Below are 138,191 nucleotides of genomic sequence, written 5' to 3'. Positions count from 1 at the left end.
CGCTTATAGGTTATTCTTGTTGTTGCACTCCTTACAACTGCAACAACAACAACAATAACAAAAAAAACAGAAAGAACAACCTTCTTGAAAAAATTAAAACAAAGAGTCTGCTGCTCTGCACTAGGTTGTTGTTGTTGTTGTTCTTGCTGCTGCTGCTGCTGACGCCAACAGCATTGCAACGGCGCCGCCAGCACAACAGCAGCAGTATTGGCAAACAATAAGCGAAAATAAAAGGCTCTGCAGATTGCAACTGGAGCTAGAGCTGAGAAAGAACCAAAATGTGGTTCGGCTGTCGTCATTTTAGTTTTAGGTTTTAGCCTGAGCTCTGAGTTCTGAACCCTGCAGAAGGAGAAGGAGCAGGGTGTCTTGACATTTGGCATATTCTCACATTCATTCGTAGGAGTGCAGCGGACGTAGCTACACGCACAAACGCACAGACACACACACACAGACCATGCGTGCAGGCAATACGAAAACGAAAACGAATACGCATACCCCAAGCCCTGGCGCGAGTTTTTGCTAATGTGAATAAGTTGCCTTGGTCCTGTTGCTATTGCCGCTGTCTTGGCCGTAGTTGTGGCTGTTGCTGTCGCTGTGTTCGTTTTATTGAATTAACTTCAGTTTCAGTAGTTGATGTCGTTCCCATTCCCTGCTCCCGCCATGGACCCAACTTCCTTTGTTTTGAGTCGCTGTGGTGCTTCCAAAGCTTGCATTAAAAATTCATAAATCAATTATGGAATGCTCACTGCAAAATATTAGTTTTTTCTCGCATCATTTGGCATGCCTCTCGACCAGGTCCAAGCACTGGTCGGACCTTGTGGCCTATCAGATAGGACACAAGCCCGCTCGATGTGATGCCTCTACATCCTCATCCTCTGCACAGCTTGGGAATTTGAGATATTTTGCAATGGAGTGCCTGAAGTGCTCGTCGCAAGTTGACAATCCCATGCCTCTGCTTGGGACGGAAGCTGTTGCCTCTGATTAAATTTATATATTGAATTCGTCAGCGATTTTGGCGTGTCATATTTTGGATTCCAACGTGGCGTTGAAATTAAAATTAAATTAATGAACTTATGTACCCATACAAATACGAGTCCATACGAGTCATTTCGCATACGTATGTGCCTATATATGTGTATACCAGCGTTGCCGCAGGACTGAGAATATTTTTTGAAAAATATTTAATTTTATCGCATTGCTTGTGAAGCAAAATAAATAAACCAAGTTTATTTCGGCACAATTTTGTGAAAATTCCCAGTACTAATATGTAAGCTTATAATCATAGCTGCATACATCACGGTAGCGGTGCACAGAGCTGTTCTTGTTTATCCTTTTGATAATATGTTATACTTTATTATTGGTAATTGCCATATTGACACCCTTGAATTTATAAATATTTAAAACAGGACCATTCTGGTTGCTGAAAACAAAATGTTTATACAGACAGACATGCCTATTTTGCCTCAGGTTGTCAGCCTGATCAAGAATAAATATATGGGATCTGTGAGTAACGTAGGATAGAAACATATCTAATGCGACTAAACTACAAACTCCTTTGCGATCGGCCTAAAGCTCAGCCTTTTAAATTGGGATAAAATAATAATATATATAAAAGCACGCTTTTCAATTTTTTATTTTAATAATACCGTTTAAAATTATTATAAAATAAAAGTTTATAGCAACTTTGTACATAAAAATTAAATACAAGTTGTTCCTCGATTCAATTTGTTGTTTAATTCATTCCTGATTTACTTCGGTCCCTGCTTTGTGCTGTTATCTCTGAATTTTTAAAGAATTCTTATAACTACGTTCAAAGATTAGCCCGTCCTGGGGTTTTTAAGTGATTATGTTAATATGAATCAATCGGTTACAATTGTAACAAAAAGAAAAAGATTTCTAAATAGAAATTATTCATTGAGTTTATCAAGCAATCCAGAAAATTGGAAGAAAAGTGCCTTAAGATAATTTATAGAACATAAGCTCAAAGTGCAAATCTTCAATGATATTGTAACCAGTCCATATTTTAATATCTGTCCGATGTTGCATTTCGAAATGTTACACTCCTTTAATAAGAATTGGGTTCAAATAAACATGCTCCTGTCGCTTTCAGGACACCAACAACGAAATCCACAATGGCAGCAGTAGAAGCATCGACAACCGCAACATAACAAGAGACAACTACACACAACACAACACAACACATAACATTCCCAATTGACAATTTACAATTTACAGCAATAGCTATTCACACACGCAGATGTGCACCTACACACAAATACACATGCATGTATGTATGTATGTATATGTTTTAAAATTGTTGTTCATGGCATGTGCGTTAGAAGGGCGCACTTTGCACATCTGCAGCCATAATTATAGTCGATAATCTGGGCGTTCATTATTTTAATTATTGTAATTTACCAAGCTTGCATATTATAATAAATGACAGTCTCCATTCCTATTCGGATGGGCATAAATTTATTTGACCAGACAACGGGTATTGGTCAATAGCACTGGGATAAGGACTAGGACGGACACACACGGACATGTTCTTGAAATCATCAGTGGAAAATACATTTACCACAGCCACAGCCACTGCGAGAGGCAATGGGAGCCTTTAGCGAAATAATTTAAATAACTATTACAGAGCTTCATTCACATGCCGCTTGTGCGCCTTCCAGAGGCCCGCTCCCCGTCCCGTCCCCCGTTCTCCGTCATCACCATCACCATCGCTGTCGCTGTCGCTGTCGCAGTCTGCCTATTAACTCGGTAATTATGAGCAGAGCCCTAATGTTGTTGCACCGCAGCTTAGAGTAGCTCGGTGGCGAGCACGTACAGCTACAGCCACAATAGCACAAGAGGCCTGCAACATGTCCTAAATTGTGCAACATTTGCTTCGGGCGGCTATTATTTGCATGTGTCCGAGCCAAAGAGCTGTCCACAGCTCTTGAATATTCATGCGACGGCGACTCAGCATTATTTAAATTTATGTTTATTTCAAATAATGCTGTTAAACTCAATGCCCCCATTCGCTGGAGTCGCTCCTCACACTGAAATCAACGAATTACAATCCCAACTAAAGATACCGAGGACTCTTTAATATCGTGCTGGCTAACTCAAAGCGTTCTCGACAATTGGGTGGGGAGGGCAGAGTCAATGAGTGTGTAAGCTAATTAAGCACTTGACATTTGGGAGATTTCTTCTTAAGGCATGTGCGTTTCATTTCATGAGCTTTATTTGAAGGGTTGGCTTACCTGATTTGCCGACGGGTATCCATATCCAAACTGCGCATATGCAGCCATCGTCACTTTCGCCTTTGTCGCCGCCGATGTGCTAAAGGCAGGTCACGAATGTGAGAGCTCACCGTGGGGCGTCCGCGCCCTGCGAGGATGTTGATTCTGATGCTACGGGATGCTGACGGACTAAGGGGTTGGGTGCTGGATGGTGGGGCTGCCGGGTGGCGTGCGTGCTCGATTCGAGCGCGACTAAGCACTCAGGGCGCTTTTGTTGTTCGCTTTCGCTGTTGTTGGTTTGTTGGCTGCTGTGCAATTGTTGTTTCTCTTGTTCTTGTTCTTGTTGTTATTGTTATTATTGTCTTTATTGTTGTTACGCTCTTGTGTTGTTGGCTGTGTTGAAAATTGATAAAACAAATTGTCGATGTCGAGCTGTTCTGTTAATGTCGTCGGAAAATGTTTTGTTTGTTTTGTGTGACTTTGCGATTCGTTTTTTATTGCCGACTTTTACCCTTTAAGGCCACACAACAAAGCGTTTATCTAATAACTATCCGTACGTAATGCATATACACTCAATGTAAGTTTATTTTAATTCCGACATTGCTACAATTGCAAATAATGTTGATATACTTCACAGATCGTTATGTGAAGATCGTTTACTTTGCAGTAGCCTCTTGCTAAAATCAATTCAAATAAAACACGCTTATATTATAATATATCCACACAATTTGTACATAAACACTCTTTGTTTGTTCACGTCTGTTATTTTAGAACTGATCTGCGAAATCCCCAACCTGCCAATGGCCTTTCAACAGCGTTAGTAGAACTCGCTAATGCCTCGCGCTTGAAATTTCGACACAGGCCCAACAAAGATGCGCACCTATTCGCGTTCGAGCACAAACTGGTCTGTCGGCATTAGCTGCGGAACAACAAGGCCCGAATCGAGCGCAAGAGCAGGAAGAAGTCAACCAAATGGAATGGGTGAGCGAGCAAGCAATTGTGTACTGCTCAGTGGCAGTTCCAACCAGAGAGCGAGTCGCTCAGCCTGTCTCATTCGCTGGCTTGTTTTGCGTTGGAAGAAGCGAGATGCAAATGTTGCGCTCTGATACCGTTGCTGTCGTCAACGCCCACCTACGACTGGAAGTATGTTTACCACAGCACGCAGCTCGATTTCCAGTGCAAGTGATTCCCCTCTTACAATGCTGGAAATAACTTTATGGCGGATGTGCGATCGAAAGGCTTCTCTAAATTGAAAATCTAAATTAGCATGTTCCCAATAAAAATCAGTTTTGTATTATTAACAACTGTAACCATTCAAACACAATATTATTACAGCATCAATTGATGTTGTTAAAGGTCTTGAATTATATGTATGTAAGTACATAATTATGTTTTATTTTAGGTTTTTATTCATTTACTTTATTCGAACCTAAAGCAATAACATTATCAAAAACTGATTTCAAAATCTCTTAGTTAAATTATGCTTTGTGTTATTAACAATTAAAAAATTGTATTTAATTCAATAATTGAATAATTGTTTTTTATTTGTGTAATTTCTTAGACAATTTCAATAGCTGACCTTGATGATTCGATATTTGACACTCTATATGTGTTTACAATATTAAAAATAAAAAAACACAAACAATTTATTTTGAAATGAAATCGAATACGAGGCCACTTTAAGGTCTGCATCCAAATAGATGTATTCTTATTTATGAAAAATGGGCAGCGTCAGGTCGTCAGTTTCAGTGAAGTCCTTGTAAAACGAGAGCTCCAGAATTTTGGGTGTGTACGCACCTAGACATGGGCGTATTGTCGCAGAGACACATGTTGTTTCCTAGATTCAAATTCCTCAAGTACTAGATGCACTCTCGTGATCATAATAAGTCGCAGGCACTTGATGGCGCCATGTAACCCAAAATCAGATGGTTTTCTGCATGTCGAGGCATCGGCCTCACAACTTAATCGTACAGTTTAATTAAAATTAACAATAGCTTTATGTTCATATGGGAGCTTTTACAGAGCTTAAACACAAGTGAAGAAGAATGTTGAATTCCTGCTTGAATTTATCATGCATACGCATATTGGTAGAAGATTAAAAACTAAAGTATCTATTTTTGTATTACCAAATTAAATTCGGACTGCTTCCTTGTCACCGGACATAACATGCAGATTATATTGAAAACAATTTAAATGCAGATTTGAACGCTACCAGAAAATATTCTTCACCACACACACACACATGTACATACATGCTACCGCTAGTGAAGGTGGGCGTGAGAATAAACATAAAGTAAGCACCAGCTGTTCAAATGGGAGTTTCTGGCGCTCATCATCCCTTGCTCCCATCTCCGACTCCTGACTCAGATTTTCCTCTGACGGCATTGCTGCTTCTTATTTAAGTGTTGTTTCATGTCACCTGGAAAGCAATTGGACATGAAATTGTCGCTTTTCGGTAGATATGTGAGTGGCACACATATTCACGCACACAAACGGCTTGTCCGTATGTACACACATATATCTCTCATCCATTCGAATGTATGTGTGCATAGAGATAGATAAATCGGTTTATTCTTCAAATTGTGCTTCTTAAATTGCAATTTGGGCAGAGCATCAGTGCATCTATGAAAGTGATAAAATAAAATCTTCGTCGCAAAAGGCAGAAGATGAAGTCCCCGGAACATGCAATGAATGGACTCAATGTCAATTGTTTTAAATAAATTTATTTGTGCATGTGCCGCTCTTTACTCAAGGGAAGACAAGCAACACTAAAGATTGTGCGACAAATTGCTAAGGTCCTTACTCTCCTACGCACGTCCATTTTAATTGTTTACTCTTTCGCTTATGATAATATCTATGCCCAATCCCCTCTGTGGGTGACGATGGCAGACACTGCGGAGTCGAGTACTAAAAACTCAGCTCAGAGGAGCTGTTGTGCGAAGGGGCTACAAGGGAGTCACCAATCAGTGCCCATAATATGCTTTGTATGCACCTTATCAGTTCCATTGATATCGTATCAGCACCTGACATCTTATCGACCACTTGAAATGGGATTGCTCATCAAACAAAGCAAAGCGCTCACAACATTTTCTAAACATTCATAAATGGAAACATATTTACTCACTTTTCAAAACAAATCAACAAATGGGTGTTCTTTGTGTTTCAAGTGCCGTCAACTCTGGCCAAGTTTGAGCTCGCTTCGCGCCTAATATTGGGTATGGCGTGGGGACAGGAACTTGAGCAGACACTGACACTGTAACTGTAACTGTATCTGGTCCCAGTCTGACTACGCCGTCAGATTGGGAGCCCTTCCCTTGAATTCCCTGCGCGTGCGTTCTCTTCTTTGTCGGCATTTCAACAACAACAGTCACGATTGATTGCCCCAGTCGTCAGTCGACAGACGCTGATTTCTAATTTACAATTGGGACTTCAAACATTCGAGCAAGCAAGTTTGTATTGAAGCATACCTGTAGGTATTGTGGCTAGTGCCCAGCCCGGCACGTGATAAGTGACCCACGAAAGCAGCACACTTAAACAACTCTTCCTGCCAAGTTAGCTAGCTGCGCTTATTGTCACGCCTTCACGAGTGTGGTATGGCTAATGCTAATGGGACGCAAAACGAGGTCGGGGAAATCACTTTTCATTGGCACGAGTCTTAGAGCAATTAAACAAAAATTAAATCACCCCATTGTCTCTCTTCGTTTGAGCTATATCCGTATATAATATCGTACGGCTTTCAATGATAAGCCATCTAAGTTATACATACAGAAAATTTTTAAGTCATATCTGTTTAGCAAGCACTACACAAAACTAAATATACTCAACAATGTGAGGATTTGCTCTTTGCTGAGCTCATGACTCCCTCTTCAGTTCACATTTTGTCTCCCCATTGTAAGTAAAAATTAAAATCAGATGATAAAAACGTATTATGTTCTGTTTATTACACGTTATAAATACAAAATGGAATTTCTCTCGCCAATTAAGGAAAAAGTGTCCAACAATTATGTAAATAAATAACATGACACAAAGAAACTTGCATATATACATATAAATTTAATTATTACATTTATTTTTGGTTCAATTTTCGAATTAACATTGACTATTAGGGTGTAATTATAAGCAATGTAAATACGCACATGGAAACATTTATCCATGCCTCCCAATGGAATGAAGCTGTTTTCGTATGTTGTCACATTGCGGACTCGGCAAGCAGCGCGAGATTCGAGACTCGTGTTTGCCACCCAGCGTGTTCAGTATTTGCGAATTTCAAATTTAAATTCCATGTCATTCCGTGTAAATCATTTGCAAAATTAAGCGGCACCGCGTTGCAGAGACCATGGTAATTTATCAAGAATAAATCATTTTAAGCGTTCCCGGTTCCTGGATGTTGGTTTATAGCCAAATACAAGTGCACAAGTGGATCTGCATCTACATCTGCATATGCATCTGCATCTATATCAAAGTGCAAGTGACGCCCTTTTAGGCCCCCGGGCTTGTCAACCGTCATTCAAATGCATACCTGTCGCCAGTACTGAGTACTTGGAGCTGGGGATTGTGATAAATGGTAGATTAGCAGGCAAATTTTAGAGAGCGAAGCTGCGACACTGAAATGTTCACCTCAAGCATCCCAATCTCCCAGCTCTATGCTTTCTATTTATGCGCAACACAGTAATTAGTGATTAAGTTGATGCAGTTCACGTTCGTATATACCGGGAGAAAAAAAGAAAAAATTCTACCTTTCTACCAAGTCTATTTTCATCTAGCGCGGCGGCTAGATTACATCTAATGTATAACAAATAATTAGCAATCCAGCAATTCAATTGCTCTCAATGCAAACGTACTTAGTATCGCAAAGCCATCTACAATGCATGTAAATTTACTGATGGATAGGTATAAATAAAATTATCAATGACTCTTTGTGTTGTTTTAGAGAACGACATAGCGCTTTAAAATTAATTCAAGTCGATTAAAACTAATTGATACGATGCGTAGCACTAGTGACATCGTTAACTAATTACGGCCAAGTGCAAATGCTTATAAAAGTAAAGTAAATAATTATTTTTCGTCGATGACAAGCGTCGTCTGCTGGCGCAATTTAAAAGCAATCATTAATTATGGACGACTTAATTTTAGGAAGTCGTGGCGACAACGACATCAAGCGTACACATACAAACAAATGTATATATAATGCATTCAGTTACAGTTACAAGTACATATGTATATTGTGAGTGCAAGAACAAGTGTAGGTTAATATGTATCGTGGCATTAGTAGATATTTGTCTCTGGTTTCCTTTACGACGACACAAACTATAAAAAATACAATGTAAATGCTCCTGCTAAGTTGAGTTTATCTAAATATTCTATACATTCTGGGATGCGAGTTTGCTGAAAATGTTTTGAGCCGATAACAGACAGAAGAATTAGAATGGTAAGAATATCTTATAAAACAAGATTCTGAACTAAAATGGACAACTTGGTATTCAAAGCTTTACATATCGATTGTCTTGGCTTTTGCGACAAATGTATTTTTCACATTTTGGCATTTACAAGTGTGAACATGGAGGACCTCCTCCTGGCAGAGTTTATCAAGCATATATGTTCTTGATCACAACTATGATATGTGACTATATGTATGTGAGCGTGCGAGCCCCAAGCTCAAAAAGAACATAAAAAGTCGATATCCTTTTTTAATTATATGATTAATGTGTAATTTGATTATATATTTATGCTATGTAAAAGGTACGTCATGTATTAGTGGAATAAAATGGGCTCTTGATGTTGACAATAAATGAATTGTGAGTTTATGAACTTAATTCGCGAGTGGTTTGCTTAAGAACTTAATTCACCCATAATTTAAAGAGATTTAAGGCCCGATTGGAAAACTAGATAGCTGGCAATTACAAGCCAAATGTATTCCACCTGAACCCATTACTCACATTACTCACGCCAACTGGCGTTGGACAAGGCATAAGTCCGCGATATAAACTGAATCGAGTCTCCATAAATTCAATAAATAATTATTGCGATGGGGTGTGGGGCTTAGCCTCACCCCGAGCCTCCATACGGATCAAAATGAAAATTCACGGTGTTGGTATCTGCTAGTGGAAACATGTACCGTTACCGCATCTGGGCAGGGACATGGCCTTGTATGTGTACAAACGGGTGTGCTTGTATTCCAGAATGTGTGTGTGTGCGAGTGTGTGGCGACCGCATACATGGGTGTGCAGTTAATGTTCATATTTCCAGTAATACTGCATCGCAGCGTCCAAAGGGAAAGAGAGAGAGAGAGAGAGAGTGAGAGAGAGTTGCCTGCAATTATTGCACGAGAATCGGACGTCTTTCTTTCTGCCCGGACGGGCAGGTCGGAACAGATCCAATTTGCAGCACAATGCAAATTGTATTGTAGTCGAGTTATTGTATAATTGGTACGATGTCGGCTGGATATTCAGACAACAGTTTGGGCTGGGGCTAGGGCTGGTGTGGCTGCTGTTGAATTGGCCGTGTAAAGGCGCCAGTGTTTGTGTCAATAAATTAAAATGAGAATTGATTCGCTTACGCCCGATTTAAGCAACAACCGGCCATTTTATGGACAGAACTGCACACGCTCCGCTATGTAAACAGAATCGAAGCCAATATCAATAGGATACGCATGCGAATACAAATACTGTTCATTCGTAGGGCGCAAAAACTGTGTGTGTGTGTGTGTGTGTGTGTGTGTATGGGTGTGTTTGTGTGGGTTGGCAAATGCTTGTGCAGTCGCGTGTGCTTGCATTCCGAAACTATTAACACACAAATTATATGTTGAGCCCGCACTTTAAAATCCAATTTCTGCTCGCATTACAAGAAAAGTCCATTAAAAACAATGCAGCACAATTTCCGAGCAGCTCACGCGTCTGATTCACGCCCAAATCAGACTCTGCAGTCATCCAAAATGCTATCCAGCACCAAAGCACGGAATGCGGCAGACACACTGTCTCCGAATTGACGACAAACTAAGCAAAGCCCGAGCACATTAAGATAAGAGAAATCGTCTAACAAAACGCATAATCTCAAGCTGAATTAAAAATCGGTAACACAATTTAAATTTATTTTAAATGCTGCCATGTATGCGAGCTAAACAAATGACGAGATACCATAACGAAGTCAAACAAGATAAACCAAGCTAAAGTCTGTGTCAGAGTCACGTCGGAGCACTGCGGGTACAAGCAGTCTCACCAACAAGCGGTCAGATCACCATTCTAATGTAGCTCTACTGACCTGTAGAATGGTAAATGTCAGCGGAACAATAAAATTAGCTGCTTTAATGACAATAAAATTGTCCTAGCACTGTCTCTTGGGGTCTCTTTGGGCCTCTCTGGGCCGCCTTCTTGTGGCAGCGTTGAAATATGTGAAGCAAGGAAATCGATTGGGAGACCAATCAAACAGCATCGTAAATATTATCTTAGCCATCTGCAACTTTGCAGTCGTAGCGTCTTAGGTATATTCTGTTGGTCTCAGTTGTAGCACCCAAGTGCCGTCTCATAAATTTCCCAAAGTGACATTTCTTTGTTATGTTAATTAGACCGCCAAGTATGTAACGAAATTTGATAGGGCATCAGAGTAACTTGCTTACGGAATCACAGACACTCACGCTCATAAAATGCATGTAACAGCAAAGGGTCTTTCCAATGAAAACAATCTTTCCTCGCAATTACTGAACCCGGGAACTGCTCTTCCCCCTAACCAGCATCGTAGACTCTTTGGCGACATCCACATGCCCACGGATATTCTGTTCATTAGCATTTATTGGCTTATTAACATAATACAAAGCCAGTCAAAATTTAAAATATGTGGATTTCTTTCAAAATTTGTTTTTCCAAAAAATCTATTAATTTAATCAAGAAGAACACCTATCCTCACATCATATCACACTCTCACTTGTCATTGATTCATATTCACAAAATTTGTGATTATTAAGCAATTCACATATCTCATAATTGCATTAGCTGCTGCTGCTCTGATCCACGTTCATCACTTAATGACGTTCATACACTTTGACATTTTTAAATAAAATGGAAAAAGGGTATCATGAAGTGCTGCAAACGTATGTAACAGGCAGAAGGTTCGGCGGGCACTTATTGAAGATACGTTCTTGATCAGCAAGACAATCTGAGACCGTCTGTCTGTATGAGCAACAAGAGGTCAGAGACTTGAAGAGACAAAGTGACCAAAAAAAATCGACTTCACCAACAGTATTTAACGGATTTTTTTAAATTCAGCACACACCAGCATAATAACATAAATAACATGAGAAAAAATCGCATTTCAGTTTTGCATTTAGACAGCAGGTTCCGCTTGCTAACACTTCAGCAACAACTTGTACTTGTCCTTGTGTATCAAAAAGTTGGTTACGCCCAACATTAATGCGTTCTTTTTAAACTCACTTCGGTAATGATGTAATAGCAAATTACAGGCCAGTGTGCTGGTCCCATCCCAGACAACGTTCAATACCTAGTCTACTAATGGCCATAATTATTTTTATTCATCTTATCAACCTGACTTGAATGACTCTGCATTTTTCAAATGTATGTATTAAAATACTATGCATGTATGTAAATAAGTCGCTGTGTTGATGTAGGAATGCGTCGCACCCGGTTCCATATACTTAGGTGGCCTACGGTCACACACTTTTTCTAGGTGTTTGACAGCTGCGTAAATGTATTTTTTAGTTCCTCGCTTGGCGTTTAATTCCGTATTTCTTCAATTTTTCTAAGGTGGACAGCGAACGATGCACGGGCGAGTCATGATTTATGGCTAACAATGTACGTCCATTAGGGAAGACTTAAAGCCGAGGCGTCTGCAAGCAAATGCGGTCAAAAAGAAATGCCCATGTTGAGACTTAATTAATGGTTTGCTTTATGCCGCGGAGACAATTCAAGTGCGTAAAATCGTATATGGTTATGTACACATAGGAAGATTTAAAACTAATTTCCCAAAATATTGTCAATAGAAATCATGTAGTAAAAGGGTAATTTCAAACATAATCACCTAATGTTATGCTTAAGTGTGATAAGTAATGAGAATTACCTTAGCTATCTTTTAATTACAAAAGTAGAGAAAACTCTCTAAACAATTGCCAATATATGAATGTATATGTGCTAAATTTAAAACATCTGCTAAAATAGCTGATAGTTTAATAGTTTAATCAAACAAATTATTTTGGATCTCAGAAAGTCGTTGACTTTATATATGCAAACGCTAATAACTTAGCCGCAGTCATTTTCATTTCAGAGACAGAAATTACCATGCAGCATCTCGTTTACGCCCCGACATGCGTCTATGCGCAAACGCAAGCAATACACACGCTGCAAAACGGAGCGTCCACCACTCTCAGCGATGGCTGTTTGAGAATATTAATTGATATAGTTGCGAGATGTGTCTGCTTGAATTGTTTCTGAGGCTTTGTGCGTTGCAACGAAATTCTAATCTTGTTGAAAACGTATTGTCGAGGCTGACACTGTCAAAGGCAGAGCCTTGTGCATTTCGGCTACACTGACACAAGGATTTCCGTACATGACAAGCAGCAGCAATAATTTATAGAGGCTGCGCTGCGTAAGCATCCCAAGGATGACTGCGATGCTAGCCCATTGCTGTTGTTGCAACACACTCGCACTAGAAGGCAACAACATGGGCAACACACAAACACACATACTCGCATACGCAAACATAGAAGATGAATGAGGTGGGGGGAGTTGGGATAGGCCCAGCAAGAAGACTTGTTGTCTGCCCTTCGTTAGAGCCCCAACCCCGGACTGATTCAGTTGCTGTTCCCTGCCTGCTTTGACGCTGTGTATTTGTTCTCGTCTTGTTTCACTTAAATGACACTTTGCATTCTTGTAGCATCTTGAAGCTTGGCTCCCCATTCCAAGTGCCCGTAAGATATCGCCCCCTTTTGTCTGATGCGGAATATGGCTTCGCATAGAGGCGATTCCTGCAAGCAAAAAGGACTTGTGCAAACGCATCCTCAGGATATTTCCCTTTAATTATTTTCTAGCAAATTTGTGTTCTTTGGTATGTTATAATTGAGTGTGAACGGTCTCAATGAATATGAAAATTTGTGAAAATTTAATAAAACTTATAGTTTTCCTGCCTTGACTGTGAGTAACTAATTGCTTTAATGGATGTAAGTATTTAAGCAATTTGCTAATAAAATATTACCTAAGATGGGCAATCTGTTGTTGACGTTGATGGCACATCTTAGTTTTTCCAGTCTGTTTGTACAAGTCTGATGTTCCGCATTGGAAGTGATTGTGGAAGCTTAAAATAGCACTGACCCAAAACAGCACAGTATGAGATTCAACCAGGTTTATTGCTGGCTATAGACCTCCTGCTGTCAACTTACTGAATACTTTGCTTAATTAGTTGAGCAGTATATAACTTTGTCCAAAGTATATACCTATAGTGCTATGTTTTCTAACAAATGTCAAAAATATAGTATTAATATTTCTATGCGCTTAGATATGTATTCCTAAATGCCCATATCTGTCAATCATAAGTTTTTATAGCTCTCGCATGGTGCTGAAGGATTGCCCACACAAGAGTGACCGCAAACAGGTTTAAGAAAAAAGAGTTGAATGTGAGGGGTTAATGCGACAAGTCTCCAAATGGGTAACAATTTTCAAAGTGATTAATTCGCCTTCTGGCTGCCAACGAGAGTTTAACCATAGGATTGATTTATTGCCGCGAGACGTTAAGTGGATGCAAGACAAGTTAACTGTCGTATATCCTCGCCGCTGGTGACCGATCAAAACAAAAACAATACAAGCTGGAGCCACGGTGCTCGAGTCATGCGGCTGTTGTTAGTTGCTCACAGCGGTTGCAAGTTGCAACATCACAATCCCAACTGCAAGCAATATCAACAACACTGCAACAGCAACAGCATCAGCAACTGCAACATCAATGGCAGCCAGCAACAGTAACTATTGTGGCTGGGATGCTTTGCTGTTGGTCATTTCAGCAAAAGAGATGGACATACAAATTATGGAGAGAAAGAGAATGGGCTGCCACATAGTTTATTGCCATAGTTTATTGCCCATAAATGAGATCGCTAAACAAAGGCAGCGAAAGATCCTGAATGGGTCGCCAGTAGGTTCGTTGCTCGATGGCATGTGAAGCGATTAATTTATCCCAGTTACTGATTGGCCCCATTTGTAATGGGAACTTTAATGTCCATTGAAAGTCGTTTACCAATGTAAAACATCTCATGAGGCGAACAAGTTAGTCAAGGGGAAACTATGGGAATAAAGCAAAGGAACCCTCCTACTGGCACTCTCTGGGGGATATCAGACGAAATATCGTTTAATATACCATAATCATTGCGCAACTTATGAATGAAACACCTGCTTATCCAAGACACAGAGTTAAGGGTGCCAAAAAAAAAAAATTAAGCTAATTAATAGCATTAGGTTTGTTAGTTCGGTCAACCCGTTGCTACTTACCGCTGCCTTCACCGACTGTCAATTTCAATTGAAATGACAATTAGTTGCAATATCGAGAAACTGCTGCATGTTAATTTATCAAGCGCCGATAGTCGTTACAAATTGTTTTCCGCAAAACACAAACCTCCCTGCATGCCCACAGATTTCAACTCGCTTGCTGTCTTGGTCGCTCTAAGTAGTTATTTTGACAACAACTTCGTCTCTACCCCGCGATTCGTCATGGAGGTAAACAAAGGCTGCTTGTTATTCATTATTTGGTCCGGTGAATATTTTCTCTTTTATATATTAAGTGATAAGTTGATCTACTTTAGGAGGATGTAGCTTAGGCAGGAACTGTCTGAGTTGTGATCGCGAATATGTGTGATAAGTCAATTTTCTTAATTTTACTTTGGCTTTAAGACCACCATAAAATACTATAAGCCATATAGCATTGTAAGTCTGCAGATTCTGGAAATTTTTTTATTTTTATTTGTAACTTGTTAGTATTAAATTTTCTTATTATACTTTGACATTTGAAAAAGGGTGTCATGAAATTGTGCAAAAGTACTGCAAAAGAAATTTGTCTTGGTCGGAACACTCAGAGCCAAAGGCTAAGGGTCCCAACAGAGAAAAGGAGGCAAGACAAACTAAGTTGATATAGCCATGTCCGTCTGTCCGTCCTTCTGTATGTATAAGCGACTGTTTCTCAGCAACTACAAGAGCTCTAGTAACCAAACATTGTATGTAGGTGCTACTATACCCAAACCCAAACGCTTTTATTTTATTTTTTTATTTCTTCCCCCTCCTTCGCAAGTCAATAAAAAATGGATTACACCCACAGTATTAGGCAATTAAAAAATATTAAAAAAAATCTGAAATAAATCACAAATACACTTTGCCATGTTTTTGACTGATGCAGAACGATCGGGCAACTAACTTAGGAATTATTTACTTTTCAATTTTCAATATAGAGAACGGACTGCGCTTGCTGAAGCACCGTACAAGCGTCGCTGCCGACGTAGTCGTTGGCGTCGTTGCTGACCTGACAGGACCAGCTGTGACCGCGTCCCTGTTGTGTGTATTGTATTGAGTGATGCGTGTTTGTGCGATGCCCTAGTCAATAGTATGTAAAAGTTGGTTGCGCCCAACTTTAATTTGTGCACTTGTCTTACTTTGTACATCTTGCAAATTGAAATTCATTAGTTTAGCACATATGCATGTATGCCCATGAAAAATTATAATCAGAAGCTTATGTTAAATTACTGCGGAAAAATGCATGGAAATTAATTAGCAGCTATTGCCATAAAACAGCGGTTTAATTTAATACTTTTTTCAATATTCTGCTTTAAGTTTGCAAATTGAAGCATTTTTTACGAACAGGCAAAACTGATTTGTTTTCCAGATGACTTAGTTGTACAGATTTTGCTTTAATATGTATATATATATATATACATATATATATTTTTTATTTTCGTTATAGTCGATCGTTCGCTCCCTACAAGATATTCGACTTTATGCAGACGACAACTGCTTAGTCGATTCCTAAAAGTAAACGGATTAACATCAGATTCCTAAAAGTAAACGGGCTTATTACTAACACATCAGATTCAATCCATATCCCGATTAATTTTCAGGATTGGTACCTAGTTCAACCGGGAAAAGCTGGAGACATAAGATTATCACAAAAGATTTACCTATTACCGTAATTGATGAAAATTTGTCTTTTGTAAGAAGTAATATACTAATTTATATGATTATGTTCTATTTTATGTACTCACAGACTCCCTGCATATGACATTTGTATACATACCATACATACCATTGAAGCTCTCACATTTGTACATACACATGAACATAAAGACAAATAAAAGATAACACATTATTGCAATTGACTACAGTCAACGTTTCTGCTATTTCGAATATTTACTTTCTAAAACTTTTCTGGCTACATTTTAAACTTTTCTTAATTTCCTTAAACAATAACTTTTGATCGTCTTTCTCTTTCTTTTTTTTGCCACCAACTAACTTTTTTAACAAATAAAATTATATGTAAAGATAGCAATATAATTTGACTGCACGTATGAAAAGAATGTTTCCAAAGCATAAAATTATTTGGAAATTGCAATGCTCTACTGAAAATGTGACTAAAGGAATTATAAAAATAAACAATATGGATAAAAACCAGGGACCGTAAAAAAATAAAAAAAAATAAAAAATCAGTCCCTGACTTTTATTTAAAAACAAAAGTATAAAAATCAGTCAAAGATTTTTATTTTCATTTTTGAAAATAAAAGTCTTTGTTGCATATCTCGTAAATCTAAATAGTTAGAAGGACCAAATTTGATATACATAATCAGAGCACGCATACAAATCTTTTGACACATGCCACGCCCCCATCCGCCCTTTATTTTTCAATATATAACAAAAAATGTTTTGCTTGCTTAAGACTCTTGTTTTTGCGTCATTACGCAAAAGCTTGTCAGAAAAGGCGGTTTGTAAGCACCATGAAACACCATGATGTTTACAAATTAAAAACTCTAAACTCAACTTTAGGTGTAAATCTTGCTTTTACACTTTGACATATTTTGCTAAATATTTCTTTTTTTGCCACAATCAAACTTCCCAATATTTCATTCATTTTTATTCATTCATTTCATATAATGATTTCTGTTCATATATTTGTCTTTTTTATGATAGGCAAATAATTGAAAAATATTCAAAGTATTTGAAAAAACTAAGCAATTAGTTTATTTTCTTAGTTAGTTTAGTTTCTTTTTAATTTATGGATATAAAAAGATACCTTTTTCAAAGAAAATTTTTGTTAAATAAAATCGAAAAATAATCTACGAAATATTTTGAATTATTCAATTGCAATTTTTCAAATTATTCAGCATATTTCTTTTTTTTAATTTTTTTTTTAATCTTAATGATTAGTAATTAACAAAAATTCACCAGCACATTATATAATCAATGTAATTATATTCTTACAAAAACTTCAATTCAATTGGCTTTGAGTAAGAATATTCAAGAAGATATTTCATATATTAAAAGTACAAGAAATATCCTCGTTAATGAACAATTCGTAGGGCTCCAGTATACTCTCAATTTTTCAACTTCTCACTCGCAGATAAACCATTGCAAAAAATTTATACTTACACTAATGAGTAGAATAAATAATTCAAGTCTAAGTGAATTTAGGATTACAAAGATGTATATTTATTAATCGAATTTTAATTAGTTTAGATTAATAATTAATAATAGTGAATATGTGTTTAATTCAAAGTCTGTTAAACAATGCAAAATGTATCACAGTTTTTATTCTTACTTATAAATTGTAAGGGTCCTATACTCATATATATATATCTATATATGTACAATATATTTATGAATGTTCGTACGTAAGCAGATGATGAAGTTACAGAAAGAGCTAGCTTACTTCAAATGTTTTAAATTCTGCAACGCACCTACCAATATGGTATACCTATGTATTAATTATGTATTACACACTCCATTACGTTGTTGCACGAGCCCAAAAATGAAAGTTAATCTCTAAATTAAAAGTATATTTAACATAGGTAATTAGAATGCAAACAGTGAACGTTTTACGCAAAGTCTTTCCCAGCTCACCATTTGCAAATAAACGGACCTTTAGGTCCTGTCCGCCTGCCAGTATCTTACTATTCTGGCATTGTGATTTTGAAAATTAATTGATATTTGTAGAAAATGTGCAATGGGAGAACTTTAAATAGCGTACCCCTTGAACACTGGCTTGAACACATTCTCACTGCGCTGCAACTGTTGGGGCGATAATGAGCTGCTGCTACTGCTGCCGCTAATGCTGCTGCTGCTGCTGTTGAACTCATCTCTGCTCATTTGCGATGGATACTCGTTTTCACTAAATCGAGTTGAAAAGTTCATGGGGAAGTTGCTGGCCAGATTATAGTTGTTACTGCTGCGACAAGTAGCGGTCATATGGATTTGTGAACCGGTAGGCAGCAGACTCAAAGCCCCGCTCAGGACCTTCATGTTCGGCGGAGTTTGGGGTGGAGTATCGGGTTGGGCTTCGGGAAACCCCATCCCCATCCCCATCCCCATCGCCATCGCCCGCTGACTCGCTGTTGAGTGAGACAGATGCTGTTGCTGTTGTGGATGCGGCTGTCGAGTTAATGGAAACTGCGGCCGTGTCGCTTGCAGACCCGTTCCCGACCCCGACCCCGGCCCTGTGACTCCGCATGCTGTAATAGGGATGGAAGGTGTATGAGTTCCGCTGGAACTGCTCGGACTGCTGCTGCTGTGCAGAATAGGAGCACTGCTCGTGCTCGTAGTATGAAGCTGCTGAGTCGTAGCCCCTAGAAAACCCCCGTACGCTGTGGTATGTGCTCTTACATAAGGCTCACCGTTAAATAGTTGGCTCGCCATGGGCAAAGGCTGTTGTTCTCCCTGTTGTTGCTGCGGCTGTGACTGTAGCTGTGGCTGCTGCTGTTGCAACGGAATCTGAGAGGCCATCGCCAAGCTCTCCTGCAAAGGCTGCGGGTGCGGATGGCGCTGTGCAGCCAGTTGAAGCTGCTGCATTGAAGAGTGCTGCTGCTGCATCGGCATTAGGTGGCCTTGGCCCATGCATGTCGGAGGTGGAGTCTTGCAGGCAACTGTGTCGGCCAAGCTCCAAATTTTGGGCTTCGAAGCTGGAATAAGTACACCACAGTCCCGGTCTAGCTGGTTTTTTGGATCGCTTTGTTCACTGTGCTTGCTGGACAGACCACCGTCGCTGGCATGGAATGCAGCCGGCAGCATGGCCTGCTGCGGTTGGTAATAAGCGGGGTGCTGATGATGTGGGGGATGGTGATACGGATGATAGCCACCTGGATGGCCGCTGCTACTGCTGCCGTGATAAGCCGCTGAAGGGTATCCAAAGCCAGGTCGAAGAATGTTAGCTTGTCCAAGACTTTTGTGCTCATCGTCAATGAGTTCCTCCTCGTCCTTAGCACCATCTGTGGCAGAATTAAACAAATCTCTGGTGTTATGGCTGTCTTCTTGTTGGACAAGTGGCATCTTGAAATAGTCGAAAGTACTTTTACCTTTGGTCCCACCCTGTGACCCTTTGCTGGACTCCAGCTCATCCTTGTCCTTTTCATCATCAGATACCAGAGCATCATCGTCGTCATCAGTACGATTCTTTGGCTCCCAAGTCATCTTGTTTTCCTTCTTGAGGCGCCGCCGAGCGTTTGCAAACCATGTGGACACCTGAGTCAGAGTCATCTTTGTGATGATGGCCAGCATAATTTTCTCACCCTTAGTCGGATAGGGATTTTTCTTGTGCTCATTCAACCACGCTTTCAGAGTTGCCGTTGATTCGCGCGTGGCGTTCTTACGGCGCGCCGCCAAGTCATAGCTGGCTCCATATCTGGAAAACATGGTGAAAGAATGATAGACTGATTAGTATACTAGACTATCTAGGACACGCAGGTCTAATTTAACATGCACTCAATTGGGTGGAGCCCAAAGAGAATGTACTACTACGAAGTTCTGTTGCTGCTCGAACAACGAAACATGGAAGTTCATTAAAAATGCGAAACAATTTAAATTGACGTTCTCATATCGCCGCAGCTAATAGAGCTAGGCACCCAAAGCACCCTCTAGCCACACCTCCAGTGTAGTCCATCGTCGAAATATTGTAAAACATAGTTGTGAAACAGCGCACAACAACAGCAACAATAACAACAATACAAAGAGGAGCAACACTCAACAATAAGCGAGGACGACAACGCCATAAGCGGATGTTCAGATGTGGGTGGGTGTATCTACGAGGAGGAGGTAGGATAGAGAAATGCACTGCAGCGCAGTTGAATTTTGCATTTTTATCCTGCCACTCGAAACACCCCTCCCTGCAATGAAGTTCTCTAGCTAAATGAAGCCCCATGCCTACGCATGTGTGTGTCTGTGTGTATGAATATGTATTTAGGTACATATGTACACTCGGTTGCAGCTCATCTGTGTCCGAGCTTGTCGTTGTAGCTGCCGCTGTGTCCTTTTATCTCACACTCTTAACGCATTTCTCTCCTTTTTTTCTTTTAATTTTTCATGGGATTTTTATGGTGCCGCAGAATCAACAGTTTGTGCGGTGAATTTTACAACAAGATAAAGAAGGAAACTGTGTTTGCCCGGCTCCGGCTCTGTGGACTCCATTGTGTTGTTGTCCTGCCCCATTTTGCTGCTTCTGGTTTTGCTTTCTCCTTTTGCTATTGCTTTCGCCATGTTGCTCTGCATCCGCAAAGTGCCTGATTTTTATGCAGCGTTAAAGTTGATGTTTGAGTTTTTGCTACTATTGGACGACACGAGGATGTTAAGCATTTGCAAATTTGTTGTCCGATTCCCTTTAACCATCAAGGCACGTACAGTTTAAAAAATAGAATACTCTACTTTTCACTATCTAAATTATGCAATATTATACACGCACACATACACGCATAAGGCCTTACGCGTTACTTTGCTTTGCAAATAGGGGCGCCTGTATACCAAATTTGTTGCTCTAGAACTTATAGTCTCCGAGCTCTTGTTGCTCATACAGACAGACACCTCGACTCAGTTTGTCGTGCTGATCAAGAATATATTAGTCTGCCACGCCTCCTTCTCCTTGTAACATACATTCACTGAACTTTATAATACCATAATAATAATTTTTATTTCAAATAATTTATAGTAGACAACACATTACTTTATTTATTACTTACGTATTTATGCCTAGAACTGCTTGACGACTTGGTACTGTTTGAGACCAGAAAGCTTTTCTTTCTGTCAAGTAGTCGGGTAGGCTGAGCGGAACAGTTTTTCGAGTATGTACGAACATTTGTTGATAATTGCTATTCATTCTACTTTAGGATTGCATGCATACACACGTAAATACATTGGTCTATATTTAGGTACGAAAATACGATTTTGAGCAGGCAAATGTATGCGAGGCAGGGCGAAGTGAGCAGTCAGCAGTTGGTGGCCATAATCTTGTTAACAAATCGCATTCTTGTTCACACAAAAACAATAACTGCCGCAGTTATTGCCGAGACTTTCACGGATTTGTATAGAGAGGTGCGGCAGAGTGAAGAGAGCTTGGGCGGAGTCATGTCCAAATGGCCAGTAACGGCAATTATTAGTTTTAAAGTTAAGTACAAATATGTGCATACATAGTAACGACATATGTAAGTATTTATGTACTACAAATAATGCCAGGCACTCGTAAATGTGCATTGTCTCCCTGTACCTGAGTTGCGTTCGGCCCGTTGCATCTACTATCACACCCTCTCCAGGTCTCCCTCTGCTATACGTCCATTATGTGCTCTACGTGTAGCACCCGTTTTGGTGTCCATACACGCTTTGACGCGATGAAACACAATACACAAGCACAATACGTCTCTTTCATGTATCGCTAGTTGTTACGTATTCTCTGTCTCTCTCTCTCTCTCTCTCTCTCTCTCTCTTTCTCTTTCTCTGTCATTCTCTTTCTCTTGCTCAACATGGCGGCCAACATGGCGTTCATTTCCCCACACCTTATTCCTTTTTTGCATTCATTTACTTGCACTCATACATACACATATACTTGCTTTTGCTGTTGCTGCTGTTGCAGTTGCAGTACCGCAGAAAGCTCGATTTCATGGGCTTTCTGCACGCAAACTCTGGCGCTGCCCCTTCCCTTACCAACGGCCAAAAGTGCGACGTGCAATGTCGTTGCAATGTGCAACGTGGAAGCCACAGCCGTCGCGACGGCAATTGCAGTTGCATGTCCGACGACTGTCTGGATCCGTGTCAATTCTGTTGCTGTTGCTGTTGCTGTTGCTCTTGCTATGGCAGTGGCTGTTATTGTTGTTTTTGTTGTTGCTGTTGTTGTTGGTGCGTGCCAATGTCTGCGTGTGCGCTAATGTACGCTGCAGTTGCATTTGTGTGCGTACATGCGTTCGTACTAATGCACATGCATACAAGCAAACAAACAAGCATATGTAAGTATATATACATATACGAACATCGCATGCATGTATGTATGCACATGTGCGCAGCGTGGCGTGCAATTAACTGCGATTATTATTTTCGCCGCAATCATAAATAAATAATTTTGCCCGCTCTGGCAATTTTCACAATTCAAATTTTATTTCCATCCGCCGACGCGTCGCTGAAGCTCAGGGGCTTTGTCAGTGTGTCTGTGCTTCGCCCATGATATCCTTGTCGCTGTCCTCTTCACAGCTGCCGCAGTTGCAACAACTGAGACAGCAGCAACAAGGACCACTCACCCGCCCGCGAAGCAATTAAACTCAAATCAATTTTAAGTACTCGCAAATATTTTACAATTAATTACGGGCACACAATTGCCTTTGCCTTTGATTTGGTGGGTTATGCCGGAAAGGCATCACTGTCTGCAATTATCTGTCATTTATTATAATTTAACGAGCAAAAGTTTGTTTTTCAATTACTATTTGCACTCTACTTGCAGTATATAGAATGATACAATGAAGATCTCTATTTAAAAAAAAATAAAACGCACTCTTGACAACTTTACAACTCTTCTTACCCGTATGCAGACATGGGGTCGTAGGAGTAGTAGCCCGTAGTCGGTTGCAAGCCCGCCGAGGTCCATGCGCCCATATCAGACCCAGCCGCAGTGTCCTTCAATCCGTATGGGTTGCTCTAAAATGGATCAAAATTAACCTCAAGTTTAATACAATTTTAAATGACAATTGTGCTTGAGAGCCAACAAACAACCATAGAATATAAATTCCGAAACCAAAACGAATAGTTTTTAAGTTAAGGTAGACATTTATCTAAAGCCTGACGTTCACCAAAATTATTTTCCCACAGTATCGAAAAGTTGACAATTTTGTTAACATGGAATTTATAATTTAGCAACATATTTCGCCATGAAACAAGCAAATGCTGACGTTGACCATATTTTACTGTCCCGTATCCAAAAACATAATTTAGAGCAACAACACACGCTTTTTACTTGATTATAAATATTTTTTGCTTTTGTAATTTGTTTCTTTATGCGATTGTTTTTTTTTTAAATATCAAAAATTATCTAAGTTTAGTCGACGTGTTTTGTTTGTTTGAAACTCTTAATTTTAATATTGAATGGCCGCTGGGCGACCTTAGTTCGTCTCGGAGCACGATATATGTCCGATGAGAAAATTATCAATGGATTTATGACCGACAACTATTGGCCGGCCAAGTAGCGGTTCGAGGCTTCAGCAACCAATCAGGTTGGTGGATTCGCATTTGGATTGGTTTGATTTTGTGTTGCGCTCTTGATTTATGAATATATATTAACATTTTTAATTGCCTAACATCATGTATGCGATTGTTTATTAATTTCTTAACGTTGGCCTTAAACCTTTGTCGCAATCGATGCCGCCGACTTCAAGTGACAAATATATTTATCAAAATGTGCTTTCATCGAGAGCGGGATCCGCGTTGTGAAGGGTATCAAAACGACATCAATAAACATTAATAACACAAACATATATCTGATCAACTAGATCTAACTGAGTACCACCCGAATTAAATGAAAACAAATGTATGCCAATGGTAGGCGGTGAGGCATTATCACCCCTAATATGGGGCTTGTGTGGATCGTCTGAATGCTGGACAGTTTTCATTTTATCGCACCGTACGAACCCTCTCGGTGGCAACCAATGAAATTTTCTTAATTAAAAGCTGGGTACGATAAGAACGAGCCGCGGTCAGATACATGTGAGACAACTAGCGACAAATGACAGGCGAAGACCAAGAGGTGAGGAGCAACAAGAAAAGAAGAGCTACACGGCGGCTGATTGTGAATTTCCTGCTCTTGTAAACAGCAATTTAACATGACACTTTGGTGCCTGCTGCCGAAGTTATTTTCGACCCATGTGCCTTTTTGAGCCATTTACAGTGCTGCGCTCCATTTCACTTTTGGAAATGTGCTTTTGATTTGAGAGCCGAGCCAGGTCGATTGAAACATTTTTTACATGGGTTCTAATTGACGGAAAAAGAACAGAACACATATAATTTTCTGAGTTTCTGTCTATACTATCAGTTGGTAATTAAATTAAAGCACTCAGACTACTTTCATGTTCACATACACATCAGAAGCTTTTGTAAACAATCAATTTTTATACGACTAGACCTATGTGTAACCGAAGAGAAAGAAGTCATCAGTGTCGCGGATTTAGCGGCTTTCCGGGTAAATCTATCATTTTTAAAACTGATTCAGCTGGAATAATATGTATCGGTCCCCTATCCGGAAATTCTATCCCTCTTTTTTTTTGGTTGTTTATCCTTTCCCAGACTTTTTTACTCGAATGCTTAAAATATTATTTTAATGAGGTAGCATTAGTTGCAGGGATCATAGCAAATAAGATATTGAAAAAACATTAACTAAATTTATATGCTAATAAAGAAAATGGTATCATGAAGTTACGCAAATGTAGATATATAACAGGCAGAAGAGAGCCAGGCAAACCCCATAAAGTATATATATCCTTGATCAGCAATATAAAATAAGTGAATATAGCAATATCCGTCTGTATGAGCGACAAGAAATCAGAGACTATAAACGAAAAATTTTGCATGTAGGTTCTCATATCTCCAAGGCATTCGATTATATTTTTGAAAATTTCATTCCACACATAACTCATCAATCTTGTATCTGTTAAGCATGAGTTTTTAAACATGTATGTATGCATATGTATGTGTTAGCTACTTGTATATGTTTTTTGATGTAAGTCTCGGCCGATTATTTACTCAACCAGTATAAAAAAGTTTTATGCCTCCAACTTCATACAAAATCTATAAATTAATGTCTCTGATCTTGTTGATTATACAAGCAGACTGACGAACTAGTCTAACATATATGTATCTATATCTATATCTTTATAAATTCTGTTACAAGTGTTACATTTTATTAAATATTGCTTACAAAAATACTGAAGCTCTTGAAAATAACTTTTTAAATTGCTTTTTAGTCAAGAATATATTTTCAAATACCGATAAGACTATAGTTACTTTTTGCATGAACTGAATTAATTAAGCCCACTTAATTAGAATTTCTTTAACCAATATTCGCAGAAATTCATCCTATGAATTTTCAATAGTCAATAAAATCGATGCCAAAAGTAAAAATGAAGTGTTTGTACATTGTTTATTTACAGTTTTCGCCCTTCATCTGATGCACTCGTAGTACGGGGTTGTCATTTAAAACTGTGTGCATGTTAGTCGTGTACATTTCTGTGGTCACTTAAAATGCAAAGGGCACAAAATGAGATGCACACATGCATAGATTGTGAGTGTGCGTGTGTGTTTATACATGTGCATAAGCATAAGCTCGATTAGTCTACACATATACGAGCACAAACACAAGCGCAAGCTTCATCTGGTAGGGTAATTGAGGCCATGTGGCAATATGTTTTGTTTCCAATGATTTTGCCTTCGTAGCGCAAAGTATCGAATATCACAATGGAAGTCAGCAGCTCTAACAAACAACGTCTGGGCGGGTAGGGGGAGTCGTGTAGGAAACAAGAGCGCTAGTGTGCGAGCGAGAGGGAAATAAAGTCCGAAAGTCCGATACGATACACGGCTTGGTAAAGACTAAATGAGGTTTGACTGAGCTTCAGTCAGCCATAATGATAATTCGATTTACTCGACTACATTGACAAGCCGATGCTGACCACGTCCCATGCCCCACGCCCCATGCCGCATGTCTCGAGCCCCACACCTACTACTTATTTCTATTGTTTTTGACCGTGTTGCTGATGGTACCTTTGCCTGCTAACGGTTAAAAGCCACTGACTACACAATTAAAGTCATATGTTGAGATAATCCATTTAGCCGTCTTGGCTTTCACTTACCAGCGGTGAGTAGAAGGCGGAGCTGTCTACGCCAATGCTCTGGTAAGGATTCTGTTCTGATCCGTTGAAGGGTATGGTGAGCCATAGACTCCGACGCTGGCTGCAGGCAGGCGCGAATAGCTGGAGAGTGCCAGACGTGCTGAGTCGTACTGACAGGAGCAGACTGTCTGACCCGAGACGGGATCGGTCATAATGGGACGACCATTCTCGCAGCATGAGCTGCCAGTTGTAGGCGTTGTACCTACGGCGCTGCTGTCCAGGGAGCCACCGGGAGCACCACTCACTCCTGACCCTGTTGCCGCGTTTGAATTCTGCGAAAGTCCGTCTGGGCTTAGCGCCCCCGATGAGGCGTCTCCACAAGCGGCTACAGCGGCCCTGTCTCCACCACTGCCGACGCCACCGCCGCCTACTCCCGATCCAGCTACTGCTCCTGCCTGCTGGCTCGACTGACGGTCTACACCGCCACCACCCGTAGGGCTTAAAGCTGGCACGTTTGTCATCACCATTGAAGACGCGTCTTCGGATGCCTGCGCTGCATTTGGCGGCAAGAGCTGCAAAACACAGACCAAAATAAAAAAAAAATATTATATTTTATATTATTTTCGTGTTTAAATCGTTTCGATCGTGTCGCTGAAATATTGAATACAAGAAACGTGTTAAAGCCTTTAGCAGGTTCCCAAATCTATTTATCAATTCATATGTGTTTGTTTGTTTGTTTGTCTGTCTGTCTATCGACCTATCAATCTAGTAAAGAACTTAAATGATCTTCAAGTATGAGCACTTGTAAACACCAAGTTTATTTTCTGATTATATTAAACTGGATGTGTGTTATTGTTCCCAATGACTTTATCTATAGAGTATTCCAAGAAGTCCCCACATGCCAGTACAAGAAAGGCCGGGCCACCGAAACGATTGTGCAGATTTCATAAATATTGATGTTTTGAAGCCAGAGCTGTGCATCCACATGGACAACTAACGTCCCCAACTTCCATTCAGGAAGGCTCGACGCGTCTTGGCTCAAAGTAATCATTGGTTTAATTTGAAAAATCGACAGATGAGCCATTACACGATGCCACGATAACATGTAAGCGAATACGGTGTTAACACACCATCATCGCCTGAGGCAAGGAAGCTCAATACACACAGAAGCTGCATGCGGTTTTTAAATCCCAGAGCGATTAATCGGTTCGCCATATTTTCTTGCTCGACAGCACATTATTGACGAATTCCTATACTGTTGTCCACATCAATTACCCCGCAAATCGGAGCACTGCATAGTGTATTGACAGCAAGCTCAGTTGATGTCCTCCATCATCATGGGCTGATGCCTGCCAATAGCATGCGCCAGCGGTTCGATTCCTCCGACATTTGCTTGCTTGACCACTTGTCCGCTTGTCCGCTTGGCCGTGGAAATTAATATGCAAAGTGCGGCAAGCCCAAGACCCGGTATATAAAGTCAAAGATGCCTGAAATCAATGAGGGTGTGGCGCAATGACGCTTGCGGGCCAAACATAAGCCAGCCGGCATAAGAGAGAGGGAGAACATGTAGTCAAATGCTTCTGAAAATTGCCGCAAGACAATCTTCGAAATGGGCAGCAGCCCGCGCCTGTTTGATTGCAGTTCTTTTTAATTTTTTTGCTTATTTTAAGAATGTTTACCAGAGCAACACTGCTGCAGACTGCTTTTCGCAAAAATATCGATAAACCTATAATTAAGTTGAATACATTACTGATGGTCGGCTTCAAATTGATCGACTGCCGTCGATGCAGTCTTCGTCGTCACCCGTCACCCGTCACGATGCGTCGTCTGGAGGCAGATGCTTCAGACTAGCCCCAAAGGTCATATACGACTCGTGCAATAACATTGGAAGCCTCGGTTACAGCTCCCGTTGTCTGTTGTCTGCAGACTAAGGTCTGAGGTCTGAGAATTTCTACGTATTGAGCCTTATAATTATCAGAAGTTATTAACATAATCTGTCGATTTATGCGGTGTTCAAAATAATTACCTGACCGCATGTACATTAATACATATCAATATATATATATACTATATTTTATTTTAAAACTTTTAATTCAAAATTATTTATTTTTTATTAATTCTTTATAGTGTTGACAATCAAGCGAACTAAAAATATGTGGATTTTGAACAGCACATAATAGAATCTTATAAGATTTTAAAAATATAGGATGACTCACACTCTATGAACCAATCATAATGAAAATTTCGAGGCCGCGATGTGTGACTGACTGACAAACGAAAACCATTTATCAAATTATAACAAATGATTGATTAAATTCTTTGTGTCGCATTTTTATTAATTAGCGAGCAAGTGCTCGCATTTATTAAATGATGGCAAAGGTAAGCTTATTTTGGAGTCGTCAGAAAAAAAAAACAAAATATGTATAAATAATTATAATGAAAATTAGTAATAAATCATACAGGATCTCATTCATTCACCCAATCGACTCGACGTTCCCATGGACAATCCGTTCTTCTTCCTCTCACACAATATGAGAAATATGACAACTGATCTGATAGGCGACACTGGTTGCCATATAGGGAGTTCTATGCGGTCTTCAGAAAATGCATTATTCATGACTGAATTCAATGCTGAACGAAGCTTAAGGAAGCTACTGCTACTACAAGGAAGCGCCAGCTAAGGCACTCTGAGCCATGACCATGCGAAACGGCTGCTGATTCGCAATTGTGCTGCTGTTGCTGACATAGTGCCCAACCAGAATGGGGGATATGTATGCAGGCATGCTGGCAAGCTACAGCCAGATAAGATCGCCCAGTCTTGCCATGTGTGCAGTACCAATTTCTTTGAATCACAAAAGCGCGGAGTGCAGGGATCTAATCTCAACTTGCATCTGTACCCACAGAGAGACCAAAGTTTACGCAAACGCAGCGCCTCCACTTTCGCCCGCACCTCGACCCACACTTACAGATGACCAAGTTGATTGTGGGACTCCAAGCGCCACATGAGAGCTACTCAGGCTATGCAGGCGAACACTGAACAGAGGGAAAAACATTAGGACAGGACAGGACAGGACAGAAGCTGAGGTGGAATGTATTGTTACGTAAAGTAGATCACATCACATTCAGGGCAAGTGCAAGAGCAAGTGCCGTCGTCGTCTGTCGCCAATTTTTACTTTTTGTTGTTACCGTTCGAGCGATCGGTAGATTGGTTGATCTGTCGGTTTGTCTGTCTGTCTATCTGTCTGTCGATCGTTGTTGTGGCTCTAAGGGCGATGCATTGCCCGCCCCATCTGATGCAGTGCCGACAGATTCCCTTCGTATCGTTGAGGTTGAATCTGTGCTTTTGCTTCTGGATGCTTTCATTGACTCGCTGCTCACGTATTCGTGTGAGCATGCGCTGGCGCATTCCCAGAGCTTACTCTCAGCTGTCACTTTACGGTTATGAGTTTTATGATTTACGATCGCTGCAATTGAATTTTATTAATTTTTCAACAGTTTCACTTGCCGCAATCCTTCCATGTTCCCCCGTGCTCACCTCAATCGCATTTTAGCTTTGCACTAGTTAGAGAACATTAAGTTTCTCCTTTTTTATCTCTTCATCTTTCTCTTTCAGGCATGATCACTTTACTTCAATTTAATAGTCAATTCGAAAAATGAAATATCTATCAACTCTATCAACTCTAAAATAGGCTAAAAGATATAGTATACACAGTGATAAGATATACATACATATGTATGTGGCTTAATAATACTTAATACTGAATCGCGAATTTAAAGAGTCATTTTGAAAAAATGATGCTTGATGTAACTGGAAATTAGAACTAATAATTTTGCAAAAATATAATTTCCGCATAAAGCATAAAAATACAATTTTTATTTAATTTAAAAACAAACCTGCGAGGCCGTCGGAAAGCCAGCGTATCCAAATTGCGTATATGCAGCCATTTAAAGAATTTCTCTATAACAGAGCGGGTGTTACGCGCAACTTTGTTTGTAAAACTATTTTCTTATTTTATTATTTTAATTTGTTTTATTTTATAGTATATATTACACCACGTGTTATAATGTTTATTGATGCGTTCTAATTGAGTAACACTCGTCGAGTAAATTTTACAAAGTCATTGAATTATTTGTGACCTCTGCTAGTTTCAAGCAGTTAACAAAATGTGGGTTAAAATAGTCACAAAAACTTAACCGTCTGATGTGACAGATATACCGTTGGGAAACACGCGTAGAGAGAATTCTAAGCACAAGCTCCGTTCGCATTCACCGAGCGGCCGACAAACCAGAATAAACATTGGGATTATGAAGCGAAGTATCGACTGACGGCAACAATGCTGACATAAACATAACCATAACAATTGCAACGCTTATCCACACACAAGCGAATACAGATACAAATACAGATACAGATACGGACACTGTCACAGATACAGATTAAAATGCACGCACACGCAAACGCAAACGGTATCGGTAGCGACTGCGACAAAAGCGCGCTCCAGATGTTTACCTATGTACGTTCGAACATGAACTGGTTGCGGATGGTTACTCACAACGGGCAAGAGAGCTCACATTCCGTTGCAATCAACACTTTGGGGCTAGAGCGAGACAACGCTACTCTGTTGTTTGAGACTCGGTTAAACCAGCAATACAAGACCACCGTTACGACACTGGAAAGCACACGTTCTGTGGGCTCTGACGGAAACGCCCTCCTTGCTTTGCTACTGGTGGTGGCGGTTGCGGTGGTGGTGGTGAGTGCTTAGCTGCTTTCCCAGCTTTATCGTTCCAATACTCGAACACTCACTTACTCTCTCGCGCCTACCGCGAGAGTGGACAGGAGAGATACAAGCTGAAAGGGCGACTGGAAATTCTCTGGAAAATAACACAGACAGCCAATCAAAACGCTTCGTTCGATTCGTGAACTACGTTGCTTCTATTATTCTTGAATGCTTCCTCCTGGCTTCCATTGACAGGTGTGACTTTTATCAGTGCCATAACATTCGAGCCAAACAAAAGAAAGCAAAAACGAAATGGAAATACGACCATTAATTACTTCTTATGTTCACGCTTTCTGAGCTAGGAGATATGGCAACGCCCACTTGTTTTGTTTGGCTAGTCGTCTGTTTGTTTATCTCACTGCTCGAGCTCGAGCTCGAGTCCAACCCAACCTAAACGATCGTCTGGCAACAACTCAAAACAATCAGTTGGCCCACATTTCAGATAATTAATACTGAAACACTTACTACTTGGTAATCCAACAAAAAGTGCACTATCTTCAGACTGCTTGTAGCTACTGTACCATACACACTTACATCACTTAAAAATCATACAATCTGAATCTATTTTACCAAAAAAGTGTTTTACATCTTTTATTTAACAAATATACATTGCTTGTAATTCTAATTTCCTAGCCTCATTCATTTTTAATGAAACTTCTAAAATATATACAGAGTATTTTTGATCAATTTGTATGGATTGAGTAAAATTAAAACAAAATATAATAGGGTTACTTGGACAAAATATTTGGAATCCAAAGACTAGCTTTTTGCTGTATTTGTATAAGTAATTCAAAATTCACTTTTAATTCCGAATTATAATTAAAGCGTTGCCGTGTATTGTCAAAAGCCGAGTAGAGAGAGAAATAAATGAGCTTGTCCTTCTATCAAACATTAATTTTCGAGTTGTCTCAACCGATCCCTAACAGATTATTATATTCTCAATAGTAATTACTTATTACTCTGTAAAACAAGAAAATTATTTAAGATAATAAAGTTTTCGGAAATGAAAATAAAAGGCAACCCCATAGGGTGTTGAGTAATATCAAAAATTAATAAATATTTATAACTAAGTCGATTCAGAATAAAATAAGAGTCGTATTTACGTTGAATAAAACAATTGCCCTTGCCCAAATTTACAAATACATATTTTTTAATTTATATAGAATATATATTCGATATATAGATTCGAGTAAATTTGGATTTATTTTTAAAATAATTTAAATAGGTTTCAAAGTAACTTTTTGGATAATCTAGTGACCGTAAAGCGAAATCATTTTTTTTGTGTCGAAAAATATATATGTACATATATAAGAGGGCTTCGCCCACTACTCCGCGAGCTCCATCAAGCCCCAATTTTTTTTTTTTTTTTTATTAATAAGTTGGCACGCTGGTTTAAGTATTCTCTAAAATATAAAAAAAGACAAATTTTCTTCTCCTATATCAGTTTAACTAATTGTCCTTTAAGTTAAAACATTATTAAGCCATTAAACAATTTTAGGAAATGTGTGACTAAAGGAAAAACAAAACGGGATACATAGCACGATTTCAATCCGAAACGATGTCAGAAGTAAGTCGAACTATTTCCAGAAAGGCATTTTAATCATGAAACAGGATTAACTTAACAACTTAATTCGTACTACACAAAACAGGCTTAGGTCAAGGACTTTATATTGTTGTTTAACAATTTGCACACCGCCAAGTATACACACAAAACTAAATATGTATTCTCCATATATAAATACACATGGATGCATAAATGCACACACGTACAGTACTTTCCTGTTATTCCTAGCCATTTTTAATTTTATTGAAATTACAGCTTTTCCGAATTTTCCAGTGGCTTTTCACCAATCTTAGAAGGCCAAACATTGACTATTTTTCAAATGGATTTAATGAAAATATCATATTGTTATCTATTACTGATCTTGTACGGTTTTTGTACTCTTAGATCAATTTCTCGATAATTATTGAGCCGCCTCAACATGGATGATTTGAAAATATCAGATTTTTATCTCTTGTCGTTCGCAAAACAAATTTTTCTTAAGGCGAAATATACTGTTTGATTTCCCGGCGCCATTTTCCCGTAATTATTTGATCACCTGTCCGTCAGGAAAAACCCTTTAATTATGATAGAGCAAATTAATATATATAAGACAAGTCACAAGATAATGAGGATAATTTACTTTGAACTGATGGAGTCTAAATTATTAAAAATAACATTAAGCAAAATTTTATTTTGCTATTTATAAAGAAAAATTACTTCTGTCATTAACAGAGTGAGTTGCATTGAAGAAGGCTTGCAAATTTATAAAAACCTAAAAATGCGCTGAGCTAGCCGAAAAATTTTTGGAATACGATGGCATTTTTACGAGGTAGCACAACGTGAACTAATAAAGATACACAATGGACTCGTAATATATATAAGTATACACACATGCATACTACATATACATAGACATAAACCAATAGATGTATATGCATGTGTATGTGTATGTGGATGTGTGCGTTTATAGCCCTGCTTGTTGGCTACGGTGGTCATGAGGTGTAGTTCAAACACTTCAGTGCACATGTTTCCAAACTTGTTGTTAGATATATTTTGTTAACTTTTTATGATAATGTAATAAAAGCGAATTAACCTATAAAACGGAAAAAAGTGTGCCTGACATGATGGAATTGCGCCATAAGGTCTGGGTGTGTCCTTGCTGAGATTAAGATATACGGGGGTACACCCAAGCTCAGACTCCCATTGCCATTCCCATCCACCTTTGGTAAAAGTCTAGTGCAAAATGGAGCAACAGGATGTTCACTTGGCTTTAAGCAACAAATGAACTAAACACAGAGTACGAGAAGAAACCGAGGAATGAAGGAGGAATACTCGATTTAAGCTAAATATTTGCTCAGTTACTTTTCACGTTTAACGATCTGCGCTTTTGGCAAGCGGTGGGCTGACTCTTAGCAAAATGCAATCAATCAATTGGTCAGCATGACTATATACGATAGGCATTTGGCAACCACATGGGGCGTTTCCATTTGCGGAGTGCCACATTGACCACCCTCTGCGCGGTCCCATTGCGTGATTACTAGAATCCTTCGTAACTGAAAAACAAGCCAGAGCCACTGAAACTAATTCCTGGCCCAACAGGCATCTTTCCTCAGTGGTTTAAGTGTACGTAATACTTAAGCATACAAGTAAATATATACGTACATACATATTTAATTTACAAATCAGTTGCCGGCACTTAAACCTATTTTGACAATTGAGCTGTCCGCCCGTCACCCTGACAGCGCTCACTTTTCGCACCACAACGGACCGTATACGCGCACACACATACATGCATATAAACGGAATCACAAATGGGTCGCATATGCATGGGGAGGGCTGCTATTGGCGTCCTGTCGTCCTGCCTCTTGATTCTCTGACATTGCCGTTCAGCCGCTCTAGTGTTATGTCGCAACACTCTCAGCCATTAGTCGGCTGAGGGCCGCGCGTTTTATGCCGTTTTAATTGCAACATCTGTCACTGTGGTTTATGCATATATCAATTTCGAAATAGGCCGCCAAATGGCAATGGCAATGATTCAAAACCGTAACCGTTGCCATTCCCGTATGCCAAAAACAATCCCTTACCTACAACCATGGGCAAACGCAAGCCGGTATGAGAGAAGAACCACCATGAAAAATGAATTATTTTTATTTTTATTATTCGCCTGCAAACTCATGCGACAAAACTGTCACAACACACTCTCTATTGACACGACTGCCTGCTAGCCTGGGCACGGGACGTCGCCTTATGATGAAGACGAGGGCACGGGAAGTGAGAGACCAGGCCTCATGACGTTACCATAGGCCTTTGTTTTTGTTTTTGTTTTTGGCATTGCTTCAGCAATTGTTGTTGTGGCCGATGAAGTTGTTGTTGTCATTGTCAGCGGGCTTAACTGTAATGGATGTCAGATAACTAAAATATTGTCAAATGGAAAGCATCGCAGTTACATAATTGATTTGAAGCAAAGAATTTTAAATGTAATAAAAGGCCTTCTCTCGGGTTTATTACCAACTACCAAAAAGTGTTCTTACCCAGTTGCAAGAAAAAAATGTTCATTTGTATGAATTCGATCATAAGTATTATATTTCTTTCGTTACTTGTGATTAATACATCTATGTTGATTTAATTCACTATTATAATCAATTTCATACGTCAAATTAACCATATATAAACCTTACATACTAGACTCCAAAACATATTTAAATAAGCATTCTCTTACAATTTTTTTAACTCACTGTTGCCATAAGCTGAAGCTATTAAATAAATAAAGATGAAATTATAAGAACTTCCAACTCGACATACATACGTCGATACGCGTCATTTATGTTCACCGAAGAGAATGGAATTCAATCATAGTTGAATCGTAAGAAGTCAAAGTCAAAGCATAATGAATTCGATTTGCTAATATACACATTAGTATGTAGTATGTGAAAAAGGCATTCCGCCCAACTTCACAAATTAAAAGAGTTCTAAGTGTATGCACCTAATCTACTTTTCTATGCATGTATGTAAGTGTTAAAATCTCTAAAGCGATTAGTAAGCACTGGCTCAGATACTGGGTGTTTTACTGGCAAGGCAGGATAGCGAGAGATGGCTGCATCAGGCTTAAATTGCCAAATGAGTTTGTCAATCAAAATGCAAATGTCACAGGAAAGTGGCATAATCCCACTTGGGAACTGCGCTAAGCCGAGCGAAACGAGCCGAAATCCCGGTGTGAGCTAAAGCGTTTGACCGCAGCCGTTACTGCCGCTCTCCTGACATCTCAATAAGTTCTCTAGCCGGAAGGACTCTGGCAAGGGCAGCTCACATACACATAGCATCGGAAGAAACAACATATGACGAGGTTGACAATGACATTGATGTGTATACAGTACATGCGTGCATGCACTTGTGTGTGTGCATCCCGCTCAGGACCGGCAACAGGGAGTTCTAAAGTGCGCATTGTGTAGATGAGTGAATAGTGGGGGTGTTAAATTGCAATAATCGGCTCTAGAGTAGAGCGGGCACAGCGACAACGTTTATGTTTTATGTGCTCATTTATAATGCGCACTGCTCATTTGGTAATGGCTCGATAATGACGCACGCAGAGGTTGCTGACTGCTGAAAGGCTGTTAAGTAGTCGACAACCTCTAGGTATTGTGGAAAGCTGAACATCTGTTTACTAAAGTAACCAAACCATACTCATTCCCAGTCGTATCCAAACTTCAAATACTAATACTTGCAAACGACTGACTTTCTAATGAGGCTCAGGTTGAGTCACCAGTAAATCTCAAACGGAATGGCAAAACACAATGACAGCTTGTCGATCTAAGGAAAGCTTGAAATGAAGACTTAGCCAAACACCAAAGATAAGCTTGCATGTAACTTTAGGCGCCACTCGCCAAAGGGCAATTGGGACTCAGTAGAGGAACGGCAAAAACGAATCTAATAATATGAAAACAAACAGTTCCAAGTGGAAAAAGAGTGGGAACATCCAAGCAACAAGTCAGCCACGACTTCGAGACTTCGATGTGACTGAAATAGATAGACTTAGAACGCGCAACAGATATAGTCGCTAGACGGCAAAGAAAAAAGTCATAAAAGTGAATAGACCCATTGCCATTCTCAATTGCCAATTATGCTGCTGCAGAGTCCCGCCATCACAAGGCAAGCGTTCCAGCTATCGGCGATCGAAGCTGTTGTCAGCAGCCGGCACCGCCGGCGAACATAGCATAGCCACTCAGATCGCAGACAAACGGGTGGGAGGTGGAGTTGGACGAATCTCACTATTTCAGACAGAGGTAAAGTCATTTCTAGACGGATTCCACTGATCAACTTCGTGTTTACCTTTACCCGCAAAGTGCTGTAGACGTTGTGAAGGAGTCGTGGCATTTGGCGTAAAATGTCTCGAATCTGTTTTTTTTTTTAAATATATTTATTTTAATTTGCCACGCTTATCAGGTTCCAATTCAATTCAAACAATTGGTGACAATTGCTTAATCGCACTACAATAAATTCGAGGTGGATGCAAGTAATGAGCAAACTTTTACAGCTTTATTGATTGGTGTGCATTTAATGTAAATAGCTGCAAGTGAAAATTCTAATTAAACGCCTTTGGCCGGAGTAAGTTCGCAGCAGTTGACATATGCATATTAAATGCAAATGAAAGATACATTCCCAATCTGTGTTTTTCGATGTCGTCAACTTAAAAACCACAGACATGAGAGCACAGACGCTGTCAACATCACCAGGCAACAAGGTCAGCTAAAAACTCTGCATTTCTCTAACCCGTGCTTTAAGAACGTATGTGAAGATGATAAATGACGATGAAAAATAACAATTTCCTTGAGATTCTCGTTGCATATTCACAACAAATTAGCTTCCCGAATGCATCATCACGTTAGAATAGTGACTATATAAATATATAATTTTAATCAAACATCCAATCTTACAATCCAATATCAATCAAATATTATCAATATAATATATCTTATATATATGTATATACTATGTATATATGTAATAAAAGCAAAAAGCATTAGACCAAAGAAGAACGTTTCTTTCTTGTTATGCAAAAAAAAAAGTCCAAAGACAAAAATAAAAACAACCTTCCTTTTTACTAAAATCATGTGCATAAAAAATACATAAAAGACACTTAAACTAATATTGTATTATAATTTACGAAAAATAAAAGCTTTCAATAAACATATTAATCGTAACCTAAATTAATCTAGTATTCGTTTGGTTCTTGACTTATAAAAAAAAGTATATAGAACAAGTACTTAGATAATAAATAAACAATATTTTAATGAAATTCAATTCTTTTACTCTCATCTTAAACATACATATGTATGTACATATAACCAGTAATCAAGTAAATATAATAAATTAGTAAAATATAATTAATTTATATTTATAAATTAAATACTATATACATTTATAGCAATATGGAGATATACATATGTATGTACATACAGTATTTAATTTATAAATAGAAATAATTATATTTTACTAATTTATTATATTTACTTGATTACTGGTTATACATAAATTCTCTACCTAAGCTTGGTACTTAACTTGAATATGGGTTTGTTAAAATGTAATCAATGAAAGCGGTTTTATACACTTTGACATTTTTTGTAAAAATGGAAAAGGGTATTATATGAAGTTGCTCAAAAGTATGTAACAGGGAGAAGGAGGCGTGGCAGACCCATAAAGTATATATATTCTTGGATCAGCTCAACGAGCTGAGTCGATATAGCATGTCCGTCTGTCCGTCTGTCCGTCCGTCTGTCCGTCTGTCCGTCCGTCCGTCGTCCGTCCGTCCGTCTGTATGAGTCGTGTTCCTCAGCAACTATAAGAGCTAGAGCAACCAAATTTGGTAGGTAGGTGTCTCCTATATCCAGACACTACGCTTTTATTTTATTTTTTTTATTTCCTCCCCCTCCCCACAAATCGAAAAAAAAACAATATATAAGGCAGCACAAAAATCTTTAAGAATCTAAAATAAACCACAAAATTGCCTGATCATGTTTTCGACCGTGAAAAGTTTTAGAACGATCGGATAAATAACTTAGAATTATTGACATTATCAATTTTCAATATTAGACAGCGGGGGTGCACGTTGCTGAGCGCCCATACAAACGTCGCTGCCGACGCAGCGGCGCCGTCGCTGCTGACGCTACAGCGAAACGAGCTGTGACGCGTTAGCTGTTTTGGTGTATGTGTTTGTGAGTGCATGTGTGTTTGCTGCGATGCCCTAGTCAAAGTGTATTTTAAAGTTGGTGGCGCCCAACTTTAACCTGTCCACTTGTTTTTAATATTTTTTGTATGTATTCCTTATGTATTCAAGTTGAATCTTTTTCAGCTCACAAGATTTAGCTCTATAATTTTAGCTCTAAAACTTAATAATATTAAATTATTAAATATATATACACAGTTCTACAAAGACACGACCAGATTATACAAAAAATTAAATTTATATTTGCTTATTTTAAATAATAAAGCATTAATAAATTAGATTGACCTATTTTCAATTACTTATGTTGAAAAGAATAAATATTGAAGTAAGGACCAGCAATATAACTCATTAAAATTTTTTTAAATAAAATCCAATTCTTTTTTATTTATATGTATATGTATGTACGGGAGTGATACGGTAATATATGTACATATTTTTCTTTTTGTTAAGCAAACATCTGTCGTGCACTATATAGCAGTCAGCTTTTTTCCACGAGCCATCAGGGCTGAAACGCAGTCAGCTGGTTTTGAACGCTTTGGAGCCCTGGGCCAAGTGTGTTATGAATTTATGTTGATTGTGGTTTGACATTCAGCGTAATAAATTGTGATTTGTGTAAATCAAGTAAAATGGAGCCCGTAAAGCATCTTTCAATTGCCGATATCCGTAATTATATGTTACAAAACGACGGAAAAGTGACTAATCACGCGCTTGTGAAACATTTCAAGAAATATCTAACGCACACACAAAGTGAGTCATAAACAACGCCATCCTCTAAGCTGATTTCGTTCGCGCATATGAACATACATACGTACATTTATAGTTTTGTGACCTGTTGAATGCAAATAACAAATCTTTATAATAATTTTTTATTTCAGACGAAGCCGAGGCGCGTAAACGTTTCAAAGCATACGTGACACTTCTGTCAACGATTAAAAATGAAAACAACCAGAAATTTCTCATACTACGCAAAAAGTATTTTAACGAGTGCCCATCGGAAGAAGTTGTGCAACGAGCTGTTGAAGCTGCTGACAATACCTTGGAGCCGGGAAGCTCAGTTGCAAGTCCCGTAATTTCTACACCGGATGTAGGGGTATCGCCACTAAGGCACCCTCCGCCATACAAAGCTCCTCCTGAAGTTAATCAATCGCCATTGCCGGCAAAACCTATTGCCGCTAATGTTGGTGTAAACCAAGTTCAATTAGAAAGCTACCGCGATTGTGTAAACGAATTCACAGCTGTCATGCAGCGCATTGATCCAGCTCGCCTTGAAATTCAGCCTGCATCAAAGGCAGCTGTTGACTTACGAAGCGAAGAAACCAATACCAGTACCAGTGTAAAATCTGTGTCTCGGGCAAATTCTGTAGACGAGAGCAACAATAAAGAAAATATACCGAGATTCTCGTTCTCGTCTGGTGCCTCAACCGATAGCTCTACCGCAGAAAAATTATCCGGAACGGAAACGGATGTTGCGGACAATCCCATAAGCGTAAAGGAAGCTACGCGCAAGTTCAACAGGATGGCCTCCGAAGAGGAAGCAAAAGTTATTTCTCCACCTGCTAAGAAAAAAGCAGAAAAGGTGAGCTTATTATAACTAGTTAGTGAATGGCGGGTGCGGGTCTGTTACTCACATATATTCTATACATTAAGCAGTCAGGCCACCAGTTTCGCATCGTTTACGCTTGCCCAGTAGATCTTTTAGGCCTTCTGCTATTTTCCGTGAGAAGCATTTTAGATTTAGAGAAGGTTCATTTGTAAACATAAACAACATAGATAAATAATTCCTTTGCCTACACCATATTTATTTGCAGAAGCAGTAACTTTCTATGATTTTTACTATTAGAAAGCCAATGTGTGAAAAATTCTGTTAATTTAGATTGCCAGCCAAATTTCCATTTCGATTAAAGTTAAATTTCCAAAAATAAAATATGGTTTAATCTCTGAGCTCTTTTAGCGCATACAAATGGACAGGGCAAAACTAACTCAGTTTGTGTTGCTGATCAATAATATATATGAATATACTTTATGGAGTCTGCAACCGCTTCTTCGTCCTATTAAATACGTCTGGCACATTTTTAGGGTAATTTTTTCCATTTTTTATAAATTTTCAAAGTGTATCAGAAAATAAATTATGGTAGAACCGTGTAACTAACCCGATTCTTCTTTATGTGTAGAAAAGTATATGTAATAACAACAATTCACCTTGGGCTTACTTTTTGATACAGACTGTGGTCATATGACTGGAGAACATCGCAAATATTTAAATTGCAAGTATAGGAACTTTGAAAAGCTGGGCCAAATATTATATGTGAAAAGTGTTACAAAAAAATTACGAGAGCTTATTTATAGAGATTACAAAAAAAAAATCTTTTTTAATAAGTGTCTTTGAATTATGGTATAAGCTTTTCGTTCTTCCTGGAAGCCTTGTCTGTAAAAACCTTATATGTAAATTGGTAGAAGTCGTTAGAATGTTAGACGTGCGCTATTTCTTAGACAATGTACACATATGAACATGAAAATATATTCATTTGTTAGTATGACATTTATTTTAAAAAATTATATCATACATATTAGGGTAGATAAATTAACCCAACCTAATTCAAATAGTATGTGTAAGTATTGTATTTATTACAAATTTAAAAAGAAATAGTTATCACAAAAAGTCAAAAATAGCTCTATGCAAATATTGCCATTGCCTTCGGTATATATAGCTCTTTAAATTTTAAATTAGATATTTATATTTCTTGTACGTTGACTGTCCACCAATAGATTTGATTAAAATCTATGCCACGAATCGGCGAACTAAGAGCCATTTTGACATTACAAATATTCATTTTTTTGTTGTGTCAACCAATAAACATTTTATAGTTTGAATTATATTCTGCATAAAGTTCTCGTAACATGAATACGCCGGACGTAAACATCGCTTGGAATATGCATAAGAAGTTCCTTGAACTAATTTATAATTTTTGAATATCTCAGCAAACTTCTTTTTGTGGTTTTTGAAAAAGTAAAGTGTACGGTAGTCACCCCAGTCCACGATAAGCTAAAGCCAAACATTCGGACAGGAACCAATGCTACCAACTGAAGTGCTCAGAACACTGATTAAAAACAAAAATATTTTGCTTTTGTCAATAACAGCAACTTAATTGATATTTTTGTAAAAAAAATGAAAAAACAAAATGAAAAATAAGTCAAACATAGTATCTATGAAAATCTGTTTTTCAATGCCTAGGTACATACTTAAATAAAATGTGGCACACCCTGTTTGTGTTTATATACTTACATCTATACATAAGATGAATGAGTCTATGGGTAGCAATAAAAGGCGACAACATGTAAAAATTTGTCAACCGTTACGAGGGAATCGTTTCGAGGCAAATGTTTCAAACTAAAGACGCCGACAATTACAATCGGGTAGAATTGTCAAGCAACTGTCATCCACTCAGACCTGTCAATCAAGCGATTCGGGCTTAGGCATAAGGTATAATGCATAAATCATCCATTAATGCCCTCAAGCAAAATGAATATGCGCATGTATCACATACTCCAGACGTTGTCTGGAATCAGCCTGATAGTAAGGCGACGAGCACTGCAGAAGTATATGTTCGTCAAACTCAGATTGTCAACTGCACGTCAATCGGTATTAAAACACTCAAAAGAACTAAGAAAAGTCTTAAGTGCCCATATTTGAAGACGCAAAGACTTGTGCGTATACAAGATGTATGTTTACATATATACGTATTTACAAATTTCAACGACTGAATATTATAGGTTTTGTGTCAAGTTTCTCACGTTTTTCATGTTTCCGGACATTATTGAGTGCAAAGCATCCACAAAATTTCCGCCTCAACACTCAACAAAAATGTTTAAACAAGAAGAATAAAATTATAGATGCATGTGATATATGCAGCTGCTTGGATTTTTGATTTGATCAGACTAAAAGCATAAACCTTTAGTACGACTGATAGCAATATGGGATTTTGTGAACGATTTCACCAACGTTAGGGTTTGCACAATTATAGCTTAATACAGTCTCCTAACATTCAAACAATTAGCAATTTTTTTGTATGGCCGGTAACGCCCATTACCGCCGATAACCAGTGAAGTTACTAGATGTATCATATTTATTTTGTAATAATTTTTATTTATTTATTCCCAATTTTGTAATGTTAGCTTTCAAAAATATATGCCAATGATCAGTATGATAATAATCCATAGAAATTATTTTGACAACAAGCTTGCTTTTTTTTCAAAGTAAATATTATTTTCCAAAAAGTTTTCGTGCATATTGCAAAATTTTATGTTGGATTAAATTAATATAAAGAGTTTCAGTAACTACCACAAACTAACCAATTTTGTCAAAATAAATGTGCTAAATAAAATAATGTAGCTGAAATAAACAAATAACAACATTATCACCTTAATTGCATTCAACACATTTATCCGTACAAGTTTTCATTACCTATATAATAGTTTGTGGTATGTGAATGATTTACAAATTTGTACGCTAACAAGCATCACAACAAACAAAAATAGACGGCGCCAACGGTCTGTGCTCCGCATTTTTTCACAGACATTGTTTAATCAAAAAAATATTATTAATCATCAGAAAACATAAGAAATGTGCCAAATCATTCACCAAAAATTGTGATAGTGACCCCTATCCCTCAATCCTCAATGCATACGTGCCCTCCGCCAGGGATTGATATTGGTAATGATCAAAAAAAGATCCATCAAAACGAACCATGAAATTTATTAAACTATAGGTCTGAGCATATTTAAGGTCTGAACATATTTAATTGCCTGGATGACTTTTAACTTTGTGCATCTAGTTAACAGCCACAGAGTACGTTAAATATTGATTATTTTTCTGATCCAATCGAAGTATTTACTATTAAAGTTAATTTTTTATCGTATATCATATTATATTATAATGTGCAGAATTGCTAGTCAAAATATTTAGTTTTTCATTTGTTTTTTTTTTTTTTTTAATGTAAACGGCTTTAAGTTTTTCCATTACACTTAAATGTTTATTTTAAAGCAGTATGCCTTGATTTAAACAACCTTCACAGTTTCCATGTAAATCATCAAACAAACCACATATATTCTTATTAACCAAAAAGGCACTTTAGTGGTTACCAACTGTATCCCAGTATGCATATTATTGCGTTACCGTTACTGCCATACCCTTTGTCCGCTACCCGAGGACAGTGCAGGCGGTGATGAAGTGGAACCCTTTGGATAAAAACAAGTTGGTGAAACATGTTAACATAGCCAATAAGCAGCAATAGAAATTAGTTAGGCAAAGCTATTCTCATCACGGCCAGGCAACCACAAAGGACCCAATTAAAAATGTAAGGAAACAAACCAAAAGTTGTTATTGCTGTTAAACAACAACGCACTGTGTCCCGAAGCGGTTAAATTTACAACAACAGCAGCAGCAACGACCCCATCAACGGACAACGTTGAGCCCTCAGCCGAGCTCCGTTCCGTCCCGTCACAGTTACCGCCTCCACCGCCCGACATTGAAAACGGTGATCAGAGTGGACAATGGCAATGTCGGTGTGCCGTATGGAAAACAGGACCATTTTGTGGCTTCATCTGTTTTATACGAGCCAAAGGTAAGTCTTGGGAGGCAACGCAAACGTAAACAGACAGAGAAAGGACAGAGCAAAGAAAAAGAGGACAGAGGAGAGTTGCGATATAGTTGAGGCACTACACTGCACTGCTCTCCAATGCCAGAGGACAACAGATAGCAGTGTGATATAATATCTTGCATAAAGGGACAGATAGAACATAAGAAAGCCAGGCACCGAACAAGCGATTGGGGAAAAATGAACAAATAGACAAGGGCAACCAACAAACAGCATAGTTTTTTATATTTTTTTGTTTCATATGTGTATGTGCGTGTACATTTTTATATTATTTTTTTTTTTCCTTGACTCTCCCAACGACAAGTTCCAAAGCCGTAAAAAGCAACATGCCCATTGCAACTGCGAATTTGGGTGGAGACTTGGGCGGCCACCGGTCCTTTTGTTTAGCATTGACATGGCCACTTTGCCCGGGGCCTTACTTTTTAATGTTTGTCCTGTTATGTTCTGCTGCTGCTTCAGTTTCTGTTACGCTCTCGCTCGGCTGACAAGTTAACATGACGTCAGGCAATCCGGCGGCAACCGGCGAACGACCTTTGCAATTCCACATGCGCCATACGCCATACGCCATTCAGTACTCGGCACACGGTATTGCAAATGGCGGCCCGTCTACCTGTACGGTTAGCTGTTAGTCGCTGCCAAGCACGAATTACAGTACGGGCACGGGTGCGTCTGAGCACTGCGGGTAATTGGGATAACGTGGGCACACTCCCGAAGTCAAGTGGCGTGTAAATATGAAAGAGTCGAGCAGAAGCATTGCTTCCTGCGGCTAAGTTACGCACTTGTGTGTCCTCTTGCATTTATAAGATATGTAACATTGCGGCACAATGGATATGGCTATGGGTTTGGGGATGTAAATGAAAGAGCGTTGGGTAAACAAATGCTGACGCTCTAGCATATTTTTAGCATCGCGAACATTACGCGAATGGATAATTAGTTGCCGAAAATGTTTTCCGCGCTCGTAAACATAAGGCACACATGGTTGGATGCTCTTCTTATTGTAGCTCTTATTGTTAATACTCCTGTTTTTGTTTCGTTGTTGTTGTTGTTGTTGTTGTTGTTATTGTTGTTGTTGTTGTTGTTGTTGGCACATGTGTGCCAGAGACCGTCGCTCATTAGAGTGCTCATTATCAGTGGAAATGCGTGCGTGTGGTGGTTAAACTACCCCGGCCCCAGTCAAAAAATGTGTAAATCACCGAAAACAAAAAACAAGAAATGAAAGAACAACTTTCGCCGGCAATTGGGGATTCTGGTTCTCCAGCGCTATTTCATTTAGCGCCTGGTAAAGAAAATCCCTTGCACAATCGGCCTAAAGCACGCGCCTAATAAATAAAAATTATTACCTTCATAATTATGGGAAGAACATGGCGACGCTGCCGTCAAATGCGTGCGCATAATTATGCCAGCTTTTGTGCCCGCCCTCGACCGAAACACTCTTGTGGAATCCATCGGATGCCACTAAGATTGGAGCTCATATATGTATGAGGGCACACTCATTTCACTGCACATGTGTAAACGCATGTGTGTGTGTGTGTGTGTGTGTGTGGTGGAATCATGTTTTCTAAGATGTGACTGTGTTGGCGTTAATGCTTTGAATGGGCTTTCTATGTTTTATCCCAGTGTTGTTGTTGCTTTTTACCATTTTGTACCGCTCCCGCCTTTTCCAAATGAAGTGACTGAAACATACATAATTAATTTATGTCCTTATGTTCCCGTTTTTATGTCATGCAGCAATTAATTGAGGAAAAGGATTCACCCGAAGTTACACTTGCTCATCCAAAGGCAAAAGAATGGATTGTCTCAATGGCCAAAGCTAATTACCAAGAGCTCGCCAAGCTTGCTAGCGAATATCCGGAGCTCGTTAAACTGCAGGTAAGTGCACCTTATCATTGTCATCACATTTTGAAACATGATTAGCTGAAGGTCAATCAACAAGCAGTTGGCAAAGAATAACGACAAGTCCCAGCCCGTCGGCTATCTGGTGCCTCTACCAACAAAGACTACTACAAACTATTCATAAACATTAATTACGACAAATTAAGCAGCAGCGCGTTGTTTTTGCCATGTCGAACAACTCTTAAAAATGCGAGGAAATATATAATGACGGAATGGCGCGGAACGTGCACAAGACATGGCGGCGGCCCTGTCGCTGCGACAATTAATTGTGAAATATGTTTTCTGCGTTTTTAGCACTTGTAGCGCATGTTAAGCAGTAGGCGTGAGGCGTTAGGCGTTAGGCATTAGGCATTAGGCGCAGAGTCAACAGCGCGCGTGGGTCTTAACAAGCTGCAATTTCGCTACTAAGCAAGCCCGCCGACAGGCATGAAAATCTAGCTCTGACTAAAGCAAAGCAGTTGACCAAAATAATGACCCAAAATGTACTAAATAGTACGGCAACAGCTGTTCTACTAATACAACATGCACGCTTACAAGTACAAGTGCTGGTACATGTAATATCCATTTTGAAGCGACATCTGAAAGTACCAATCCGAGGCATTTGCTAGAACATGTGTTTATATATGTTCGCTCATCACAATGAGTCTATTTTCAGACCAACGGCCGGCCACCTAGAACTAGTCGAAATCACAACTTTTATTTGATGTAAAAGCAAATTTTTTATCTAGAAATAATATTCCATTCGTATAATCGGGCCACATACGTTTCTTTTATGGTTTCAATAATTTAAAAAACGTCAGCGTTTGTTGAAATTTAGTTAACGAATCGACTTATTGTGACATCCAAGTGGGAATTTTTTCTTTTTAGATAAATGTCATATTAAATGATAATAAATTGACTTGCATCAAAATTTTAAACAAGCTGCTGTTGGCTGCCTAATTTTCGGATATATTTAATATACGAGCAGTCAGGAATAGAAAAGCTATACGAGGGTTGCTTCAAAAGAATGCCTATTGACGCTATCTGTGCCAACGAATACAAAACGTCTCTAATTGAGACAGAAGTTGTTGTGCCTCAAGTCTCTACGGTGTCTCTCAATTAGAAAAATTTTTGGCTACCCCCAACACTCAAAGCAATCTCTTTTCTTGAGCACCCCACCCACTTTTGATGCCCTGGCGGCGGGCCCTGTCGGAAGATGATTTATGCCAGCCACAAGCAAACATGGGCCCGTCTTCAGCAGACGCATATGCATATACATATGTATATATGAATGCATAAATTTATACATGTGTATGATTTCTTATTTTGCATCAGCTTAAATGAACTAATTGCCGTACGATCTCAGTGTTCCCGGAAATAATGGTTATATGAAAATCTTGAGAGCCATAAGTGCAATCAATTAATACGAGCGCATCTCACAGTCCTCGCTCATGTCACTTTGCTTCTCCTGGCATGTACTGAGCCGCATTAAGATAAGTGTGAACGAATGGCAAGCAGCTCATTAGCGGCGCTTGCGATTCCACGTATCACTGAAATCGCAAGGAAACGGAAATTCCAATAAATCAGACCTCAATTGCCATTTAACCTAATGCAGGGTGCAAACTACAGCGAATAATATATGTAATATACGTAATCTTTTGATATATTATCAGACCATGTAAGAGCTCCTCAATGATTATTAATTATTTCTACTTGGATAAGTTTTCTTGTCCAATTTTGTTTGTCTGCAAAGATTTTTCAAGAATTAAAATGTTTTAATCGGAATGAGTAATAATTCAAATCAACATTCTTACAATGTTTTATTTGCCGGCGCTTATCCAGTCAAGACTATTTGCGAATTATATAAATTTACGCATTTTATTATTAATGTTTTATCATCGATACCCAATATAAAAAGTTCTTCATAAGAACCTTCAATCCAAACCAAAATTCACTTCAAGCACAAATTTCTCTTTTGTAGACAAGACATACATTTTAAGACTAATTGTAAGGCTTAACTCTCTAAGTCTCAGCAACGACATAAATATTTTACAAAGTTCAAGCTAAAATTTAAAAAAATTTCTGTGGCACTCCCTAAATTTTTTTATAGGATTGGGACTCTAAGTTCAATAAGTATTTTTAAAATATCACTGATAGAAAAAGCCCGTTTTCGAGTAAAATCGAGTTTTCCAACTCTTTAACTATAAAACAAAATTTGCACGAATATGATTCAGAGTCCTAGCATTTTATATAAAAAAAATATTACACTTTGTGAAAATTCATATTTACATGAATCAATCTGTTTGACAAAATTCTTATGCCACCGTACCAATCTGCAGTATGAATTTTTTGTGGACCAAAATCATATATGTTATGTATAGAGGAAGGAAGTGACCAAATAAAACGTTGCACCAGATTTTTGACAAAACACTTTTGCCACAATAATAAACACAAAAATTGAATGTGCTAACGAATACAAAGTGTTGATCTCTGCCTATATTGGCTTATAAAATGTTACACGTTTTGTATTAATTAAGAACTTCGGCATTTCAATATGAATGTGTGTGTGTGCACCTTCGTCAATTTATATTTTCATTTTTTGTTGTTCAACATACAGACAACCACATACCTCACAGACATACGTACCTACGACCATCATGCATCTCCATAGAACGAGAGTTTGACTATTGTGTGCCCTCTGTTGGCGCTGGCTAGTTAGTACGCCCAAAAGCCGAGCAAGCATGCACTGTTTTCCCATTTCAACTTTTGTCTGTAGTTGTTTTTGTTTTTGGTATTGGTATTGTACGTTCATTTCATTCAGTCGGCCATACAGCCATACTTCCATCCATCAACGGTTTGACCTAACCGGCAATTCGGCTTGACATGCAAGTAAATTGAATTTTACTTGTTTCGCATTTGTTTTAACTTGTACTTTGTTTTTTTGATATTTCCTTTTATTTTGACTGTTGTTTGAATTACTTATTCAAATTAAAAATACTTTTCGATGCTTTCAGACAATGACTATGCACAAATAAAATGAGTTTCATCCCCCATATTTATTCACATATGAATGTCTGTATATATGAGCTTAAGTTTATTGGCCAACACGTCTGTATACCCACGTGTTATACTCACAAATAAGTACATTAGAAAGTCATTTTTCAATATCTCAATATATTATAGCAATAATATTCATACTATTTAACATACCCGGTCTAAAAGAGCTTTAGTTGGTAATTTAGTTGAAATTCCTAGTGGCAATAAAGAACAGCGGGCTAGAAATCTCCTGTGTACAATTCAAACTGGCCATGATCTTTTCAACAGGTCATCAAAGGCAGCAATAAAACGTCTGTCACCTTTGGCAGCTACAGACAAGCACACAAGTGTTGGCCGCAAAAGTGCCGGAACGAATGTTGTCGGCAGCGGTGGCGCCTCTTAAGCCATCTTCAAAAGGCATAGAGCATTAGTAAAACGTTGCGTTGCTTCTGATCTGTACTGCGACATTAAATAGAGGTGACAATTCAATCAGCACATGCACAAAAGCCGCTCCAGCGTTAACGACTGCCCCTGTCTATATGTCTGTGACTGTGAATTGACAGAATCCTTTCCAGAAATGAAATTAAATGTGTTTACGACCTCATTCAACTGAGCCTCGTTGGTGGCTGCCCTCTATTTTATGCCGTTGGATGGCTATTAAATTTAATTAGATCTCTCTGGTGTCAGTACCGCGTTTCGCCGTCAACGCATCATAAATGTCACAAAATATATTTCGCTGAAATCAAATAATAAAAACATTTTTATAAACTCTCTCTCTCTCTCTCTCCTCTCTCTCTCTCGTCTCTCTCTCTCTCTCTCTCTCTATCTATCTCTCTCTCTGTCTCTCTTTTGGCGATGATGTTTGAATTTAGGTGATATGCGTCTATATTCTTTAAACCTTTAAACTTTGCTGTTTTTATTGAATCTTCTCTTAAATTGAGACTAACAATAAGTATACAAATCTTATACTAAACATTATCTAACAGTTTCTTTAAACTGTTTTAGGATTGCACGTTCCTAGATTCTATCGCTGGTTGGTAGGTCGTTACGACGCAAACGGGAGCGGCTGCATCAGCCTGTTAGCCCTCGCGCGAGGGGATTAGGATGCGAAGAAAACTTGCTGTATTATTTTTCATCATCTCAGGTCTTTTGGAATTAGCCAATCGGCAACGCGCTTTATGCCCAATTCTTCCACCACATATCGGTCGCTTTTCAATGTACTGTTCAATGTACTGTTCTTTGTTCGATATTTGTATCCATAGTCAAAACCGCGAAACAGACATGACAGCTATTCGATGTTTGTCTCTGGTACCCGCATCAGTTGGACCGTGCTAAATGAAATTTATTTTTGTTTCTGAACCGAAATGGCCAATATACTTTTATTCTTGTGTGGGATGTGTCAACAAAAGCTTAGTGTGGTGTAAACTTCTCTAAGATAACATGAAGACGTCGAATTATATCGGCTAATTATCTTAGTTGTTATTCACATTGCAATTTTTAATATAGACATCAGTCGGCAGCGTCGCGACGAATTATCTGATTTGTGTGCTTGTGAGTGCATGCGTTTGTTTGGTGCGATGTTTTAGTCAAAGTGTATATAAAAGTTTGTTGCGCCCAACTTTTTTTAATATTTGACCCTTTTTCCGAATTTGGATAAACACAGTTCGAAAATAAAAAAAAAAATTTAAACGGAAAAATCTGAAAAAAATCTCACAGCATCATCATGTTCATGGAATTATTCACTTTCCAATTTTTAATAGAAACAGAAGCATGACGCGCCATGCAAACGTCGCTGCCGACGCAGCTGGAAGAGTCACTGCTGACGCTAAAGCAAAAACGAGTTTTATATGTATATATATATATAATATATATATGCCATAGTTAAAGTCTGTATAAAAGTCTGCAGCAACAAACTTTAATGTACGTTCTTATTAATTGACATGATTTCATGCTCAAGTACTTGGGGCAAAATAATAATACAATTTCAAAAACGAAAATTGTATTGAACATTTCATAAATTTAAAATGGCATGAGGAAGAGAACTAGTCACAACTCAAGCTCTAGGTAAGTTGGTGGGCAGCTTAAAAACATAGTGTGTGCACTACTAAACTCAGGTTGAGCCTACTTTGAAGAGCTGAGAAGCCATTTATTATGGCACCACCTCAAACGAGTGAGACTGCAGTAACATTGAGGCATTGAGCATTGTAAATTTTTGCAGACGCCACAGAAGCATATATGTAGGTATAGCACAGCTTGCACAGTTTTCAATTCACTTTTAATTATGAAAAATGCAGTACGCTGACAGCTAACATGAATTAAGGCGAATGCTATTAAAAAACAAGCTCGGCATCCCACGATTGAGGACTGCACACTGCAGTATGCCGACAAATTTATCCCACCATCCTGTAAAGGCCTGAGCTTTGGCGATGTGAAGTTTGAATTTGGGTGATATGCGTCTGGGGCTTACTGCCTGTATGGTGGCGCAGTTGGCGCCAGCATCTTGCACGTTCCGAGCAGTGGGGCGTCCACACAATTGCTGTGCCCAGACGAAACAAAATGTCTTCACAATTATTGTCATTGACAATTACTTGTGCATGCCGAGCGAAAATGCTATGTTGAATTTTGGAATACTCTTTGAAATTTTTGAAATTGAAATTCTATCAGCTCTAAAGACTTAAGGAACATTGTCAAAGAGAGTAACTTCGTCTTTGTTTATATTTTGTGCAGAGATCTTTTAAAGTCTGATTTATTCTCTACTCCAATTGAATTGTTTGGAAGTCACTGCTACTTCTGCCATGGATGAGTCGATTTGCGATTTGGAATGATGACTTGAGTGACAGTTCATGAGTCGGAGATTGACGTGCATTTGCTGATGCCGCCAAAAATAAAAAACTAAACACTAAAACAATGACAGTGGAAGAAGAATTGGCGGACGAAAAGGTTGAGACTGGCGGCGTCAAAGCGTCATTGATGATCATCTTACTGATGATCTGATGCGAATTCCCAAAACGACAAACTCCGGCGCCATGTTAACCACCATGAAGTCAAAGACTAACTCAATGGTAGCAACTATCCATCCATCCATCCATGGGCTACCACAATCACCGATGACGAAGATGAATTCATGGCCGACTGTCTGGCTATTGTTAGTGAGTGAAGTTGATTACAATCGTTGCTGAGAAGAAGACGCCGTTTGCATTTTATTCAACACGATCCTTTTGATACCAAAGACGATCTGTAGCTGATGCCGTCGGCTGCTGATACTTTATTTGGACAAGCAACTTGTCACGTTTAATGGAATGCATTGTGATTGTGCTTCGGATTGGGACTTTAAACTGCTAAGAGTGTTGGGATATATAGGTGTGGAAATGATTTCCACACTCCACGTTGTGTTTCACGCCCAAAATAGTCTTCTCAATCAGATCCTTAGCTAACTAATGACTGCTTTCATACGTACACACGCACGCACACACATGCATGCAGATCCATGAATTTGTGTATGTGTGTGTGTGTATTGAATTTAAAGCAATCAACACCAACCTAACCAGCAGACCCCACTCACCGTAAAAACAATATCAATGCCGCTGGCTTTAATTTGATAGTACTGATTAGCTTTTGCCTTTGGCGAATGCGTGTTTCTGTCGACGGCAGTGCCACTGTTCTGTGTAGTACCGCCAGCTACTGAGCACGGTATCTTTGGCAAACAAACACACACACACACAGGCTCATAAAGTTGAATACAGAGCGGAAATTTGTCATGATCTGTGGTTACCAGTGTCGCGGGCTCACTCGCTCTCCATTGTGTTAGTGGTCATAAATTGTGGAAAACAAATATAAATAATAATTCCTCTTCAACCCAATTGCCGGCGGCAAATCGTTCCCAATACTGCTTGCAATACCCCACACACGGTTGTGGACACCTCGTTGAGGCCAGCACGCGGGCAAACACAAAAGGAGGTGTTGGCACGTTGTTATGAGTTTTTAAATCTGCCTAACCCCCATCCTCCAACATTTATTCGAATTTAATCGATTTTTCAAATTGCCTTCCACGCGATCTCTGTGCCACCAGTTTCAGTCGTCGCTGGTCAATAGATACAATACATAAATACAATATTTGTTAAACGCCCACAATGCACTCCCATATTTTTTATTGGGTTTGTTCGATGGTTTTAGCGTATTCAGTGGTATTCTCAAGGAAACAACAATTTATGCATCCTCCTGGTCATAAGTGTGTACATATATGTGTATGCGAAAATAACATAAAAATATAGCATTCTTATTATAATAAGTATCCATTAATTATTTACTGGCCAAATATACAAATATAAAAAATACAAAATAAAATGAAGTTAGGCGCCGAAGGAATTAATTTCTGAATTTTCCTCTGTTAATTAACACGAAGTTTCTGGCAAACTAGCGTCAATATACAGGATATTGGAGAATTTAATGCATAATTAATAAGGGAATGCGAGCAGGTGCAACAATAAGCGACAACGGCTTCTGTCAAACAAGATGACGAAAGATTACATTTTTACAACCCGTCGCCGTAACCACCGCGAATCAACCCAATGGATGTTAGGCTGGCATGCAGGCTGGCAGACAGGCAGCAACATGCTTAAAAATTAACATAAAACTTCTGATAATAGTTTCCATACGCATTGTGTGATTGCCAGATGGAACCCAAGCACCTTGGGTTTTGGGACTTGACTCGTAGCTCGCAAGTTGGCCAAAACCTGTAGAGTGTGGGACGATGCCTCTGGCAGACACAACGACATCATAAATTACGAGAATAATCTTTGTGCAATACGGGACGCTGAGTTCGAAGGGGGTTCAAATCCTTACCTCGGTTTTGACTAGACGGATGTTGCAAGTCGCGCCGCCTAAAATATTTTTAAGATCCGCGCTAAGGCCAGGCATTGGTGGTACATTTTTGAGCTGAGTGCATTTGCTTGTCAATAAAAAAGGTTCCGATGCAAAAGCACCATGAAGGCTATCCCCGCAAAAATTAAAAAGGCAAATAATCCTTAACTATGTGAAATACAAACTCGGAGCTCAAAGCTCTGTGTATAAATACAGGCAGCAAATTTTTTGGACCGTTATACGATAATTCTGGCCTGGATTTTTTTTAGGTTTTTAATTAGTTCTGCTCTTATATTGTACCATACACCTCCCCAATTACTCTCTAGTGCTTATCGGGAATTTCAATAATTAATTAACAAAATTAACAAACGATTACCCACGCGCGGACAGACTCCTGTGAGACGCACGACTTGCAAGCGAGAAACTGTTGCAGCTAAGGACAAATAACAAAATTCTGTTAGTCACGCATGCTAATCTTCGTGTTGTCCCAAAACTTGCAACCGTGGTGAACAGCAGCAGCAGCAACAACAATCACAGCAGCTACAACCACAACAACAGCACAATAAGAAAAGAAAAAAAAAGAGTATAAAAACAACACGCTCGACGACAGTCGACGACGGTGGTGGCCGTAAGTTTTTCATGAGACGCGAAGCGATATCGATACAAAACTGCATTGTGGAAGAGCAAAACAAATGATTATTGTGGGGTCTATTTAAGGCTAATCGTGCTCCTTTGAGATTGAGGTCCCTCAGCCCTTGTGTTGGTCTAGGGACTTCGTGACGTTGTGTAATATCCTGTGCCGCTGTTGTGAGACTTGGAGTACTGGAGAGTTATGGCTTATGCACCATAAGCACCATCATTTGTTCTTTATCTCGCCCTGAGCAAAAACTAGAAATTTCAGTGCATTTAAAATTCGGAACAGTTCAGCCCGGTTGTCCATTGGGCAAAATTAAGTGCACCATTAAACAAATATGGTGACCATTATCGGATAAGCTTCTGAATCTTTTACTTAAACATGTCACTGCACATTAATCTGAAGTTCTCGCAAGAGCCCTGCGAAGCTCAGAGCAACAGGTAGGCAAAGTAAATTTCAGAGTCAAGTCCACATTACCACAGCCACTGCCACGACCACGGCCACACACAGAGCTGACTGTGACTCTGAATCGCATGCGCAGAGTCAGCTTACACGTCGGTAAATGACGGGCTGGCGGGCTGCGCTAAGTTGCTGCGCTGCTGCTACTACACAAAATCGAGATTATCATAAATAATGTGGAGTAACAGTTCCACGCGTTGCTGCCTAGGATGCCCATTTGTTGCACGTACCGCATGGTTCTCTGTTTTCTCAGAAAGGATGAGGTCACAGTTAACCAGTGCCAGTGACGGTCATTATCTTAACTCAAGTGAACAGGAAAGAGGCCCCAGTCAGTCTTAATGACGTCTAATTTGTCATCGTTGAGGAACTAATTTTTTAGCGTGCTGATATGGACCCAATAGAGCGCTACCTGTCTTAAACACGGCCACTTTAAGATTTCTGCGTAAGTTAGGAAACTTGCGACTAACACAATACCATATAATGAAAGATGAACAACTCCAGCTGGAGCTCGGGGTCGGAGGTGAGGTGTGAGGTGAGGTGTATTTACATACATACAAAGCTACAAAATACATATGTATGCATATGTAGTTCCTCGAATTATTTGTATTTAATGTTTTCGTTAAAGGGAAACCAAAAACTCAACTAACGATAAGATAAAGTTGTCTTCGTTCAAAAAATTCGCTGAAAAATTGAAATGAATTTGTGGCAAAAGGGCTTTTGGGCGAGATATCTTTGAGAAAATGTAGTTGCCTTGAAAGACCTGAAACTGATCTCAGATCTTTCAGGGAACTGAAATCCATTCATATGCTATATACAGATGTTAAACTAGTTTACAAACACATTACAAAGAAATTGCGTATTTAGTGACAAACCCCCTACATAAATCAAAAGTTACTGGAGCATGCAAAGCCAAACACGTTTAGGGTCTACATCTACCAATTAAAAAATATCAACAAGTCATGGTTGTAGAAAAATGTACCATATATCGGGTGATATAAGAATCGGGTGCACATGGTAACGAAAATGAAGATAGTAGTTGTGCTTATTGTCTTGTTTCTTGTTTAAGCTACTAACGCTAGTTCTTTCTTAAAATTAAAATATTCTTGTTTATATCTGATGTAATATGCCGTATTACTCAGAATATGACAATACATTTGTTATTATTCCCAAACTAAGTTGAGGTTGAGATATTGAAGCACACCCAAAGGTATAGAAAGCCTATGTGTATTTGTGAATAATGTATAGGTAGTTAAGCATTGCAGCTTTATTGTTGCAAGACGCATGTCTTTCCGCATGCTGCATGTACGTGTAGCATGCAGTTAAACATATCCGGCGCCTAAGCCCATCGTGTGGCGTGGCTAGCGCCATGCGTTTGCCAATCAAGGGAAAGAGAGAAGCTGCATGTCAGTCTGCCGTATTAATAATTTTGCAACGTTTTGTTGATTTAGGGTGCATTTAAAGCGTGAACGACTACATTAATAATTTCGCTTGCAATTTTATTATGCATAAATTTCATTAATTTATAATTTTGGTTGATTTTACTGCGACTAACATATCCTACCCGCTGCTTCGCTCCAAGCATCATGTTGTGCCAATGTGTTGCTGTTCCTCTTGCTGTTGCTGGTTCTGTTTGCCAGTTGCCGGTTGCCAGTTGCCTGCGCTTCGCATCGCTGGCTGGGGCATAAATTATTTGGCGTAGTTTTGGCAGGCGCCCGTTGACCGCGCGCTGCGTAGATCTTGCGATTGTGCACGACGAAGTGAGGGACGGACCAGGTCCAGGGCCGCATCAAGACGGGCCGGGTTAGCGTCGTCCTCCTACCCATCGTCCATCGAAGCAAATCTCTGACCGTGGCGACGGAAACTGCTAAATCTCAACTCATTGCTGCTGGCTGTTGCGTCTTGTTTGTATTATTGTTGTTGTTGTTGTTGTTGCTGTTGCGTTTGCAGCAGTATTTGTGTTGTATTTGAGATTATTGTTGCTGTTCGGGCAGCATGCTTCATTGAGAAACTTAGGCTGTTTTCGCTGGTGGATGCTGGTTGATGCTCAAGCTAAGGCTGTGGCTAAATATGAAACAGAGGTCCTGCAGCTGTGCCCGGCATGTCGCCTGCCAATGTCTTCAGTTTGTGGTCGCGCAGTTAATTATAAACGCTTGGACATTTTCGCTTCGGTTTGTTTCCATTTCCAGATGCAGATTACATTATGATTTATGCAAAATAGTAAATGCGTCTGATGGCAACATGCGCCAGCTGCCAGACATGGACCTCTGCGCCAGCCATTCGCACAGACCCTAGCGCACTGTAATGTGTACATGAACATACATGCAAATATCTGTTTGTGTATGTGTGCACTATCGTGGCTGGTCTAACAGATCTGTGCTAAGTTAGAAGACATCTCAAGCTAAACGTAGACACCAACGCTGATGCTGACGCCTACAAGCGAATCGTTCAGCCTGAACAAGTGCCAGCGCTCCAGTGCGGACAGTGAATACTAAGCCCTTAATTTCATTTATCGCCCGTTAAACCCAATCATAAACTGAGGATAAAGACAGACTGACCACTTGCGGCGCTCTCCTGGCGAAACTCGTCTCACGGTCCGCTAATAAATCAACAGCGCCATGAAGAGGCCTCGTAAAAGTGCTTAAATTAATCATCCCGTTTGTGTATTTGTTACTCAGCTCGTTCACTTTTACGATGCTCATGACTGCGGGATATCCCAAAGACGCAACAGGTTGCAAACGCCATTCGCCACTGCTGCAAACTTTGTTTTGCTTTGTTTTCTACGTGCCACCGCCGCAACAACAGTAACGGCAACCGTAATAGTCCAATAACAATCACAAGGCTAACAAAACCATTGACATTAACTGCACAACGATAACATGTGTAATATATCATCGTATCGTATCGCAGATATTTTGCATAACCAGTATTCTGTGTCGTCCTGGTCAAAGACTCAACTCCTTGTACATATTATTATCAAATAACTACTAACTAGTAGGTAATGCCAAAGCAGATGCTTTCACATACTATGTACATATATTGAAAACCCTTTTACTCCATGCTCGACTGGTCAACTGGTCAACTGACGACAACTGACGAATAACGACCACTGGCACTGTTGGCGGGAGTGAAACTGGCCCACGGGCTGGGATTGGTTAGATTGCAAATGAAATTGCATCGTTATTACATGTTTTGGTTGAGTGCTGATTAAATTCCATATGAGAAAGGCTCAGAAGGCATCCAAAACATGTACTTGTGTTTATTTATAGTTAGATCTGCTCTTATGAGCACATTCGATAGTACGTGACAAAGTGTTTGACAGCAGGAGGCACTGCGTCCAGAAATTCTATCGCCATGCATTCAGACGACGCTTCAGACGATAGAGCCACGATAGGGAGCGCTTCTGCAATCGCTTTTAAATTAGTTTAGTGGCATTTAACTTAATCGCCTACAAGGGAGCTAAAATTGTCCAAGGCTTACTACTACTTTTCGCTCTCCTCAGCTCCATTCGAAATTGGGCAAACGTGATTCGATTTTCAAGAAGCTTCGACTTGCCCAACAAGTGTTTCCCTTAATAGGCTGCTCCGCTCTCCTTAAACGGACTTATAATATACATATAGTAAATGTACATATGTATACAAGGCATAGTGCAGTACCACCAACGATCCGATATGATCCACAAATTAAGTTGTGTATCAGAAGAGTCCTAATCTAAATATCAAATAATTTAATCCTACTCTACACTCCCACCGGTTAAGAGTCTGTGCATAAATCTGAGATCCATCGCTTTCACTGCTGGCAAAACTTGTAATTAAATTTCGATCCAGTCTGTCGAATGGCGCCATCGCCTCCGCAAACAAAGAGTTCTATAAACAAACTCCAAAGCACAGATAAGTTTCTGTATGTGTGTGTGTGTGTGCAGAGCATATTACACATTACATACATTATTGGGTGAGTATGTATATTAGGATGGATCCCATAACCGCGCTGTGTCTGGGTAGGCAGTGTAGTTCATGACAGAGCAATGGAACACGACCTGCAACGCTGTCCTAAAGTACAGAGCACGTTTCTCAATGAAATTCCAGAGCGCTTTCGAGGTCTGTGCATCGCTTCTGTGTGTTCTACGTTTTGTCTGGCCATACATCAAATATCAGAGCCTGCGCCAGAGCCACAGAGCCTTAGTCTGAGTCTGAGTCTGCAATAACGTTGCTGCGCAAAGGCCACCACAACTACTTGGGCGGCGATTTAGCTGCCATGGCGGCGACACGAGTAGAAAACAGAGCGCTCTACTGTCGCCGTCTCTGTCGTCGCCACCGACTTCGAAGTCGGTGTCGCCAACACAGCAGTTAATTAATTCTGCATGAAATTTAAGGTTTTTGTGACCAACCGGCAGGGCATTGCATATGGCCAAGTCATTGTCGTCCCTGCCGTACTTGTTGGAGTTGACGTTTCTGCACGTAATTTCTTGACTTCTCGGACCGTGGACTTCAATGTATGTGTGTGTAAATTAGACTCAGCCAACTGGGTTCCAATGTTGACTAATCAACAGACAGCAATCTGCAATTCAACTGGAACCCATCACCTCATCAGCTTCCCAAATCAAGTCATTAGGCTGAACGAGTGCCAAATGGAGCAAATAACACTGCAACTAGGCCACTCGAGAGCGCGGCTTGGGAGTTTGGTCATGGTAGTGAAAAAAATCTCTCAATTAGTCGAACAATTAAATCAGAAATGAAACCGAAATGAACTTGTTCCCATTCATTAATTTCATACGTTAAAGCTTAAGCGTCTGTTCTGCGCAGGTACCCATTGAAACATTAAAACGTTACTGAACTGCTAAAAGAAAAACATGCTACAGTCCTAAAACGACCATTTCAGATTTGCCAAAAAATTCATTTATTTCAGGAATATCATTACTTACAATTATATGTTAATCGGTTTAGCGATGAATTTAGAATCGCTTTAAACATATGTTCTTTTATTGTACTGTTTTAAAATTAATTGTCATTAAATTCAGCTTCAGTTATTTAATACAAAATACTTTTCTTTTTCAGGATCCTGCAACGGTAAGTTATTAAATTATTACACTTAGTTAAAATGAAAATTACGTTCCCACAATTGCATGTAAAATAATTCCTTAAAGATATGCTGAATCTGTATTTTAGAGACTATACGAGTTTCATCCACAATTTATTATTTAATTCTTCCGAAACCGACAGCAAAATATTTAGACCTGGTATCTTTCAGGGATTTTCAAAAAAACCTAAATAAATAATCTTGTTCAAAAGTTAAGATCTTTTTAATTTGCACATCAGTCATAAATAAATTGTTATTTTCTCATTTAAACATTTAAACTACTTAAAATAAATAGTAGTAGTTGTAGGTAAAAGCATTATAAATACTCAAAGCTTAACCCTCCGTCAGAAGACTTTTTTTCACTGGTCACACTACGAAATCGAAAGACACTAATTCTACCAATAAGCTTAATCCCAAATCTATATACATATATAAAATGAGTTAGACCAGCTATAAGAGCTAGAATCACAAAAGTGAAAAAGGTGCTTCACAGAAGCAAATTTTTGAACTTCCGCCGGGAAATCCGGAAAAACTCTCCTCTAAAGAGAAATCTCAATAAAAATGGCTTTCACGAACGGCAAAAGATAAAAATCTATAAACAAAATATTTAATGTGTTTTTATGTTGAGTTCTGGAAATTGGTTTCAGAAAAACTCCATATTTCTATCTTTGAGAAATATTTAATGTGTTTGTCGAGTTCAGATTTGAAAACTGCAATTTTAATCTGGTGGCTCAAATATTGTGGACACCAAACACACGAGCTATATTCCAGAATCGTTCAAACAAGTGAATATAAAGTAATTTTTCTGTATAAGTCATCAAATTCTTCTGTCCATCCTTCCTGTAACAGTAATTAGTAAGACGTTGTTGCTTAGCGTAATATTTTTCAACAATTCTTTTCTACGCAACAATCAAAAAAAAAGTGCAACTATGTATTGTTAAATATAAATATTCATTGTATCTTTTATGGCAACTCATATAAATGCATGAACTGTTAAATGTCGCCGTCGGGCCCTAAAAAAGAAGAGTTAAGAAATAATAAATTAGCTTAACAACTTAATAACAACAAAATACTTAAAGCAAAAAGCACAAGTCTATCACCTGTTGCTTGCCCCCCCGTCGCAAGTTCACAGTCCCAAGATCCAAAGGTAGAAAACATCCCTCGAAATACCTCAGAGGAGTAACGTGGGATGGACGTGTGGTCGCAACTACTTATAAGTTTTCACCTGTTCGCATGTCTTGAGGCTTGCCCCATTGACAAATGATATGTCCGACGTTATGAAACCAATTAAGCGATGGTTTGATCAGCAATAAGCATATGCTCATACAGGCAACTGTGCTTACCATAAAATTTTTACTCAGTACAAAATAATGTTTATTAGCGAATACTAATTGAACTGATAACAGCCACGATCTGCCTGCAAAGAAATCAATAAATCATTACCACAATTTAGCGCGCAAAAATATCAAACAAAAAATTTATTTGAAGGTGCAGCCACAATAGCGCGTGCTGACAGCAATTCGGCAACATATCCTGAGTCGGTAGACTGTAGTGTGTAGTCGGTCTGAGACTAATTAGAGGCGCTCCCCATGAAGCCAAAGCACCTGCCGACAAGTCGCAATGCACTATGCCCAACAGCTCTAGCATCATTAATAATTTAGAGCTGTAGCAAGAGAAAGGGAAGGGAGAAGTAGGCGAAGGCAGTCCGAGCGCAAACTCGTAATAACCCCGATTAAAGCAAACAAGGCTCATTGTCAGTTAAATGACAAGTTTTGACAACTTGTGAAACGACAACTGGTCGTCGCTCGACAACAACACAACAACAACTGTAAAAACAAAAACAAAAACAACAACATAGCTGCGAAAAACACGCTTAGGATGGACAGAAACGAATAACATGCAAGATAGAAGGTAAACGCGAAAGCGAATGCAACGCGCTTGGACAAAAGGACACCAGGGGTTTCTCTAACCAGCGACCCACTTAAATTAATAATCCGCATAATTGGAGAACTTAACTTGAGAAAGAGAGCATGAGCATGGTAGCGACAAAAAGAGCGTTATTTGCTTTGCGCTTAATATATCATTTAGATTGCTTGCTGCAGATAAAAACACAGCGAGGACTTTGGCTGTCATTATTGTTGTTTTTATTCTTATCATACTAGTAGCTGATTATAATTATTATTCGTTGCTTGTTTGGTTTGTTAACGTTCACTTCACTGCCTCCTAGTTACTACCCCAGGGTGCGTGTGCCTTACATTTAGCAAGTTAGAAATTGGAGATTGGGTCAGTGTGGCCCCTATGTCTAATTCCTAATCAATTTAGTTAGCATTCAGACTGGATGGATTGCGGTACCATAAAGAGAAAATAATTGTTTGTGTTTCACATTCGTGTTCATTGCATTTGATTTCATCACTTTGGGAACTTACACACATTTTTATTTCATTTAATAGCCTCGATGTGAGATTGATTGCAATGTCACGATATATCGTAGCTAAAAACCAATGTATCATTAAGGTCTACTAAGGATATTTAAGCGTTAAATAATTTGAATCCACATATACAGCAGTTCAATCCACTCGGCATATATCAATTGTGTCTATTCTAAAGAATAGTTAGCTTTAAAGGTTAATATTAATATGCACGGACAGTACGGGAGTGCATACAAAATTTGATATTTGTAGCTTTAAAAGTTTTTTCAAACCTTAGTCTAATCAACTCTGTGTATCTTGCTTCCAGTTACCAGTTACGTACATTTTCATAACTTTAAGATATCGTTGTACATTTTTTATAAAAATTTCAGATGTATCTTTATAATAACACATATTATTCTATTTACATTTTCTTGGATGTTACTTGATCGGACATGATTGAACCTAAATGTGCGGGAAACATGTGCTTATTTTTTCAAACTAGGGCGTAAGTATTAAAAATTACTTTAATTCGTGAATTTTGAGTAAAGCAAATACAATTAAATTCTCATTTAGCTTATGATATCACTCGCTCATTCTAACTATACATTGTGATAAATGAATAACATAGATAATTAACACTTACTTCAGCCCCCGTTTATGTATATTATGTATACACTTAGATGATCATCAACCCTGAACCGCAGTGCATGTAACCAAACCCTGCAAAACCTTAATTGCAACCAGCAAAATACCTGTTAAACATGACATTTTGCATGTACCGGCGATCGATCAAAACAACGCGACGGCATTAAAAGAAAATGTGCCTGATGAATTCGCCCTGGTTAGCGTGGCAACTTGCGTCTTATCAAGCAAATATCGAATTTCGATCAAAACGCCTTCAAGCTACTTCTTGTAGAAACGACACTCGCAGTCGCCCCACTTTTGGCGCAAAAGCCCACATTCCAGTTTCCTTTACCCTCATTATGATACGAGTGCTGGCACTATTATGGATGCCAAAACACAAGGACCATCGCTTCCGACTGGCTGATTGCAATACGCTGAAGTGCATCTGTCAGCATAGAACATGTAATTGTAGTTGCGTTTGAGCTCTGTAACTGTGTTATTAAGTTCTTATCTGGACATGTCACCCATTTAAGTGTTATGCTTAACAGTTAATAACGGCTTAAGTTTAAATTTGAATTTGCGTTTGCTTTTCTCATCCAAAGTCCATCAACTCTGTTTCCATATTGATATATTTTTTTTAATTAAACTTTTGTCTTTTATTTTCATGCACTTCAAAATCGCAAAAATTCGTTGGACCACAGTTTGTAAGTATTAAAGGAATTGTTATATTTGTATTTAATTCTTAAATATGTATTTATTATATACATACATACAAATATCACGCTGTAACGCAGAAGAATATTTATTTTTCTTTTTATCATCAAATCATTTTCTATAAATACTAACAGAACCTTGTGAGAGCAACGTTTTGTTTTAAGATTTTGAATCCCAGATTAGACACATTTATTTAGACTGATTCAATTATTTCGCCCCTATCCTATTACAATCCTAAGCCACTGTCTTAAGGATCTGACTGTTAACGCCTTAGTACAAATTCAGTACGTTTTTGATTTTTCCACAATACATTGGCACTAACTTATGTTCCCTGCCCGATCGCAAGCTCCAACACACTAACCAACCGCATCAAATTGTCTTCACCATAGAGACCAAATCCCTTCGCTGAAGCAGGTAACACAATGCCACAGCTCAACCAAACGAAGGAATTTACGGCATTTCACTGTCAGAAAAGCAAAATTCTTGGCCCTTGCCACCATTAACGGAATGAACAATAAATTTAAACGTGGACGGACAGCATGCCATATGTAAAAAGGTATCGGTTCTGTAGAGGGAACATTCACGAAATGGCCAAAATCGCATCCTTTTCGTTTTTGCGTGAGACGATTTGTAAACGCAACCCCAGAAACTCTGTATATCCCCGTCCACCCCGTCTGCTGACTGGAGGATACTCATTTTCATGATTTCACACCTCCTTTGAATACTTTATCAGCAGCCGTACTGATCACAAATGTGGCTACCACAATTTTTGTAAGATAAATTTTTAATTCAGGCAATACAAGAGATGCGCTTGTACCTTATGTATGTAAATTGAATTAAACAGCCAAGTATCAATAGAAGTATTGAGCTTCAGCGAAATCATGACATTCAAACATGGCTTTGTGTATGTATATATATTTAGAAAAATTAACTTTTATATTAATACGTGTTTGCATAAGAGAATATCAGTTATTTATTTGCCTCTGTTGTTGATAAAATGTCAGACTGGTTGAGAACAGCTTCTGTTTGTGAGCATTTGTCCACGCAACGGTAAGACAATGGATGAGATTAAATGCCAAAGAGTGCAGATTAAGATGCATCGAGAGCAATAGCTATGCGAGAGCATCGATTCAAAGCCATGCCAACGTCCAATGTGCATCCACAGCTGCGAGACACGAAACAAATTTCCCTTGAAAAGAATTGCATACCGATCGACAGTGGGAAGTGACTTAAGCTCTATTTGTTCTCCTGGCTGCTGCTTCTGCTCTGGTTGTTTGTCGCTGCCGTTGCAACAACCGAAAGTGACCGTCTTCATTGTCAACACATGGTGTAGATACGTACGTACTGTGGCAAACAATTCTATAGAAAGCTATCGTGTAGACGCAACGATCTGGGATTTAGCTTTGCTTATCGCAGCCAACCAAATCGTTTCACCTTACTAAATTATTATGTTAACATGAAAATAATTGAGGCAAAAGGCATTCGGCAGCGGTTGGCCAATTTATTTATATCGCGAAATCTCGGATGCAGCCAGTTTACTGGGTCGACGTGGCTTGCTTCGGTTGGTTCATTGCAATCCAGTCGATCGTTCGATCGGTCGGCAGATCACCTTTTAGTTCTCAACTAAACCAATTGATAATCGAACAAATAGTTCCTCCGCCGCAAAATCCAGTACAAGTATTAGGCTACCAGACTGACATGGGGTTTGCCTCGTTGGAGTGTTTACCAGCTAGCAACGCTTTAATATTTGGGAGATATGTAATATATATTATATAATTTAGGTAATTATGGATACATTGTGTGTATTACAAAAAAAAAACAAAAAAAATGTTTCCAAATTTTACAGTATCAATGTAAGGATGCTCAGAATTTGATAAAATTAATGTAACCAAAAAGTGCGTTTATTCACTTATGCTTGAGCACATTAAATGCTATGTACTAAATAGTGTACAATAAGATTTTTTCCGTATGGTTTTTTACCAAATATATTTTTGTACAGAATATACATACATACAATAACAAGACTGATTAATATTTGAAGTGATTATTTGTGCAGGTTAGTTTTATTTGACGTGAGTTTTTCTGTTGTTCGAAAATCATTCAAATCCAACCATTAGGTTTGGATTATACTAGCAAAAACCATCTCATCGGCTTGAATCAAACCATAATTTACCATTAAAAATGGTTTGTGATAATAAATTAATACTTTTAGCACTGATTTGATTATTTTGTTTACGAATTAAGACGGCTTTCAACATTTCGGCCTCATACATGTATGTTTTCTAGTTAGTGTCATCAGAACTATAAAATTGAAACTGTCAGTTCGTTGCACTTATGTATATATAATTTGAATATATTTACATTTGCTTCACATTCGAAAAATATAGAAGAACAAATTATTTTCGATCTAATTTTAAACAGAAAAAAACAAGTTTGGTGCTTAACTCGAACAATCAGTTTGCCATCATATCACAACCATCATATCCCATCCCATTCCGTTGACATTTGGTAGTGGCCCTGAAAAGGGCCTTTTATCCTTTATCCGAATCGAGTCGAAAATAGGGATTTATTGGTGTACTTGGTGACAGCCTTGGTTCCCCCGCTAACGGCGTGCTTGGCCAACTCACCGGGCAACAAAAGACGGACAGCAATTTGTATTTCGCGACTGGTGAGCCGCTTATTGTAGTGAGCTCGGGAGCGATGCGCTCAAAGATATCATTCATATAAAGCTACCTTCATTTAAACATGGTTAAATATGTCAATAGACTTCTACAGTTATTTGCAAACTCAGTGTGATATCAAATGAAACCCTTTCGGGAAGGAGTTTTATTTTAAAATCCAAGATAATTGTATAATATTTTTTTATACACTTTGACATTTTTGTAAAAAATGGAAAAAGGGTATTATAAAGTTGCTCAAATATATGTAACAGGTAGAAGGAGGCGTGGCAGACCCTGACGCTGAGTCGATATAGCCATGTCCGTCTGTCCGTCCGTCCGTCTGTATGAATGCGTGTTCCTCAGCAACTATAAAGCTAGAGCAACCAACTTTGGTATATGTAAGTGCTCCTATATCCAGGACACTACGCTTTTTATTTTTTTTTTTTATTTTCTCCCCCCATCCCCCGCAAATCAAAAAAAACGCAATATATAAGGCAGTACAAAAATCTTTTAAAATCTAGTCATGTTTTTGACCGACTGTGCAAGTTTTCAGAACGATCGGATAAAATTGAATAAAATACAAATTACTAGGATTTAAATTCCAAAAGTGTGGTGCACGTTGCTGACGCGCCATAGCAACGTCGCCTGCCGACGCAGCGGGCGGCGTCGCTGCTGACCGCTACAGCGTTAGCTGTTTTGGTGTGTATGTGTTTGTGAGTGCATGCGTGTGTTTGTTGCGATACACTAGTCAAAGTGAGTCAAAGTGTGTGGTGGCGCCCAACTTTAACCTGTCCACTTGTTTTTTTGTTCTTTCTGAAAAAAGACAACAAAAAATTATGTACTGTATACTTTAAAATGCTAAATTCGTAAGTAAGACTTATAATCCCAATATTAGAATCAAGTAGGCAGTTTTATGTAATTTTAGGTCATTTTTATTTAGTCTCTAATTGTATTTACTTAAAATCATATGAATATGTATCACTCCCAAAAAAACCTTTTAAAATATAAAGTTTATATTATAAACCCCTTTACAAAATATATATGTTTAACTTACAATTCAGTAGAGCTTAACGCTTCCAAGATAAATTAGATTTTCTATTTCTCTCACTGAAAACCCACCAACCCCCTAATTATAAAATTCGATTAACGAAATTTTACAGATTCATTGTCAGTATGCATAAATATGCTAATATGGTTTTGATACATTACAAAATAGACAATACAAATAGCTGAACCATTAATTAAAATACAGAAGTTTAATAATTGTTAGGACCCATTGTCCTGCAATCCCTAAATCTACTGTTAGGGTAGGACTTTTTAAAAAAAAGGTCTATTAAAAAGACGAATTTACACCCACAATTTTTGACGGAGAATTATTGAGCAAAAAGTGCGGCTATTTAAAGGACTGATTGGTGATAACTGTACAGCAGAGCCCAGAAACTCTAGAGAGCCGAAACTTGCACCAAAACTCTATAAAAACAAGTGGACAGGTTAAAGTTGGGCGCCAACAACTTTTAAATACCCTTTGACTAGGGCATCGCAGCAAAACACACACATGCACTCACAAACACATAACACACACACGGGTACGTTTTGAAATTTTCACAATCGGTCAAAAACATGACTAGGCAATTTTGTGATTTATTTCAGATTTTTAAAGATTTTTGTACTGTATCGTTTTTTTCGATTTGCGGGGGAATGGGGAGGAAATAAAAAAAAAATAAAATTAAAGCGTAGTGTCCTGGATATAGGACAACCAAAATTTGGTTACTCTAGCTCTTAATAGTTGCTGAGGAACACGCACTCATACAGACCGACAGACGGACATGGCTATATCGACTCGCTCGTCGAGCTGATCAAGAATATATATATTTATAGGGTCTGCCACGCCTCCTTCCTGTTGTTAATTACATTTGAGCAACTTCATAATACCCTTTTTCCATTTTTTACAAAAATGTCAAAGTGTATAAAAATATTTAAGGGGATTTGCAGGCGACAAAAAGACGCAGCTTGTATGAGTCTCAACAGGAAAATATGCGTAGAAATGTGGCGCCCACAACGCAGGATTTAATGAGTATTAAATTAACTGACTTCAATTAAGTGAATTCCCTTATATGATGTACACTATACGAGTATAAAAACCTTCAAAATAATTTCCTCAGTTCAGTAAAGTCCACAATGTTTATGCTAAGTCCACAAATCCAAGTCCACAAAATCTTTATGCTAAATGAAATTGACACAAAGATTAGTATTTATTAATTAAGTATTTTCGTAAATTATTATAGACTGCTCTTCACTGGGCTGCCAAGCATGGCAATGAGGATGTGGTTAAGCTAATTGCAGGTACATACAAGGTGGACGTTAATGCAAGGACGGTAAGTTAAAAATGTCATATTATATACTTTGTGTATTTAATAATAAAAGCGTCTTAATCCTTATGTACTCTTTGGCACGCAATTGGCAACATATGTTCACAGAATGGGGTAGGTACATTTTTTGTGTTCTTTCAAAGTACATACATGCATACATATATTAATAGGTACGAGTATATTGAAATACTTTTAATAATGTACGAAACTGCTTATTGTCTTGTCACAACCGCGTGAAATCTGCGACACATGTCACTCGGCAAACTCTTTTTTAACCCTTCCCATGAGACGCGGGCATTGCCATGAGCACTCCAAGCTGTGACAAATCATGATAAGCAAATCGAATTCTGTCATACTGTGCACAACCTAGAATCGTTTCGTTGAAGCATAGAAGTTTACAACATTTTAGATTGAACTGTGATTCATTTTAGGCATTTTAAAGTTTCAAATGTTTTCAAGTGTCAATTCTGAAACAAAGTGTATTGTCAATCATAATTAAAGTACGGCATTTTCTTTTGTTTGGCTCACATACCTTGCTTATAAAATTGGTAAATCGATATTTAATCATTTATTTAATCCGAATCAATTATTTATATTAATTTAACTATGTTCACAATAAAAAAAATATATACAACAGTCTTCTCTGACAATCATGAAATAATGTTGTGCGCAGCCAACTTTTCAATACACTTGGATATCAGCAATCACACACACGACCATACTCATTTAACAGTTAACAGTGCTGCATCATCATTGCTTGCTGCTGTCTATATGAAAAACTTTAAATTGAATTTTAAACATATTCGATCTGCAGCATACTATTTATAGTCGTAATTTTAAAACTAACTTTCTACTATATTTTTCACAGGGCTATACACCACTTCATTTGGCTACACAGTTTGGAAGAGACAACATATTCGAATTGCTGTGGAATGTGTATAGTAAGTTAAGTTAAAAGTTAAGCAAGTTAAACAATTTGTAAATAAATATAAATTACTTGATTTCATGTATACCATTAGAGGCTAACCGGGACATTATGGATTGGAGTGGAAACAAACCGTTGGACTACAGTAGACAGAGACCCAGTGTCTCAGCCTCAACTTGCAGTAGTGAGTATAAGAACCATTTTCTGAACATGGAGCTAAGCATCAAATACTGTGAAAATTTGAACGGTGGTCATGAGATCAGCGGCGGTACACTAGGCAGCGCACTGACGCGCGGCAAGAAACGTTCTCAATTGCGTTCCCAATACGCAACATTTGGCGCCACATCGGGTAGAGGCACTGTAGGACGCTCGCAGTCTGTAATGACGTCTGCACCATCCAGGCGTTACAAAAAGCCGTCAGTGCAATCTTTGATATTCAAAGTAAAAGACGAAGACAGCAGCTTGCCGCAGTCTAATCAAGAGCAAAAAAGTGGGCTAGAGGAAACAGAGCTTGTAGTTGAACAAGTAGAAGAAACTATGCCTGGAACTCGTCGCAGTGTCTCCACTCGTAGGCGTAATGAGAGCTTTTTGCGTAAAACTTTTCGATCCGCTGCCGGTGCAAGTCGACCATCCAAAAATAATACTGCTAATCAACAAACACTGTAGCTTAACTTTAACAATAACAGCATGTGCCTAATTTTATTTATCTTTGTATTTCCTAACTTATCTACTTCTTGAAATGAAATTTCCTATTAACACAAAATATAACACATTATATAAACAATCAAGATTATGTATGTATATAACCTTACCATATTCTAGCTACGAAATATATTAAAACACAATTAAAGAAAATCCAAGTTCAAATGAAATAATTGTAATACGTTTGAGCGCTTGTAAAATATTCAACAGTATTATGATTACGCACATATGTACATACATATATGTTAATGTTGAATTTTATGCACTTATCAATTACATGTGATATGCCATATAACACAAATTCGCTAATATTCCAGCTATTATTCTAGAAGCCTTACAACTATTGCATGTAATACTGGTCATAAACTATAAAGCACCAAGCCATAATAGCTTATTATCTTAACGGAAAATTCCATTTATTTTCAATTTGCCAAAACGTGTAGAAATTCAACTGTTGCGGAACAGCAGCGGATCCGGCGGATCTTGGAGGCAGGTTAATATTTTTAATGAGTTTAAATGTTTTCAATCAATCAGCGCTGAATAATTTTTTATTTACTTTGTACTAATGTTGCATGTTTATGCAAATTTAATTTTTAAAATCCTTTTTATTATAAAACTCTGAAGTCTTTTTAAAAATTTAAAAAGTTTTTTTTTGTTTTGATGGCTGTTAACTTCTATTGGTAAGTTGCTACTTTAATTAATGTTTCATCTCACGATACTATCATACCCCGTTTGAAACTTTATTCTATGTTGCATTTTGGTCATTTGTGTATTTCATTATCTATTTTTGAACACATTACAGTTAGTATTAATTTGTTTAAGAAGTTAATAATTTGATTTTTACTTTCTGTATTTTCTAGAAATCAAAGCTCGAAAAAAGCATACAAGTATGTAAATAATGGGATTTTAATTATTAATTTATTCTAATTAAGCCTTTTTAATTTTATTATAGTCGAAAAAGATTTGGGATTCCTGAGGATTGGTTCACTGAATGTCCGAGTAAAGAAAACAACAGAGGCATTCAGCAATTTCTTAGGAGTGGGCAATGGCAATGGTCCAACTCCGATGGTATATGGACATGGCGAACGTTTAGAAGCCACTCGCCCTCACCAACAAACTCACCGTCACCCTCATCAGCGTCGTCATCATCATGCCAATGGTACGACACGGGGTCTGCATCTGAATCAGAGAGCATCGGGGACAATACCGTACGGAACGAACAATAACACAATAGTTGGATCAAGATCTAGTGTTCCAATCAGTAGAAATACGTATGACGCTGTTCACAAATCGTGGGGCTCAGCAGATAACATTACTCAACATTTGGAAAACCTAATGCCACCACCAAAATCAGCCGAATATAGGCAGTATAAATCTACAAAGCGGTCATCTTTTGCCTCTAATGCAACTGACTCACCGCGAGACTCTATCTGCTCGTCTAACTCTAGTTTTAATTTAAACACAGGGTATAGCAGTATGCCAACTACTCCAAATCAAATAAGGACACCCAAAACCATGGGCTTGTCATCAATCCCCGTTGATTCAGACTCTGACTCAGCTTGCGGGTTTGATTCAAACTGGTCTGTTCATGACTAAATATATACGAATACCAATACGACTTAATTGCATTGAGAATCGTCAAATGTATCAAAATAAAGCCTATGGAAAATTTTACAGTTCAACTTGAATACAATTTTATAAATAGTTTTTATTAATACTAAATAAAACACTACCCAAACATTATTCATCATTTTTTAAAATACAAATAAATGTTTATTAATCATAGTAATGACAGGAAAATATATTTTCAAACTAACATACTTATATAAGCATAAATGAAAAGTTTCCTTCATCTCCCAAAGCACTGATCATTAAAGATTTAAAATCTCACGCAGTATACGTTTGGTATCATTTGGCGTATTTACTTTATGACTAATAACTCGTGGATCCGTGTAGATTTCATAATCATTACCGCCAGGATCAGTTTTATCGCCGAAAAAATGAATTTCTTTAAATTTATAGTGTGCTTCAACATACCGCAGACAATAAGTCTTATCCCAGCCATGTGGGAACACATCGAAACTTATTTGTCCACCGATGCTATACGTTAGATCAACATCAGCAAAAACCTCTTTAAGTTCTGTAATCATTTTCTCTCGAATTTTGTGTTCAGCATCATATGTGGCAAACATATTCCGCTCTTCCCTGCTACATTGACGACCAATCGGACAAATATTCATCATACCATTACGAAACTCGATAAACGTACCCCGTTTAATGGGTAACTCTAGCTCAGATAAGTAACGAAGCACATAATTTATAAATCGTTGCAATGTCTGTTCTCCCAAATGCTGTATAATGTTTTGTTTACCAACTTCTTTGCCTGCTTCAATTTGAACGAGGCCGTTTTCAGGAAAAATAAAGTCAAACTCCTGTAATATCCTTTTGCCATTAAGCTGCTCAAACATCTTCTCTAGATCGGATCCACCGACAATTCCCACTGTCACACGTGGTTTTACCTATACAAATTTCAATATTTAATTTTTTTTATGCAGGAATGCTAAGTTTTCCTTATTTGCTAAGGAACTTTACCTTGGTATAAAAAAACTCTTCGAATTCCGGTTGTACTGTCGAGCGAGGAAAAGTTAACGTACCATCCACATCAAATAGAAACAAAATTTCGTTTCGTTCAAACGATTTTGATGTCATATTTGAATATTAATAAAGGAGACACGTATGAATGCACATAAACTCGTACATATGCCGCTCAGTTTACAATTCAATGGTGTCAGCTGACTCTGAAGATAATAACACCAGTGTTTGTAAACGGTTTTCTTATTTATAGCACAGGTGTACCATTGGATAATAGTTTATTAAAAAGTATTTGTTAAACAAGCCAAACTTTGTTGCAAATATGTATGTATGTATGTAAGTACATAAGTTACTTCATATTTTTATTTCGTTCTTGTAATGATTTATACTTCTGTGAGTTGATCATCGGGTCTACGATAACCGGATAAATTGTAAGCCCAACAGCCGCTATTATACATGAAACAAATCCAATAAATCTCCAGCCTCGTAAAGCTGCCATTCTAAAAAAAATAAATTTATATTTGGATCATTTATGTATTTTTATTTGCTTCTCTAAGTCGCAAGTACCTGGTTAAGTCAGAAAAAGGCTAAAAAACACCAAATGTTCTGAAAAACTTTTGCAACACTTGTTCTCTTAAAACATCGATAGGAACAATGTATCGGTATCGATACTGTATACACCCGGGCGTGTCGTTGTGGCTCAGTGTATTTATTAACAAATTTTTCGGAAAATTGACTTTTTAATTTAATTTGAGTAAATGCCTCTTGTTTAATAATTGTGAAAATGATTAAATTTTCATTTTATGTTACTATTTTCATTGCAACTTATTTCACTATAATACATGGTAAGTTTTGAGACACGCTGACTACACTTTGGGCGTTGTTTGCTAACAAAGTTATTTGTTCGTGTATGTGTGTGTGTATGTAAATGGTAACGTACTCTGTGCTTAAAGTAAAACTATTTTATTATAAGCTTCTTTTGAAATATAGCTATTTAATGATTAACAACTTTTTATTTCAGGACAGCATCATTATGATGAACATAAAACTGGGCATATTATTTGGTGCACGAAGAATGTTAATGAGCAAAATAAATGTCTAAACTTGACCGTGGCCATCGAGCGGGACCGAGCTCTTTTCGATGAAGTATTTTTAAACCTAACATGCTTAATGGCATATAGTGCTGATGAATGCATCCATCATATTGATCGGGAGAAGGCGCATATCACTTCTTTAGATGCTGGAGACGTTTTTACCGCTGGGCGGTACAACTCTCTAATACCGTTAATCCAGGAAAAGTTGGAGGGCGGTTTCTCAGATTATTTCTCTGTGGCAGTATTAAAGAAAAATTCACTCCCTGACGTCACTGAAATCCGACATCTTCGAAATAAAAGAGCGTGCTTTCCTTGGGTTGGCAGCCTTGCGGGATGGATTGTGCCAATATACACTGTACGTTTTGTTTAATTTTTATTTTATACACAGAATTAATCGTATTTGTTGCAGCTGCAACACGACGGTGGCATGGAAGTAGTAGACTGCAATAATCAGGTTAAAACCGCTGCCAACTACTTTAACAACTCTTGCGCTGTGAATTCTTTGATTGACAAGTATAATCCAATTGGAGATAACTCAGACAAGTGAGTATCTGAGCATTATGGGAATTGAATATAGATATAATAATATACACTTTATATAAAAAGGCTATGCGCTTTATGTACCGGTAAAATACCAGTTGGGCGTTGCTCAGCTGCAGATCCGTATTATGGGTATGACGGTGCCTTTCGATGCCTTCTCGAAGCAGGCGAGGTGGCATTTTTAAGGCATTCTACAGTGTCTGAAATGATTCAAACTGTCGAATTTAGTAAGTATAAAACTTTTTTTCGTTTTGAATTAGTGAATAAATTAATTTGTTTAATATTAGAAAACCTGTCGCCCGACAAGTTCGAACTGCTCTGCCGCGATGGACGTCGTGTTGCTATTAACGACTATCGTCAATGTAACTGGGGTCAAGTTCCTTCCGATGCAATTGTAACATCTTCTGCACGTAGTTTCCGAGAGAGGAAACAGTATCAACAATTTTTGCAACGTATTGCAGAGTTGTACTCGAATGTTGTTCGCGATGATCTACACAATCAACAGCAAGGAAGTTTCCAAAATGGTGATCGTGGTCAATTTACTGATCGCAACAGCTATAACAACAATTTTAATCCATATGACAACGCCAATTCTTATGACACTAGCTTCTCTAGAAGTCAGAATCAAAATTATTTATCAAACCCTAATTACCGTAATGAACGCTTGGACAGTAGTTTTACTTCTGAGCCTAACCTTCAGGATGGCAATAACACAATGATACCCTACGAAAAATTCCGTATATTTGAGTCAAGGAGATACAGCTCATCCAATCTTTTGTTCCAGGTATATTTTAATTACAATTTTTGTGATTGTAATTTTCCAGTAAAAAATAATAATTGAATGTTCCTTTTTAGGATTCTGCACGAGCACTAATTTCAATACCCGAAGACGATCAATCCTTTACTAAATATTTACAAAACTCTATTCAGTATATTTACGGTATACGCGAATGTCCTGTCACTGCCATGACTCTATGTGTGACGTCAGACCCGGAATTGGAAAAGTGCATCAAAATGAGAGTGAGTTCGATAGTTACTCTTATCACCAACATCAAAACATTTAATATTAAAATATATTACAGACCGCGTTAAAAGCTCAAATCTTAAAGCCTGAGCTAATATGCAAGAAGATGCACTCGCATATTAATTGTATGCAGCTAATTCAATCAGGAAAGGCTGATGTGGCGGTATTTGACGCCGGAGATGTCTACACTGGTGGACTCAATTATGATCTTATTCCGTTTATGTCTGAAGTCTACAATTTGGGTGAACCGGAATATTATGTGGTAGCTGTCGCTAAGGAAGAAGACCCGGATACTGAACTTACTTATCTGAAAGGCAAGTATACATGTCATACAGGCATAAATACTGCCGCTGGATGGACATATCCTATGGCGTTTTTAATTTCGAATGGTTGGATTCGACCGTATGGCTGTGATTCCATTCGTGCGGCAGCAGAATATTTTACAAAGTCGTGCGTACCGGGTGCCATTAGCAGTGAATATAACACTGGTGTACCTTACGACAGCATGTGTGATCTTTGCCATGGAACTAGTTATAGATATTGCCGTCGCGATGCCTCTGAGGACTATTATGGTCATACAGGTGCTTTTCGTTGCCTTGTCGAAGGTGGCGGTCATGTAGCATTTATGAAGCACACTACAGTTATGGAAAGTACTGGTGGAAAGCGAAAAGAATGGTGGGCACGCAATGCTCTTAACGATGATTTTGAGTTGTTGTGCACAGATGGTACACGTGCCGAGCTCCAAGACTATATGCGCTGCAATTTGGGAAAAGTGAAAGCTAATGCCGTTGTTACACGTGGTGGTGTTAACTACAATGAAACGCAGTTAAATGCTTACATTAACTTGCTTACTTATTCTCAACAACTTTACGGAAGAAAAGACGTGGATGCATTTAGTTTCAGTATGTTTTCGTCTCCTATTGGCCATTATGATTTAATTTTCCAAGATGCCACTAGACAATTGCAAGTCGTCCCGCAAAACCAAAGAAGATATGATAGCTATTTGGGAGGAAACTATATGCGAGCGCGACGCATAACAGATTGCTATGCCGGTGCCGCCCACATGACAATGTCGATAGTGTTGTTAATCACAAGTACACTAACTCTGAGAATTTTACTCTAATTGTCAGTTAGTGTCACTTTTCTCTATACATTCCAATACATATACATATTTAGCATAGAAAATTGTACTCAATATACTAATACAGTATATATGGCAAATACCTGAATTTGTAATAAGTGCCTTATCTTCTTTCTGAAAACATTTTATTTGTTTAAGCAAAAGAATTTTTAAGAATCGTCTCGAATATGCACAAAGTATAGAATTATCCGTCCAGTATACAAATATATACAAAAATGTCCATTCATACCAATGGTATTTAACTTTTTATATACAATTACCATATAAATGTTACTAAAACTATACATGTATTTTATGTTCAATTAGAGTAAAATGTCAAATCTACAAAAATAAATAAAGACAAAAAACTAATGTGTATTACATTTATTTATTAGTACTATCAATGATATTGTCAGCCATTTTCATATAATTTCGTTATTGAGAGTACATTGAATTCTCTGTTAAATTAATTCTTAGAAATTTTGATTGTATTGCAAGAAATATAATTCTAATAACTTTAGTTATTAACTCGAATATTATCAGATTTTATGTATAAACTGTAAATTTCATGCAAAATAAAATGCAATGATTTTTGTTGGGATATAAGAATTACCGATCGTCGGAGAATAGATATGTATGTTATAGCATACGTAGGATACTTGAAATTCATTTGTGAGGGGACGTGATTAGTGATATAAACGGAAATTCTTTTGACATTATACTGCACTAAAAGGATAAGACGACAGCATACAGACACAACAGTATGAATATGTGGGGTTGTCAAAAAGGAACTTTAGAGTTGCAGTTGTACTGGAAATTGTATTTTCGACACGCCGCACTGCCCCGATTCGTCTTTCGTCGGAGAAAGATAAAAGCGTCCTCAAACTGAGACTTTGAGAGGTAGCTTGATATTTTGTTGAAAATATAATTATAAAAGATGGCTTGAAGCAGGTTCAAGATTTTTCCACACATAAATAATAATTAATAATAATAAAAATAATGAAAATATTTTTGCAAGAAATGTTGGTGATAATTAATTTTTTTGTTAAAATTCTATATTAATAATTTCTTTCAAGTAAAATTCAATACATTATATAATGCCAATACACTTAAACTGAGCATTTAACAAAAAAAATTGAGCGTTGAGTTTCGCAAACACAATTGACAATCAAAAGCTTCCTACACGATCTGTATATTTTATAACCCGAAAAATGCTGAAATAACCTGAAAATCTTAAGAACACAATAAAGTAAATGAGATATAAGATTATCAGTCACATTAAAGAATAACAAAAATCTAAGCTAATAATAAAATAACGTTCACATAAGAAACCAAGGCTAGTCGAAGAAATGTAATTTTGCGAACCCCTGAGTCTACACATATTTACTACAAATGAGCATTGCTTGGCTTTGTTAACTCCGGTCCGACTCCGCCTGCCATTCTCTGAACTAAGAGTCCAATCTCGTATGCTAATTGTAGAGTGTCCTAGAAAAGTATATCAAATATAATATGTATTTTAGTTGACAAAATGTAGTTTTATGTACTCACATCCTCAGTGGAAGCCTCAGCATATACTCGAACCACATCTTCAGTTCCGGATGGTCGAACAAATGCCCGTCCACATTTGTAATTTGAAACAACTTTATTTATTTCATCTTGCAAACCCTTGGGTCTAACACAAACACGCTCAGCATCTGTTGTTTCAATTACATTTCTATCTTGAACCTTAATTTTTAATTGTTGATTTGGTAAGTCCTCATAAGTAGATATCCAATCCTTGACGTCCCAACCCTTATGACTTAAGATTACCTCGACCAATAGCATATCGGAAATCGCGTCACCAACAGTTTCATTAATTAGATCGATTATAAGCAATAGAGTCTTTGCGTTTTGGTTAATTTGGGCTGACTCTTTGATAATTAGTTTTGCATGATCACTGAACACTACAGTGCCATGACCATTTGCTTCAAAATAAACGCCAACATCATACTCTAAGGCCTTGTGATGCAGGTGCTTTACGCCAGTTGCTACACAAGAAACAGGCACCTTCAGTTTGTTAACAATATAATCAGTTGAAGCCCCGTTTGCATAGGCAGTCTGTACAAGGCCTAATCGCAAGTTAATATTACAACTTTTGATTAATTCCATCAGATAGCCAGCAATTAATGTTGCAATGCGATCACCATCTAACAGTCTAAACTGACCAGAGTCGTTATTAAAGAAATACACAATTCGATCAGCATCTCCATCGACGCTTACACAACGCGAATAGGGCTCTAAATCTGGCATTGAAATAGGTGGCCTTTGCTTTACTTTCACGTGATCAGCTCCGCACTCGTCATTAATTTTTCCACTTCCTATACCTTGGTTTATTACATTGACATTTAAAGAGTTGCTCATACGTTTTATAAACTGGAGCATTTTCCTTGCACCAACACCGTTTGCCCCATCGAATATTAGATTGTTTCGGTAGTTTCCGGTCTCTAACTGACCATTTCGAATCTTTTCAAAAGCAGTGATAAGTTTCTCATAGTACCCCTCCTCAGTGGGCTTTCCATACGCTTCTTTTGTGTTTGCTGCAACGACGAAGTAGTGCATCATGGGTGTTGTAACTATACCGTATTCTCTAACATTCCCTTTTAGGGCTATTACTCCATCAGCTACGGCCTTTAGCAAACGTGGACTGTGATAACGATTATCCATTCCAACATACACATAAGAGCTTGAATTAATATCAATCTTATTATCTTTTATTATTGTTGCCACCATTTGCTCTAAATCTTGGTCGGTTACATTAACCAAGTCCGTCGCAATGGTCTCCCAACTGGGCTCTAACATTTCACCCTTAGGATCAATGAGCTTTACACCATTATCAGGTTCTGGATTATGGGATGCAGTAATCATAACTCCAATGACAGCACCCTCGCGATAACGGGAGCGAAGTGTAGCAAGCACGCCCATTCTAAACATAACGCTGTCCAAAAATTCAGCCCTAAAAATAAAATTGTATTTTACACATGTAATAGTATTACTTACATATGCTCATTCACATTTTATCATTACATGTACTGGAAGCCAAATATTAACTCCACTGAATTTTAACGGTGCTCCCACTCAACATGCATACATATGTATCTACATATGTACGTGCATTTATATGTGTGTATTTATATTTGGGATCCAGATACATTGATAAAGTATGAAGAATATCTAAAAATAAATACGAGTGTTAAGATACTGCATCTTCGCCACTCCCTATTAATACTCACTTTCCACGGAAGCCAGCAGTTCCATATTGAATATGCTCCGCATTTATTTTTGGATACATTTCCCTTGCAAAGGCGTAAACAGTTCGTAAATTAATCGACATTTTAATATAATTAATTTGAAAGCTTATGTGGCACCCGAATTTCTTAGTTGAAATTTTACTTTCTTTTGGTAGTGTTTGGTACGGCCCAAAAAGTAATAAAAAAAAAGTCGATTGCAACGACCATCGATGGAGCTAACCGATAGTATCGGAAGGATAGGGTTACCAGCCTTCGTGAGAATATAAGATATAAGTGTCCAGAGCGCAATGCGCCCAAGGCATTGGGCCCAAGTCTGATTAATCTAAACATACAATGCAATCACATCGCTTACGTTATCCACTCTCCCACACTGGACCACAAAACTTACATGCAAAACATGTCGTTAAACTGTTATTTTAAACCCTAATTATCTGAGGCGTTCTTTTAAGTTAGGCGTGCTAGAAAAAAACTATGGCGAAAAATTTTAAAAAAATTTGCAATAGCAACAAAAAAAAATTGGCTAGATATTTTTCTTTCCACTGTTCCACGCATATTGAAAAAAAAAGCGATTTACTTCTGCAATGCTTAACGGAAATTTTAAAATTCAATACACACTTAAACAAGGTCTCCATCGATTCCCGAAAGGTTCAGAACGAACGGCAAGATTACATAGGAGTTATTCACATTTAAATTTATCATATCACAGGGGGTGCGTTTGCAGAAGCGCCATACTACGACGAAATTTTCTTATCGATGTATTTGCTCACAAATGTGGTATTCTCCAGAAATTGTGACAGTAACAGGTAAGTACTTTTCGCTCCACTGCTAGTTGCAAATTTTACTTTTACTTAAGGGACTTTTACTAAGAAACATTACCATGGATGAAAAGACAGATGCGACCCCAGACCAGGAATCTTTCAATGGATTTGGTTTTAACAACTACACAGCTGCCGAAGCGTTTATTCAAAATCTTGCGGGAATGGTTGATCAGAGTGACGTTGAAACAATGATACGAGCACAAAAGCAAATGTTAGTTACTATCAAATATAAAATCTATTATCCTTTCGTGATTAGTAGTGTATTTGCATGTACAGGTTGCAACGGTTCGAAAAGACAAACGAAATGTTGCTCAACTGCAATGCACTCTCCAATAGTCGTATAAAAAGCGCTAACGAAGACTTCAAACGGCATGTTAAACAGCTTAGTGAAATGAAAAAGGACCTCGATTATATATTTCGCAAAATTCGATTCATTAAGCAAAAGCTACAACAGCAATATCCCTCTATATATGCGGAAGTGCAACCACAGCGCAGTAGTTTAGCAGAAGAAGCTGAAGATGAAACAGAATTGCCAACAGTAAAAACAAAGATAGAAGGGGAGTCCCACCAGTCACACCCTACTAAGCGAAGCGATGGTACAATTGAATATGTACAAATGCAGGACGGAATTGTTGAGATCGAGAATGAATTGATAAAGCGGGTCTGCTCCGTTGAAACCGCAAATCCCAATGACTCCTCAGACTGCACCTCAGAAGACACTGGTTAAATATAAGCTTTGTTTTTAAATATATTTGTATTAATTTCACAATTAGTTTTTAATTTGCTGTGATTATAGAATGATTTGGTATTTAAACTGTTTTGGTACTTTTGAGATTATAACGCGTCCGTCGTAGCTTAATGAAGCAAAGATCCAGGGATCAACATTGCTCCACTCAGCACAATATACAGAATCTTCATGTTGATCAAAAGTTTGCAGAAGTCCATCCGACAAAACTTTGTGACGTTCCTGTAAAATGTCCACTGATTTATCTTCTGGCTCTTGAGCAGAAGACGTCTCGGAGCTAACTGAACCCGCACAGGTAAGAAGAACTTTACAATCACTTGAACTGGATAAAAGGAGTTGATCATGAAATGTATTAAAACGAACTGACCAGACCCAATGCGAATGGTCCGAACGTTCAAAGACCGGTGACTTAACCGTGCGGCAATCCCACACTTTAAGATACCCGTCGTCCCCACCAGTTACGAAATGACACTGCTTATTTGGATTACAGTCCAAGTCTCGAACCATCTGTCCATGCGCATCATCAATGCTCCAAGCGCAGTGTTGGGAATCGCGAATATCGTAAGCTCGAACGCTTGTGTCGTGCAAAACAATAAATTGGTGGCCCTGATGGTGATGTGACCATTTACCACTTGTAAATGAAGACATGTGCTTTACAGCGCCTGAAGTCTCTGCCACAACACGAGTAGACGATTCCGCTCGCTGCATGATGGCCAATTTGTTCGATAAAACGCATGCTAGAGTCTGTTCCTGGCTTGGATGGAACTCGACGGTCTTAAAACATTGTTCACCTAAATTACTTGTGTCTAATACCTCTACATGGTCCCAAGGTATATATTCACTTTTTATTTGCTGAGAACTCAGATCCAAGCTGTCAGTTGGTAATGTTAAGAGTGCGGCTTGGGATTGAACCTGGACACCCTTTTGAACGTTATAAACTGTAGCCAGCAATTTCGGATCGTATGGGCAACTGTTAAGTTTCCAAACCTCACCCATGGCATGCTCAAATATCTTTAGAAATGAATAAGCAATATGTGAAATACATTGTACATAATTTGGTTTATATGGTAGGAGTACCTTGGCCTGCGTAGTGCCACTTTCTTCATCATACTGCAGTAAATGTACTTGATTTGTTGGCTTCAACGAATTTGTGGCTATAAAAAAGCATACATCATTGCTTTCTCCATATTGAGGTGTAAGTGCACGAGCTTGCAACTCCAATCCATAGATCAAACTATTTTCTTCCATTAAATACAAGTACTTTAATTTGCTTTGCTGCTGTTTTTTGTTTCACTTGTATGTACCTGTTACTGTCACAGGTACAAAATATATTTTTTGCAAATGTTCAAGATTTTTTTATACATGTGTGTAATACAATTAATTATAAATACAAAAAAAAAAGGCATTTATTTATTTTTAAATTATAATCATAAATGTTTTTAGTTCCTACTCTTAAATATTTTCTCTAATAGTAAGTACTAACGACTATTTAAAGCAAGCCACTCGTGACAATTCAGTTGTCATGAAATACAACCCTGTGTGCGTGTTGTCTCCAACCATTTTGTTTTAGAGAAAAAAGATTCTATAAAGTAACAGACGCAACCAAAATTCACATTGCTGTTTAATTAGAATAACGTTTAGCTACTTTCTCCACTGACTAAATTCCCAGAGTACAACGCAATGGCACAAAACATCAGCCCCGAACAGAGTGGTGGTGCTGGTGGCAGTAGCAAACACAACGATGACTTGCTGCCTGTTAAAGACAATCATGCTGTGAGCAAAAGGTAAGGCGCCAAATTTCAGATATAAATGCTTACTTTACAATTTGATGTATACGAGCTCGTGTTCATTTACATGCACTAATAAAATATAAATATCTTTGAATTTGAAGACTGCATAAAGAACTCATGAATCTAATGATGGCGAACGAGAAGGGAATTTCTGCATTTCCCGATGGTGAAAACATCTTTAAATGGGTCGGAACCATTGCTGGCCCAATCAACACGGTATATGCAAGCCAGACATATCGTCTGTCGCTCGACTTTCCTAACTCGTATCCTTATGCGGCGCCTGTGGTGAAATTCCTGACGCCATGCTTTCATCCCAACGTTGATCTCCAGGGCGCTATTTGTCTGGATATACTCAAGGACAAGTGGTCAGCGCTGTACGATGTACGCACCATATTGTTGTCAATACAGTCACTGTTGGGCGAGCCAAATAATGAAAGTCCACTGAACGCGCAGGCCGCAATGATGTGGAATGATCAAAAGGAGTACAAAAAATACCTCGACGCATTTTATGAGAAGCACAAGGACACCTAAAAACAATAAATGTATTGAAAAAGAAGCAACTGGCGGCGGCCATTTACACTCATCCTATGCTCATATTGCGGCGTATTTATTTACAGTTTGATGGTGCCGCAAAGCAGCCGCACCTACAACAACACTCCAATCATCTCCCACATCAAGATTAGATTATGCTTTTTTGGCACATGTGCATTTCCCTTAAATCTAATTGATAGGCGCTTTTTGATTTTTTTTAAATTATTTTTCAACAAATCAATTATATATTATTTAATGATATATGTATGTAATTTTCAAAACGTCTGTTTCAATAAGGTTAAGCATGATTTTTAGTTCAATTGAATTGTTTTTATAAAAGTTTTTTAAATATGTATGTAAGCGGGCCACTGACACTGATTTGTACTGATTAAACAAACAAAAAAATAATTGTGCAGCACTGGCCCAATCCTCATCCCATGTAAATGTTAGCTAATTTTATAGAAGCCTCTCCCAACTAATCATTATCTACATTACTTACATATATGTGTTTACATTCGATGCATCCGCGTTTCAACTACATAAATATATTACAAATTTTTAGTAATTCCACGCAGTGTATCTTATAAATTAAATATTTATTGATATTCGGCTTTTGTTTATGTAATGTAATATAAGAGCAGGAGAACAAATACAGCAGCTTTTCGATTCAACGTTACTGGCCCACATGCTTCTTCATGTGTGCAGATAATAAGGCTCGGTATTTGAAAATACGTCCACAACTCTTACAGCGCCACAGCTGACTATCGCTATGCAGCCTCAACAAATGATCCTGCAGATTTTGATTCGTATAAAATCGTCGTGGACAGGCCGTACACGCGAATCGATTCTCACTCTGAATACTGTGCACCCACTGGTGTCGTGTAAGGTGAGCTCTTCGCCCAAATGTCTTGCCACACTTCTCGCAAATATGCTTTGATATCTTAGACTCTTCTTCTTTGATGTGCTTTCGTCTTTTATGGTAGTTTAGGCTGCGCAGTGCACTATAGACTTTCTTGCAGTTGGGGTACGAACATGAGAATATAGAACTTTCGCTTTGGATCTGATGTACTTGTCGCAGGTGAGTATCTAGCAGATCACCACGACTGTAGTTCTTGTCACAGTGTACGCATTTGTACGGCTCCTCGCCAACATGATTTTTCATGTGTGCCTCAAGCAATGAACTTTTGTAGAACCCACGACTGCAGATATTACATTTTAGTTTATCGCGGTGGCCAGGAAGACGTTTAAAAAAACGGAGACGAGAGCGTGAAGAAATTGTCAACTTTTCCTGCCCAAGCGATTCTCTGGCTGCATCATCTTCAATTATATATACCTCCTCCTGTATATTCAAAAGAGATATATAATTAATACGCTATTGACAAAATATAACAAGTGGGCGCATTAAAGCTGGGTTCCAACTTTTTTATAAACTTTGACTAGGGAATCGCAACAAACACACGCACTCACCAGCACAACGCATAAAGGTAACGCGTTATTTATTCTGTGGAGGGGGGGAAGAAAATAAACAGTATGGGAGCATCTACGTACCAAATGTGCCGACTCTATCTCCTATAGAATCTGAGTTCTCGCTGCTTAATCAAACGGATCTGCTATATCGACTCATTTTGTTTTGCTGGTCAAGAATATACATATGTATATACTTTATGAGGTCTGCCATCATCTCCCTGTTACATATGTACGTTTGCACAACTTGTAATACCCTTTCCATTTTTTATAAAAATGTCAGTGTTTAAAAAAAGCAAGAACGCATTAAAGTTGGACACATGTATATATAAACATACATTTGTTTGTTTGTCATGTCATTCATGCTATAGATACATGGAATTTACTGAGAGAGACTGCTATCATTTTATTACAAATAAATGTTCTCTCCCACATATCAAATTATCCATGCATATATGTACATATGTATAAGTACATATATACATATATACTTTCAAATAAAAATTCATAAACGTATTGTTAGACTCAAAGGTATGTACAAACATACATACTTCCGTATACGAAAAGTGTTGGCGATGCTAATCAACAACTTTTGATTAGATTATGACCGCTCTACCCATATCACAAGGAAAAAACTATTTGGAATTTACATGAATGGTTTGTACGACCATACAAATGAATTCTTAAATATTCCACTCACAATATCTTCAATTGGCATCGGCTCTTTGGGAACAACAGCCTCGTGGACTTTCTCTACTTCTTCAATCAGTCCTCTTATTGTTGTAGATTCATTCTCTGCGCCCCCAATGTCTTTCGAGTTCACCTCTGACAACAGTTTTTCTAAATTTCTCAAGGATTCTTTACACATTCGTTGGAAATCGTGAATTTTTTGAACCATTTTATAGCAACATTCACAAATACAACTGAGCACAGCATCGAGGTTAATTCCATCATCCAGCGGTCCTTTAAGAGCTTCAATATAATTGTTAGCTCCGGTGCAATCAAAGAACTTTGTTGCCAAATCCTTCTCACTATATAAGTCGTATGCGGTATCCTGGGTGCTCATCAGCACCAAACAGGCCCGACAAAGCGACATTTCATTGACAATCAAAATGAAGGACTGAAGGTATAGAATTTATGTAGCAACCATGCACTTTGCGCTCTCTCTTCGTTCTGATATTTATATCGAATATCAACGGTATATATACGGTAAGTTCCCCGGCTTTATGTACTAAATTGAAATTAATTACGACAACAACAAATACTCTAAGAACACTCGCACGCGGACCCGCACATTTACAACCCCATGCATTGTCTTTCATTTACTGCGCTGGATAATAAAAGCATGTTGACTAGATACTTGTGGCATATGAAAAACTGTTATGCCCAACAGGGTGCTTTAGAGCTTTTGCTCGCACAGGGAGACGTCGTCATCGTTTAAAATTCGCGCCAAATTCGTGAAATGAAAAAGATTTTAATTGCATTTTAACTATTATTATTTATATTAACTGTATTAATTCGGATAAAGAAGTATCTGTGTATTTATTTGCAAGTTATAATAATAAAATCCATTGACATCCATTGGCTTAATTATGATTCAAATGCATAGATTCATTGACAAAAGTGTAAATATGGTTAGGTATAAAATTATTTTAAGGACTGTCAGTCAGTTCTCGAGTCAAGTGTGACAGATGTGGCTACCGACGAAATACTCTCCATAGAAACATTCAGCTTCTGCTTAAAGGCGTCAAATACATTAATGTGGAATATCTGCTGAGTTCCCGCCCGTTGGTCAATGGTCAAAGAGTAAGCGTTCGTGTCACCACTGGAGCACAGCAATGTAGGCATATAGTGTGGCAAATACAGGCGTTTCATCTTAGGGGGTTCGGTATTATCTGAACTAGTGCCGCAGTTGAGCTGTTTGCTATAGGATCGATGCAGACGAATCACCTGCACATAATGATAATGCGACACATAGAGGAATGGTTCGCGGTAAATGAACCCAGTGGGGGCATAAACCCAATTCAAGTCATAAGGGCGCGAGCGGCAGCCAAATTCATCTACAAATACACCGCATTCGGCGAAGCAGAGTAGAATCTCCTGGCGAGAAATTCGAACTGCAACAAAGGGCTGACAGTTACTTGTATGCTGCAGGGATTTATCAGACAGGTCAACAAACTCTTCAGCTGCATAGTTGTCCATATCTATTTCATAAAACTTGTCCGAGCTAACAATGGCAGAGTGGCGAGTGTAAAATATTGATGTCACAGGAGTGGCTGTGTCAAGTGCACGAACTGGTTTGAATTTGTGTAGCTTTAGGTCATACTTTAGTATTACGATACGGGTAGATGTTGCCGCAATCGCCACTGAGTCAAGTGCATTATCCGATTCGTTTGATATTTGAACAAGCTTCCATTTCTCGGTAGCCGTCCGATTGGCAAACGGTAGTTCAATTACGGAAGTCTCCAGCGTGGGCTTTTGGCATTCAATCGAGCTCTGACAACGAGACTCTAGTTGCCGATAATCGCACTGGTAAAGTTTCTCTCCAGTAGCGCCCACCATTATAGCCTTGGACAAGCTCTTCGACACCGACACATGGCTCACTGACTCAATGCCAGCAATGTGCAACAACCGCTGCGCACTTACATTGTATGCAAATAGACCGTTGCTGCATCCCAAAAGAAGAACCTTCTGCTCCAGTATCTCGTAAGCGCAATTGATTTCAATGGGCTCTTGATCAGCATTGCTGTAAATATTAGTGCCCATGTAGTTGGACGAGCATTTGGCATCACTCTGCATTGTGTCGAGACTGCTACGACTAGAGTCCAAATCTAGTCGTAGGTCAGGCCTTGACGAATTATCATCGTCGTCTGGTGCGGGTGCCGTCGGCTTGTTGCCACACTCGTTACTTACGTTGGCCCGACATTTTCGGTGGACTACTTGCTTACATTCCTTACAACGCCAATTCGAAGAGCCGGCCATAATAGGTAGCTCGCAAGATAGACAACACTCAGTGTTAAGTTTTGTTTCCTGCAAAATCAGCTCAAAGCGATGATGAGCTGTTACTTCCATTGACTGCTTTAGTGTGGATTTAGCATTAACTTTTACATCACTCTGACTATTGGATCGCTTTAAGCTCGCTGGCTTTTTAACTGGAGAGCACGATATGGCGGCAATACTGATAGGTCGTGCCTTGTTTACTTCATCCAAATCATCTTTTACTCTACCGGTCGACTTATGCGGCGATCGCAATGTAGCAATTCCTACAGCAATTCATACTGATTACTAAATATACATACGTATGTATATAAATAAAGTACACACTTACCATTTAATTGATCGAGTTGCTCTTGTAGCGACTTGGAATATTTCTGCTCTCGACGCAGCTCTTCTTTCAGAGCACGATACAAAATCGAGGACTCCACATCATTGGGCGAGATGTTTTCCTTGTTAGTGGTGCTAGAGCCAAAAATTTTGTCTGCAAGGGTTTTCTTTCGCTTTGACAAGTCTTCTACTTTTAACTACAAATAGGTCCACGTGTAATTAAACAATCAAATTTATTATACTTTTAGTTGAATATGTGTTACCTGCAAATAGTCGATGAGCTTTTTGTGCTGAGCCAACGTTGCCATGGCCTTTATGTCACGCTGAACATAGAACTGCTCCTTCTCTGTTAGAACGTTCTGCAGTTCATCGATCTCGGCGTGTAGCTCCAATCTAGACGCTTTAATGTTCTCCAACTCGGCCTGCAGATTACACACTGCTTCCTTTCGGTGAAACAGTTCACTAAGAATGCGAGCATTCTCCTCCTTTAGGCTGTGCAGTTCCTTCTCATTATCAGAGTTTTGAACTTGGTAATTAGCGTTTTGAGCATCCAGCTGCTCCACACGCTCCTGGGCACCAGAAAGTGCGTTGGTCTGCTCGACCAGTTGGCTATGTTGTGCCACTAGCTTCTGCTGCAATTGTTTTAGGTTTTCCTTTTGATCCTCCAGTTCAGCGGACAGCACTTGTGATAGCTGCTCCGCCTTGCGCTTGCTCGACTCCAATATGCTAATTTCCTTACGTGACTCGGTCAGCTGGTTATTACGCTCTTGCAGCTTAGCATGACAGGCGTCCAGCTGTAATTGCTGGGCTTTATTTCGCTCCTGCTCCTTCTCCAGCATCGCCTCCACTTCAGTTAATTGGTTATCGGTTATACTGCACGCATACTTCAATCGTTGGAAATTATCAGTTAGTTGTTTTAGCTCTACCTGCAATGCATGATTGCCCTCTCCAGCTGAAGTATTCTGATCCCGCTCCTCTTGAAGTTCCCGTTGCAAACGCTTTTGCTCTATTTCAAAACCCTTACAGCGCTCCTGGGATTGTCGCAGCATCTGGCGCAGCTCTGTAGCCTGCTGCTCAAGCTTGTGCACATTAGCTAATTGTTCAATAACTTCGGACTTGCACTTCATACGTTCCTGCTCGGCCTTTTCCCACATACGATGCTCCTTCAACACATCTCGCTTACTTGCAGCCAATTCCTGCTTTATATCGGCAATGCGAGCATCTCGCTGAAGAGTCTCCCCGTGCGCGGCTTTTAAGGCTCGCTCCGTCTCCTCGCGTTCATGTTGTGTCTTCTTGGCACGCTCATCTGTCAATTCCATGCGCCTGGCCAACAATTTTTTTTCAGCGAGAGCTTCCTCTAGCTGCTTTTCTACTTTCCACAGCGACAGATTGGCCGCACGTGCAGCTTGCCGCTCCACAATCATCTGTTCCCGTACAGTGGCCAGCTTTTCTTCCAGCTTTTCATTCTGTCGCTCAAGCATATCACCAACGGCGCTTTTGTCCAACCCTAGGGACGATTTGGACTTTTTCGATGCAGAATTGTGCACATGGATGCGCTCTATTGTGTGCTCATGCTTAGTAACCAATTCCTGGAGCTGATCAGCTCGAGCCTTCTGCGCATTTTCTCCTTCCTTGGCCTCCAAAAGCTCCGCTCGCAACTGATCTTCTATAGCGCGGAGCTCAGTAAGCGATCCAGGGGCTGTCTCATATGGTGACGTTTGGGTGGCAAGGGATGACTCTGCTATATTACAGCGGCACTCAGCGAGCTAATTGATGCATGTATAAACAATGTCAAGTATTAAAGAAAGTATGTTTAAATCGGACATTAACATTACCTGCAGCTCACGCTCTAAGCGCTGGCACTCAGCCTGTGCCTCCTGAGACTCCTTTTTAAGCAGATTGAGCTGACACTCCAAGGCTGTTTTTGTGGAACGCAGCTCATTGTTGGCAGTTATTTCAATGTTCAGACGCTTTAATATGTCTTCAATACTGCGCTCTGTGGCGTGCTTGGCCTCCTGAGTTGACTTCCCTGAACTAATAGAGTCGACTAATTCCGTTCGTACGTCTTGCAGTTCCAATGTCATGCGCCGCTGTCTGTCCTGAGATTCCCGTAGCTTTTTCCGAAGATCCAACAGTTTCTGCTCGTACGAATCAGTGAGCTGACTCCTCTGCTGCTCACGCTCTGTCTCAATTTTTAGATTTTGATCCTTAAGCTGCTTCATCATTTCCTTGTAATTATCAAGTTTGTCGACTAGATGCTTACATTCATCGTTCCTTGCATTTAATTCCAATTCGCGCGTCTCCAACTTTTGTACTACAGCTGTTAGTTCTTGTTTCTTTTCAGCCAGTTGCTTTTCATATCGCTGCTCGGAAGCGATTTTCGCTTCCTCGTACTTTTGTCGATTTAGGCGTAACAAGTCTGTAATTGTGGCTTCTTTTTTTGACCACATTTCTTCGTCAATTTTGGCGGAGCTCTGTAATGTTTTTATTTGTGTTTTACAGTTAGACAACTCCATTGTTTTCTCCTTTATAATTTGCTGTAACTTTTTAATTTCAGATTTAGCCTCAATCATCACCTGCGACTTGCTATCAGTCTGTTTAAGGGTTTGCTGAGCCCGCAGTAAATTCTGTCTTAACATCATAATTTCAGTCTCTCGCGATTTCAGTTTTTGCTGTAGATCCTTGAGCTTGTCCTGAAGCTTACCTGTCCGCGTTAAGTCAGTCTCATCTAATGCATTAAATTGATTCTCCATGTGTACAAAGCCATAACCAATGAATGGGAGATCTTTGCCACTAAAATCATTTGACTTCATATTTGTAGTCAGGGACTTTTTGGCATTCTGTTCTCGTCGTGCCTTGTGTCGGATTCCATCTTCAAAATTTGATATGTCATCGTCTGACTTAATAGTGGGTATAATTGGAGGTACTTGTGAACGAAGTCTGTTCCAGTGAATCGTTTCAAAGAAAGCATGTTTTATTAATTGTTCATAGGTCAGACGCTTTGTTGGATTTGTGACTAGCGATCCTATAAGACTCTTTAAATTGGCGGATATTTTCAAATCGCTGGGATAATTAATTAATTCCTTTATGCGGCTATCTTCGCAGTGTGAAAGTATCTTCGAGTACGTCTCATGTACATTATCTTCATGAAATGGAGTCATCTCACAAATCATCTCATATCCAATGATTCCCATAGACCAATAATCACAGCTAACCTGTTTAGGGGCAAATTGGAAAATAAAAATTACATTACAAAAAAAAAAGCAATACTCACGTCATGCATAGATTTAGACAGCTTATATGTTGATATTGTTTGCAATAATTCCGGTGCAATGTAGTCTGGTGTGCCGACAGGTGACAGACTTAATACATGACCATCGCGATCCAAAGCAGCCGCGTTACCAAAGTCTGCGAGCTTTATGTGACCAAAGCGGTCAATTAGAATGTTCTCTGGCTTAATGTCACGATGGACATATCCCACATCATGCAACGCGTGTAGAGCTAATGTAAGCTCCGCTAAGTAAAATCGAGCCAATTCTTCATCAAAAGGTCCATGTCGAGACATTAAACTGAGAAGATCACCACCAGGAAGATATTCCATGATTAAATATAAATTATCGTTATCCTGCCAAAAACATTAAATATACACATATTTATTTAAACACATAGTTATTTTAATTATACAAACCTGGAAAGCATATTGCAAGTAAGTCAGCCATTCAGAATTGCGGCGGGACATTATGTCCCGCTCTACTTGCGAAGTGGTCACCATAGATTTTTTGATCTTCTTCATGGCGTAGACGTCGGAAGTCTCGCGTTCAACCACCAAGGTAACATTGCCAAAGTAGCCTTTTCCAATAAGGGCCTTGATTTCAAAATCATTGGCATTAACACGCAGCGATCGCGTCTCTTCAACAATAGGACGATCTGTGAAGGAAAATTATTAAGCACGTTAATTATTATAGATGATTTAACAAATCACCAGCTGCTTACATTTGTTCACAAATTCAGCTATATTCCTATCCCGCTTCTTTAGCGTATCCTTGTCGCATTCATTATAAAGCAAGCAAAATGCATCTAGCAATCCCTCTCGGCAAATTCGCTTTTGTGCTACGCCAGCATTCTTCCCGAGTATTAGGTTATTTAATCGCGTTGTGCGAACACTAATTGGCTTACGCTGGGACGGCATCTTGTATTTAATCCAAATATTTAATTCACCAAACACAAGCGACGCCAGTTAAATTTAGAGTTGCATCGAATCGAGGCATCGATGTTATATTAAAATATCGATATTCAGATTTTGCGATACGATATATATATTTTTCAATGCTAATATCGAACTGTATATCTGCTTTAAATTACGTTATCGTTTTTAAATTACGTTATCGGCTGCACAAAGACAAAGATTTAAAGCTATTAAAAGAAAGCTGCAATTTCAACGGGAGAAAAATTATATTTTAACTGTTTGCCACAAAAAATATAGTAGAGCAAAAACAATTTAATTATATCTAAGACATATAAACAATACATATTTGTAATATCTGTTTTTATGTATCGTTTTTTTTTTATCAGGATATATCAATATCGTCAATTTCAATATCGCAATTATATATAAATATTTTCGATTGAATTACTCATCATCCCTGATAGTTCACTACAATATGACGATCGGTTAGAATCGTTTTTAATAGTGGGACAAACAAGTAGACTTATCGAAATATCGAGTCATCGTTATTTTAACAGATCTACAGCGAGTGAACAAAGAGAGAAAATGTTGTGAGTGATTAAGCTTGTCCCCGAAAAGAAATCACGATTTTCTCAAAAAAATGAATATTATTTTTGGATAGTCCAAATCCTCAATCAATCTTTTCTGAAGTTTGCTCACACTATTTTATTTTTGTCACTCTTCTAGTTCAATTGGAGTGGAAATTTCGTACTGTAATTAGTTTTAGTTTAGTTTAGTTTTTAAAAAAGAGAACACACGGGTGATCGCTGTACACTTTCACCACAAAATCCAAAATATAAAGGCAAAAGAAAATGTGCGCACATGCAAAATGCGATCGGCAGGCATATAGCATAGAGGCTCGGAGATTAAATAATTCGTCTTGTGTCGTCGTCTGTCTTGTTTGACTTGCCATTCTCTCTGCGCCGACGCAACAGCATGGTAGCGAAATACGTACTGCGGCAATTAGGCGAGAGAATAAAAATAAATGATATGAGGCTTTTTTTGTGTTTCTTCACATTCATTTTTCGAGCCTGGTTTTGTTTTGATTTTTCTATAGCCCAAGCAGAAAGCTTGTTAAAGGCTTTGAATTTAATATGTTTTTTGCGGTTTGCACCAAGAAGCCGCAAATCTCGGCTGTCTTGTTTGTGTGTGATATGGTATAGCACCAGGTATTAGTAACATTTGGCGATTTTAGGGGTGCGTACACTCATGCCGTTCTCTGATACCTAAATATAAAGTGCTTTGAATTTCCGCCGCAAAATCTGGGAAAGCTCTCTCAATTAAAATTGCTTTTACGAACCTTTTTAAGTATTATGAATATTCTATATAATTGTTAAACATTAAAACAAATGAAAAAACTTAACCAAAGGCGTTATTATTGCATGCAAGGTCAAAGTTAAGTCGATATAGCCAGAGAACTTAGAGATTATAAGAGCATACTATACCTGGACCAAACCGGGCTTCGCTTTTATTTATGTAATTTTTTTCTCCCCCCTCGGCAAATCGATTCACGCCTACAATATTGATTGGAAAAATCTTTTTTTTTTATATATTTTAATTTTCGCCGGAATCGTTCAGGATCTTCTGAACATGACCGGACGTTTATCTATTGGGTTGTGATATATGGTACAGGAGCCTTAACTATTTTCAAATGTACAAAATTAAGATAAATTAAGTTATTGAACGAGTAGAGAAATCTGTAGGATGTATTTTCCTTAGAAAAATCTGAAATAAATGACAAAAACGCCTGGTGATGATGATCTTGACCGATGCCTCAGATTTCTATTCAAATAAATACTTATGGTAGAATTTATTCACATTTCAATTTTTAATAAAGACAGCGGTTTGCGCTTTCTTACGCGTCGTACAAACGTCGCTGCTGACACCAGTGCTGCAAGAATCTCCTACGCAAAAGTTGATAAAAAATTATGTAATTGCCACAAAAGAATGCTAAATCAATAAATATGGTTTGACTAGTGAAGACAAAAAATAAGTAATTGAGTTAAAAGAAGTTCCGATGTCTTTCTGAACCGTTTTTAATCAGGATGCAATAAATTTTTAAAAAGTATAAAAAAGGGGAAAATGTTAATTAAAAATAAAAGTACTTTTAGTTTATGATAGACCTGCAACAGCTGAGGTCCAACTTAAAAATCCCTTCAGCTGGAAAATAAAATTAGAACAAAAAAAATATGAAAACAACAGCCTAGAAATAAATTTGGAATCAATCCTCTAGAATGTTTTTATTAATTCACTGCACCGGATTTTAAAACCACTATTCAATCGCACAGCAAAAACACTATCTACCGGCAGGTAGAAGTCAGAAATGCACAGGTCCATTTTTTGTCATATGGCCAAAATAAGAGCTTTTAGAAAGAAAAAATAATTAGACATATTAGCCTTTTTTAGAAAAAAAAAATAATGTCTTATAAATTTCATACACATGTCTTATAAATTTCATACACATGTCTTATAAATTTTGATCACATGTCTTATAAATTCTGAACGAAATTTTTAAGAGATACCTGACATATAATATATATACATAAATAAAAGAAGGCAGAACATATATACTTATAATTAGATTAAATACATAATTTTTAATATTTATTCTGTTACAGGCCTCAGCGATATATTTTAGCATATTTAACTAAATTTATCTGAATTTTTTATTATATTTTCATATATGAGAAACAAAGCAGTGCATCATGTAGCAATGAGCTTTTTGTCAGACGCAAGTGTTCTTTTGAACATAGAAAAAGATAAACTATTTCTATGTTAGTTTTAATAAGTTTTGGTTTTGTTTCTCAGTTCTACCTGCCGGTAGATGGTGTGATGGACTCATATGTTTTATCCACCAATAATAATGATACACTAATAATGATAAAATAAGTTTGGAATTAAATAAATAATGTCTTAGAGCGCAAACAGTATGTAATCATTTGCATTCTTATGTGAGCTCATTTTCATTGCTCATGTGAGCAAAGATTTCAATATTATAAATCGGTTAATTAATTATTTTGAATTAAACAAAATCTCTATAAAAATTGCTGTCAAAGTTCAAAGGCGCTTTGTCCAAGTTTAAAATCTTAAGATTTATGGGCGCAGTAATTTTTCTGTTGAAATTAGTTTTTGTTTTATCGACTTTTGGCCATTTATGCAAGATAAACATTTCGTTTTTTTTTTATCAGACCCTTGCCGCAATGTTGCTTTTAAAAGTTATAAGGACATGTGAAATTTATTAGTGTTTCAAATATACGGATTTGAGCTCGACACCAAATATGTGAATTTTACCAATTTGAAAAATATTTAAGCACAACCTTAATTTAAATATTACTCCATGCATAAATTAAATTTTATATTTTGAGCCTTTATACACATTTACTGATATGTGTATGTATATTTTCATTTTACTTTTATGTTTTCCTTTTAGTTTTAAGTTCTGGACTAACAGTTGTTATTTTTAAGAAATCTATGTGCAGTTTAGAAGTATTTATGTTTCGATATATGTATGCTGTTATTAATTATTAAAATAATAATACAAAAAACAAAAGAAAAAAACGAAAGTACTACGAAAAGCCCCACAGTACACAGAATAAACTTAAGAGAAACACATCAAAAGTTGCCACCAAGTTTAAAATAGGTTATTTCACTAATTTAAATAAAATAAGCATTGAGCTCGTTTTTTTTTGAAGCAGTGATTAATTAAATCTACTTATTTTTTCTTCATTAGACGATGCTTAAAAACTTTTTGTATGCTGATCTGGACTTTATTCTTAATTAAATAACAGTAAATGTTGTTTTAATATAATTTTATATATTATAATATTTTATCACTAAGTAAGTATCTATTAATAAAAATAAAAAACAACATAATTTCAGTCAAAATGCTTATTTCAATTGAACTAGAAAATGTTTGACGTATTGTATGCTGATCTGGCCTTTTTTTTCAGCAACTCTATTCTTAACGAAACGGTACAGCCCTGTTTAAACCAACGAATGAATACTCGTTCACTTTCGACGGTAGGTTTTCGCAGAAGGAAGGTGAAAATTTTTTCCGCATTACGGGTTGCCAAAAAAAGAAATTAAATAGTAATCCCAATTAATTCAATTGTTAAAAATATATATTTTTCGAGTAAAGGCTTATTGTAATCGGTCTGTTAAAAGTTGAGAACTCGCCTTGTAGCCGGAAAGTAATTACGTGCTTGCCAACAGCAATCTGGCAGAAGGCAGCTCTCTCGCTCGACAACGTCGCGCTCGCTATAGTTGTTTGCTTTAGTTGATTATTTCTACTCGTCGACGATAGCAAACATTTCAATTCTTAAAAAAATTTGAATGTTCACATTTACCAATCAAGAGATATACTTAATATACATACATAAGTGATATAAAAGATTTAATCATGAGTGGCGGATTACCGGAGTTGGGCTCCAAGATTAGCCTGATTTCGAAAGCAGACATTCGATATGAAGGCCGCTTGTATACGGTGGACCCGCAGGAGTGTACAATTGCGCTGTCGAGTGGTAAGTAATGCCTTGAAAATATGTACATATGCTTATGTACCCTAATATGTTTGGGTATCAGTTGTTTTCAACCATTTTACATTAATTTATTTTCCCTTTATTCTTTTAACGTACATTTGTAAGTACATATGTATATTTGCATATACATGGTGTAATAAGCTGTACAAGTAAAACGGTAAAGAAATGAGCGGGTGCAAAAAAGAAAATGGTTTCTTGCTAATTTTTTTTGTTTCAGTTAGATTTTACAGCAATTTACAGCTCTTCGAAGAAAGAGCAGACCGCCATTCGGCTGTATTTTATACACACATGCATACACACATACATATGCGCGTATGTATATGACTCGCTCTCGCAATCCTCTCATTCTCTTTTTCCCTCTCTCATGATTTTTGTTTGTCATGTTGTCAAAGCTAAAGCTCAGATGCTGGTCGGCACAGATAGAGCTTCGAATTTGTACAGTGTTGCTTCTGCAATAATATAAAGGCGCCCAATTTTAAACATATGTACAAATGTATTATTTAATTTTTATACATACATATGCAAAATAATGACCATATTCAAGTAACTGTATGGCATGCACATATATAAATATATACTCTATATATATATGACATGTGCATATGAACCTATTTTTGCATATAGAGGTTAACCAAACATAATTTTGGCGCCAGGTCAGAATAACGGAATGCATTACATTTCTTGCAGCAATTACTGTAAGCTTAAGAACAACGGTAAAATTTTAACAAATCCGCTTAAAAGCACGTGTTAAAATACCAAAACCATAGGAAAATAAAAAATATAGATACAAAAATGATTGTGTCCTATTTAATATATACATATATATATATTTATATACTTGTAACCTTTTGTACCAGTTGTTTTATTTGCTGAACATTTTAATGTTTTTAGTATTAAACGACGTATTTAATTTCTTTCTCATTTAGTGCGCTCTTTTGGTACCGAGGATCGTGACACTCAGTTCCAAATTGCACCTCAGTCCCAAATATACGACTACATTCTCTTTCGTGGCTCGGACATTAAGGACATTCGAGTTGTTAATAACCATACGCTGCCGCATCACAATGATCCAGCCATTATGCAGGCCCATCTTCAGAACGGTCCCCAAGTGATGCCACAACATTTTCCCATGAACGCATCACAACAGCAGCCGCAACAGGCACCCCCATCGATGGGAGGCGGTAGTGGCGGTGCCACGGGTGCACCAGTTAGCGGTTTTGGAAATGGAAATCCATTTGGGGCCTTGGGTGCTCCATCATTAGGCACAGGCTCATTGGCGCCTGGATCCGGAGCACCAGGCTCTGTAGGTTCGTTTATGCATATTGGTGGCAACCAACAGCAACAGAAGCCTCAACAGCAGAAACAACCAAGTAAGTTTAATAACATAAACTAGATATAAGTGTTAAAATGTTTATTTTTTATATTTTGGTGCAACCCATTTATTAACATTAATTATTATTATTATTACTATTAATTATTAATTACATACAAATGTTTCTGTGTACGTGCTCGTTTATGTATGTGTAGTTTCCGTTTTAGATATGCTTGCGAGCGCTTCACGTTCAACAACGCCTATTAGCCTTATAATAAGTCCAACGGCCGAGCTAAACCAGCAGCACTCCCAGCAGCAGCATCAACAGCAAAACTCATCACAGACTATGGGTGGTGGAAATGCGCGCGATGCCGGTCATAAGCGCCAAAACCATCAGCAGCAACAGCATCGATCTGGATCTAATAACATGTCACATCAAAATCGAAACAATCATAATAACGATTTTTATAATCAGCCCCACGCTCAGCACCAGCAGCGTGATCGTCGTGACTCTGGACGACAACTGGATAATATTAATTACAACACGTATAACAACAACAATCAACGCAATCGCGGTGCTGTTGGAGGAGGCAACATGCAACAGCGTGGTGGCGCAGGGAACGGAGGAGCTTGGAATATGCATCGTGGAGGTCCCCAAAATGCCAACAATATGATTATGCGCGGTAACCGTGGAATGGGAGGAGCTCGGGGTCCAATGCGTTCAAACCAGGTACATATTCAATGGCAATAATAACGCAGAAATATTCGTTATAAACTCACATAAAAATCAAACCATTATTTTCTATATAGCAGCAAATGTATCGTCCACAATCGGCTAATCAAAACAAACCTCGTAATAAAATCAAATTCGAAGGCGACTTTGACTTTGAGCAAGCTAATAATAAATTCGAGGAACTGCGTTCACAACTAGCAAAACTTAAGGTCGGTGATGAACCCAACAATAAAACTACAGTCGATCCAGTGACAGCGACAACAACAACAAGCTCTGTCACCACTGAACAGGTATGGTTAACCCAATGTTGTAATTACCATTTAAACAAAAATGTATAACTGCATAAAAAGATATTTTATATGTACTAATAGTTCAATAATCTTTTTGTGGTACAGTTAAATGGCGAAACCGACAAAAAGGATGACTCTGGAAACGAAACTGGTGCTGGAGAGCACGAGCCCGAAGACGAGGACGTTCATGTTGGCTACGATAAGACCAAGTCATTCTTTGACAACATCTCCTGCGAAGCTGCTCAGGATCGTAGCAAAAATAAGAAGAACGACTGGCGTCAGGAGCGGAAATTGAACACTGAAACTTTTGGAGTTTCGTCCACAAGACGTGGCAGGTGAATATCTGCATTTAACCACTTGGAAATATATATATATACAATAACAAACAAAATTTATACAGCTATAGAGGGCGCAATCATTATTACAATAATGGAAACGCAATGAGCGGAGGCGCAGGAAATGGTGGAATGAATACTGGCTATAGCGGCGCTCCTGGATATAATCGTAACAACTATCGTATGGGAGGTGCTGGCAACTATCGGAACCGTAGCAACAATCGCAACAATGGCAACATCCGGGGCCAAAACAATTTAAGCAATGGTAACTCTGCCGCAGCATTAAAAGCTGCCAACAACGCAGATACTTCGGCCCCCAATACCACAACAACGAAGGTTGCTACGTCCACGATCGCAGAACAGTCGCAACATGTAGCGGCAGTTTGTATGTACTTTATATTCTAATTGGGTTTTTGTTTTATTTTCTCTTATTCTAATTTGCAGCTCAATAAGGTCGACGCATAAATGAATTTGTCAGTGCAAAACTCTATGAATTCAAAAAAAAAAATGTCCTACTCAGAGTAAAGCTAGTTACCGTTACCCGAAAAATACCCCAATCAAGAGACCATCGCGCGACCAAACGACCGATCGACGAAAAACAAGCTCTCATCATTGAGATAATCTAGATATGGATTTAACAGCATCAAACAAGCAAAAACAATTGTATAATTTAACTTAGTGGTGTACCGCTCATGACGTCCTGTGCACGCACTCAGGCCGCCCACCGTGTTGCTTCGCTTTGCAAATAATTGAAAGCGTCCCCTGTAGCAGTCATATGTTAGGTTTTGTGTAAATGGCTTGCAAAAGGTTCTTGGCGACGCAGCACTCGATATGAGAGAAAATACACACCTATACATATATATATTTAGTAATAAATTGAAGAAAATAATATACATAAGCCTATGAAAAGTTAAGGAAAAGAAGCTCTAGGAGTCGCAAAATATGAAATTATTACAAGAAAATATTTAAATCCATGGAATTCCAAACAGAAAACTGAAAACGAAATTCACATGTTTATATTTTAAAATTACAAGATTGTTTAGAACTACTTATAATAATTGTGGGCATACATATTATAAAACAATAAATTCAAAACGTTACTAGCATTTAAACATTTTTTAAGAACATTTTAAACATGAAAATGTAAATCAACATACCCACACTAATACTTATATTTCAATTAACAGAAACACGTTCATAATCGTACATGCATGCATTAAACACAAACATTGTATAATTCAACCATTAACAGCAATGTGGACAACAAATAAATCTACCCAGACTTTGAACTTTAACACTTGGTAATTTCTTCGACATATTTCAGTGTCAGTTTGATTTTTATGTACCTATGTGAGCTAGCTTAAGGGTTTTATTTTATTTTGCGCATGAAACACTACAATTTTAGTTTAAGACTTGCAGTTTGTCTACAATTGGAACTCTTTAAATTTTTACTTTGAATTGTACTTCTTGGGACTGGAACAGAAATTGTATTTGGAAAAATTAGAATACTCCTACTAATGTATATCAAAAAATTGTATTTTGTAAATGTTTAGTATGAATAAGCCGTGTTTTAAATTCAAATCAAAAAAGTTGTAAAATTACATTTTAAATTGCGATAAATAATCTAACATGCTGGGGAAACGTTATATTTATGTTGAGCACAAAGGAATGTATAAAAATTGTAATAAATATGTGTATCTAAAAAACTGTTTATCAAATATTAATATTTGTGTTCGAATAAATATATATTTATCATCATACCATTGGCAAAACTCAACTTACACATTTTTGGTACGAATTCCATTGATTTTATTTACGATTCGCACTAGGACCATTCATAGATTGAAAACTTACTCTCAGCTGAGCGAACACAATTAAATGACCAACTCATAACCATCGGAATGTATAAAATGATTAAAATCTTTTTAGTTATACGTATATATTTTAATTCATAAGCCAGGAATATACCATAATAATGCTACTTGTATGTACAATAAATAATGATAAAGAGGTTATTCTTAGTGACTTTAAGCTTAAGCTTTTAATTTAAAACATATTAATACCAATCTTTATTTTTTCCTTGCTTTTTTTCTAAAAGAGAGAGTCGATTTGGAAAAATTGAGATATGAAAATGATGGATTGACGCATTATTTGTCCCACAATCCGAGTTCACGCATTTTGGTTTGAAAATAACGCTCAAGTGAATTGGCACAGCGATAGTATTCAGTATCTGGGGAATTATAAAATCTGCAATTGGAAAAAATGCGAGCCATATCTGCCATAAACAAACGTCGGTTCTGGTAATAACCCCTTTTCAAACGTTCTCCCATTGTTTTCAGATCCATTGGGTATTTAATGTGGTCATAGTAATCGGGCACCTCGGCTGCAGTGACCGGCCGTAAAAATGGCCAAGCAGTTGTATGTTGACGCACGGATTGCAGGACGGATGCAAATGAGGTGGCTAATTTTTCTGGGTCCGAGGATTCTTCCAATGGACGAGAAGCCCGTGCTGGACGCATTTGTGGTTTCCATCCTATTTCTCTTAATCCAGGTATTGATTCTACTGGGATTGATGGCAGACCTTCCTTAAAACATGTTAAGCCAGCTCTTACCTTTTGTACCTCATTATGACGTTGTGCAATAAGCTCCTTCAGAATTTCGCTTTGATTTCGTATTACTAAACGTACAAATTTGAGGATAAAAATAAAAGAATATTTAGCATGATTAAGTTTTTCCAACCTACCCGCAATAAATTGTGTATTGACAATGCTTGGGTGAAGTTCACAATGCATTAGGGTAGCACTGTCATATTCCTTAATGTACCCTGCGTAAACAGGGCGTGCTAGTTTTATATCCTTAGAAAAGCCTTGTTTCTTAAAATACCCAATGGCGTCACAATCGGCAAAAGTTAGTAGATGCTTAATGCCGCGCTGAATGCTATAATCCTTCAAGTGATTCATCAGATGGGTTCCGTATCCCTTCACTTGTTCGGCCATTGTAACTGCACAGAAGACGATTTCTGTGAAACCCTGCGATGGAAACGGTCGGAAGCATATTCCGCCGATTGGCTGATTTTCTTTGATAAGTGCTAACGTTTTGTGCTTAGTATCAAAAACCAGCTGACTTATGTATTCACGTGGCATCTCCGGTAATTGATGGGCAAACACAAGCTGCAATCCAAGCAGCCAAAGGATGGTTTGTTTGTCAACAGGCTTTGTAAGTGAATTTCCGACAACATGAAATTCGATTGCACGCTTTTGTTCTTCGGCTTTCACATTCTCATCGCGTGACACATTTACCGGGAACAAGATCTCAGCTTTGTTTGTGGTTTTCGATTCCATAACGGCATTCATTGCGCGTAAAACAACTTCAGTTGGGAGATCGTCCGAATTTTCACTACAACCAAAATTTTTAAATAAATCACAGCTGATTGTCAGCCTAAAAATTTCATGTCTTAACTCACCTACTGACTCGATCTACAGTATCTTTTTTAGGCCTCTTGTGTTGTGGCTCCCCAGCAATAGAGCGTTTGACACCACTCACAATATTGGAAGAGCTGGCACCAGCGGCCATTGAGTTAACCTCTTGGTGACGCTTTCTTTGTTGCATAACAAATGAGTTTGGCGGCCTGTAATTTGGGTCCCATATAGGGGAATCGTCTTTCAGCAATTCGCCTCTTAATGCCTCCAAAAATTTTGGCATTTGTGTTATAATAGATCTCTTGTCTTCGGGGAAGCGATCTCGCTCCGAAACACATTTCTTTTTTAGTTGTTGTGACATAGACTGGAAAACCGTTCTTAAAAGTGTTCGCCCAAATACTAGGGATGTTTCGAACTGACGCAAAGAGTTGCAAAATGCTGGTACGTGGCAAAATACCAGCCAGCGGGTATAATTGATTTTATAAGTCGATGCATCCTCATGTGTCTGCGTTGAGTCGGCTCGACGAGCAGAGGGCGACTCGAAGTTATAGTGGTTTAAAAAATTCAGAAATGTCTTTGCCACTTCTGTCATTGTTTGCAGTTCGGTTTGGTTTAAGTGACTGTACTTATAGAAAACTAAAGATGAAACGGCTTTAGTTATGCACGGTGATTCAAATGGTGGATCTCCTAATGGCCCACGAATCACAGCTTGCTGTCTAGTAAGCACGCATTGCCGAAGCAGTCGAAAGAGGTACAAATAAACTTTTTTAGTGTCCTCATCTTCAACACGTTGCATTGACATGAATAGGTTTTCCATATCTATAATAGCTCCCAAAAGGTCGTCCATACTCGCTCTGGAAATTTCTGTCAAATGAGCGATGTGAGACCGAAGTGGATGACAACAGCTTGCGTTTCGGCACTCCTCAGTAAATTCAGGACAGTAGGAGGACTCGACATCTCTGTGCCGATTTTCCTGTGGTGTTTTCCAGCCAGTGCAGCGACATCCTTCGAATTGACATGCAGAATACATAGACAGTTTGGCCAGCTTTTGAGCCTCGGGCAAGTTGAATACCTTTTGCTTCCGTTGCTGAATGCGTTGTAAACTATTTTGCCGAGTGCCCTCCTGAGCTGGTGTCCCAGTCGAACCCGCCGCTCCTGATGCAGCTTGAGATGAAGATCCCGATGCAGCGTCATTTGCAGATTGCTGCTGTTGGGCAGCAGCAGCATTTCCAGAATTGCTTCCGATCGGTTGACTTTTCAGTGTAATCGCTGGACCACCAGACATCTTTATCGTATTGATTATTCGTATTATCTATGTATGTATATTTATTTAATACACAATTTCACAATCTGTGAAAATGCTGACCAGGGCTGGCGAATTTCGCTTCAAGTGGGGAACGGTTCCAGGGCTGTAATATACATACATATGTAAGTCAGTTAAAGAATTTTTCTTTCTCTTCGCATAATCTATTTTATGATTTGCTGAGTTCCGTAGATATATGTATATGTTTAGCCCTAATATATCTGAAAGTTTAACAAATGTAAAACGAGTCTCGTTCGACCAGATAAACCATTTATGATCTTGAAAATACAATAGATTTCATTATTGATTTATGATTAATGAATAAAGCATAATGAGTTTACATTCATATTAATTTTTAACAATACCGTAAATAATTGAATTACGAAGTCAATTCTAATCATTAGTTGATTGACAGTGTACTTGCACGAGCTGAACTTAATCCTTCAATTGAACTACGATGAACAACTCTACTCTGAATTGCGGATTTAATGCAGATGGGCTCGTGAAAAAACTATCGTTTGTTGTACGTATGAACATATGTATACCAGTGGTGCCACGGCAAGGAAAGAAGAATAGGAGCGGAAGTCTCGATAATTTTTTGCTTCGGTCCAAAATTTTGGAGTATAATTTTTGTTATGCAAATATTTTTGTTAATTACCGTCACCAAATGTTTGAAAATTGGCAATGTGAAACTCTGGTAAATAAAATCTAAAAAAGCCAGATATTTTGTTAAAGGCTGTTTGACATTTTTCCCGGCTGAAACAGTTAAAAAAAGGCCAGTCTATCCGGAAAAAGTCCAAATTAGCATCAGTGACGCATACAACTACATTGCAAACTGATAAGCAAAAATTCTAATTTTGTATTACATTCCATTTATTCATTTTACCCGAAAATTAAATTTTCTAACATCGTGCGAATGCTTATGTGTCTTTCAAAAGGAATGCTGCTCTGATGCTATGGAAAACCCATGTGATTTTGAAAGCCATCTAGATTACTATGTTGTCAGAAAATTAAACAACAAGCCACAAGCTACGTATTCTGACAACGAGAATGATGATAATATACACCATGAGATACCATTACTTATTACCGATCTGCTATTAACAATTGCACAAAACGATAAAGTTAGTATGCTAAGAAGTCCTTTCCCTCTACGATTTAGAAGCTGTATTATATATGGGTTCATATCAGCTCAATTGAACAAAACCAATAATGTGCATAAGTATCTGATAGACGATGGTACCGGAAACATCGAAGTCTCTATTTTTTCAAAGCCAAAAGAAATGCGAACTGTTGGAGCCATGTATAGTGAAGAAGAACTATTGTGCAATCGAGGGTGCAATTCTGTATCTGAAAGCATATTGCGGCTTCTTGGCAGAACTATGGAGAGCACAAAGGGAGCTCTGATACCTACTGGAAGTAATGTACTTCTTTTGGGTAGCCCACACATGTTCAAGGGGAAACTAAGTCTGCATGCAATTTCATTTAGTGTAGACAATTGTAAATCACGAAGTCTTGAAATTGCTTTCGCTACAAATTTAATAAACTGGTACAAAAAACAAAAAGAATCTATAGTGTCGCATTAAAATATTTGTTTACCAATCAATGAAATTTTACTCAATAAAATATCAAATCTTACATATTCGGAATTTACGTTGTTTTTGCTCGGATAGCAGCACGTTTGCCAGTGACAGCTTGGAAGCCAGACTTGATACTAGCTACAGAGCATCGAGAACCACAAGATTCGCATTGTAAAAAGAATAAACGTGTATCCTTTTGTAATATTGTCTCAGGCGATCTACAGGTGTGACATGTGACATACTCCTTTATATAGCGACGCAGCACATTTTCGATCTGCTTTGGCTGGAATCGACCCTTTATAATGAGCTGTTGGTTGCCGTCCATAGAACCGCTTGTACCAAGCTCGGCCAATAGAAAATCTAAAAGGTGCTTTGGTAAGCGATGCAAAGTCTTTGCGATATCCATAAAATTTGCGAATGATGTCTTCTTGGTACCCACTCGCAACACCTGTGGAGGTCGCATAACAAATTTAGGCTTGCGACCTGCGGCCATATCTGGGTTTTTATCCAAAATTATTTCGAAAACGCGTTTCAGCAACTCGTCGTAAGTATAGTCACGGTCTGAGCCTGCCCAGGTTGAGCTGTTATCTTCGACTACAAAAATACAAAAAAAAAATCCAAAATAAATATACACATCTTCTTAACAAGGGAGGGCATTACTTACAATTTTCTTTGTCTTCGCTTTTGTCATCCTCAGCTTTGTCAGCAAACAGCTCGTCCAAATCCTTCTTCTTTGTCTTCTTTTTCTTTTTAGCCATTGAAAAGTCCATGTCTAAATTAATTTCTTCCTCGCCTGGTTCCTCAGTAGTGGCTGTGCCAGTCACATCGTCAGCTCCATCGGGCAAAGCACCTTCCAATTCATCTAAATTAAAAGGCTTCTTCTTTTTCTTCTTTTTTTTGCCAAAACTCTCTAAATCGAGGTTGTCATCCACTTCGGCCATAGCAACATCGGTTGCTCCTTCATCTTTGGAATCCTCCTTTTTACCACCATCATCGAACCCTAAAGCTGCATCCAAATCGAACGTAGTCTTCTTCTTCTTTTTCTTCTTTAATAAGGTTGGATCAAAGCCCTAAAAAGAGTATTTAAAAGCATATGTTTATATTCAGACACATAACCTCAAACACGGGAGCCGATTGCAATATGCATATACATATGTGTAGACGTGTGTACACTTACACACGACAGCACAATTTTCTTGTTAACTTACATCTTCACCTTCCATTTTAGTTAGATTTAGCCGAAATAAATAAATATACAAATTATTTTTTCACAATGAAAATTGCATCAGAAATTTATCTTTCTTGACAGTAGAGCTGGCAAACTATCGATTAGGGTTGTCAGAAATATATCAAAATATCAATATATCGATATTTTTGTTGTGGAAAAAATACATACAATTATATCGTAATTGTTTTTATTTATTAAACTTTAAATATGAGAGAAAAATCTAATTGAATAATTGAATTGAATTGGCAACCAAGAATTGAAATTATATTATATTCTGGGTATCCAGTGTGGTCAAAGTGTTGAGGAAGGCACTTTTTACTAAAACATTTTACAAAAACATCAAAATATACATACAAAATATATACATATATATTTTATAATATCCAATTAATTATAGATTTTCGGTACGATATTTTAAATGTATTTTGATGGGCTTAATATCGATGGTGGAATCTCATTGTCCCACTATCGAGCTAGTGAAGATGGTTTTTGACACTTGTTTCACACTCAATCAAATTTAAGAGCTGTATGTTGTAGAGGCGTAGAAACATCGATGTATGGAGACATCGATGTTTTTCGATGTTTGTCAAATAAACATCATTGCTTGTCTATTAACTGAAATTTGCGCCAAAACTCATTTGATGAGCAAAAAAAAGGTCGCAATCCAATCTAACTTACAACACATTTCCTGAGTAAAAAAATTAAAGCAAGAATAAATAAAAATGAAAAATAATATAAGAATATTCTTTCATTTATTTTGAATATTTTAAATTTTCATAATAATTCTTTAATTACAGGCATAAATTACATTTAATGTATGTGTTCCTTTATTAATTATTATCGTTAATGTCCCTTATTATTTTTCTATATTTACACCTATGTACAATCAAAAGGAAACATAAACAATACACAGATGATCGCCAAATCCCTGTGAGTGTCACTGGTCTCGTGACGTCATTTCGTGCTGCGCGAACAGATTCTCAAACTGTGTGCAAATATATCGATGCTGACAAAAACGAACGAACTTATGAACGATATACCTGATTAGTGTGTTCACCAATAACTGAAAGACTGAACTGAATCTAACTGACTCCAATCACGTCGATAATAAACTTAGAGCATTAATTATTAACTTTAAAAAATGAAATTTGCACCAACTGTACAGTTAAACAACGGGTATGAAATGCCTGTCCTGGGACTTGGAACATACGAGGTAAAAGTTATGGTCGTTTATGTATACATATGCATTCATATGTATGCATATGTACACACAATTACATACTGTAATTGCATAAAAAACATTGGGGAACACACAATAATTTACATACAATGAGTAATTTTGAGTAATTTTGTCTTTTACATAAATACAATCATGTATTTAGTCCGCAACAAGTGCTTGTGACACTGCTCTAATTGTATGTAAACAAGCCAAACAATTTGTTGGTGCTAAGCCTAATATGTTTAGGTTAGGTTAGATTATCCTTGCATCCTTGTCTTGTTCTTTCTAAACTGTAGTAAGTCGGATGTTCGCTTAAAGTTATATCTTTGCCAAAGTGTCTTTGAGACCTCGCAGCCCAGTATCCTCGCTGTTGCACAGCTGACCATACTCCTCTCAGAGTTCCGAAAGAGCTTACTGGATGGGTTTTCTTATGTCCGTCACCGCAGCTTGCCGGCAGCACATATTCGGATCTTGACAGACAAGTCTAAAGGAGTGCTCCGAATGAGTTCTGTCTTTATTGTTTCGAGGCTAGAGGATTTCTCGCTGCCTGGCTGTCCATGGAGATTGATATGTTCCATGTCATTTCTGCCTGCATTTCTATTAAATTTATCATTCGCCACACTGCGTTCAGTCTGGAAAGCAGCGCATCTCGGGCACAAAAGTAAGCTCCAGATCGTGTCCTTGTAGGGGCTTCTTGTGTCCAATATTGTTCTTGTTTGCAAGGAAGATTTAAACCTGTTTTCCATTTGAATCCTCCACAACTGTCTATTCTACCGAAAGTAGGAGGTGCTTGTGTACTTGAGGAAAGCCCCTATCTAAACTTAATATACAATATGGATACCTTATGGCGATCAAATTAGAAGCATTTAATATAAAATGTAATGCAAAAACTTGAAAATCAAATTTAAGTTAAATATAATATTTATTTAGTCCAAAAATAATGAAGGCGAAATTGCTGTAAGGCATGCCATTGATATTGGCTATCGACATATTGATACTGCGTTTTTCTACCAAAATGAAGTGGAGGTGGGAAAAGCTATTCGCGACAAGATTGCCGAAGGCGTGGTAAAGCGTGAAGATATATTTTTAGTAACTAAGGTAAGTGGTTGCATATATTTGGCGTTTCTTATAATCTCAGTGTGCATTTATAGCTGTGGAATATATATCACGATCCGGAGCTTGTGGAGGCTGCATGCCGAAAGCAGCTTAGCAATTTCGGACTAGAGTATATAGACCTTTATTTAATGCATATGCCGGTTGGCTATAAGTTTGTCGACGATCAAACGTTGTTGCCAAAAAATGAAGACGGAGTGCTGCAGCTGACAGACGTTGACTATTTGGATACGTATAAGGCAATGGAACAGTTAGTTAAGCTCGGCCTAGTACGCAGCATTGGAGTATCTAACTTTAACAGTGAACAACTAGCACGCCTACTTAAGAACTGCGAGATCACGCCGGTGACTAACCAAGTAGAATGCTCTCCAGCGATTAATCAAAAATCGTTGACTTCTTTCTGTAAAAGCTATGGAATTACTGTTACCGCTTACACCCCATTGGGTAAGCCCAAACCTAATGAGGAAAAGCCAGAATTTATATATTCGCCTAAGGTGACGACAATAGCGCAAAAGTACAAGAAGACATCCGCTCAAATTGTTTTACGATATTTGGTAAGATTCCACAGTGAATTTAATAAGAGAAAATTAAGTGCATTTGAAATTAAATTTTTTGCAGGTTGAGATAGGTGTAATGCCTATACCAAAATCGTCTAATATTGGGCGCATAACTGAAAACTTTAATATTTTCGATTTTGAACTCACTGAAGCTGAAAGATCTGTGTTAGATAGCTTTAATACTGGTGAAAGAATGGTGCCATTGAATTTGATAAAGGGTCAAAATCACAAGTATTATCCTTTCGCTATTGAGTTTTGAAATAATTTTTCAATTTGTATTTATAAGATACCAAAAATAAAATATAAAAATATATAGATTTGATCTTCGAACTCTAGAATGTGAAGTATATTGATTTAACTATTATTTCTCGCTAAATTGCTTACAACCCAAAAAATCCTATTTTAAGTGAGTCCTTTAATTTAATTGTTGTGTGAACTATGGCTGTAACTTGAATCGTTTATCATTATGACCGGTGTACATTACATTAAATAAACAGCGCAGATTAGCATAAAATGTTTAAAAAATTCTAAATTGCTATCAAATAAACTTCAAAGTCAAAAAATTCCTAAAAAAAAAAATCAATTTGATTTAAGACCATTTCGATATGAAGCCAATTCGCCACCTAAGCACCTGTGAAGAAATTGAAGAGGACAGCTCAGGGGTAGCGGTGATACTTGGATGCGACCAGCCGCCGCAATGTTCCTCCAAAATGGTGCTTATGGCGCCAAAGATAAGGCTTGGAAGTGGCTACGAGATGCCCGTGCTGGGGTTTGGAACGCATAAGGCGAGCACAACATCCGAAATGTAATTATGATTGTAAAATTATTTCGATCTGTTTTAGTTGCGTGGATATCACTGCTTGACGGCAGTACATTGTGCGCTAGAGACAGGCTACCGACATTTTGATACGGCGTTTTGCAATGAGAACGAAAGCGAGGTGGGCATGGCGATCTTATCCCAAATTAAAATGGGAAATGTCTCAAGGGAAAACATCTTTATCACTACAAAAGTACAAATTGAAAAATATTTATTACTAATTTACATTTAATGCTAACAATTTTCAAAACTTTTGCCTAAGCTATGGAATACACATCATGATCCACGAAATGTGCGTCGCATTTGCGAATCTCAGCTACACAGGCTCGGATTAGGATATATTGATTTGTATCTTATGCACTCTCCAGTGGGCTATAGGTTCATGTGTGATGAAATCCTTAAGCCGACAAAGGCTGGAAAGATCGTAACAACGTAAGTTTTTTTTTGTGAATGTGTGGCCGTCTTTATAGTTTTAACACTAGACATACATTTGTTAAAGCGATGTCGACTACATAGACACTTGGCATGCCATGGAGGAGCTCGTGATGTTGGGCTTAGTACGCAGCATTGGTGTCTGTAACTTTAATATGGAGCAGGTGCAGCGCGTTATACAATGCAGCTCTTTAAAACCGGTCGTAAATCAAGTCGAGCTCTGGCCCGGTTTTATGCAAAAGGACTTGGTTGACTATTGTCGGTACAACGGAATCGTTGTCACTGCCTATATACCTTTAGGGCATCCAAATCGAATTGAACATACACCAAAGTATTTCTTCTCGGCGGGTATGAAGCGCTTGGAGAAAAAATACAAACGCACTGCTGCACAAATAGTTCTGCGTTACTTGGTTAGGCACTTGCAATTTCTTAATGATTTACTGATTAATTGATTAAGCAAAATTTATATATAGATTGACTACGGTGTCGTTCCGATTATCAAGGCTTCTAATGCTATGCAGATTAGACAAAATCTAGCCATATTCGACTTTCAGCTGAACTATGCAGATACTCTTGCCCTGAGAAGTTTGAAACCTAGGGGTAGAATTGTAACGCACGATTCAACTAGCAATCATCCATTCTATCCTTTTGAGAAGGAAGATGAGGTTGATGAAACACCAATCAATGCTTATCACGATGAATCGTTTCAAAGAGCGGGCGCAAAGACAAGACAAAGGCCTGACCATAAGCCAAAGCAAAAATCAGACAAAAACGCCAAGTTGATGGCAGATCAAAATACCAACCATGAAATGTCTCAGAAAAATCAAGCTGTGGTTCCGGCTCCCAAGACCAAGTTTATGGCAGTCGAAGATACAAATCATGAAAAGTCTCAAAAAAAGCAAGTTGCGGCTCCGGCTCACAAGACTAAGTCTATAGTATTCGAAAATACCAATCAAGAAACGTCTCAGAAAAAGCAAGGTGCGGCTCCGGCTCCCACGACCAAGTCTTTGGTAAATACCAATCAAGAAACGTCTCCGGGAAAGCTAGTTGCGACTCCCAAATCTGCAAATGCACCGCCTCCTGTAGAGTACGTTAATCGCAATGCTTCAACTGTCAGTTTCAAGAAAGATTCGGACACATCTCCTACACAACCACGTAAAAGCTCTCAAGCTCTGACCGGCCGAGTAAGATATAGCATGCCATAAATGGGTCAGGAGAGCCGTGTTGGTGAAATATAGGATAGCTTTTTATATGCTGCCTGGTAAAATGTCTCTTAGTAGGTATACAGATGCCAATAAATACATGTGGAATAATATAAAAACGCATAATTACAAGATTTACGGATATGATATAGTTTTTTGTGAGTGATATAGTTTTTTTTAAAAGGCGCGTATGCTTTGTAATAAAAAATTCAAAAATGTATGTACATATTTTTTGTAAGTACTCGTGAACTGATCATAATATCTTTTGAAAAAGCTATCAAATTCCTACATCAAATTAAAAAAAAAAAACAATCAATAATCTGCTCGTTCTATTTGAAAACATTTCGTTATGATACCGGCACGCTGTCTCACTACCTGTGATGATGAAGAGGAAGAAGATAACTCTAGGGTAGCCCTAATACTTGGCGGCGATCAAAGACCTCCTTGTTCAGCCAAGTCTCTACTTCTGGCTCCAAAGATTAAGCTGAGCAGCGGCTACGAAATGCCCGTTTTGGGGTTTGGCACTTATAAGGCAGATAAACTTTACAAAGAATGTACTGACGATTTTGAATTTTGAATTAATATGTTCTATTCCAGCTGGAGGGCTATCAATGTTTGACGGCAGTTCACTGTGCTGTGGAGACTGGGTACCGTCACTTTGATACTGCGTTTTGTTACGGGAACGAAAAAGAGGTTGGGGAGGCAATTCGAACACAAATACAAATGGGAAATGTCTCAAGAGAAAATATCTTCCTCACTACAAAAGTAAGTTTTAATAGAAACAGCGAATACTTCTTAGGCCCATCTAATATTCAATTCATCAGCTTTGGAATACGCATCATGATCCACGTGATGTAAGACGCATTTGTGAAAAACAACTAGAAACTCTCGGATTGGACTACATCGACTTATATCTTATGCACTTTCCTGTGGCTTACAAGCATTTGTGCGATGAGATCCTTGAGCCCATGGCAAATGACGACATTCAAACCACGTATGCATCTAGAAAAGATTAAGATTACACATTTTATTGTTTCGTTATATTCTTAAGCGATCTTGATTACATCGACACTTGGCATGCAATGGAAGATCTCGTTAGATTGGGCCTAGTAAGAAGCATTGGGGTTTCCAATTTTAATATGGAGCAGATGCAGCGAATCATACAGTGCAGCTCTTCCAAGCCGGTAGTTAATCAAGTGGAGATCTGGCCGGGGCTTGTGCAGAAGGATCTCGTTGATTACTGTCGCTATAACGGTATTATTGTAACAGCCTTCTCACCTTTGGGTCAACCCGACCGTGAAGAGCATAAGCCTATCTATTTTTTCTCGGAGGGGATGAGGCGATTAATGAAAAAATACGAACGTACTGCCGCACAAATAGTTCTTCGTTACTTGGTAAGATTCTTCCCTAGAGAAATTACGAGTTCCGTTAATGAGCTTACAACAGATTGATTATGGTGTCGTACCCATACCGAAGGCGGCGAATCCTGTTCACATTAGGCAAAATTTGAATATATTTGATTTTGTGCTTAACGAAACTGACACTCGTGCACTTAAAGGTATTAAGCAAAAGGAGCGCATTGTAAAATTTGACCTAGTAAAGGATCATCCCTTCTATCCCTTTGTGCGCGATGAGGAGCCAGAAGAATCGCAGCCTAAATCAAAGCCTAAGAGGCGGGCTCCAAAGCCAAAACAGAAGTCAGCGCAGCCAACAGACGATCAAAAGGTTGAGCAGAAGGGTCCAGAAACGGAGCCCGATGCTCCTCCTGCACAACCAGTTGAAGGTGGAGAACCGGTCGCTGAAGGCGAAGAGGAAGAATAAGAAGATCATTGGTACCAACTGGTGTGTGGAACTATTTGTACAATCTCAAAATCTAATAAAATTGTTGTGTCGAAATCGAATTTTAAAATTATTGCTTTTAGCACAATTAGTTGCGCCATGAGCGGAAATGGTGCATGAATACAATATTCACAATATTTAGTAATATAATTTTGCTCATTAGAAGTAATTGTGACCAAGGTCAAAAGTCCAGATTCAAGAATATGTATTCATGATCATGGTCACGAGCTGAATCGATGCATCCTTGTCCTTTTATCTGTCTATCCGGACTTAGGACCGACAAGCGCCGCTGTGTGCCAAATGTGCTCGAAAGTAGATTACTACACTCTTTTGTATACGCCCTACTTGATTTAGGTCTTCAAGTTGTCTCTCTTAAGAATTCATCGATCACGACTTTGAAGAGCAAAGATAAAGGACGCCGGTGTTCTAAAAATCCTTTGCTAACTCGACACCATAGTTTATTCTTTAATTTAATTCAATGTAATTGTACACTAAAAGATTGAATTAAGATTAATTGGAATCGAGGGACTATTTAGCACGCTTTTTATTTTTTTTTTAAATAAATTTTCTTACAATCAAAAAAAAAACATTTTTATTTACGTCTTACAATTTGTTGCACTTTTTGAAAAGAGCTCTAGTCGAAATGTCTCATTCATACTTTTGCTTTATGGAAGATAATGATGAAACACGCGTAATTTTGTAAAGTGGGGGCAAATGGTCAGTTTGACCTTTGATTTTGATAATTTACTCCATGAATCTATCTAAGGATAAGTTCATTCTAGGTTAGCAAATGAAATAAACAGAATGAAATAATTAAAAAATATTGTACTCCGACCTTTATATGGTTGAAATGCCCTGGACCAGTGGAAGTAACATATTATGTTTATGAGATCGTTCACCAGAGAGCCACTCAGCACAGCCGCAGCCGAAGTAGTTTCTCAAAAAGCCCGTTGAGCGCAATGGTGTGGAGCGTGGCTTAAATATGTTTTCAGCTACCGAAAACAGTCAGTTTCGCTCAAGGCGTCAGCACGCTTACATCGGTTTTGGCTGTGTACCTCGAACGCCAAGTAGAAAGTCAAAACTTGATTCAGGCAGATTACAGCGACGCGTCGCAAAATTTTTTAATTCGTATTTATATAATATTTGCAAGTTGTGAAACTGATCGCGACTGAACACAAGCCCGTACGAATCTGTAAAAGAAATCAATTAACAAGTGAGTTGATGGAATTTAACTGAATCTGCGTTAGCAGTGCTGTGCACTATTTGTACAATAAAACTCTAAATGCAGATACGAATTTCAAATAGGCTCAAAGCAAGTTGAGGCCGAATATAAACTTCGCTTTCACTGATATATGTTACATATACATACGCATGCGTTTGGGTTCCTTTCTTTCAATCTTTATTTCGAGCATAAGACAGCTTTTTATTACATCGGAAAAACGGATATTCGTATACATAATATTTACTGCAGATTCCAATATTCTGACGCCAAAAGATTGATAATACATGTGTAATATTCCTTAGCTATTGCATATTTGTATTATTTAAGATTTTGTTGGGCAATAAATATGTATAAGGCGATTGCTCAAGCGACAAGTCAATTAAAATTACGCGCAAGTAGACAAACATTTACAATGAGAGTTTTGGTTACCCGCACATAACATATACTTACATACATAAATACAAGCATACATATGTATATATATATATATATATATTTGTATTTGTACATAAAGCTTAAAGCCCCGTAATGCAAGGTCTTGTTCACAGAAGTTGGCTAATGCCATAAAACGAAGCTACTGAAAGATGTTCAATGTGTGCAGTTCATATGTATGTGTGTGATATTGTGTGTTTATTAATATTCATGGCGAACACAATTTTGAAATTGCATTAACGGTCGCCATTAGTGACCTCGTACAACTAGTGAATGCAGGTCTTATAATAAAACAACATTATAATAAAATACATCAGATGGCAATGTGAAACTTTTTTAAAAGTTTTGGAGCAATATTACGATTAATAAAATATTAAAAATTGTACTATAAAAAATAAATAAAAATTGGAAAAGATGGTACATATACATACATACATACATACATACATACATGCATATGTAAGTTTGTCACTCAAACCAGCTTTGAGTGTTTTCTACTTTCGATCACTCTCTTTCTATCTCTCTCGCGGGCAGTCTTCAACAGGTATTATTTTGTGTTGTTGGAACTTTAACTCAATTCGCTATTTTTTATGGTGTGATGTAACCAAAAGGCTAATTGCCAGAGCGGATACAAATGATAAAGCAAAACACAAACTACAGAAATAAGTAATCGTTACGTTTTGTCTGCCGGCACTCATTCGTTACCTAAATAATAAACAAAATATGATTTACTATGATACTAGATCTCGTTTAAATTGATCATAAACGCATCGTCAATATGCTTTCAATTATCATACACATACAAGCATACATACATATGTTACACACAGAGCATGCACGTATTACGGATTTTGGCTTACAGAAGGGCTCGCAATGCATCGCACTGTGAAAACTGTGTGAAGGCCATGAAAGTGAAAGTGCAAAGTTAAGCAAGTGAACAAATTAAGGTTGGGCGCAACCAACTTTTATATACACTTTGCCCAGAACATTGCAGCAAACACACAAACACACAAAACAGCCAACGCATCACATCTTGTTTTCGCTGGAGCGTCAGCATGATTTATTCATGATTTATTCAGTTTTCTTAATATGTTTTAATAGCTTGGGTTTGGGTAAAGGAGCACTTACATACCAAGTTTGGTCTAGCTCTTGTATTTGCTGAGATACACGCATTCATATAGATGGACAGTTTGTCTTGCTGATCAAGAATATGTATGTAAGAATAGGGTCTGCCACGCCTCCTACTTCCTATTACATACATACATTTGCACAACTTCATCATACCCCTTCTCCATTTTTTATAAAAATGTCAAAGTGTATAAAAAACAAAACTTGATTTCGCTCTTAATATGTATATGTAAGGTAAGGCGTGATATGAAAGCGTCTTTTTGCTGTTTAACGTTTTTCGTTGATGCGATGACCTCTTTCATATTTCAATTTTATTGAATATAGAGGCTGTATTTCGGATTGCGGAGAGTCTCATCGATATACTTATGTATGTATGCAATTGGCAGAAAAGGACTTACTGCAATCACGAGACTCGTCGACGCGTTTGCTTCTTACGCACTTTTTAGTCTGTGGTAATATCCGTATTATCTCTTTGCTGACCTTCGCTCAAATTAAATGGGTTTTTACATTTACATAGAAATTTATATGCATGATGATGTTACGGGAGATGTTACGACCGTTTCGTTGTTCATATGCAAAATGAAGTGGACCTTGATTTGGGTCATGGCCAATAGCCATGCTGTTTATTGACAACCTGCCTCACATCAAAAGAATGTGAATAAATCTAATTTGCGAAAATTTCCCAGCTTGAAAGTGAACTTCAATCAAGTCAAAGCCAATGACCCAGCATAAACAGCCATACATATCTTGTCAACTTTTAAGTCAAGTGGGCTTAAAACGAAATATGTATGTATGTCTACATGCATACATATATATATATATATATATGTATGTGGGCTAATAACCAGTAGTAAACTATTAGAGTTCGAGTCAAGATTTGGCCAAGGCCAGCTGTCCAATTAAGGAAAGACTTGTCTACACTTAACGCTTTACGTACGCGCGATAAATTCCAATCGAGCGATAATTACCAAATTATAGTCGTTTGAGCCTTGGTCCAATGAAATGCAAGAATTTAGCTTTGCGGTATATGCAGTATGTATACAGGGTGTCTGCTGATCTTTTGTCCTAACAAAAGTGCATGCAATTGAAACTTGAATAACGCCAAAACAGTACCACCTAATATGCAAAATATCACGTGACACACCAAAATATAATCAAGAGTTTTATCTCGTTTCGTAACACAGTGCTGGAAACTGAGGTACTTCAACAACCCAAACTGGATGGCCCTTCAAGTGCCACGGACTACGAGTATCCCTACTCTTGCTCTCTGAGCCAGGACATGAAGTTAGTGGCAAAGGAGGAGTTGCATGAGGACGACAACATCCGACGACAGGCGCTTGCCCAATTTCGCGAGTGGATTGCAAAACATCCACGTATTAAGAAGTGCCGAACGGATGCAGTGTTTCTTCTACGGTTTTTACGCACTAAGAAGTTCTCAGTACCCGCAGCCTGTGAGATGCTAGAGCGCTACCTAACCATTCGTCAGCTATTTCCCCAGTGGTTTCAGCAGCTGGACATTAATGACCCAGCAATAAACGAAATATTCGAGGCCGGATATTTGGTGCCGTTGCCAGAGCGCGATTCCAGCGGACGTCAGGTGATTTTCTCTGTTGCCGGTAGATTCGATCCGTACAAATTCACGTCGGTGCAAATGGCGCGGGTGCACAGCCTGATTTGTGAGGCCCTGCTGGACGACGAAGACTCTCAAGTAGCTGGATACGTATATGTGAACGATGAAAGTGGCATGAACATGGGCTTTGTAAGTCTCTGGTCGCTCACTGATCTCCGAAGCATAGTGAAATGTATCCAGAACTCTACACCCATGCGCCACAAGGAAACTCACTTTGTCAACATACCCCACTATGCAAACCGAATCATCGAGCTTGGCGTGTCCATGCTAAGCGACAAACTTAAGAAGCGTATTATTGTAAGTGCATTACATTTCAGCGATATGTGCTTAAAATAGTTACTTATTATATTCTCCTCGCAGGTGCATAAAAATGTAGATGGCTTGAAGTCCAAACTAGACCCAGCCATCTTGCCCAAGGAATACGGTGGCACCATGCCCATGGCAGATATGATACGAGAGTTCAAAGTAAAGCTTTTGCAGCGCCGAGCGACCATTCTTGCCTTGGATGATATGCACATTGAAGTTAACAAGGATGCGGCAAATTTTGCGGGCAGCAATGAAATCGGTGATATTGATGCTGGCGTCGTTGGCAGTTTTCGAAAACTCGAAGTCGATTAATTCATTGCTAGTTCTCGTTTTTATTTTGCGATTTAGCTCAAATACCAATTGATAAAATTAACTTTAAAAGCTCTAAATAATTAGAAAAATTCAACACAAGCTTTTCTATCTAGAAGCACAAATCTAAATTATAGAACCTAACGGGTCGGGCCGCAGCATCTAAGATTAAGCATATGTAGGTACAGCTACCGCAATCTGAGGTATACATATGTATGTTTTTATTAATGTTATTATTACACTCTTAAACGCTTTACCACGTTTGTATGTTATTTTTAAATATATGTATGTATGTACAATTATTTGTTTGTTTGTTTGTTTGTTAATTTGCTGGCCAGTCCCACTTCTCACATGCATATACATCCCGCTCCGATTCTACAAAGATTCGCATTTAATCCGGTATGTACACAATATTATGTCGTAGAACGTATGTACATACATATGTTTGTTGATGATACTTGTATTGCTCATGCTTAAAAATCTAGATTTGACAGTTTCATCATATCATACCATAGTATACCATACGTTATGTTCTTTATTTTGTTAGATCAACAATATGTTTTAGGTTAGGTTAGGTTGACCCGGTAGGTCACCATACGGTTATCTTAGTGTTACTGGAATTCTGTCACAGAGAATTTTCAGGGGTCATTTAGTTCATTTAGTGATGCTTGAAGTGACTTGATGGCCGCTTGACTGACTACAAAGTCAGTGTCGACTGTAGCTGGATCCTTTCAGCGGCTTTCCTTATTGCGAAGATCTCCGCTTGGAATATATTCCGCAGTAATCAGGTAGTTTATGCACAATAGATTGCTGCTCCGACACCTGATTCCATCTTGGAGACGTCTGTGTACATAATAGCGATATTTTTGAAGTTATCTCGGTGAATCATGCATGTTACATGTACTGTCTCACTACCGATTGAAATGTGTCCAAAGAGCTGTATTGCCCGTGCATTTAGTCGTTCCGCAGCCTTTTGTGTACCATTATTTCGATAGGTCGACACCTACATATTATACTTGTTATAAATTATAAATGTTTTGCATATGTAAATCTAAATAAAAACTTGTAGCATAGTTTTAGAACCTTAGAGTTTTATTATTTTGATTGCTTACGTTATTGTTATGCTTATTGTTGCAACGCGATAACATAAATGACGCATCACAGGCATAACGAGAGAGACACAGAGAGTCTTATTGAATTTTTGAGTAAATAAGAAATCGAGAACCGTCAAACAAAGCTCCAAGTACGCAAACTTAAGTTTCAATGCAATAGGTCGTTTGTATGTTTGTAAATGTATAAAGATAAGTATGTAGTACACATGAGCACAAAGTCACACATACATGAGTATGTCTGTTTGTATTAAAAGTCGAATGAGAATGTGTGTCGGCGTTATGATTGTGCGCTTTATTATTATGGCCGCAAACGAAATGATTTCCAAGTGAACATTTTAGTTGAGCGCTGGAACAGTTGGAGAATGCGACTCGAGCGAGATCGTGGCGCTGTCTCATCTAGAGTTTCAGTTGTTAATTGTTGCTAAGTGAATTGTTTCGTAGTCCGGACTTGAAAGAGAATGTCGAATCTTAGAATATAGGGCTGTAGTAAATTCGGTACATCTAAATAGTGATCTAGTAAGTATGCTTAAAAACGTATGTACATGTGTTAACTAAGTATTTATATGCAAGATCAAGTTAGTAGATCTTGTTTCGCTTTACGATTCGATTGTGTAAGTAACACACGCAGATTCACAAGTATAAATGCAGCTTCAAGAAGTTAAATCCGTTCAATTCAGTTGACTTGACAAATTGCCGCTATGTTCTCAATGTTTTTGTTGCTGTGAGCTGTATCAATGTGAAGTTTTATAGAGAGAGAGAGAAGAGAGAAAAGCTTCCCGAACAGCTGTTTGGCTACATGAGCGAGTAACTTGCTCTCTGGGCAGTCGAAAGCTTGGAGCACACGTCTACTTACATATGTACATACACATGTACATACACATGTACATACATACATACACATGTACATACATACATATCTGCAATGAGTATCTCAAGTGGGAGAACTTGTTTATTATTATTAATAATATAAAAGCGATTCAGTAGATAAGAGCATGTAAGTCATTTACACATTATCACCACTTTTTCTTTTTCTTGGTGCGTAATGGGAAATGAAAACACAGTGACTGTCAATGCTAAAGACGATCTATTGGAATCGGTTATCTAACCATGCTTAAGCTGAAAAACTTTTTACCAGGCTCGAATCACTCAAGTGATGTGAATTCTAAGGGTAACTCTGTTTCGCTACAACCTGAGATAGGCTTTCAAATTACAATCGAGACTTATGATCGGCCAAATGAAAGTGAGAAAAGCTTTTCGGTAAATGGACCTCTCTCAGTTCCCGGGTTAAATGTGCATTTGATTGCAGCTCGACATCTACCCTCACTATTCGGATTTAAGATTGTGCAGGGCTATCTAGTAAAGGTAATTTAACATTGTATACATACTTAGCTATATATTATACTGATGTATTGGCGTAAATCAGGTAAAGCTATTTCCAGGAACAAAACGAATGGACAGCAGTATTCAGACCAACACATGGCCAAAATTCAATGAACATTTTAAGTTTCCACTGGTACCAGAAATGAGGTAAATATATTATAAATGTATAAATATTTTCTCGTGATTAATTTTCAAAAATTTTAGGTCCTCCATGAAGCACGGTTCCTGTTCCTCATCAAGGCGTCAAAATCACAGTCAGGTTACCGGAGATGTCAGTGCACCTGACGATCTATTTGCTGGCCAATTTGTAGTATTTACTGTATATGCTCTGCTCGAACTACCTGCCGCTGTAAGTCAAAATATAATTCTCCTCTCCTACGAATAGAACTTACATTTAAATATCTAATCTTACAGAGCTTTAATCGATTTAACAAGACTTATCGCTCCCTTAAAGATAAAAGCTCGAATTTTATGCAGCGACTCGTTGATAACTCAACGGGGCCTCCTAATGAAATTCAGTCTGAAAATGGGATCAAAACACCAAAAGAAAAAACTAAAAAAAAGTCTGAAAATCCACGCGATTCAATGCCGCCATTGACAATAAGTGAATCAAGGAGAAACATAGGTAAAAGCCACATATATGTTATCATCTACAAATATTAAAAAAAATCACATTCGTAATACTTTTAGGGTCCGTCACTTGTTATCTTGAACCAAAGCTTTTCAAACGCAATGCTCGCAATGGGTGTTATACGACAGAGGAACTATGGCTGCCTGTTAAAGATATTACCACAACGGCGCTGAAGACGACGACCAACAACGACGATAATAATAATAAAAATGTAAGTTATTAAAACAACAGAGCGGCTTAACCAAATTAAGCTAAACCTACAATGATGACTTGCCATTTGACCCGAGTGATATATGCATACATACATACATACGTACGTGGAAGTTAAGAAATGAAATTTAAATAAAGTTGGCTATTAAATGTGGACTAAAGAGAAAGTTAGCATAAACATGAATTGCGACAACACTTGGACGCGTAACAACAAAAATAAGCAAACGAAAGCGGACGCTCAATTAAAATCATAACATAACATGAATATGTGCATTAGACATTTGTACTTAGGTCGATCTAGAAATGTCTCTGACCCTCACTTTTTATTCCAGCTTACTAATTCACCCAAAGGCGTTGTCGAGTTGGCTCTTGAAGTGCGAGATCTTAGCGGGAGTGACTGTCAGCTGGAATCCACACAGTTAGCAGGGACAGTCTCATTATCATCTTCAGTTCCCGTCCACCACGGCGATGCACCTGTGACGAACAACTGGCACCGAATGACCGCTGAGGTGAAGCGAAAGATCGGCATTAGTAATATTTCAAGTAATTCGAATGGCACTCTTATGTTGCGTGTGACCACCACACGGATGCGTTGTTCGAACAAAGTAAAGGATGAGCTCGAAGCCACTGCCAGTGCGGGCGTGTACGTGAAGACAACTGTATTTGAGCATGGTATATATGTGGATGCCTGGAAATCGCCTGTTTTCTATCCATCGCTCTCAACAAAGTGGGACGCAACAGGTCGCGACGGAGCCTCAATATGTGTGCCACTCCGCAGTCTGGAGCAACTGGATAATATTCAGATTCGCGTAACACTAGCCACTAAGCTAAAGATGGGCAAAAAACTTGTGCTTGGGACGGTTCTCATTGGCAATTCCTCCACTTCGGAGTCGGCTCTGGAACAGTTGCGGCTTGTTCGGAACTCGCCATTTAATGAACGTATCGCAACATGGCATTGCTATCACTAGCCTCCAGCTCTGACTTTCCAATGAGACCTGAAAGAAACTTAATTTAAATTATGTTAGTTTAATTCAAGTTTAGGTGAAAAGCATTGTTTTTTGCATATTTAAATTTTTCACGAGTGTGCCGATTTACCGATTAATAAATTTACTTGGTAATTTACTTTTATTGGAAAAATAGTGTGGTTTCTCCGTTAACTGATACTGGTTTATTGCCATATTTAGGGATCGGGCATGGAACCAGAACGACCTGAGTTGAGCAGGGGGTTTTTACACAGATCGCGCGCACAGCATTCCCATATGATTCGCTATATGAGGCCCACTGTGCGAACGCTAAAAGTGTATGTCTGTGTGGAAAATAGCCGCAGTTGCTGAGTCTCGAACGCGAACATTTGTTTTATTTATTTTTGTTGTATAATTTTTTTGTTTGAAGCGCTCAGCGTTGGCGTCCAGTTCATTTCAGTTCTCAAATAGACTGCGGTGCGATCGGTAGTGTTTTTGTCGGTGCTCCTACATACATGTGTACATATCTATATATACACATACATACATATGTATGTACATATATATTTATAGTAAAACGTAGATTTACACACACATAAATGTATATGTGTGTATGGATGTATATTAATATACATACGTTTACGTGAATAAATCTGCAATCATTAGTGCTCGATCTATATTTGAAGAAGCAGTAAAAAATCCAACGGATAATGTTATTAGTAATGGCTTAATGGAATCGTTCGGGAACCTCGGACGACTTGGGTAAAATCCATAGGTCCTACCTACTAGTACAACCTGTTGCCATTCTCTCAGGTAAACGGTAACTGTAGACACTAATGTGACTAATTGAAAGTGCGTTTAATTGATTAGCATGCAAATAACGACAATAAAGTCTATTATTCGAAATCGTCGCTCAAATTGTTGAATGAATGGCGATTAATGCACAATAAAAATGCGTTGTGGACGCTAATAGTTGTCGTCACTGTTTCATTGAGTCCACAAATAAGTGATGATCAAACATACATACAAACAAACATATGTACTAGCATACTTGAACACACAAGCGTATGCACATACATATGTATGTACATAGGAATGCAATTCCAGAAAATATTGCAAATGCTTGCCGCATTCATTCTTCATTAGTGGCGGCTAATTCATATTGCACTTTATTCATTAAAGTGAACTTTTTTTAATCTTATGAAGTGCATACATATGTTAAAAATATGGCGCGAGAAGGTTACTAGTTAGGGATGGCAACCGGATCTTATTTAAGATTGCATCGCTGAACTGTGTGTGTCAGAGAAAATATTATTTTTGACTATCAACAACCGTTAATATAGAGGGCATTTTCACAGAGTGGTTCAATTATAATATTACTTTTATTTACATTGGTTATTACATTGGAATATGGTGAATATATGAATACACGACACATTATATTATACTGTTATCCACTGAAAAGTGAACAGAAAACTTAACTTCCTACATAAGAATATTCACTTTAAACTTCCGTTGTGTATGTATATGTATATATATATATATATTCTTATTTCTATATGTACTATTATGTTCACAAGCATGCAATAGATGCGAAGTGCATGCGAGAAGAGGCCAATGCCCACTCGAGACACAAACAAGAACAAATACGAACTATAGCAACATCCACTTAAAAGTAGTAGCGGCAATTTGCTTTCCGATTTTTCGTAAACGTCATTAAATTGCAGCTCGGTCAACAAGTCCCACCAGACTTGTCTCGTTTGTCACCTCCGCGCGCGCGTCATTCTTCCTGACTGATCATCTACGTCTGCAGCTGCGCCCCTTCTCCGCTGCCATGTTGTGTTGGTTGCCCTAGACTTTGTGGCTGCCAGTGGCAGGCGGTTTGGCAAATCTAATGATTATCGAACGTTTAACTTAGACAATGTTGTTGTTTTGGTCTGCGTTTTCGTTCTTAATACTTATGCCATCGCTTTTTTTTTTCGGAAACTATTACATTAACAATCAACAAACGACAACAATCAATTTGTTAGTGGTCTGGGGTCTCTCGGTCTTTTTAGAAATTAACCTGAAATGAGTCTCAGACTGCGTCATTAATTCATGCGACTTGATTGACGAAAATCGAAAGTAGCACAATTTATTTTAATCGCACTTGGGGAAGAATGCGAGCTAAGGGCATTAGGATCGGCTTGTTTGCACATCACATGCATAGTGAAACTTATTGCAGTTTATTTTTATAGTGAATAATTTATTAAATTACTAAGCCTAACGATAAATTAAAAAATAAAAAACAGGCAATAATTGAAAATAATAATATTTTAAGATGATTTTCGTATTTTAAATAATTTGACAAATTTAAAGTTAGTTTAATTGGAAATTGAATAAAATATTTTGAAAACAATCTAACCAATTACTATTATCATAATATTAAATCATAAAAGGTTTTAATTGTTTGTAATCCTGATGATATAAAAAATTGAGCAAAACCAAAATAATTGCATTTTAATCATTGTTTATACATTAAAATAAAAATTAAGTAGCTAATTAATATTTACTAATCAATATTTTACTGCTAAAATATGTAAATATTACACAAATTTTAAGCATTTACAATGTACACTGTAACACACACTGTACATGTAACACTGTGCGGCAAGTTACTTTCGGTAAGTGGAGGATGATATAATGCTACGTTGCGTTCTAAATAAAGAAGCATTAATACACACGCATACTTATACCACGAATATGAAAGTACAGTGTACATATAAACATATATATATATACATATATATATATATATGCATGTTATGTATATTGTTGATCATTTTTATGTACATGTGTCGTCAGGTGTTTAAGAATAGTTTTAAATGAATTAGTTGCTCGTTTTAATATCTTCATATATGTATGTACGTCGATTCTTCAAATCTGAATTAAACTATTTGGAATTCAGGAAGTAGATGATATTTTAGCCTTAATTATTGAAAATTTGTTGTACTTACAAACGCAGTATATAGTAGTAATTGGACTCTCAAGAATGACATTTATTTAAAAAGTGTAGATTTTCAAATTTAATTACTTTACTTCTAAGGAATTTAAAATACGATTCCATTCCATTTTTCGAAAATGTGCATGAAATGTAATACATATGTATTTTTTTTTTTGTATGTCGTTAAATGTTATTCGCTGATGACAAAACCATTGTAACTAGCACGTAAGTGATCATCCGTTATATTCATATGTAATAACATATTATCAAATTAAGTCGAATGAGAATCGAAATGCCTGCAAATTGAATGAGACAAAAAGAATAAATTTGATTGTTGTCAACAAAATATTTGTTTCTTCACATTCTCCGTGAATTTTTGTTTCGAATTTAAATTTAAATTTAATGCACAAATAATTAGGGCTGACGTTATCAAACCCAATCAGCACACTGCCCCCGAAATATTAAAAAAAATAAATGTACATAAATATGTACATATATTTACGTTTTTAATTTGAGTGCTTTGCTGCTTGTAATTACATGTAGTTAATTAATTTCACTTTTGTGCGCTTTATGAACGTTTGATCGCTGGCTGCTAAGGTCTTCAACAAGTTCAAATATTTTCCTTTGTAGTTGCCACAGACACGATAGCCCTGAAGGCGACTGTGTGGGCGAATATCAAAAGAAACGCTTGCATCAATTGCTTGGCTGTGTGCTGTTTGTATGTGCAACATGAAGGCGCAAATTTGGATCACTATTAGCTAGGATTATTAAGGCAATTTAATTGCTACTGAGACAAAATGCGACTGGGGAATTCAGAACATTGACAACTTAAGTATTTGTGTAATAAATTAATTCATCAATAATAGTTTATTGTTAGTTAATCTACAAAATACAAAGCTACGTATTTTGTGGCTTTTTATTCTAATTGCGTTGAGTAATTTTTAAAAAATTATTATTAATAAATTACAGAAAAAGGATACTTGAGAAGTGACAAATTACAATTAGACAATAAAAGAAATGAGGTTAGTAAGAGGTCTCCTTGAATGTTTGGCATTTCTACAGCTGCTGATCCAAAATCAGGTGAGTTTATCGTTCAAAGAACCGTTTGACTATCCCACTTGACACACAGACGTGATTTTAACAGACTACAAGTTCAATCGATAATCAGTCGAGTTTGGCAACTGTGATACTTAACAGATTTGTATAAGAGGTGAGCCCATTATGTATATGCGCTTAAGTGAATCGCATTGTGGAATTTCCATAATAGATTGCTTATAGATGTGATCCCGGAAACAGTACCGAATAGCAGGCCTTGGACTATTGTTGTTTTGCTTTTAGTTTCGCATGACTAGTTGCCACAGTTACTAGCTTTTAACTGAATTCCCTAATTGGGAAGTATTAGGAATTCGTCATGAAACGACAATCATTTTGGTTTAGTTGATTTTTAAACTATTGTACATACAGCAAAGCCAAGCTTCGTTTATAAATTGTTCTTTTAGATTTGTTACGGAGTCTGGGAAAATTAAATTAAAAAAAAATAACGATGTACTTGGGTACCAAGTCTGGTGTAATGATTTAGTTTTTCTTGCTGATCAAAAATATGGGGTCCATTCCATTTAAGTTTTGGATAAAAAACCAGATGACCCGCCACATGATGCTGTGGCTTTGCTAACTATTCACTGTTAATGTTAAAGCTCAAAATGTTGTTAAAACAACGTCGTGAAAAATTAAATAGCTGTAAATATACATATAAGGTCATGATTAGTGACCTTAAGTTTTGTTTATGGCCATCGCAAAATACAAGTGAATAGAGAATTAAAGCCTTTTCAGTGGTATTGTTGTTGAATCGTTATGTGTGGAGTACTTAGGCTTTGTTTTAAGACAATTAAAATAAAATCTAAATAGCAGAATGAGTAGTACTCACTTATTGGTTAAATTTGTTTATTTGATTATGTCATAGTCAAAATCAAAAACAATAAAATGAATTGAATTTTATAATGAATTATATAACATGAAAAAATGGGATAAAAAATGATCAATCTTTTATGTTAGAATAGATCACTGATTTTTCATTATTTTTAATTGTTTCGAGAAACTTTAATAGTAATTTAGTAGCTACACATTCTTAAGAGAGGGCTGTACATGCACAGAACTGGCTGAAAAAGTATCCAGTATCCAGTTTTGAATAGAGCAGTAAAGTCACTTCAGGTGATCTAAGCAATAATAAATATCTAATTAAGACCTATATAAGTATTAGTAAGACTTTTGCCAAATAAAAAGAAACGTCCTCTAAAGTTGGGCGCAATCACTTTTATATACCTTTGACTTATATGAATGTATATCTGAATTAATATCTCGTTCTGAAATAATAATTTTTTTTTGAATTTGCTGAGAAGGGGGGAGAAAAATATGTTTTCAAAATATATAGGCAAATTGTTTGGCAAATAGTAGAACTTACAAGATTTGTTGCTCCAACTCTTACGGTCTCTGTGTTCTCGTTGCTCATGCAGACGGACGGACAGACGGGCATGACTACATCGACTCAGTTTGTCTTGCTGATCAAGAATATATGTACACTATGGGGTCTGCCCCGCCTTATTCTCCCTGTTACATACAATCGCAGAACTTCATAATACCCTTTTGCATTTTTTTTAAATGTCAAAGTGTATAAAAAGATAATAACAACGTACGATGGCCAAGAGAATATACTATAAGTATGTAATTAGAGCCCAGCAATGTTGTACAAGTGCAAGTATGTACTTGCAATGCTGCAGGAAAATGAACTTCGTAGACCAGGAAAAGTTCCGACCGGGGTCTGCCTGCTGTCAAAACTTATTTTTAATAGACGCCAGGAAGAAACAAAACGGGATATTGCCTGCCGCTGCCAATGCAGTCATTGCTTTTGGAATGGCGGCAAAAAAAAATTTTTATTATTTTTAGCCGCTAGGCGAGCCCCGACTGAAAGTGGAACCATAACAAGATTTATTTTCTTGGCGCCCAATGTCGAGCAAGAGCAATGACACTTTCGATGCAATGTAGCAACATCCCTTAGATGTAACTTTCCAAAGCGATAAGACTGCATCTCTGACATTTAATTATTATTATGCACTTCCATTAATAAATATTTTTAGGGCGGCTTGGTGCAGGAGGCAAAACGACAAATACGATCCCAGTTTCGGAATGATATTGATTATCCAAGATATTACGGATCGGACTGGGACAATGGACAGCGAGTGCATCGCATCCAGGTATCTCACCCGCAGCACCGGTGGAGAGGACGTCGACGCTCTATTAACCACCATCATCCTTTCAGCCGTTGGACACAGTGGACAACATGCAGCGAGAATTGCATTATGCTCCGTGAGCGCTTCTGCAAGGCCAAGCGGCAATGTGGTCACACCAAGCATGTGGAGCAGCGCAAGTGTTTGAGGTAAGCAGTCGGGGCTTATAGTAAAGGGGTTCATACTTAACTCAGATTGTATTACTAATATTCTTATGTGGTCTTCATGGAGTTGAAATTACGCCAATTACCTTGAGCACAAATTCAAAAACCGATAGTTTTAAGAAAATCAAATTTGCGAAATTTTATGGATTTGCATATTCATTTCAGCTGCATTCCCTCTCACGAAAAGCGCGTGCCTTTCCAAGAGATTTCAGTAAAAGAAAGCCATCATCAGATTTATCCAAGTCAACCTGCAATCATTATAAATGCCGCAGCCGCTGCTGCGAACGGATCTCCACTTGGCCCACAGCCACATCCGACTGAATTCAAAAACTTTCCAGCATTACATCGCTTTTCTGAGGAGTTTCCGTACTCTGTAGAGAAAGTGCCTCAGAGACTGCAACGCTGGCGGCCATCAAATGATTTCAGCATAGAGGATGAATATGAGATGCCCATACATGGTGAGCATGAGGACTTCTTCGTATTAAAGCGTCACAGACGCAGGCAAAAGCCAAGGCCAAGTTCGTATAAGTCAAGGGTAAAGCCCAAGCCGAACTACGTAGATGATGATTTTGAAGACTACGGGGAGAGTCACAGCTATCTTAAGCAACGAAGTCTCGGCACTAGTGCTGAAAGTTCTAGCATTGATGGCGACATCTTTCAGTACGAGGACTTTAAAATCGATCAGAATAGCCAATATGTGGACTCAGATGATTCCTTCGAACACCAAAAGACCGGCAATGCCAGCTGGCTATCGCTTAGCAAGGAGCGAAATACGCCGGATGGGCTACTGCCGCGTTATCGCCGAGTCTACTCGAAATGGAGTCGCTGGACCAAATGCTCACCGAAGTGCACTACACGGCGGTATAAGTGAGTGTTTCCAGATTAGGATATGTCTAGAACAACTAAATTAAATAATAAGAACTCCTCATACAATTGCTTTGCAGAAAGTGTCGTATAAACGAGCAGTGTGGTCGTGAGGTACTTCGCGAGATCGCGTACTGTTATACGGAGGGCAGTTTCTGTCAGCAGTGGCTGCATACTCAGGTCCAAAAGGCACCGGCTTATGAGTCGAGACCGGAAGCGGCGTCTTCTACAGCTATGCGACGTATGCACACAGGTAATATGAATGCGAACGTAATTATGAGCGGAAAGGGATACCGTGGACCCGAGTACTCCCCGCCGAAAATTCAATGTGGCCTAACCCGCAGCGCTGGGCAGCGCAGCATGTATAATATGCTGAAGATCATTGGTGGCAAGGCCGCACGCAAGGGCGAGTGGCCATGGCAAGTGGCAATCTTCAATCGTTTCAAGGAGGCATTTTGCGGCGGAACATTAATAGCTCCACTTTGGGTCCTGACTGCTGCGCATTGCGTGCGTAAGGTACTCTACGTGCGCTTTGGTGAACACAACTTGGACTATGAAGACGGTACCGAGGTGCAGCTACGTGTGCTAAAGAGCTACAAGCATCCGAACTTTGACAAACGCACTGTAGACAGCGATGTGGCGTTATTACGGTAAGATAAATCCAAATTGGCTTTGCATTAGTTAATGATTCAGATTCTATTTACTTATCACCGCTAGACTGCCAAAGGCGGTGAATGCAACATCTTGGATCGGTTTTTCCTGTCTACCGCGACCTTTCCAGCCGTTGCCAAAGAATGTAGACTGCACGGTTATCGGGTGGGGAAAGAGACGTAACCGGGATATGGTTGGCACCAGCGTATTGCACCAGGCAGACGTGCCCATAATACCGATGGAGAATTGCCGTAGTGTGTACCACGACTATACAATTACAAAGGTGTCACAGCTTAATTATGAGATGACCTTGCAAATTAACTCGAGCATTTCGTTGATTTTTTCAGAACATGTTCTGTGCAGGGCACCACCGTGGCCGCATCGATACTTGTGCTGGCGACTCGGGCGGTCCGCTGTTATGTCGTGACACCACCAAAGCAAATCATCCTTGGACCATTTTTGGTATTACTTCTTTTGGTGACGGTTGCGCGAAACGAAACAAATTCGGAATTTACGCAAAAGTGCCCAACTACGTTGATTGGGTTTGGTCGGTCGTGAATTGCAATGGCAACTGCAAACTGCACTAGGTGTCAAATGCTGATTAATGGCTATTGCTGCCTAAAAAATTATTATGTGTGCCAATTTGAACATCTGAACAGAGTTAGCTGACTTTAAGCCGCAACACCACTAGCTTCGAGGAATGGCCACTCTTAGTACACTTATCTTAGGTTAACAATGTAGAGGCTGTGAAATACTATTATAAAAATTAAGTAATATTAGCCGCTTTGAATTCCGAGCTTGGGCAACTCAACATGTTAATACAGCACTGAAAGATGTATTTTCTGCATGCAACATCTAGATACTTAACTTACTTGCGTTACTTGTTACCCAAATAATATATATGTATGTACTTTAACCTAATAGATAATCTCATATTAAATAAACCAACTATTACAAATTTGGGTCCAACTCAACTACTTGAGCGAAGTGTATATGTAAAACTATAATGGGCTTACATTAATAAAATAAAAAATAACAAGTATTGAACTAGTTTTTAGCCGAATTTAGGCTTGAATTATATGAAAGTCAGTGATATTAATTTATAAGAACTTGTGTTTCCCACATCAGTTTTATCATCTGGCGTCCGATGCTGCCAGGCATTAATCACTCGTATCTCACTAGTAATTTCTGTGGTATTCCAGAATTATTCAATTTTGCCTTCCAACAGAGCAAGAAGTTTATTCGGTTTAAGATATGCAGACTTCAAAACTAGTACAGTTAGTTCTGTCATTTGAATTCGTACAACAACAATATTTTTTATTGTGCAATGGACAATTGTAATGTCATTTTAATGAGCCAATGCGTTTGAAGAATAGAGTGGTTATCCTCGTGCAAATATCATCATTTTAGTTTATTATATATATAAGTAGGTATTAAATGCAGCACGTTCGGGACCTTTTCTACTCAAGACAACAATATAACGTGACACGTTAAAACTTCTCCTTAATACGAGTATAAATACACGATTGTTTATATGTATAAAGGTAATAAAAAAACAAATAATCACAAGTAGAAGTTATCTGCATTTGCAGGTGTAGCAACAAGTCAAATTGTTGTTTGTAAGCGAAATAAGAAGGAGCAGCTCAGCTGCATATTGCCACTATCCGGTCATCGCATAATGCAATGCCATTGAGGCAAGCAGGACTAATAGAGCAACTGCAATGCCAACCATGTAAAGACTTCGCGATAGCTCCCGCTTTGGCATTGAGCTTGTTAGACTATGTGTATCCTCTGTTGTTTCCGTATCTGGCTGACTATTTGTAAAATTGTCATCCGGCAGTCCTTCAGCGTCTAAAGAAATAGTCTCCGGGTCAAGCTCAACGTCGAGTATTTGTTTCGCTTGGGCAACGGCTACTGTGGGGGCTTCTCCTCGAAACAAATACTCCGAGAACTGAACTGCACTGCTCGTCGCGTTGCCTTTGCCACCCTCTGTGGGCAGACTAAAGAAAACACGCCGCGGTGGCTCGCTTATGTACAGTGCTTCGTTAGTGACGTGCGGATCGGTAAGACCGTCGCAATAGACTTGAATTCGTGTAATGAGTGAGCGCAGTACGTCATCACGCAGAAAGCGCTTCAAGTCTGCAATGCTGTTTCTGGAATTGCAGTAGATGCGAGAAAATATAATCCCGCTCATCCGTAAAGTTCCATTGTACTCGCGAACCTTGATGTCGCTTTGGTTATTCAATTGACACTTGAGGGGCAGCACAATGCTTGCGCGGATTACATTTCCATTCCCGGCTTCGTTGGCCGCAAGAAGATGCATTGCCGAAGACCGCATTGCTGCTGTGGGAGTAACGGATGTAGTGCTGCTGCTGCTCGAAGTAGATTTGCGCTTATCGTCGTTGAGATTTTTATTCTTCATGTAGGTCTGCAGATCGATGGTATCCTCGACGATTTCATTTTGGATGAACACCTCGCTGGCAATTAGATATTTACGCACTGTGAATATTATGTTTTGAAATTGTTCTTCTATGTTAATGCGCCTCGCAGGATCGAGAATCGGTATGACATCGTCCAGATCATAATTGCATTCTAACTGTATCCACTCAAAGGGCTTCTCTACAAAGCGATGCTCCATTGTCGAGAAAGTACCGCCGCTAATAGCATACAAATAGAAAAAAGTATTAGTCACATTTAATCATCAAAATATTATGCAAAATATTTTATATATTTTTTTTTATAACTAAATAGTAATTTATACAACATTCCAGTAAAATATAAGAAAATAGGGAAGACACTACAATATATGTATGTACGTACAAAACACTCGCAGAAATAAGCATATGGAACATATGGATGTAATAAGGTAGAGCTGTTGTAAATATGTTATTTACCATATAATGCATTTAATGTTTGCCGTAAAATAGGTCTTTTTACAATGTCTATTTTATGAACATAGGCCAACAATCGTCGAAATGGATTAATTAGAGAAAATATACAGAAGTTAGCTTTAGGTTTCCCAGTCTAAATATTTACTATAATATTGCTTATGTCCGAGTGGAAATTTTATACTTACTTTCCATAGGTGTAATTCTTGCAAATGAGACTCCGGTTGCTTAAACAGTAGGATAAAAACACATAATCCGTCTGTGCCACGTCAGTGGTGTAAACTCCGAACGAGCTGTTACTCTTAAGTAACAAACTAATAAGGAAGCCTTAATTACATGTAAGTTCACTAGCGAACAGAATGCTTTACTTACTCGTAAACATCGGAAAATAGTTTCTTGGCATTCTTTAGTTCCTCATTGTTGTCCTTTGAGACCTCGGGATGCACAGAGGATACAAATATGCCTGCGGTTATATTGATTGATTTTACTGTCACGAGAATGCGATTTAGAGATTACCTAGAACATCAAAGGAGCCGGGGCACATTTTACTGGCGCTGAGCCATTGAGAGGCCAACGCCTGGGAATTTATGTCTCGAATTGTTAATCGTACATCATTTAAGTCCTCCAAGTCGGCGTCCTCCTCGCTATTCCGTGCTAAGTGCACAACAATGCTTTTGGTGAGATCAGCTTGCTGGGAATATAAGATTCAGATTATTTTTTTTTCCTACGTGGCGATGTACAACTATGAGGCACAACTATGCCTCACAGCTGCGTGAGTCGGCAGTATACTAACGTGTCCAATTATTATGCCATACGAGAAGCTATGCTCCTGCGCGCACTTCTCCAGGTATAGCTGATCGGATTTGCTCAACAGAACTGTGCGCATTATAAATGTTTATTTTACAAAAGATTGTATTATTACGGTTTGTGTTTGTATCCAAGTGATTGACAACATGTAAAACATGCGAATGCCTATCAGCTGTTTATAAATCAGTGTGACCAGCTTGGAGTCGAAAGCGATAAATTTATCACGTTCCAATAAGAACATACGAATGCCGCCAAGGTTGGGCTCAAATATTTAAGATTTGTTTGTTTAAATTTAGATATATCATTTTTTTCTCTCGTAGTTTGTATTAAATAACAATGTATACTGTGTTGTGTATGTGTCACAATTTACTTTAAAATATTCTAACCGTTGAGTATAATAAACTTCAATAAATATAAAATAATGGTATGATTCGATATTTGAATTAATCCAATTAACCAATTACCAATTTGATTTAATACCTTCTATTCAGGTAACCATATTACCAGATTAGCTTATTTCGAGCTACATTTAGAATTTTTAAAATGGAATAGCATATAAAATTTGCAAATGCCCAATAGGGCCTAAAATCGTATAATAGTTTATATTTAAGTACATTTATCATAAAACTCGCAATAAATAATTTCGGACGATAATTTCACGGGATACAAATATCAGAGCTTGTTTCTATTCCATATGATTGTGTTATTTCTATTAATGACAGTAAAATTTTGGGCAGAAGTGCTATAAAAACGGAGGGAGTCCCTTGCATTATTTGACATTAGATGAATTACTAAAGAAAAAATTTCTCAACGAATGCAGCTTAAAAAGGTTAAATGGTAGGTAGATGGTTTGTTTCTTAAATTCCTAATTGTTTGGTTTCAATTCTACATTGTACAGAAAGAATGACAATGTTCCCAAACTTACAATTTTATAATGAAATTGATGGTTTTCTTTACTAATTGAATTATAAAATATATTTTAAATGCATTTGTATGTTCTCTTGATTTGATAAATTGGGGGCCAAGGGGGGGAAATGGGGGGCCCTTTGGGTTTTAACGGGAAAGGAAATTGGGTTTTTTTAAAAATCAATTGACTACAGAGTGGAAGTCCCCATCAGTAGATAGGTAATGTTTTTTTACAGCGTCGATAGCTTCCCGATTGAGTGGTAATTTGAATTATTTTATACGGGCAAAACTAAATATTAAATTTGTAATTTCCAAAAAGTTTATTTTGTTATTTATGAATGTAAAAATTGAAATATTAGAAGTTTAATCAAAACATTTGTGTGAATTAATTTTAGTATACTCTTCTAAAAAGCATATGGCAGAGAGTTCGAATGGCCCGAAAGCATTTAAAGGCATGTATTTTTGTATCTTTCTATTCAATATTAATTTTCCCAAATTCCAAATAACAAAACTGCCTTCTTTGGGTATAGAGTATTTACTATATGTAATATAAAAATACATATAAATTTTGGGTCTTTAGTCTTAGAGTTAGAGATTTTGATTTATATAGATCGAAGATAGATGATGGTCGATCTAGCTGTTGATCACAGCTCAATATAGCTGTATAAAACGAAGGATGTGAACTCGGAGCCGAATAAGTAACAACAAGTTCCATATCAGTTAAATTTGCTTCAATTTATAAACTTAAGTATTAAATTAAAGACTGATCGTGTTTTAAGAAAAACCCAACA

General features: G+C 38.0%; 22 protein-coding genes across 40 annotated transcripts in view; 11 read left to right on the top strand and 11 right to left on the bottom strand.

Annotated features, from left to right (window-relative positions):
• Positions 1 to 3,567, bottom strand: part of LOC108600792 (homeobox protein caupolican) — a 10,867-nt gene extending 7,300 nt beyond the window's left edge. The window contains exon 1 of the mRNA XM_017988567.2: positions 3,252 to 3,567. Coding sequence (XP_017844056.1) covers positions 3,252 to 3,299 — 48 coding nt within the window. The 5' untranslated portion in view covers positions 3,300 to 3,567. The remainder of the gene's footprint in view (positions 1 to 3,251) is intronic.
• A 14,443-nt stretch (positions 3,568 to 18,010) lies between these two features.
• On the bottom strand, positions 18,011 to 30,518 carry LOC108598396 (homeobox protein araucan). The gene is given in 6 exon segments (XM_017985016.2): positions 18,011 to 19,674; positions 19,762 to 20,087; positions 23,238 to 23,353; positions 26,551 to 26,607; positions 26,610 to 27,101; positions 30,424 to 30,518. Coding segments are annotated over 6 exon segments (2,289 nt in total). The 5' UTR covers positions 30,475 to 30,518; the 3' UTR covers positions 18,011 to 18,427.
• A 9,083-nt stretch (positions 30,519 to 39,601) lies between these two features.
• Positions 39,602 to 72,760, top strand: LOC108600466 (ankyrin repeat domain-containing protein SOWAHC). Of its 8 annotated transcripts, none has more exons than XM_017988063.2 (12): positions 39,604 to 39,817; positions 39,946 to 40,646; positions 46,453 to 46,593; positions 60,637 to 60,648; positions 65,304 to 65,309; positions 69,353 to 69,442; positions 69,545 to 69,550; positions 70,305 to 70,377; positions 70,456 to 70,545; positions 71,507 to 71,556; positions 71,924 to 71,950; positions 72,016 to 72,122. In XM_017988063.2, exons 1-12 carry the CDS (start codon positions 39,697 to 39,699, stop codon positions 72,037 to 72,039), a joined length of 1,341 nt encoding a protein of 446 aa, XP_017843552.2. In that variant the 5' UTR covers positions 39,604 to 39,696; the 3' UTR covers positions 72,040 to 72,122. The 8 variants fall into 8 exon arrangements, with proteins under 8 accessions (XP_017843554.2, XP_017843552.2, XP_017843553.2 ...); XM_017988062.2 differs by having other exon boundaries at positions 39,606 to 39,817; positions 71,507 to 71,552; positions 72,016 to 72,385; XM_017988060.2 differs by lacking the exon at positions 71,507 to 71,556 and having other exon boundaries at positions 39,607 to 39,817; positions 72,016 to 72,760.
• An 80-nt stretch (positions 72,761 to 72,840) lies between these two features.
• LOC108600123 (probable phosphomannomutase) lies at positions 72,841 to 73,860 on the bottom strand. The gene is made up of 2 exons (XM_017987506.1): positions 73,656 to 73,860; positions 72,841 to 73,582 (listed from the first exon to the last, which is right to left on the bottom strand). The coding sequence occupies exons 1-2, from the start codon at positions 73,770 to 73,772 to the stop codon at positions 72,935 to 72,937; spliced, it is 765 nt and encodes a 254-aa protein (XP_017842995.1). The 5' UTR covers positions 73,773 to 73,860; the 3' UTR covers positions 72,841 to 72,934.
• Positions 73,861 to 73,948: 88 nt separating this feature from the next.
• On the bottom strand, positions 73,949 to 74,306 carry LOC108600126. Its single transcript, XM_017987508.2, has 2 exons — positions 74,223 to 74,306; positions 73,949 to 74,155 (listed from the first exon to the last, which is right to left on the bottom strand). Exon 2 carries the CDS (start codon positions 74,152 to 74,154, stop codon positions 74,005 to 74,007), a length of 150 nt encoding a protein of 49 aa, XP_017842997.1. The 5' UTR covers position 74,155; positions 74,223 to 74,306; the 3' UTR covers positions 73,949 to 74,004.
• Positions 74,307 to 74,364: 58 nt separating this feature from the next.
• LOC108600120 (melanotransferrin) lies at positions 74,365 to 77,739 on the top strand. The gene is made up of 7 exons (XM_017987502.2): positions 74,365 to 74,500; positions 74,677 to 75,104; positions 75,159 to 75,292; positions 75,356 to 75,516; positions 75,577 to 76,073; positions 76,145 to 76,309; positions 76,372 to 77,739. Exons 1-7 carry the CDS (start codon positions 74,440 to 74,442, stop codon positions 77,434 to 77,436), a joined length of 2,511 nt encoding a protein of 836 aa, XP_017842991.1. The 5' UTR covers positions 74,365 to 74,439; the 3' UTR covers positions 77,437 to 77,739.
• Positions 77,740 to 78,622: 883 nt separating this feature from the next.
• Positions 78,623 to 80,873, bottom strand: LOC108600121 (phosphoacetylglucosamine mutase). Of its 2 annotated transcripts, XM_017987504.1 has the most exons (4): positions 80,703 to 80,794; positions 80,484 to 80,643; positions 78,982 to 80,425; positions 78,623 to 78,918 (listed from the first exon to the last, which is right to left on the bottom strand). In XM_017987504.1, coding segments are annotated over exons 2-4 (1,545 nt in total). In that variant the 5' UTR covers positions 80,486 to 80,643; positions 80,703 to 80,794; the 3' UTR covers positions 78,623 to 78,819. The 2 variants fall into 2 exon arrangements, with proteins under 2 accessions (XP_017842993.1, XP_017842992.1); XM_017987503.1 differs by lacking the exon at positions 80,484 to 80,643 and having other exon boundaries at positions 80,703 to 80,873.
• Positions 80,874 to 81,514: 641 nt separating this feature from the next.
• LOC108600124 (kxDL motif-containing protein CG10681) lies at positions 81,515 to 82,290 on the top strand. Its single transcript, XM_017987507.1, has 3 exons — positions 81,515 to 81,523; positions 81,588 to 81,749; positions 81,815 to 82,290. The coding sequence occupies exons 2-3, from the start codon at positions 81,598 to 81,600 to the stop codon at positions 82,263 to 82,265; spliced, it is 603 nt and encodes a 200-aa protein (XP_017842996.1). The 5' UTR covers positions 81,515 to 81,523; positions 81,588 to 81,597; the 3' UTR covers positions 82,266 to 82,290.
• A 1-nt stretch (position 82,291) lies between these two features.
• On the bottom strand, positions 82,292 to 83,571 carry LOC108600122 (EARP-interacting protein homolog). Its single transcript, XM_017987505.2, has 2 exons — positions 83,361 to 83,571; positions 82,292 to 83,294 (listed from the first exon to the last, which is right to left on the bottom strand). Exons 1-2 carry the CDS (start codon positions 83,529 to 83,531, stop codon positions 82,329 to 82,331), a joined length of 1,137 nt encoding a protein of 378 aa, XP_017842994.2. The 5' UTR covers positions 83,532 to 83,571; the 3' UTR covers positions 82,292 to 82,328.
• A 251-nt stretch (positions 83,572 to 83,822) lies between these two features.
• Positions 83,823 to 84,865, top strand: LOC108601037 (ubiquitin-conjugating enzyme E2 C). The gene is made up of 2 exons (XM_017988919.1): positions 83,823 to 84,067; positions 84,175 to 84,865. Exons 1-2 carry the CDS (start codon positions 83,964 to 83,966, stop codon positions 84,602 to 84,604), a joined length of 534 nt encoding a protein of 177 aa, XP_017844408.1. The 5' UTR covers positions 83,823 to 83,963; the 3' UTR covers positions 84,605 to 84,865.
• A 77-nt stretch (positions 84,866 to 84,942) lies between these two features.
• Positions 84,943 to 87,379, bottom strand: LOC108601036 (zinc finger protein 233). Of its 3 annotated transcripts, none has more exons than XM_017988916.1 (2): positions 86,769 to 87,379; positions 84,943 to 85,943 (listed from the first exon to the last, which is right to left on the bottom strand). In XM_017988916.1, the coding sequence occupies exons 1-2, from the start codon at positions 87,162 to 87,164 to the stop codon at positions 85,278 to 85,280; spliced, it is 1,062 nt and encodes a 353-aa protein (XP_017844405.1). In that variant the 5' UTR covers positions 87,165 to 87,379; the 3' UTR covers positions 84,943 to 85,277. The 3 variants fall into 3 exon arrangements, with proteins under 3 accessions (XP_017844405.1, XP_017844406.1, XP_017844407.1); XM_017988917.1 differs by having other exon boundaries at positions 87,216 to 87,379; XM_017988918.1 differs by having other exon boundaries at positions 85,886 to 86,325.
• Positions 87,380 to 87,594: 215 nt separating this feature from the next.
• Positions 87,595 to 93,581, bottom strand: LOC108600977 (citron Rho-interacting kinase). Its single transcript, XM_017988839.2, has 7 exons — positions 93,386 to 93,581; positions 93,081 to 93,319; positions 92,667 to 93,017; positions 91,228 to 92,607; positions 89,656 to 91,158; positions 89,397 to 89,589; positions 87,595 to 89,331 (listed from the first exon to the last, which is right to left on the bottom strand). Exons 1-7 carry the CDS (start codon positions 93,579 to 93,581, stop codon positions 87,731 to 87,733), a joined length of 5,463 nt encoding a protein of 1,820 aa, XP_017844328.2. The 3' UTR covers positions 87,595 to 87,730.
• A 4,076-nt stretch (positions 93,582 to 97,657) lies between these two features.
• LOC108600333 (protein LSM14 homolog B-B) lies at positions 97,658 to 102,120 on the top strand. Of its 4 annotated transcripts, none has more exons than XM_017987849.2 (7): positions 97,658 to 98,137; positions 99,082 to 99,525; positions 99,683 to 100,197; positions 100,281 to 100,490; positions 100,596 to 100,825; positions 100,891 to 101,210; positions 101,270 to 102,120. In XM_017987849.2, exons 1-7 carry the CDS (start codon positions 98,017 to 98,019, stop codon positions 101,275 to 101,277), a joined length of 1,848 nt encoding a protein of 615 aa, XP_017843338.1. In that variant the 5' UTR covers positions 97,658 to 98,016; the 3' UTR covers positions 101,278 to 102,120. The 4 variants fall into 4 exon arrangements, with proteins under 4 accessions (XP_017843338.1, XP_017843340.1, XP_017843337.1 ...); XM_017987851.2 differs by having other exon boundaries at positions 97,659 to 98,137; positions 99,695 to 100,197; XM_017987848.2 differs by having other exon boundaries at positions 97,659 to 98,137; positions 100,278 to 100,490.
• Positions 101,292 to 105,653, bottom strand: LOC108600332 (histone acetyltransferase KAT2A). The gene is made up of 3 exons (XM_017987846.2): positions 104,289 to 105,653; positions 103,569 to 104,221; positions 101,292 to 103,502 (listed from the first exon to the last, which is right to left on the bottom strand). Exons 1-3 carry the CDS (start codon positions 105,527 to 105,529, stop codon positions 102,973 to 102,975), a joined length of 2,424 nt encoding a protein of 807 aa, XP_017843335.1. The 5' UTR covers positions 105,530 to 105,653; the 3' UTR covers positions 101,292 to 102,972.
• A 1,466-nt stretch (positions 105,654 to 107,119) lies between these two features.
• Positions 107,120 to 108,444, bottom strand: LOC108598494 (eukaryotic translation initiation factor 2 subunit 2). The gene is made up of 3 exons (XM_017985162.2): positions 108,336 to 108,444; positions 107,792 to 108,197; positions 107,120 to 107,721 (listed from the first exon to the last, which is right to left on the bottom strand). The coding sequence occupies exons 1-3, from the start codon at positions 108,348 to 108,350 to the stop codon at positions 107,198 to 107,200; spliced, it is 945 nt and encodes a 314-aa protein (XP_017840651.1). The 5' UTR covers positions 108,351 to 108,444; the 3' UTR covers positions 107,120 to 107,197.
• Positions 108,445 to 109,419: 975 nt separating this feature from the next.
• LOC108600523 (1,5-anhydro-D-fructose reductase) lies at positions 109,420 to 111,554 on the top strand. Its single transcript, XM_017988167.2, has 4 exons — positions 109,420 to 109,568; positions 110,505 to 110,672; positions 110,726 to 111,241; positions 111,306 to 111,554. Exons 1-4 carry the CDS (start codon positions 109,497 to 109,499, stop codon positions 111,501 to 111,503), a joined length of 954 nt encoding a protein of 317 aa, XP_017843656.1. The 5' UTR covers positions 109,420 to 109,496; the 3' UTR covers positions 111,504 to 111,554.
• Positions 111,555 to 111,626: 72 nt separating this feature from the next.
• LOC108600520 (1,5-anhydro-D-fructose reductase-like) lies at positions 111,627 to 113,892 on the top strand. The gene is made up of 5 exons (XM_017988165.2): positions 111,627 to 112,029; positions 112,087 to 112,254; positions 112,324 to 112,493; positions 112,561 to 112,903; positions 112,967 to 113,892. Exons 1-5 carry the CDS (start codon positions 111,850 to 111,852, stop codon positions 113,696 to 113,698), a joined length of 1,593 nt encoding a protein of 530 aa, XP_017843654.2. The 5' UTR covers positions 111,627 to 111,849; the 3' UTR covers positions 113,699 to 113,892.
• An 80-nt stretch (positions 113,893 to 113,972) lies between these two features.
• LOC108600521 (aldo-keto reductase family 1 member A1-A) lies at positions 113,973 to 115,591 on the top strand. The gene is made up of 5 exons (XM_017988166.1): positions 113,973 to 114,227; positions 114,293 to 114,460; positions 114,520 to 114,689; positions 114,747 to 115,089; positions 115,142 to 115,591. The coding sequence occupies exons 1-5, from the start codon at positions 114,045 to 114,047 to the stop codon at positions 115,514 to 115,516; spliced, it is 1,239 nt and encodes a 412-aa protein (XP_017843655.1). The 5' UTR covers positions 113,973 to 114,044; the 3' UTR covers positions 115,517 to 115,591.
• Positions 115,592 to 116,487: 896 nt separating this feature from the next.
• LOC108600814 (clavesin-1) lies at positions 116,488 to 120,570 on the top strand. Its single transcript, XM_017988600.2, has 3 exons — positions 116,488 to 116,747; positions 119,501 to 120,243; positions 120,307 to 120,570. Coding segments are annotated over exons 1-3 (1,002 nt in total). The 5' UTR covers positions 116,488 to 116,746; the 3' UTR covers positions 120,565 to 120,570.
• Positions 120,571 to 120,720: 150 nt separating this feature from the next.
• Positions 120,721 to 125,005, top strand: LOC108600813. Of its 2 annotated transcripts, none has more exons than XM_017988598.2 (7): positions 120,721 to 120,739; positions 122,735 to 123,035; positions 123,097 to 123,200; positions 123,258 to 123,402; positions 123,468 to 123,678; positions 123,744 to 123,895; positions 124,227 to 124,862. In XM_017988598.2, the coding sequence occupies exons 2-7, from the start codon at positions 122,781 to 122,783 to the stop codon at positions 124,860 to 124,862; spliced, it is 1,503 nt and encodes a 500-aa protein (XP_017844087.1). In that variant the 5' UTR covers positions 120,721 to 120,739; positions 122,735 to 122,780. The 2 variants fall into 2 exon arrangements, with proteins under 2 accessions (XP_017844087.1, XP_017844088.1); XM_017988599.2 differs by lacking the exon at positions 120,721 to 120,739 and adding an exon at positions 122,006 to 122,189 and having other exon boundaries at positions 124,227 to 125,005.
• Positions 125,006 to 125,366: 361 nt separating this feature from the next.
• On the top strand, positions 125,367 to 133,855 carry LOC108600489 (trypsin-3). 5 transcript variants are annotated; one of them, XM_017988119.2, is made up of 7 exons: positions 125,428 to 125,618; positions 128,809 to 128,919; positions 130,971 to 131,269; positions 131,450 to 132,151; positions 132,229 to 132,798; positions 132,842 to 133,082; positions 133,147 to 133,855. In XM_017988119.2, exons 2-7 carry the CDS (start codon positions 128,857 to 128,859, stop codon positions 133,384 to 133,386), a joined length of 2,115 nt encoding a protein of 704 aa, XP_017843608.2. In that variant the 5' UTR covers positions 125,428 to 125,618; positions 128,809 to 128,856; the 3' UTR covers positions 133,387 to 133,855. The 5 variants fall into 5 exon arrangements, with proteins under 5 accessions (XP_017843610.2, XP_017843608.2, XP_017843607.2 ...); XM_017988118.2 differs by having other exon boundaries at positions 125,428 to 125,669; XM_017988120.2 differs by having other exon boundaries at positions 125,432 to 125,669; positions 132,866 to 133,082; positions 133,147 to 133,852.
• Positions 133,856 to 134,185: 330 nt separating this feature from the next.
• Positions 134,186 to 136,788, bottom strand: LOC108600491 (protein odr-4 homolog). Its single transcript, XM_017988123.2, has 5 exons — positions 136,481 to 136,788; positions 136,204 to 136,378; positions 136,060 to 136,150; positions 135,876 to 136,001; positions 134,186 to 135,456 (listed from the first exon to the last, which is right to left on the bottom strand). The coding sequence occupies exons 1-5, from the start codon at positions 136,571 to 136,573 to the stop codon at positions 134,460 to 134,462; spliced, it is 1,482 nt and encodes a 493-aa protein (XP_017843612.2). The 5' UTR covers positions 136,574 to 136,788; the 3' UTR covers positions 134,186 to 134,459.
• Between the last annotated feature and the right edge of the window lie 1,403 nt (positions 136,789 to 138,191).

This window comes from Drosophila busckii, unplaced genomic scaffold (genome assembly GCF_011750605.1).
Source record: "Drosophila busckii strain San Diego stock center, stock number 13000-0081.31 unplaced genomic scaffold, ASM1175060v1 chrUn_07, whole genome shotgun sequence".
NCBI lineage: Eukaryota > Metazoa > Arthropoda > Insecta > Diptera > Drosophilidae > Drosophila > Drosophila busckii.
This window is presented reverse-complemented; position numbering and strand designations above follow the sequence as displayed.

Bases quoted from the DNA above. Each gene is read 5' to 3' on its own strand.
- LOC108600466 (XM_017988060.2), top strand. From the start codon at position 39,697: ATGGAGCCCGTAAAGCATCTTTCAATTGCCGATATCCGTAATTATATG. The intron at 40,647-46,452 runs GTGAGCTTATTA...TATGTCATGCAG, and splicing joins CTAAGAAAAAAGCAGAAAAG to CAATTAATTGAGGAAAAGGA. The intron at 71,951-72,015 runs GTATGTAAATAA...ATTTTATTATAG, and splicing joins AGCTCGAAAAAAGCATACAA to TCGAAAAAGATTTGGGATTC.
- LOC108600123 (XM_017987506.1), bottom strand. From the start codon at position 73,772: ATGACATCAAAATCGTTTGAACGAAACGAAATTTTGTTTCTATTTGAT. The intron at 73,583-73,655 runs GTAAAGTTCCTT...AAATTTGTATAG, and splicing joins AAGAGTTTTTTTATACCAAG to GTAAAACCACGTGTGACAGT.
- LOC108600126 (XM_017987508.2), bottom strand. From the start codon at position 74,154: ATGGCAGCTTTACGAGGCTGGAGATTTATTGGATTTGTTTCATGTATA.
- LOC108600120 (XM_017987502.2), top strand. From the start codon at position 74,440: ATGATTAAATTTTCATTTTATGTTACTATTTTCATTGCAACTTATTTC. The intron at 75,105-75,158 runs GTACGTTTTGTT...TATTTGTTGCAG, and splicing joins GGATTGTGCCAATATACACT to CTGCAACACGACGGTGGCAT. The intron at 76,074-76,144 runs GTATATTTTAAT...GTTCCTTTTTAG, and splicing joins CATCCAATCTTTTGTTCCAG to GATTCTGCACGAGCACTAAT.
- LOC108600121 (XM_017987503.1), bottom strand. From the start codon at position 80,803: ATGTCGATTAATTTACGAACTGTTTACGCCTTTGCAAGGGAAATGTAT. The intron at 80,426-80,702 runs GTGAGTATTAAT...TTTTATTTTTAG, and splicing joins ACTGCTGGCTTCCGTGGAAA to GGCTGAATTTTTGGACAGCG. The intron at 78,919-78,981 runs GTGAGTACATAA...ATACTTTTCTAG, and splicing joins CTGAGGCTTCCACTGAGGAT to GACACTCTACAATTAGCATA.
- LOC108600124 (XM_017987507.1), top strand. From the start codon at position 81,598: ATGGATGAAAAGACAGATGCGACCCCAGACCAGGAATCTTTCAATGGA. The intron at 81,750-81,814 runs GTTAGTTACTAT...TTGCATGTACAG, and splicing joins ATACGAGCACAAAAGCAAAT to GTTGCAACGGTTCGAAAAGA.
- LOC108600122 (XM_017987505.2), bottom strand. From the start codon at position 83,531: ATGGAAGAAAATAGTTTGATCTATGGATTGGAGTTGCAAGCTCGTGCA. The intron at 83,295-83,360 runs GTACTCCTACCA...TCATTTCTAAAG, and splicing joins GTGGCACTACGCAGGCCAAG to ATATTTGAGCATGCCATGGG.
- LOC108601037 (XM_017988919.1), top strand. From the start codon at position 83,964: ATGGCACAAAACATCAGCCCCGAACAGAGTGGTGGTGCTGGTGGCAGT. The intron at 84,068-84,174 runs GTAAGGCGCCAA...TTGAATTTGAAG, and splicing joins AATCATGCTGTGAGCAAAAG to ACTGCATAAAGAACTCATGA.
- LOC108601036 (XM_017988916.1), bottom strand. From the start codon at position 87,164: ATGTCGCTTTGTCGGGCCTGTTTGGTGCTGATGAGCACCCAGGATACC. The intron at 85,944-86,768 runs GTGAGTGGAATA...TTGAATATACAG, and splicing joins CGATGCCAATTGAAGATATT to GAGGAGGTATATATAATTGA.
- LOC108600977 (XM_017988839.2), bottom strand. From the start codon at position 93,581: ATGCCGTCCCAGCGTAAGCCAATTAGTGTTCGCACAACGCGATTAAAT. The intron at 93,320-93,385 runs GTAAGCAGCTGG...TTTCCTTCACAG, and splicing joins AGCTGAATTTGTGAACAAAT to ATCGTCCTATTGTTGAAGAG. The intron at 93,018-93,080 runs GTTTGTATAATT...TGTTTTTGGCAG, and splicing joins ACTTGCAATATGCTTTCCAG to GATAACGATAATTTATATTT.
- LOC108600333 (XM_017987848.2), top strand. From the start codon at position 98,017: ATGAGTGGCGGATTACCGGAGTTGGGCTCCAAGATTAGCCTGATTTCG. The intron at 99,526-99,682 runs GTAAGTTTAATA...ATGTATGTGTAG, and splicing joins TCAACAGCAGAAACAACCAA to TTTCCGTTTTAGATATGCTT. The intron at 100,491-100,595 runs GTATGGTTAACC...TTTGTGGTACAG, and splicing joins GCTCTGTCACCACTGAACAG to TTAAATGGCGAAACCGACAA.
- LOC108600332 (XM_017987846.2), bottom strand. From the start codon at position 105,529: ATGTCTGGTGGTCCAGCGATTACACTGAAAAGTCAACCGATCGGAAGC. The intron at 104,222-104,288 runs GTGAGTTAAGAC...TTTTGGTTGTAG, and splicing joins ACTGTAGATCGAGTCAGTAG to TGAAAATTCGGACGATCTCC. The intron at 103,503-103,568 runs GTAGGTTGGAAA...TTGTACGTTTAG, and splicing joins CAATACACAATTTATTGCGG to TAATACGAAATCAAAGCGAA.
- LOC108598494 (XM_017985162.2), bottom strand. The intron at 107,722-107,791 runs GTAAGTAATGCC...GTATTTTTGTAG, and splicing joins AAGCGAAGACAAAGAAAATT to TCGAAGATAACAGCTCAACC.
- LOC108600523 (XM_017988167.2), top strand. From the start codon at position 109,497: ATGAAATTTGCACCAACTGTACAGTTAAACAACGGGTATGAAATGCCT. The intron at 109,569-110,504 runs GTAAAAGTTATG...ATATTTATTTAG, and splicing joins TGGGACTTGGAACATACGAG to TCCAAAAATAATGAAGGCGA. The intron at 110,673-110,725 runs GTAAGTGGTTGC...GTGCATTTATAG, and splicing joins ATATATTTTTAGTAACTAAG to CTGTGGAATATATATCACGA.
- LOC108600520 (XM_017988165.2), top strand. From the start codon at position 111,850: ATGAAGCCAATTCGCCACCTAAGCACCTGTGAAGAAATTGAAGAGGAC. The intron at 112,255-112,323 runs GTACAAATTGAA...CTTTTGCCTAAG, and splicing joins ACATCTTTATCACTACAAAA to CTATGGAATACACATCATGA. The intron at 112,904-112,966 runs GTTAGGCACTTG...ATTTATATATAG, and splicing joins AAATAGTTCTGCGTTACTTG to ATTGACTACGGTGTCGTTCC.
- LOC108600521 (XM_017988166.1), top strand. From the start codon at position 114,045: ATGATACCGGCACGCTGTCTCACTACCTGTGATGATGAAGAGGAAGAA. The intron at 114,228-114,292 runs GCAGATAAACTT...GTTCTATTCCAG, and splicing joins TGGGGTTTGGCACTTATAAG to CTGGAGGGCTATCAATGTTT. The intron at 115,090-115,141 runs GTAAGATTCTTC...AGCTTACAACAG, and splicing joins AAATAGTTCTTCGTTACTTG to ATTGATTATGGTGTCGTACC.
- LOC108600814 (XM_017988600.2), top strand. The intron at 120,244-120,306 runs GTAAGTGCATTA...TTCTCCTCGCAG, and splicing joins AACTTAAGAAGCGTATTATT to GTGCATAAAAATGTAGATGG.
- LOC108600813 (XM_017988599.2), top strand. From the start codon at position 122,781: ATGCTTAAGCTGAAAAACTTTTTACCAGGCTCGAATCACTCAAGTGAT. The intron at 123,201-123,257 runs GTAAATATATTA...CAAAAATTTTAG, and splicing joins CCACTGGTACCAGAAATGAG to GTCCTCCATGAAGCACGGTT. The intron at 123,679-123,743 runs GTAAAAGCCACA...TAATACTTTTAG, and splicing joins TGAATCAAGGAGAAACATAG to GGTCCGTCACTTGTTATCTT.
- LOC108600489 (XM_017988119.2), top strand. From the start codon at position 128,857: ATGAGGTTAGTAAGAGGTCTCCTTGAATGTTTGGCATTTCTACAGCTG. The intron at 128,920-130,970 runs GTGAGTTTATCG...AAATATTTTTAG, and splicing joins AGCTGCTGATCCAAAATCAG to GGCGGCTTGGTGCAGGAGGC. The intron at 131,270-131,449 runs GTAAGCAGTCGG...TATTCATTTCAG, and splicing joins GAGCAGCGCAAGTGTTTGAG to CTGCATTCCCTCTCACGAAA.
- LOC108600491 (XM_017988123.2), bottom strand. From the start codon at position 136,573: ATGCGCACAGTTCTGTTGAGCAAATCCGATCAGCTATACCTGGAGAAG. The intron at 136,379-136,480 runs GTTAGTATACTG...TTATATTCCCAG, and splicing joins ATGGCATAATAATTGGACAC to CAAGCTGATCTCACCAAAAG. The intron at 136,151-136,203 runs GTAATCTCTAAA...ATATAACCGCAG, and splicing joins CGGCTCCTTTGATGTTCTAG to GCATATTTGTATCCTCTGTG.